This window comes from Malaclemys terrapin, chromosome 10, assembly GCF_027887155.1.
Source record: "Malaclemys terrapin pileata isolate rMalTer1 chromosome 10, rMalTer1.hap1, whole genome shotgun sequence".
NCBI lineage: Eukaryota > Metazoa > Chordata > Testudines > Emydidae > Malaclemys > Malaclemys terrapin.
This window is the reverse complement of record NC_071514.1, coordinates 19,398,902-19,542,194: the sequence shown is the minus strand read 5'-3', so window position 1 is coordinate 19,542,194 and position 143,293 is coordinate 19,398,902. Positions and strand designations below refer to the sequence as shown.

The window sequence follows — 143,293 nt, the reverse complement described above, 5'->3', positions numbered from 1 at the left end:
GGTGACGGCTGAGGAGCCAGAAGCCTGAGAGTGGGTGCCCTTCCTGGACCACAGAGGGGGAATACAAGTGCAGATGCCCTGCATTGTCACACCCACAATACCCATTGACTTCAGTGGGAGTTACAGATGTTCATCAGCTCTCAGCATTAGGCCCCAGGTTTGGGGGTTTGATTTTGGTGAGAAGCTGAATCTCTTTGGTCTAGGTCTCCGACTGGCAATTTCACAAGACTTTCTGGTGAGAAAATCTGTGCTTCCCTATTGGGCATATTGACTGCAATACAGGGAAAGCCCCAATGCTCACAGAATCTCAGTGCTTCCAGTCCAGGTAGCAGTCATCCAAAAAAGTAGAAAGTTAGCCAAACTTTTTAAAAGATTAAGCCCTGCCCACCACCACCCCTCAAAAAAGGCATGACAAAACAGAAAACTGTCTGGTGTGAGTGATGGGCAATGGTCTGGATCGTTTTGTATTTAACCTGATCTGATTTTCTCCTTCTCAGTTGTATGTGTATACAGAGATGGGGGGGGGGGGGGGGAAACAGCATACTAATTAAGATAAAATGGAACCTAGATCTGAAGGAGATTTGTTTTTTGCAAAATCAAAATTTGTCCTTATCAGTCCATTTCCAAAGTGGATTGGATTTGGCCTACAATCTGAGTATTGTTCATTCATGTAGATTATAAATAAAAGTTTGGTGCCTGGACCTGCTCCATCTGAGAGTTTTGCCTCTGACTTCCAAAAAAGGACAATTGGGTTCTTCAAAGGAGGAAGAGGATCAATTTGTAACTCATGATTCCAATTCTTGAAATAGCCAGATTAATCTGTCAGATGACTGCCAAGATTTCTTTATTACACAACATTTTTATTTCTGGGCTTCTAAACACTATGGTAAATACCTGTATGCAGAATTTTAGAAATATTGTACCTTTGAACACACTGCTAGCATTATCCATAATTCTGACAAGTTCTGGATTTCATATCTATATGGAGGAAAGATCTGAGGATTTCAGAGGTTAATCTGGAGGACACACCGAGAACTATTACTACATGTATCCATGGAAATAGTTCTATAAAATACCAGTAAAACAAAGTGTAACACAAAGGAATGAACTCTCTTTTAATAATTAACTCTGGAGTATATACTGTATAGCTAGAAGCAGAAGCAAAAAAGCATTTGGATTTTACAAGTATATCAATGAGCAGATCAATGTCCCATCTCTGCTGTATCTATATCTTAAGCAAATCCATGGCTTTTCATTCACAGAATACTTTAGAGACTGCAGGTTTCAGAGTCGTAGCCATGTTAGTCTGCATCCGCAAAAAGAACGAGGAGTACTTGTGGCACCTTAGAGACTAACAAATTTATTTGAGCATAAGCTTTTGTGGGCTAAAGCCCACTTCATCGGATGCATGCAGTGAAAAATACAGTAGGAAGATATATATATACACACAGAGGACATGAAAAAATGGGTGTTGCCATACTAACTATAACGAGAGTAATCAATTAAGGTGGGCTATTAGCAGGAGAAAAAAAACATTTGAAGTGATAATCAGGATGGCCCACTTCCAACAATTGACAAGAAGGTGTGAGTAACAGTAGGGGAAAAAAATTAGCATGGGGAAACGGGTCATTACACAAAGTAAAACCTATCCACTCCCAGTCTTTATTCAAGCCTAATTTAATGATGTCCAGTTTGCAATGTAAATGAAGCCCAGCAACCAAAGACCCAATCGTTTTATACGTTCTGTCATGTTGCTCTATTCTTTTGTATTTGATCATTTATAAAATAAACTCTTAATTTATTAACTATTTTTATTATAATAATAGAGGCCTCAACCAAGATCAGATCCCCATTGTGCTAAGCACTGTACAAACGTATAGTAAAAGACGGTCCCTACCGCAGAGAGCTTACAATGTAAATAGGTAAGATGCACAAAGAGTGAAAGGGAAAACAGAAGCACAGAGAGGTGAAATGATTTGTCTAAGGTCAAACAGACAGGAATAGAAGTGAGGTCTTCCAGTTCCCAGTCTGCTGCCCTATCCATCGGACCAGGCTGCCTCCTAAAGTAAAAATAAAATGAGCTATTTAAAAGAGATGCATAGAGACTAAATCAAGAGGAAACTAGGCCTCCACAGCAATTGGCCCACAGAAGTGCTGCAGTTCACCTAGGCTAGTAGCTCTGGTGTCTGGGCTCTGGAATTAAGATGTCAGTTGCGCTTTTGGTTTGCTTCTCAAAAATCGTATGCAGTATTGGTGTGAGCAAGTACAATTCCATTGACTTTAAGGGACCTCTGCCTGTTTACACTAGGGCTGAATTTGACCAAGTCTCAGATTCTCTCAGCCTGACTGGCAGAGCCGATTTAAGCAAATAGCACATGAGGACTCTAGGGTGTATTTGTGCCAGTTGCTGGTCTGTACTTTCCCTAGTATCGATGGAGATGGAGATGGTCATAAATGTCAGCTTTTCATAGCTGGCATAGTAAATTAGGCATCTTTGAATTAAATACCAGCTGAACAAATTAGCACACTGCAGTCTCAACTCTGGCTTTATCTGATTTCATAGAAAAAGATGCTTGTTCAGCAAGTAACTGTTTAAACTGAAGCTCAATCAATCAGGAACATTTAATGTATGGCCAGCCTCCTGTCCTGCATCTCCAGAAACAGTAGTGCTTGTTTAGGCAGACAAGAGATTATGTAAATATTTTTGTTAGGAAAGCAGATTTAGGTTTTTGTATGTGTACTTACTTACGTAATGAAGTTCCTGATTTAGTCAGAAAAAGACAAATGTGTGTGTGTATATATATATATGCTGGGTTTAAACTCTTATAAGCAAGAATCAGTACTGAAACAATAATACATGGACAACTTGAGCTCCTGCACAAGGCTGTATATCCATCATATAGTTCTTGTATAGCCCACTGCCCAAGATAGGATACTGAACTTGATAAATCTCATGGCAATTCCTATATTCCTTCAGTTCTCACTTTTAGGGAGAACATTTCTGAACCATCAATGTCCCGATTGAAAGTGTCAGTTATGTGCCTTTACGTGAAAGATGTAACAGGGACAACTGATATTTCAAACTTTGGACATCAGTAACTAAAGACTATTGTGCAGTTTTGGCTCTTATTGCTAATTTCAGATGAAAATACTCTTACAGGCAAATTACCAAAACACTAGCTTGCTCTTAGGAGAGCTTGATACCCCAAAAACCCTAATAATTCATAAATATTATTTAAAACCAATTAACAAATGTCTTAACTCACTTCCCAGAGTCAGTTCTTTTCATCTGTATCAATTTCTATAAATTTTCTTAATTCAAAGTTATCTAAACAGACAAGAAAAGCCTCAGTAAATACTTCTAATTACCTGTAAATGTGATCACTAATACAGAGTATGTGAGCTTGACATTTTGACTTCAAAGGAGTTGCACCAGCATAAAACTGGTGCAACACAGTTGAAAGTTAATGCTAAATACCTATAAATATTGATGTTAAATTGGGGGGGCCTAATTTCTCCTGCATATTCCAATATCACATACTATACATTGTTTTAAGAGATTCTCAATTTATGAAGAAATTTATAGCTAAAACACAGTAGGGCAAGGGTACTTTTTTCTTCATCTTTTTGTTTGGGTTAAAGATGTATAGGTTAGAGCTGTGTTCTTACCAGAGAATACACTTTGTTTGGATTTTAAAACCCTTATATTTAAATTTCTGATAAATATTTAGTCACTCAGTCAGCCAGTTTCTCAGCTGGTATAAATTGGTGTCGTTCTTTGAGAGGCAATGGAACAAAATGGAGGATCTGGTGTTTATTGCGTGTCATTTCTCTGATACTTTTACAATGGGTTTTGCCACCCTAATCCAAAGTATATAAGATTTATATACCCACTTATGCATGTCAGCACTTCCCTGGTGTTATCTTCGACTTCCTGCCAGAACAGCTGTGCTTTTCTACAGCAAGGTGCTACTAACCAGTATTCTATTATCATAGCTATTTCTTTTGTGCATGTGGTTTTTGAAGTAAATAACTTGCAAGGTGGGTGATGCAATCATTGAAACAAGCTGTTCATCCTACAGTTATCATTTGACTCATTTAATAAAACAGGCTTTTTGCCTAAGACTAATTGTAGAGTACAAACAGCAGTAATGGGAATGATTCATTGATTGATTCTGGCAGTACCTTGTTGTTGGATGTTTCCCAAGAAAGCTTTATAAATATGGCATTGCTATTCAGTGCATTTTTAATTCATATTCCAATGTGAGATTTCTAATTTACAGCATTCTGCTGCCATATGGGGAGTGTTTCAATACAACAATGTGGCCTACAAAAATCATTCAAATGGAAAGGAAAATAAATCTACGAAGAACTGGACACATCAAAGCACTGGAGTTGGGCTAGGTAACCATTTACCTCCCGGGTGCTGAGTCCACAACAGGCACAACAATGGTTGAAAGTTATCTTGCATCTCAAAACCACCACTATTGTAACTGGCACTATAACTGGTGCACACAGAAAAATTCCAAGGAGTGAATGGGCATGGAGTCTGAGGCACCATTTCCCCTCCAGATCAAAGATAAAACAATTTCAATGGGCCACATGGTGAAACCTGCACCACCGCAGCCCATGTTGCACTTGGTCTATAGATAAACAGAGGATTTTGATCTCCAGAGCTGCCAGGCCAAAACTTTTTACAAGCACTACATTCACTCAAAAACTGAAGAATTTGATATTATTAAATGTCCTCCTAATATGTGTGTGTTTGCTTGCTGCAGTTAATTGAGATGCAGTCTCTCTTTATAGCGTTAGGGCCAGCTCTTTGGCATCCCTCAAGTCCCCCTTGCACAACAAAAGGGACTGAGAGCTGCATTAAGACAACAGCTAAGGAGGATTCTTCAAGCAAAGCTCAACTAAGTAAGTTTACACCAACCCCACCTGGCCTTTCTTGACATATAGGACCTACCAAGACAGAGTGGGAGGAAAAGGGACAAGGACAGTGTTATGCACTCTTGTGATCCTGGGTGGTGAAAGAGTTCTTTAGGGACTATTATCTGTGGGTGCATACTAGAGATGCCCCGAGGCTGCTCCAACTTTTGGGATTGATTAAGCCCCCAGCAGTCCCTTGGATCAAAGGGCTAAGAAAGGTAATTGCTCTGTGTTTTAGTGAATCTCATAACTGCTTTCTGCAAGAAAATCTCAAGGAGATGATTGAAAAAGGCACAGATTCACTATATTTTTAAGCAGTGATTAACTTTCCAGCAACAAGAAAGATTGTTGGGAAAAGACAGAGTGATATGTTTGGTTTTTTAACCTGTAGCATGCTGTGTGTTTGTACCTTTGTACTTTCCACCTTTAATCTATTTAGCTTCAGATTGTAGAGATAAACCAGACAGTCCTCACTCAGACAAAAGTTCCATTGATTTAAATGGGACATTTGACTTACTGAGGACGAGTAAGAACTACAAGATTTGGTTTTAATTTATTTTAATTTTTTTAATTTATTCAATAAATAAAGATGGTTCTCCAACTGAATTACAAGACAGAGAGCCTGCTGGTGTCCTGATTATAGCATAGAGTGAAACTGAAATGGATTCCAGTTAGATCAGTTGCATCCCAAGAAAAAGTAAGGATGTGACCCCAGTTCCATTAGCAAGCAAGCTCAAAGAAGACCATGAAGTCGGCAGGTTTCCATATAAATATATTTTGGAAAACTATATCGTTTCTGTGTTGTTCCGTACTTCATCGTCCCAACATTATTGTTAAATGTTATTCTTTGGGTAAATAGCAGAAATCCTGAAGGTTCTCTGCAGCTTTGCTTCTCTGTGTTTGCAGTGTTTCTCAACCTTTTTTATACCAGGGACTGGCTTGCTGCCTTCCTAAATAGTGTCAGGGAAATCTCAGGGACCCGGCACCTGTCCAATGCTAGCTATTTCCTGATTGTGTGGCTGAAGACAACCAGAAGCCATATCTTTACCAATGATGTTGTATGAAAGTCTGCTCCTTATCTGCTTCTACCATAGGATCCTGCAGTTTGACCAAGCCCTGTTTTCACTAGTGAAATTTGATTGACCTGTTTAGTTTCCTGACAGGAAAACTGCAAAGGAAATTGTACATTTTCCACATCCCCGACCCCAAAGGCCAGAGCTGATCCAGCAATTCAGTGCAGTAACGATGGAGTCCTCCAACACTGCCAGTCTTATAGGCTGCAAAGCACATCCTTATTGCTTTGCAGACCCTGACGTCCTGCCAAAGAAGAGCTGGAAAACATCATTTTTTCCTTGTGTTCTTCCTTTTCTTTTTACACTAATTCTGCAAATGATATTTCCTTAGGTTCCAACTCTTTTCTCAACACAAACTCTGATTAATGTCACTCTCGAATTTGCTAAAGCAAGAGCCGTAGATTAAGGTTCTTAAATTGGAGCCATATTGTGGCAATGGTTTTAAAGCAGAACTCCCTGTTTATGTGAATGAGGAGTGCTGCACAAAATTGATGGTAAAATATACTTTTTATATAGGATATACTATATATACACATACACACTTATTTAAGCAATTATATAACTTAACATACACTTATTCAGATTCTTATTTTTACATTTTTTCTATTATGTTTGAAAATATTGAATGATGCATTTCTTATTTACTAGATGATTTAATTTTTTTAGTAGGATTTATGTCAAGATCTATTTGGATGAAAATTTGAATTAAATTATAATGCACAAAAACAGCATTTTAAATTTCTTTTTATTAGATTTTATTAGATTAAATAAAACTACCTTAAATGTGCTGGATACATAAGAGAAAAAAGTTTATCAAAACATGTTTATCAAAACAGTTAAACAGTTAAAACTAACTGATTTATTAAACAAAGGCAGCATTATCTGTAGGTAGTGAATTGAACTGATTGTTTCTGGTTACCATGTCCTTCAGGATTTGAGAACTGATAGATCTTGTCCTCTTATACCTAGTTTTCATTTACAGATTGGAAGAGGGAAACAAGCGTTTCTGCTTTTTCAGCTGACAATACGTTTCTTTTGAATGAACTTGTTATTGAACTGAACTAATTGAATAAACTGAAATTAAGGAAATATTCTTTCTGCACCTGCAGAAGAGGCTTCTGCTGTCAAAACTAAGCTGGTTGAGCATTTCAACAGACTTTGGTTCCAGATGCCTAATCACTGACTTCCACCAGTTCAGTGGTTTGACTTCTTTAAAATGTTAACAGCAAACATATACTACTTAATATTTTTTTATTCAACTTCAATGATTTTAATATATTGTAATAAGTTTAGGCCTTAAAATAGGTTGTTATTTCAGATGTAATTTTAAATAGGTTTATTTTTATTTATTTATTTAATCGTGTTTTTATCCATGCTGCATGTGACTAGCAGGAGCTGTTATGCAAACCCTTGCTTATTTCAGTGTTTTGGGGTAAGCAGACTTTTAATTGAGAAATGCCTATAGAATCAAAGTGCTGTATTGTTATCAGATTTGGTTTATCTCAACAAACAACATTGAGTTGTGCAAGATGGAGAAATCAGGCAGGAGTTTCTGGGTGCGACTTGATTAGCTGGGGACTTGGAAAACCACAGCATCTCAAATACTTACTACTTAAAAATAAATGTGTCTAAACTTCTTTTTCAATTAGGGAGGCATGGTTTTTGAGAATCTAATATTTGTCACTTCTTAATTCCAATAAACATATTTGGGATTGGGGAGAAACATTTAAATGAACTCTCCCTGTGCACCATCCTGACTGCTGAGATTGGTTGAGGTGCTTCTGGTGATTTCCATTCTTGGTAGAGGAGTCTCAGGGGTAGAATTAATTCTTCAGATGGTTCACTGGAGCCTCCTCAGTCCATGGTGCAATGTTTACCTGTTAGTGCAGGCATGTATCTCATTTCATTTAAAAGGTAGCAAATGTTTAAAATGGAGGAGAGGATTGTTGCTGCTTATCTCCTATAGGCAATAAGAGCTGAAATGTTTTCTGTAATTGTGTAACCTGTCCTAAGACAGTAATCAATGGGTGGATTAATATTTCTGGGCCAGATCCTCAGCTCTTTTAGATAAATATAGCTCCATTGATGTCAGTGGGCTAGATTCTCCATTACCCATGTATAATCACTTACATGAGTGCAAAGTGAGTGTAAAATACTACTATTAAATCAGAAGAGTAATAATTTACACCGATTTTGTGTAATGTATTTCAGCAGGATTGCAAAGAGAGCCTTTTTTCTTCTCTTTCCATCTCCTGGATCTGCAAGAGCTGGTAACTACCAAACACTATTCTCACAGTTGATAATGCTAGTGTACAAACAAGGAAGTAACACAAAAAAGCATTTTAAGCTCTGTCAGTAACAAAAAACTCTTATCAGCTTGCCAAAGCAAAACATGGTTATGCTGTAGTGAGGCACTGATTTACTACAAGTACCTGACTTGGGGAGGGCTCTTCTCAACAGTTTATATGTCAGAATATTCCCTATAATGATGCAATACTCCCTTCTGTTTTGTTGGAAGCTTGTGTTATTGTCAGAAAAATCCCCAGAGAGCATTTGGCTTGGTAAAAGACTGCAGCCTCTGCCTTGATAACAGCAGCAACAGAAATACGAAGGAAAATCGTAGTCAGTTATTACCAAATGCTTACAGATACTTATTATAAATGAAATATAATACTACACTTAAAAGGATAAGGTGAGTCTTTGGCAGTTTTCCCATTTATTTCAGTGAGCACACTGAGTTAGTATCACAAATCTCATACTGATACTTTAAATTTTTTTTAGAAAAATACAGTGGAAATCTAAGATTTTGATGTCTTCCTATTCAAGCATTTACATGTGCGTTAACTTGAAGTGAAACCTATTGCAATATGCAAAACAAGGAGTCACTTTTAAGTTCCTGTTGATCTAGCTGTTAAGAAATAGAAATAATGTAAAAACCTGTCTAGGAGAGAGACAGAGACACTCCCTCCTGTATGGTTCTATGGGCCAAATCCTGCAGTCCTAAAACAAACAAAACTCCTACTGAAGTCAATGGGAGTTTTGCTCAACAAAGGACAGCAGAATTTGACCTTCCTGTCCACTTTTAAAGCTCTATTCAGTGTGTATCTTTTACTATACCACAGACATGATGAGCATAGTTCGGCAGAGACTAACGGGTGAGGGATTAACATGATTAGAGATGAACATGTGATGAAGTAATTTGGAGGTGTTTCAAAGTTGGGGGAAATAAAGTCTCTCAATGAGGTGAGTTTTAATAAAAGCTCATATGCAGAATGTAGAACCAGTGAAAGGTAATTTAGGGATCTGATCTTCCATTCCCTTACTTTTATCCCAGTGTGGCTCTGCTGAAATTAGAAGGGTTATATTGGTGAGAATGGATATATAACAAAGTGGAGAATTAGGACTCAACTAAAATCAAAAGCTAAAGGGCCTCGTGACTTGTTTTTTCTATCCTCCCAAGCAACGATCCAGTCAATCAAATGGAGGCCCAAGGCCGGGGGCATAAGGGGCACAGACAGTGACAGTCCTCTAGTTCCTTGGTTACCATAAAGGAGCATGGTCTGGCATAAGTGGATAGGGCATAAGTTTAGTTTGTGTTTTGACCAAGTCAAGTGAAAGATGGCAATATAACCAACATCACAGCACTGATCAGAGCTGCTGTCCATTGACTTGATCTGGACTCCACAAATGATTAGTAATACCAGGCCAGATGTTGCAGTCATTAAACAAAACTCTCATTGCCTTCGATTAAAGATGGTAAAATTTGGCCCAGAAATATTAAGATGTTCATGCCAGGCTGCAATGCATACTAACATGCTGGAGTCTAATGTTGTTCAGTTGGTATCTTGCCCTCCCAGTGAACCAATTTTATCTGCACTGTCCCCAGCTCTTTCTCTCAGTCTTTCTCACATACACATCTTGTACCAGCAGAAGAATGTAAATGTTTATGCGGGTAAAAGGAACAGAGAGAAGTAGGAGGTTAAATTCAGCTGTCAGTGCAAGAAAGAAGCAGCAGAGAAGCATAAATGCTAAGGGCAAGGTCAGGCCTGCCAACAGCAATTCCAGGCCCCAGGACAGAACAGTCAAGATTCCACTTCTTATAATGCACCTGGAAACTGCTGTAGCCGAGTATATTAGTTCTATTACTGTGAGACAACCTTGAGAAGTTTGATTGCAATAAATATGGAGGGTAGACTGCTGTGTATGGTGTTTCGTTTCATTTCTGCATTGCAAACACAGTTCGTGCAGATGACATTCTGTGGTATTTTGCAGTATTGTCCTCATGTACAGCTGTCTAGAAAATGAAACTTACTTTGCAGCAACTCTTGATGAAATGAATTTCAAGAAATCTTGCGAGTTTATTTAAGTCTCTGTTGTATGTTTGTTATAATGTAAAATAGAAGATGATGGACTATATGGAGTCACAGACATTTAGCAAGTCAAAGCAACTGTTTGTTTGTTCTGCCCAGTTCATAAATGAAAGACATCACTATAGCATTACATGACCAATCCTTCTGTCTGATATCGCAATTTAATCTTTCTAAATGAGGGGTGTGTTTCTAGAAAAGCTTGGATTTCCCCACTATTGTAAAATACAGGATTGCTTAATCTCTTGAAACTGAAGCAAAGAAATGAAAGAAGATTTTACAGGAAGTAAGCTGTGGTTTTGAGTCTTTCAAACCTCCCAGTCTGACCTTTTATTTTGCTTTTGTAGGTACAGTCTGTGACTACAGACTAGCAGAAGACAGATTCATAATATCAATGTAAATCCACAGGGACTCCAGGCCAGTCAGTGGAGTTGTTTGTTTAACTCAGAGCAGAATTATCACTCAAAATGCTTCTCTAGATGTGTCTTTTCAGATCCGTATGTTGTCAGTTTCTTCTAAATGAAGAAAAATTGGGATGTTTCAAATGAAAGGCTATACTGTGCTAGGAATACATAATATGAATTTAACATCACATAGCAACAACAATTACTTCCACACAGATGACTCAGACCAAAGCAAGTTGTCATTTACACGAATACATTTATCATTGTATTTCAATTACCCGTAGCCACAATTTATTCCTACCCACACCATTTTCATTAGTGTACTTGGGACTGGAGGAAGACTCTTTACAGTTGTGTTTATGAATATGTAAACCTAATCCTTCCTACTTTCTGGTTAGCAATTCAGTGTCATGTTTGCCACAATACTAATTTAATCCAAGTTAAAGTACAGTCAGTATGACTGAAATGTCATAACAAAATATCCCTGTTGGATTAAGACTTACAACTTAATCCACCCTTAAAATTTGAAATGAGAACATTTTCTTTAATGAATGGGGAAGTGATTCATCATGGTTACACCCAGTACACACCTTTTTTTTAAAACTCTGGATTAGTGCACCATCTACTGGTAAACACAGAAGAGACGTGATCTGGCTCTTCGGTGATTTTTCTTCTAAGTTCACAACTGATATTTAAGTCCACTTGGGCTTTACTTCAGAACTATGATTTCAATGGCATGGAGGGAGGGAGGAAAAGGAATAATATCCACAAAATAGAGAGGAATTTCCTGTAGGGTCTATTTTATCATGGAGATTTCTTACTGATGATATTTTACACAGAAGCACCATCAGATTTTAAAAGATGAATTACTATAATTAAGGCTAAGATTTAGTCATGGGCATTTTTCGTAAAAGTCATGGACAGGTCATGGATAATAAAAAAAAATTCATGGCCCCATGACCTGTCCATGACTTCTACTATACACCCCTGACTAAATCTTTGGTGTTCTGGGGGTGCAGCTGCTGCTCTGGGGGGGGGCCTCTGGGGCACTCGCTGGTGCTGGGGGTGCGGCCTGGGAACGCCGCTGCTGGGGGCAGGGGGATGGCCCAGGACCACCGCTGCCGTTGTTAGGGCTGTCAACCCTCCAGGATTGTCCTGGAGTCTCCAGGAATTAAAGATTAATGTTTAGTTAAAGATTTATGTCATGTGATAAAACCTCCCGGAATACGTCCAACCAAAATTGGTAACTCTAGCAGCTACTGTTGGCGGGGGGTGGCCCCGCTGACCTGGGACTGCTGTACTGCTGATGGTGGGGGTGGCCCAGGACTGCTGCTGCTGGTGGGGGGGCAGCCCCACTGGTCCGGGGCCACCATGCTTCTGCTGGTGGGGGGAGGGGCGTCCCCACTGGCCCAGGACTGCTGTGCTGCTGCTGGTGGGTGGTGGCCCAGGACTCCCACTAGTGCTGGCAGGGCGTGGCCCAGGACTGCCACTGTTGCGGGGAAGGGATGGAGTGGCTGGCCCTGGGGCCACCTGAGCTGCTTGGGCAGCCCTGGGGTCAGTTGCACCTAGCAGCTGCAGAAGTCATGGAGGTCCTGGAAAGTGACGGAATCGGTGACTTCCATGACCTCCATGACAGTTTTGCAGCCTTAACTATAGTGTAATTAGCCAGGTCCTTTAAATTGCTTACATCACATCAATTTCTTTGGAGGTTTATTAATTATATCTTGAAAGTGTCCAAACACAGCAGTGCTACAAGAGGCTTGCGTGTGGGTGAGTTTCTTGCAGGGTAACAGTTGTAGAAGAGCTTTTTAATCCATTTGTTATTTGGCTGCTTCTGTTCATATTGATCTGCTTCTACACACCCTACCTAGTCAACATGCTCCATTGATGCAGCATGCATGAAATACTAGACTGTGGAGTTATGTGAAATGGCTGCCAAAACAGGCTCCAACATGCGTTAATGTGTCATCGTATTCCATGCATTCATTGCCCTCAATATTAAGAGAACTATGAAGTAGTTATAAAGAGGGATAGCTCAGTGGTTTGAGCATTGGCCTGCTAAACCTTGGGTTGAGAGTTCAATCCTTGAGGGAGCCACCTAGGGATCTGGGGCAAAATCAGTAATTGGTCCTGCTAGTGAAGGCAGGGGCTGGACTCGATGACCTTTCAAGGTCCCTTCTAGTTCTAGGAGATAGGATATCTCCATCATATAAAAAAAAAAAAAAAAAAGTGTGCTCCAATTGCTATAGTTTTGAACTGATTATATTGCTTGCATAGGGCCAGCACTTGCTCTGTCCCTGGGTGGTTGTCCACTGATTTTTCAATGGGAACAGGATCTGGCCCTTAAGCCATTTTATAATCACAAGTAGCCTATTTTCCTAAGCTTACTTAGAAGCCACATAGTAGCTGTTTCAGTAAGCACTTAAGTAACTTCGTCTTATACAGCTATCACCCGCTGTTTTCAAAAGAGCAAACTGCCTGCGTTCTCTTGCCCTCTCATTGGAGTGCTGAACAGAACAGGATGGAGAAAAAGCAAAAATATAGTAACTGGCCAGAGAACGGGAAAGAAGTGCTCTCTAGGGTGAGATGTAAATCTGAGATCCAGACTGGCAGTGATTGTTGAACTGGGGCCCTCTTTATAGAGCAGAGGTTCTCAAACTGGTCTGCGGACCACCAGTGGTCTGTGAGCTCCCTTCAGGTGGTCTGCGGATTGTTCCCTCTAAGGAGCGTGCCTGGGCAGCCCCACACAAGAGAATGAAGGGCCACCCACCTAATTAGTGGAGTCCCGCAGACATAGCTCCACTAATTAGGTGCCTGGACCCTGGAGAAAACGCACATGTAAGGTGAGGTGGTGGCCTTGGGGGGAAGAGGGGGTAGGTGGGAGGGGGCAGTGGAGTGAAAAAAGGGGGTGGGGGGAATTTGGGATGTGCAGGGCTGCGGCGGACAGAGAAAGAGGCGACTTTCCCCAGCTCCAGGGCTGCGGCTGCCGGGGAGAGACAGCCCTCCTTCCCAGCCTCAGCTCTGTGGCTGCTGTGGTGGGGGAGAGAGGGAGAGACCCCCCCACTCCTTCCCAGCCTCAGCTCTGTGTGAGAGGGCACATCCATCACATTAGAAAGGTAAGACTACTGATATTAAAATATGAGTTGTGTGCTTTTATTTGTAGAACAAAACAACTTTAATTATTATGAAGGGGTTTTTTATATAGCGCTTTTATCCAAAGCTCTTTACAATAGCTAACGGTACAAACAACATTTGGAAAGACCATTAAGTGGTCCGCTGAGACTAGGGTGACCAGATGTCCTGATTTTACAGGGACAGTCCTGATATTTGGGTCTTTTCTTATATAAGTGCCTATTACCCCCACCCGCTGTCCCCATTTTTCACACTTGCTGTCTAGTCACCCTAGCTGAGACCCTCAGCAATTTTCAAGTGGTCCGTGGGGAAAAAAAAGTTTGAGAACCACTGTTCTAGAGGCTATATTGCTCATTGCTATATACATAACAAAGCAGAAAGGGTCATTGTTTGTTTGTTTATTATTTTTAGCAGCTCCCAGAAGTGTGATAGACCCCTCCCAATATAAATAAGTGTCTATGAGTCCCATACTGAGGAGTGTACTAGCTAGATTCAGACATGGTGCAATGAGAGTAAAAAGACAGTAGGGGGAGCACGCAATTTTAGTAAGATTACTGAGTGGCTCAGTAAAGGCTTTTGCGTGCTCTGGGAAAACTGCTTTCTGGGGATTTGCTTTAGAGCAGTAAACAGGAAGGAGACTTTCAAAGGTCTATAGTGCTGCAATATGCTCTTGACTTTCTAGGGGAGTTGGGTATCTCAGTCCTCTTTGTGCCTTTGACCATCTTCCCCTAGATGATTAGTTTCTTGTAGATCTCATAGAGGAACCGAGTTGGGGGTCAGGAGGTTGAATGGGGAGGGTGAAGCGGTCTCCAGACCAGCTCAGAAAGGGAGTTTTCTACGCAGCACAAGAGAAAGTGCAGGAGCAGCAGCAGAAGGAGCAGACAAACAGGTCTCCAGGCTGGCATCTCTGGTGAAGAGGAGATTGGGGTGTGATACAAGAGAGGTCAGATAAGCAGAGAGGGGACAAGTTATGCAGGGCCTTCAGCCTTGAAGGTGAAACAAGAAGCCTGAACTTGATGCGGTGAAGAATGAGGAGCCAGTAGGACCATAGGGTGCAGGATGATCTTGGTAGCTCCACTTTGTCTAGGTGGAGGGGGGATGGGTGGAGGAGGGTGCAGTCATCAAGATGGCGCTGACAAGGACCCGGACAAGCATTTTAGCCCTCCAGATTATAAAGGTGGGATTCTAGAAAAGCTTTGCAGGAGGAAGAATCGGTATTTAGATCCGGGGGCCCAATTCTCATTTACACCATTCTGGCAGTGTGCAGGGGCCTTAAAGTGGGTGTCTTCATTTACAATGCCCGAGTGGTGTGAAGGAGCCTTAATGCCCATGAGAATCAGGCCCAGGATGATATACTCTTAAAGGGAAGAACAGAACAGACGAGCATAAAGAAAGATCACCTGTTTCTGAGAAGCTTTTATAGCAAGCTGAACAAACATAAAGACATAACAAAGTAGGTGTTAACCACTGCCAAGGAGGAGGTGAGACACACCCAGAAGAGGTTTCAGGTAATCTGTTGTGAAAATAAACAATGATTAACTGACTCAGACATAAAACATCTGCAGGAAATAACTTCCCAGAATTGATTGCAAACCAAGGTAAATTAATCTCTTTTAAAACAAGATCTATGGCATGTCTCACAGGTCATCAATCCATCTTCATTTATGTAATAGGTTCTTTAAGTATTTGGGTATGAATGTCATAAGAACATCAAGTATCAGAGGGGTAGCCATGTTAATATGTATCCACAAAAACAATGAGGAGTCCGGTGGCACCTTAAAGAGTAACAGAGTTATTAGGGCATAAGATTTCATGGGTAAAAAACACACTTCAAATCCATGGAGTGAAAATACAGATATGGGCATAAATATATATAGGCACATGAAGAGAAGGGAGTTATCTTACAAGTGGAGAACCAATGTTGAAGGCCAATTTAGTCAGGGTGGGTGTAGTCCACTTCCAATAATTGATGAGGAGGTGCCTATTCAAGCCCAAATTGATGGTGTTAAGTTTGCAAATGAATTGTAGCTCAGCAGTTTCTCTTTGAAGTCTGTTTTTGAAGTTTTTTGATGAAGTGTTTTAAATCTATTGAGTGTCCAGGAAGACTGAAGTGTTCTCCTACTGGCTTTTGTATGTTACCATCCCTGATGTCTGATTTGTGTCCATTTATCCTTTTACGTAGAGACTGTCCAGTTTGGCCAATGTACATGGCAGAGGGGCATTGCTGGCACAAGAACATCAGAACATAAGAACACCAGAACAGCCATACTGGGTTAGACCAATGGTCCATCTAGCCCAGTATCCTGTCTTCCAGTATTGGCCAATGCTTCAGAGGGAATAAACAGATCAGGCAATCATCAAGTGATCCATCCCCTGTCATCCACACCCAGCTTCTGGCAAACAGGCTAGGGACACTTGGAACATGGTGTTGCATCCCTGCCTATCCTGACTAATAGCCATTGGTGGACCTATCCTCCATGAACTCATCTGGTTCTTTTTTAAACCCTGTTATGGTTTTGGGCTTCACAACATCCTTTAGCAAAGAGTTCTACAGGTTGGCTGTATGTTGTCTGAAGAAATACTTCCTTTTTGTTTGTTTAAAACTTGCTGCTTATTAATTTAATTGGGCAATCCCTCGTTCTCATGTTATGTGAAGGAATACATTTCTTTCTCCACACCAGTCAAGATTTTATAGACCTCTATCATATACCCCCTTAGTCATCTCTTTTCCTAGCTGAAAAGTCCCAGTCCCTCTCCTCATAGGGAAGCTGTTCCATACTCCTAATCCTTTTGTTGCCCTTCGCTGTCCCTTTTCCAATTCCAATATATCTTTTCTGAGATGGGGCAATGAGATCTGCATGCATGGATTTAGAGGCATTATGATATTTTCTGTCTTGTTATCTATCCCTTTCCTAATGGCTCTTAACATTCTGTTAGCTTTTTTGACTGCTGCTGCACATTGAGCAGATGTTTTCAGAGAATTATCCACAATCCAAACTATCCAAGATCTGTTTCTTGAGTGGTAACAGCTAATTTAGACCCCATCATTTTGTTTTTATAATTGGGATTATGTTTTCCAATGTGCATTACTGTGCATTTATCAACATTGAATTTCATCTACCATTTTTTTGCTCAGTCACCCTGTTTTGTGAGATCCCTTTGTAACTCTTTGCAGTCTGCTTTGGACTTAACTATCTTGAGTAATTTTGAATCATATGCAAATTTTGCCATCTCACTGTTTACCCTTTTTTCCAGATTATTTATGAATATGTTGAACAGAACTGGTCCCAGTACAGATCCTTGTGGGTTCCTGCTATTTACCTCTTTCCATTGTGAAAATTGACTATTTATTCCTACCCTTTGTTTCCTAGCTTTTAATCAGTTACTGATCCATGAGAGGACCTTCTCTCTTATCCCTTAACTGCTTACTTTGCTTAATAACCTTTGGTGAGGGACCTTGTCAAAGGCTTTCTGAAAGTCTAAGTACACTATATCCACTGGATTACCCTTGTCCACGTTTGTTGACCCCTTCAAAGAATTCTGATAGAACATCATACTCATGAAAGTTACCAGGACACAACCATGCCTGGCGAAGCCCTTTATTTCCAGGAGAGGTACAGCATAGACAGCAGCAATGCAGCCTGCACTCAAGCTTCTGCCAATATGCCTCATTGTGTTCTGAGGATGAGAGGTTATTTCTGTCTCTGTGCCCAGTCAGTTCTTGTCCTTGATGCTGAGACATTCAGCATAAGTGCCAATTAGAAGCATGTGTGAGGTGAATGATGCAGACTCTGGTTCACTGCTATCATTACATAACTGCACTCAAAACAAAACAGTGTAAAACTTTAGTGCCTACAAGTCCACTCAGTCCTATTTCTTATTCTGCCAATCACTAAGACAAACAAGTTTGTTTACATTGATGGGAGATTCTGCTGCCTGCTTCTTAGGGCTAGTCTACATTGGCAATGCTAGAGCACTGCTGCAACAGCACTTTAACATGCCTTGTGTGGTTGCTCTCCCAGCACTCTAAAAAAACTACCTCAACAAGGGGCCTGGCTCACAGTGCAGGGGCACTGTTTACACTGGCGCTTTACAGCGCTGCAACTTGCTGCGCTCGGGGAGGTGTTTTTTCACACACCCCCGAGCGAGAAAGTTGCAGCGCTGTTAATTGCCAGTGTAGACAAGCCCTTATTTACAATGTCACCAGAAAGTGAGAACAGGTGTTCACATGGCACTTTTGTAGCCGGCGTTGCAAGGTATTGCATGCCAGATATGCTAAACATTTGTATTCCCCTTCCATGCTTCGGCCACCATTCCAGAGGACTCATTAAAAAAATAATGCGTCAATTAAATTTGTGATTGTACTCCTTGGGGGAGAATGGTATGTCTCCTGCTCTGTTTTACCCACATTCTGCATATATTTCATGTTACAGCAGTCTCGGATGATGACCCAGCACATGTTCGTTTTAAGAATACTTTCACAGCAGATTTGACAAAACTCAAAGAAGATACCAATGTGAGATTTCTAAAAATAGCTACAGCACTCAACCCAAGGTTTAAGAATCTGAAGTGCCATCCAAAATCTGAGAGGGACGAGGTGTGGAACATGCTTTTAGAAGTCTTAAAAGAGCAACACTCTGATGCGGAAACTACAGAATCCAAACCACCAAAAAAGAAAATCAACCTTCTGCTGGTTGCATGTGACTCAGATGATGAGAATGAACATGCGTCAGTCCGCACTGCTTTGAATCGTTATCAAGCAGAACCCATTATCAGCATGGAAGCATGTCCTCTGGAACAGTGATTGAAGCATGAAGGGACATATGAATCTTTAGCGCATCTGGCACGTAAATATCTTGCAATGCTGGCTATAACAGTGCCATGCGAACACCTGGTCTCACTTTCAGATGACATTGTAAACAAGAAGCAGGCAGCATTATCTCTTGCAAATTGTAACCAACCTTGTTTGTCTGAGTGATTGGCTGACCAAGAAGTAGGACTGAGTGGACTTGTAGGCTCTAAAGTTTTACATTATTTTATTTTCAATGCAGGTTTTTTTGTACATAATTCTACATTTCTAAGTTCAACTTTCATGATAAAGAGATTGCACTACAGTACTTGTGTGAGGTGAATTGAAAAATACATTTTTTGTTTTTTACTGTGCAAATATTTGAAATAAAAAATAAATATAAAGTGAGCACTGTACACTTTGTATTCTGTGTTGTAATTGAAATTAATATATTTGAAAATGTAGTTTTGAAACCTCAAAAAATATTTAAAATAAATGGTACTCTATTGTTGATTAATTTTTTTAATCACTTGACAGCCCTAATAGCAACCTTTGGTTACTACCGACTGGCTTTGAACTGGTGACCCAGGCATGAAAGGTTCTGTATTCTATGACCAACCCTCTGATCCATCCAGTACCACTTGCAGAACTGTTTAAAAGATAATTTAACCACCAAGAAGCTCTTTCAATGAAAGAGTTGTTACAAACAAGAGAAGACAGCCTGATGGCTGAGCAAAAGGCCCAGTCTACATTAGATTGTCTTTCATGTTAGGATACCAGCCTGGTTACTTTCTCAGTCATGCTACTGTAAATCAGGAGTGACTTTGCCTGAGTGGAACTATACTGAAGTAAAACTGCGAGAGGAGATTCGGGCCCATAGTTTTTAATACTGATTTTGCTAACCGAATAACATGAGGGTGTGGATGGGGCGTATAACTTTGTTAAATACTTTTCTTTAGACAGAGAGACAAGGTGGGTGAGGTAATATCTTTTATTGGGACAACTTGTGTTGGTGAGAGACAATCTTTCGAGCTTACACAGAGCTCTGGTCCAATAAAAGATACTACCTTACCCACCTTGTTTCTCTAATATCCTGGGACCAACAGGGCTACAACACTGTATGCTTTCTTTAGACTTGGCAGTGAAACCACCATCACTTTGGTGAAAATGATAGATTTCTCTCCATTTCTTTCTTAGGATAGGAAAGACCCTGGAATAAATCATGAGTTTCATAGGAGAGAGACATCAGTGTTCTCATTCTTCTCCACAGGAACATGGGAGTTCCTGGATCACACAGTGGGCCCCAACTAGAGCAGTATTTATGCTCAGAGGAAGGCATGAACAGTTTGGAATAACCAGCCCATAGGCGAAGTTTTTTCCCCAATGCTAGGCAGTTAGAGGTTGGTTTATGCCCTGTTGAATGAAGGTTTACATCTATTCCTTCTGCATTTGAAGTAAAATGTATTTGTTAAAGAGGAAGTTGTGCTTTAAGGACACGCCTTTCTCCAATCTGCAGGGGAGAGCATTTTTTGCATTTGCACTAGCTTCACATGTGGAACTTCTGCATAAGGAGTAAGTGCAGGATATGTAACAGAGATAAATATTGTGTGAATAAGGCACCCACAGTGCAGATCTGAGCGAATTTTGCCCTAAAGCTGGCACTAAAAGATAGGTGAAGCAGACTTTCAGTGATAGGAATGGCCACTCTTACCTAACGTCACAAAAATATGACAAGATCTTGCTAATGTCATGTCCCACTTTATTCATTAGCTGGCAGGATGTTGGACAAGCGTATAGGTTGGTTGGTGGTGTCAGACAAGGGTTACTCCAGCCCAACAGATGGAATAACCTCCCCATGGTTTTGTATCGTACTCCCAAGAAGGAAAGCAGCAAGATTCATGCAGTAATAAATCTTCTGGCATGTCCACTATACAGGGATATAGATATATGTAATACTGTTACCCGGGGTTCTTTCAACCCAGAACTCTTGGTAACTTTACTCTGTGTGAGGCGGTGTCAGGAAATAAATCAGGGGAGACATGGCTGTCCGACCGATAGATGGCTGGCACAAACAGGACAACACACGAGTGCTTTCACTTAAAGCTAAACTTTACTAGTCTCAAGCACTTACACACGTCTGCAACAAGTTAGTAAAACACCCCCAACCCTTGATAATTACCAAAGCTGAGTGTGGCTTTTGAGTGGCACAGTGGCAGCCCATCTGCCGCTGGGGAACACGAGATGCATCCAGAGGGAGAGACCAGGCCCCAAACGAGTCCCACCTATCTCAAGCTTTTCCCCCCTTATTTATACATTAGTAATACAATGACATGTCCCTTAAAGAAAACTTGTCAAGTAAGTAGTTTCAAGCAAGAGGTTCCTTCTGATTATTGATTAACCAGGTGTGGGTTTTTCCAGAGTCTGCAGCTCTGAGACCCCAATAGACATTCCTGCTCTTTTAAAATGCATGTATCAGCAACTTCAACACAATTCTTATCAGGAAGGACGTGGGGTCAAGCTGCCCCTTCTGTGGCACCCCAAAACCCCCTCCCCTCCTGCCTTGGTCAAGCTGAGTTTGCTGACTGGCCAATTTACAGCTTGCTGACTAGGTTGCTTTTTAACAATAAGCCATAGTGGTTTTAGGCACTTTACTGGTTTGCCAAAGTCTCCCCGTACAATACCATAATAGAATTTTAGCTATGTACTAGGCTAGTAACCTCTCAGCATCACCCCAGAAAATAGGGATGCAGACTCCGGAGGCTCTAAACTTGTCTAACTGACATGGGGTTTGGCAAGCGACTGGCTTCATGCTGAACAGATGTGTTTCCACTCACTGTGGTGGTGGAAGGATTTTGCATGCAACGTTGTGGAGGCTAATGCTGTACAAATCTTCCTGTGATAGCACTAGAAGTAATCATTGGGATATCCAGTCGTTCTTTGTAGGTATACTGGTCTTTTGGATTGAGAGATTCTGGGGCTGATTCTCATTTACAATAAGGTTCCTTTACATTACCATGGCAGTGTAACGAGATCTTACAGTGGGTATAAATATAATTCAGATCCAACGTATGGCACCCGTCACAGTGCCAGAGTTGTGTAAATGATAGTCAGGCCCTGTGTGTCTGTTCATGCTTGTGACAGTTTTGGTTTGCAAATTAAACAAGTTTTTTTAACATTATTTTCTATGGCTTTTCTTATATACAAAATGTTATTGTGACCCAAGAACTTCTTGATGCCAGCTGGCAGAGGGCACAGGGGTGCATAGGGATTTCAGGGATACCCTGAGTCTGGTATTTGCATCCTAGTTCACTAGAGTGTCATGTAAGGTGTCTACTGAAAGTAGGGTGCCCAGACAGCAAATGTGAAAAATCGGGATCGGATGGGGGGGGGGGTAATAGGAACCTGTAACATTGCACTCTATATGATTTTATGAAAATATGCTAATGAGTTTAAATATAATGTAACTGAAATATGCTTCATGCAAAAGGTCTCTTGTAAGGAATCATTACAAAGCTTATAATCTACTGGGTGTGGTCATCCCATTTGTATAAATGTATCACTCTTGTATCTGAAACTAGAAATATGAAAAATAAATCTGAGGGCCTATTGTAATTATGCAACGTGTAGGCCATTAATGGTGGTTTGGAATCTTGATGACTCCCATTAACCAGGACAATTGTCTGCAGATGGCTCTGTTTTATTTGTAAGTCTCCCTGTATGTGTGTGGGCTGGCAAGTGGGTAATGAAGTCTTACAGTGACATGTGATCATGTCACCTGAACTGGAATCCATCTTTAACCTGGTGCTTTTCCATTGAGAATGAGGGGGGAACCCAGAGAGGGACAAAGGATTCCCACTTTATGCAAAAGATATATAAGTGGGTGGAACAGAACAAAGGAGGAGCCATCATGAGGAATCCCCTAGCGACCACCTGAGCTGGAACAAGGGCTGTACCAGGGGAAAGGACTGTGCTCAGATTAGGAAAGTGTCCAGTCTGTGAAAGAGACTTATTGAAACATCTCTGAAGGTGAGATTTTATCTGTACTCAGTTGCATTACTGTATTAGGCTTAGATTTGCGTTTTATTTTATTTCACTTCGTAATTCACTTTGTTCTGTCTGTTACTACTTGGAACCACTTGGCTCAGGAGTAGGCAACCTATGGCACATGTGCCAAAGGCGGCACGCGAGCTGATTTTCAGTGGCTCACACTGCCCAGGTCCTGGTCACCGGTCCGGGGGGCTCTGCATTTTAATTTCATTTTAAATGAAGCTTCTTAAACATTTTAAAAACCTTATTTACTTTACATACAACAATAGCTTAGTTATATATTATAGACTTATAGAAAGAGACCTTCTAAAAACGTTAAAATGTATTACTGGCACACGAAACCTTAAATTAGAGTGAATAAATGAAGACTCGGCACAGCACTTCTGAAAGGTTGCCAACCCCTGACTTAGATCCTACTTTCTGTATTTAATAAAATCACTTTTTACTTATTAATTAACCCAGAGTATGTATTAATACCTGGGGGGGCGGGGACGACAGCTGTGCATATCTCTCTATCAGTGTTATAGAGGGCAAACAATTTATTAATTTACCCTGTATAAGCTTTATACAGGGTAAAACAGATTTATTTGGGTTTAGACCCCATTGGGAATTGGGCATCTGAGTGTTAAAGACAGGAACACTTCTGTAAGTTGCTTTCAGTTAAGTCTGCAGCTTTGGGGCATGTGGTTCAGATCCTGGGTCTGGGTTGGAGCAGACTGGTGTGTCTGGCTCAACAAGACAGGGTGCTGGAGTCCTAATCTGCCAGGGCAGGAAAGCAGGGGCAGAAGTAGTCTTGGCACATCAGTTGGCAGTTCCCAAGGGGGTTTCTGTGACCCAACCCATCACAGAGCCTATATAAGAAAAAGACCCCAAAATCGGGACTGTCCCTATAAAATCGGGACATCTGGTCATCCTAACTGAAAGCCTGTGTCACACTGGTCATCACAATCTTTGTGAAATGTGTGTGCAGATACATTCTTTGTGCAAATGTATGTGTAGGGAGCTAGGTGGATATATACTGGAAATTATGTTCTTAAGGCCTTGAATTTAAAGGCCGGTCACCTAGAGGTAGCATGCCTTAAGACAGGTTGTGGAATACAATGACCAGACGTCACGATTTTATAGGGACAATCCTGCTTTTTGGGTCTTTTTCTTATATAGGCTCCTATTACCCCCCACCCCCATCCCGATTTTTCACAATTGCTGTCTGATCACCGTAGTTGTGGAAGACATTATCTCCCTAGCTGACCATTGTGTCCTGCAACTGAAGTCAATTTGCTTATTGTGTTAAATGCTAATGAAGAGATTATAGGGATTTCAAGAGAGAAATTAACAGAAAAGAGGGAACCCTGTATACAGGTAAAGAACAAAAGACTGATCTAATTTATCTAGGATGCAGAAAAATGCCCAGGCCTCCTTCATCTGGAGAGAAAACAGACAAGCTACCAGTGGGTTTGAAAGGAGGGCCTTACTCATCCAGATTGAAAAACGCTGTGCAAAGACGTCGGGATAATCAGTACCTTATTAGACAAGAAGGCCTCTTGTTCATTATGTTTAAGCTCTAGAATGCTTAAAGCGACTGTATCTTTTATGAACCCTTTGTTTCCAGTAGATCTGTTTTGCTAACATTTGGATCTCTGCTCTTTGTTAGATAAACTTATCCTTGTTTTCTCTCTAAATAAATCCAAGTGCTGTGTGTGAAGCAGAGCTGTGTCCTGAGGTGAAATGGATAAGCTCGTGTGTGCTCTTCCCTTGGGAGTAGCAGATCTGTGAATTCTGTGTGTCCAGTGGAACAGGGGCTGGGCACCCCAAAGGGATGCTCGGAGGGGGCGGGGGGGCTGGAGTGTACCGATTGTTAATCTGTAAAGAGAGAGCGGAGCCTGCATGGGCTGAGAAAGGAGCACTTGAACTGCCTGCAGCCAAGGTTGTCAGGGAACTGACCCCTGGCAGAAACAGACAGATCTTCCTCATGCTAAGGGCACGTGGTAGCAAGGTACCCTCCAGTCCTGGGTATCTCCAGGGAACATCCCAGATACCTTCTGTAATATACATTCCTACTCTGATGTTTTTTATACCTTTATTGTGCTTAATTTATTCCATTGTTCTGAGCATTAAAAATAGGAATACAATGATAGATTTGTTGCTATTACCTAGGGATAACTACATTATTGAAGGCTAATAATGGGCTGCCCTCAATACACTGCTCTCTCGAGTGAAATACAAAGGGATAAAAGAGAAAGCCCTTCACCCTGAGTATTTTGTAAGGACAAAGTAGAGATCTGGAGATAGGACAATCAAATCTAAATTTTCATCTAGTGATCCCTACTCAGTTATTATAGTTGAGTTTAGTTAGAAGGAGCTACAGGAACTTATATTTGAGAGTTTCCCTGAGATGGGACAATGGAATCAACATTCTAGCCTTTTGTTGCTCTTTTAAGAACATAAAAACATAAGAATGGCCCTACTGGGTCGGACCAAAGGTCCATCTAGCCCAGTATCCTGTCTTCCGACAATGGCCAGTGCCAGGTACCCCAGAGGGAATGAACAGAACAGGTAATCATCAAGTGATCCATCCCCTGTCGCTCATTCCCCTATCACTCCTTCCATTTTTTTCTATATTGCTCCGCTAACAAGAGGCCCAGAACTAAATACAGTGTTCCAAGAATCGTCTTGCTAGGTACTTAAAAGAAAGTGTGGATAACAGAACAACCTTTAATGTGTGTGTTTTTAAAAGCATAAGCACTACATGGTGGAAGACAAAAGACTGGTGATGACCCTTGTCAAGGCTGTATCCCCACTTTGAACTTTAGGGTACAAATATGGGGGCCTGCATGAAAACTCCTAAGCTTAACTACCAGCTTAGGTCTGGTCCGCTGCCACCATCCCAAAACTAATTCCCTTCCCTGGGTAGCCTTGAGAGACCTTCACCAATTCCCTGGTGAATACAGATCCAAACCCCTTGGATCTAAAACAAGGAGAAATTAACCATCCCCCATTCTTTCTCGCACCAACTCCTGGTGAATACAGATCCAACCCCCTTGGATCTAAAACAAGGAGAAATTAACCATTCCCCCTCCTTCCTTTCACCAACTCCTGGTGAATACAGATCCAACCCCCTTGGATCTAAAACAAGGAGAAATTAACCATTCCCCCTCCTTCCTTTCACCAACTCCTGGTGAATACAGATCCAACCCCCTTGGATCTAAAAACAAGGAAAAATCAATCAGGTTCTTAAAAAGAAGGCTTTTAATTAAAGAAAAAAGGTAAAAACCATCTCTGTAAAATCAGTATGGAAAATAACTTTACAGGGTAATCAAACTTAAAGAGCTCAGAGGACTCCCCTCTAGTCTTAGGTTCAAAGTACAGCAAACAAAGATAAACACTCTAGTAAAAGGTACATTTACAAGTTGAGAAAACAAAGTAAAACTAAGACGCCTTGCCTGGCTATTTACTTACAAGTTTGAAATAGGAGAGACTTGTTTAGAAAGATGTGGAGAACCTGGATTGATGTCTGCTCCCTCTCAGTCCCAAGAGCGAACGAACTCCCAAACAAAGAGCACAAACAAAAGCCTCCCCCCCCCCCCAAGATTTGAAAGTATCTTGTCCCCTTATTGGTCCTTTGGGTCAGATGCCAGCCAGGTTACCTGAGCTTCTTAACCCTTTACAGGGAAAAGGATTTTGGAGTCTCTTGCCAGGAGGGATTTTATAGTACTGTACACAGAATAGCTGTTACCCTTCTCTTTATAGTTATGACAACCCTGTATAAGGAAGTGAGCCAGTGATCTAAATATAGTACCTCAAAACTGAGTTCACCTACGACTTCATGTAAGGAATACTACAAAACATAACTGCAAGGGGAATCAAAAGAAATAGGCTAGAGCCAGCAGTATGAATAAATATTTTATAAGACAGCAATGTGTAGTTTAATAACTGATTTAATAAATCCCACAGTAAAGCAACATATTTCTGCTTTTTTCAGTTAAACAAATGTATAGTATATCATTACAATAAAAAACTCCAAATACAATACAAGTTTATCATACTCCAACTTCTAACTACATTGACTGTAAACCGCAACTTCATAAAATCCTACTTGAATAGCCAGTATGTGCAAAATACCTGGTTTTCAGAAAGTTCTTATGGAAAGGATACACAATTTTTCATAAATTGTGATATGGCTTTACTGGTGATATACTGTATGTACTGAAGCATTAGCTTCCCAAAGACACTGGTACTCTACCTCTGAGCTGAAGGTGCTGGCATACTGTATTGTCACATTCCTCCTCTTTGTTGGAAGAAATACAAACATAATCCAGTGTTATGTGCACTTTGTCCAAACTAATACTGTGCTGTTAATTAGTATCTCTGAAATTTTATCATCTGATTCCCTACCTCAAGAGAAAGCAAACAAGCCATGTTTTAATCCTAATTGCAGCTACAAATCAGTTTGATGAAATTAAATATGAAACAGTAGCAGGTCTTAAAACAGTAGGTTGCCTTGGTATTTACAGCTGAACAGCAAAGCTGTCAATGTAGGGCAAAAGTTATCTTTTCTGATACATGCACAGAACTATTATTGATGTCAGTGGAAGTTCTGGATAGAGATCAAAGTGCAACAGAGATCTGAGGCCAAATTCTGGTTTTCTTTTCAGCTTTTGCAGTCTATATTCTTCCGGCCTTCAGTGAGGAGGATACATGGTGGCTGTAACCACAGGCAGATCAGAGAGACTGAGTTTAAATTTGCCCCTTATAAAGTCAAAGTGCAGAGGATTTATGGAGAGCCTGTGAGACTCAGTTCCATGGGAACCTGGACATCATACATCATGCACAGAATGTATTTCTCTAAAGGAAATGCAAAAATGAAATGAACAGATTATTAAAATTCTAAGTTTGGGGAATATATCTGAAATCTCTCCTCTCTACTTTCCTGTTAGAATATCTATGTGTGTTGCATGTCTGATTATTTGACAGTATCTTCATAGTTAACATAGTTTCTATAATTTTCTTTTCACAATTTCATGAAAAATGTTTCCTACAGCACATTTATTAATTCTAATTAGAATGAATGCTAATTAATTGGCCCTTGAATCAAGTTAAAAAGTTTTACACATTCAATTTCATTAATAATAAAATCATCTTAAGAGTCAAAACTTTATTAAATAAATAAGTGCTTCTAAGGTATACATGCCATACTAAAATACATGAAAGATAACTGATCACTTAAAATATTTTGGGTCCAGTTCTGACGTCTCTAATTAGACAATGGAAATTTTGCCTGGGTAAGGACCTCTTGATTTGGACCTTTGAATGCCTGCATTAAATCTAAATGTCTGGTATGGGTGCAGTAAATTCTATATTTGGCAATTTTCTGAAGACAGTTTATCAAATGGTTTAGCTAGCACTGTATGCACCACCTTCCAAGATAACATATTAAAAACTGCATTACAAAAATACTGTATAACTACTTTAGGGATCTTTAAGTGTTATGGACCCCTGACGTAATCAACTTTAAAAAAGTTTTTAAGTCAAATACTGAATTCTTTATGCTCCATTTGGAACACAGGTACATTAGTGGTACACAATTGACAAAGGACAATATTGAAGTGTAATTGATGAGGTATCTGCAGAGCCATATCACAACCTGTAAACAATATTGTGGAAACATCTTTGTCTGAAAATCATATCGAACTGACAATAAATTGGTCAGAGCGAGAGAGAGCAAATACATTTATCTGTAGGGTACCTCCTGCACTTTTTGCAGTATCAGTTCTCCCTCTGGCATCAAATACTGGTACAACTCCACACATAAGGGATTCCATTCAATCATGTTAGTTTTTCATTTATTGCTCTTTAGTCTTTGACTACAAGATAAAGAATAAGGCAGCAGTTCCCAAAATGTATGAAATTAGGCACTGGAACTCTGACAACTTGCACAGGTTTTGTTTACTTCATGCTTGTAACTCTGAAGCTGAACAGAGCATTTATAAATTCCAAATGTGTTCAGCAGCAAGTGTCTGGCCTTGGACTGAACTTCCTCCCATTTACGTGAACTTCCTGGAACTGGAAAAGGAAGAAAATTATCAATACATGTCATCCTTCAAAAATCTGACAATCTAGGCATTACAGCTGGCATGATTGCCCCATTATCGTGTGCCCTTCAGCCCTGATCCTGCACTCAGATCCTTAACGCTGATAAAAATAAGAATCTGATAGTCAGCCAAAAAAGATCAAGATTTTTTGTCTATGCTTTCTATGGACAATACAAAAAGGGATTAATATGATAACTACATTACTGCTGTATTATATAACATTTTACATAGCTGCTAAACATAAACCCTCATGTGTCGTATTGGACAGATATCTGCTGTTTCAATTTAGCTGAAATATATGGGCCCAACAAGTAATGGTGTTAACATAGCCCAGTCACTGTCCAACATTAAACAGATTTAAACAAGCTTCACGGTTTGGTATATAGAGACCTCAGCCTGCTTAGTATCATGGGAAACACACCCTTAAAAATCCTTTAAACTTTTTTATGAAAGACACCAAAAATAAGAAAAATTGTTAAAGCATTTGAAAGGTAAAATATTAAGTAAGGTGTTCATTTTAACAACATCCCTTGTCCCCTTCCCCTTTAGCTGGATAAAGTTTTTAGAAGGAAAAGGGCCCTTGTTTGACAGTCTTTAAGATAGTTTCAAAGAGGGTAAGAACTGTCCTTTTTGAGGAAAAGAAGTTAGTTAAGATGGGCTGGAGCTGTCATTGCTCTTGTTGTTAAAGTCTGAACCCGTTTCCTAAAGACAAAACAAGACAAACACACACAAAAGGGGAGAGAACAGAACAGCAAAGATACAAAATGCAGCTTCTGTCTCTGGCGTTGACTTTCACTTGAAACCTCACCATTGGAAAAACACAGGCACAGCATACAGTCTTACCAGCCACTCCGAGACCTAGCAAACCTGTACCAGCATCAGGCTGTTCTGGCCAGGCACTGAATTTCTGCTCATAGGCTTACAACAGTGTTGCACATAGGCCGCGGCGTTGAGTTTTTCTTTTCCCTGGGGGTGCTCCATCCCTGCTCTGCCCCAAGGCTCCACCCACTCCCCTGTGCCCCCCCTTGCTCTGCCTCTTCCTGCCTCTGTTCTGCCCCCTCCCCGAGGCGCCTGCCTACTTGCTGCTCTCCACCTCCCCCACACCCCTCCCCCAGCTACCAAACAGCTGTTTGGCAGCCCCTCCAATCAGCTAATCGGGGGTGCTGCCAAACAGATATGGCTGGTGGGTGCTGAGCACCCACTATTTTTTTCCCTGGGTGCAATATCAGGCTTGGGAGGGTAGCATGAAGCCCCTAGAGAGGTCTGTATTGATTTTTTTATACAAAGCATCTTATGTTGTTTTACCGCCTACTGTGGGAAAACTGTGTTTTTTTGTGCCAGCAAACAATCTGTGCAAAAGCATCAACTTTTTCCTTTTTAATGAATCTGATCAAACGGTATTTGCTCCTGATCTTTCCAGCAGTGAGTTTTCTTGCACAGTTCTCTATAATATACCCATGATAGGAGAAGTTTTATGTATTTTATAAGCAAGCCATTTTCTATGCAAAGGATAGTTAAAAGCCTTGTTTCCAAAATGCATACATCACAGCTCAATTTAATCAGAAACATAAAGACAGAGTCAAAGTTCTTTCTGCAGCTAAATCTTATCTATAGCTGTATCATTGTAGGTATTTAATAATGGAGATATCCTGTCTCCTAGAACTGGAAGGGACCTTGAAAGGTCATTGAGTCCAGCCCCCTGCCTTCACTAGCAGGACCAAGTAGTGATTTTGCCCCAGATCCCTAAGTGGCCCCCTCAAGGATTGAACTCACAACCCTGGGTTTAGGAGGCTATCCCTCCCCCCCTGTACACTATGTAGTTACTTACCTAATTGCAAGTGGACTATGGCAGTAGTTTTTCCTGCTGTGAGAGACCAAACATTCAAATCTTCTATTGAATAAACATCTTCAATTTTCATTAAGTCTTCTTTAATTCGGTCCACATTCAAATGCTTTGGAACCCCTACAGTATAAGAATGAGGGGAAATTAATTGTTTCTAATTAATACACACTGACTTTCAAAGTAAAATATTATGACAGGTCACAAGAAGACAAACAAACAGTTCTTGTAACATTTAAAGTGTCTAGTGGTATCTAAATTATCAGCAAAGAACATAGGAATTGCCACATTGAATCAGGACAGTAATCCTTCCAGTCCAGTAACATCGGAACTGTCCTATTGGCTCAGACCTGGGTCCATCCAGTCCAGAATCCTGTCTCCAAGAATTGCCTTGACCAGTTGCTTCAGAGGAAAATGTAAGAAACCCCAAGGCAGGCATCTATGGAATAGTCAGTCACCCCTGACAGTCTCATTCTACCTCCTGCTAGCTAGAGACTGGCTTAGATCTTAAAGCACATCCCTTCCAAAACTCATTTTTTGTGTTTACTGTCATTAGTCTGGATATTCTTGTTCTCCAGGTAACTGTCCCAACCCTCTCTGAATCCTTCATGTGACAGTGCTGTGCACCAGATGCTTCAAAGGAAGGTGTAAAACCCCCTCATGGTGGACAATTATGCAATAACATACCTCTGGGGAAAGTTTCTTCCCAACCCAAGAAGTCGGTGGATGTTTACATCTGGAAGCATGAGGATTGATATCACTTATAAATATTTATTCTAGCTAATGTAACTGCAGAAATTATTCATGTAACTTTCTAATCCTTTTTTAAAAATCCTAATATGTTCTTTGCCACAAGATCTTATTGAGACCGTGAGTTTCACAGGTTAATTATATGTTGTATAAAAAGTATTTCCTTTTATCGGTTTTTGAAATTTGCTGCCTTTTAATTTCATCATGTCATGGGGGAAAAGAATAGAAGCACCAAATGACCTTCCTACACCAGTCACTAAATAATTTACAGATCCAACATGCCACATATTAATAGCCTTTCTAAATACTCTTTGCCTTTTTAACCTACTATGGAAGCTTTTTGGTCACACTTTATATTAAGATTCCATTCGTAAATAATTTATAAAGGTTAATAAATGATTACTAACATTCTATGAACACGTTACTAGTGAGAAACTGGAATTTTTGTCTCATGGAAAGTCTTGACATTTCAAAATTTTGTTTCTGTTCTGAATCAGAATGGAAAATCAAAATATTTAAAAAAAATACATGGAATGAACAATTCCAAAAATTTCAAACTGGAAATGTCAACATGAAAATGTTGGCATTTTTGATCAAAATGATTCAACGTGTTGAAACATTTTTTCCTCTTGAAATGACAACTTTTATTTTCAAATAACCCTTTAAAATGAAAAAATGTTTCAAATTCACCTTTTGAAAGAAAAAGCATTGCTTCATTTCAAAACTTCAACTTGAAACAAATTCTTCAATATGATTCTCACAACTAGAAAATTGTAAAAATTGCCAGAATGAACAATTTCTCATGAAAGCTTTCAATTTTGACAAAAATTATATTTTCCACTGGGAAATTTAACCAGCTCTACATGTTATAGACATGAGGAGTATAGACGGTGTTAGAGATGATTATAAGACATGATTACAAAAAACTTTTGATCTGTTGGACTTTATAACAACCAATTTAACCATTTCGTAAAACATCTATTAATCGAGTATTAATACTTCATAAACTATAAATGGAAGCTTAATATAAAGTGTGACCAGTTTTTTCATGGATCTCATTCATTTTTGTTCCTCTTCTCTGAACCTTTTCTATTTCTGCTTTCTTTTTACAAATAGGATGACAAGGATTGAGCAATATTTTCTTTGATCTATTTCCATTGACTCCTCTGTCTTTCAATTCAAGGGTTGTAATTAATTGAGAACCCATCAATATGTAGAAGTAATCCACTATTTTGTTGATGCTCTCAAAAAAACTATGTTAGAGAAACATGATTTTCTTTTATACAAGACGTAGTTTTGTCCCTACCATGTTTATCTACTGTAGATGGTTATAACTCTATATTTTTCTAATGCTATTTTTATATTTTTCCAACCAATAATCTTCTTACTATTAAAATAATGCCCATAACCATCCCTAGCACCTTTTTAAAATATACGTATAATATAGCTACCCTCCAGTCTTATGGTACAGTAGCTGATTTTAATTATATACATTTAGCAATGCAGCCACTTCATTCTTAAGTTCCTTCAGGATTCCTATATGAATTATCTCTGGAACTGGTGTCTTGTCGCAACTTAAATAACTAGTTTGTTCCAGTACAGGGATTGGCAACCTTTCGCATGCGGCCCGTCAGGGTAAGCCCCTGGCGGGCCAGGCCAGTTTGTTTGCCCGCAGCGTCTACAAGTTCAGCCGATTGCGGCTCCCATTGGCCGTGATTCGCCGACCCAGGCCAATGGGGCCTGCAGGAAGGGGCTGCAGGCTGAGGGATGTGCTGGCCACGGCTTCCCGCAGCCCCCATTGGCCTGGAACAGTGAACCGCGGCCAGTGGGAGTTGCGATTGGCCAAACCTGTGGACATGGCAGGTAAGCAAACTGGCCTGGCCCGCCAGGAGTTTACCTTGACTGGCTGCGTGCCAAAGGTTGCCGATCCTGTTCCAGTATCTCTTCTTTTGAGAGCTCAGTATTTAAGGGCTTGTCTCCACTTACCCGGGGATCAATGTGCAGCGATCTGTCCATCAGGGGTCGATTTAGCGGGTCTAGTGAAGGCCCGTTAAATTGTCCGCCGATCGCTCTCCTGTCGACTCTAGTACTCCACCGGAATGAGAAGCATAAGGTAAGTTGACAAGAGAGTTTTTCCCATTGACACAGCACGGTGTAGACACCGCAAAAGGTCGACCTAAGGTACGTCGACTCCAGCTACGTTATTCACATGGCTGTGGTTGCGTAACTTAGGTCAACTTAGCCCTGTAGTGTAGACGTGCCCTGAGACCGTCTCACATTTATTAAATGCAAAGAGCAGCTCTAGAGTGAGTAACTCTCCATTGTCCTTCCTGGTGAAGGCTGTTGCAAAGTTGCTTACTTGTTAAATAAGTAAGTGCCTGATGGCTGTTTCTGCTGCATTTCTTGCCCCAAGGAGCCTGGGCCTAAACTCTAATCCCGCACATTGTGCTACCACTAGACCGCTCCGCCAACTTTTAAATCTATATTAAAAAATAGAATCTAGCTGCTAATATTAGGTAATCACATATGTTTTAAATTTAATATTCCCACTTTAACAGTGTGGCTTAGGTTAAATGTATTTTGAAAACCTACCCAGCCCCACACACTCTGATGTTTAGCAATGGTCTCTGATAGAACAAACCAATACAAATTCATATCTACCTTTTTGGAGTTGCTAAAAGGGAGTGCAAAAAGTTCCCAAGTACACGAGATCTAAAAAGTACCTTTCATCACTTGTAATAATATAGTTAATTCAGACATATATTCATCACAGTCAGGCGGCCTACACGAACAACTAGAATTCAAAAGTAAAATCTGATATACATGTTAGTTGTCTTATCTATTTTCTTTGGCTAAATCTCAACACCACTAACCTGGAACTAATTGAGACGTCTTAATTGTAGGCAGAGTTCACCATTTTTGCCCTCTCGATGAACCTTTTATTATTTAATTTAATTTATTTATTTATTTATTTAAGGAAGAAAAAACATTTGACAATCAAGATTGGTGAGGCCCTGTTCAGAGGTTTTGACTTGAACCATAATTCAACAAAGCAGAGTGTCAGATACCCAGCAACTTTACAGCCATGTTTGCATTAGCCCTTTCTCCCTAATACTTCCCTCACTGATACCATAGTTGCATTTCCACTAGGGGTAGTAACAGTCGGACTGCTAGTTAAAACAATGCACTGGAGGCTGCTGGCATTTTAACCACCATGTTGTCTAGATCTGCTCTGCACAGACTAAGAAGACATAATAGTTAAAAAGCAATGACCAATCTACACCTGTGCTTCCACTGTTGCTACCACCAGTAGAACTGCACCAATGGTGCAATAACCATGGTGGGAAATTTGAGGGGGGAAAGGGTTAGTACACTGTGTGTACAGCTTTTTGATCCAGGTTTGTCTCTTTGTGTTTTGTAAGCATTTAATTTTCAAGTTAAAGTACAATGTGAAGTCAGATGCTTGGCTATGGCAGAGAAGCATATAGTACAGGATTGGGGCTGGAGGAGGGAGCATGAATGGGTGCTGCAAATTTCAATTTTGCCTTCCAAATTCTGGGCAAGCTGTGTGCCAGGCAGACACCTAGCAATTTGGCATAAGTTAAAGTAGCCTGAAGACTGCTCTAAGTTATACCAGCTCCCAGTGACCCCAACGGCTTAAACAAAAGTGGGGCAAAGGGAAGCCACAGCCATGCCCCCTATATAGCAGCAGGGAAGGCATAGGGCCATTAAGACACCTCTGTGCCACTAATAATCCCCTACACTGGGGCAATCCTCTGATGGCTGGATAAGTTGGCTCTGTGGCCAGGTTCTGCTTGTGGTGCCATGTAAATGGTTGTAACCCATCCAAGAATCTGGACCATGATGTCTGTGATCACTTATTCAATATGATTTAAATATACTGAGTGAACATTTTGTACAACAGAGAAATAACAAAGAATAGCCATTACCACAAAATGTAACTTTGACTGCTAGCTGACATGTAAAATTAAATAAGAGTATCACAGAATTCATACAGATCTTACCTTCCAGTATAATAACGCCTGTGTCCCGTATGATTCGGACTGTTGTAAAAACCACAAGTATTGAGAATATGTAAGTACATATAGGGTCAGCAATCTTGTATTCTGGCTGCAAGGTACAGATTAAGAGTATGTAAGGAAATAGGCTTCTTGTAAAGATTCAAGAAAGACTTGGTCCAGTAAGATTCAGCCACTTTTACCTCTCACTTTATTTTATATTCTGTTGAAGAATATTTAGAAAATATGTGCATGGTAGCAGTCTAATCTTTACTCATTTTGGATGAATTTATATTACTAAAAAACAACAACTAACACTGAATATTTCTTTATCTTATAAAAAAGGTCCTTTAATCTAGTATAGGAGTTAACATGAGAAATGTCCACAGTCACAAAAGACTAGCAACGTCCTACCTTGAAACGTATGATGTATGCAGCTACAAGCACACCAATACTCTGTACCAAGTCCCCCAGGGCATGTACAAATGCTGCTCTTACTGCAAGGCTGCTGTGTCCCTGGGTATGCCCGTGGGCTGTGTTAGGAGTGTTTGATGCAGGTACTTGGGAGTGTGAATGGGAATGAAGGTGACCTGACTGATTCAGTAGAAATCCCATTCTGAAAATGAAAGGAAAAGGAATAAGAGTGAGGCGATTTATAAATATTATGACCAAAGGATGGAGAAAAATATTACATTCATTACTACTGCATGTCTCATTTTGGGAGCATGAAGAGACCCAACAAACCACGCTAGCATACAAATAAAATTCCCAAGTGATTGAGACTGATTCAATAAAAATAAATATTACAGACTGTGAATGAATTCATCTATATATTATATTTTGTAAATGTATACAAGGAATATCAATGTAGGGAAACAAAGCTTACATCAAGTTTACTGCAACGCCAACAGCTGCTGTAATGAGCATTATATCTCCATTAATTTCATAGTCCATATGGATAGTTCTTTGAACAGCTTCATATAAGAACACCACCATTAGGATATATACCAGCAATACACTAACAAGGGCTGACAACACCTCTGCAAACAAAAAGGGAACAACATTACAAGAGTGACTTATAGATCTACTATAGCCTATTTAAAATTTCATTTGTCGTTTTTTACCAGGCAATAATTGATTTTCAGTAGATTCTCATGCCTTAAAATATGTTGTGAATCAAGTCAAATTCAGAAGATACAGTCAGCAAACAGAACAATTTGTGCTAATCAGGTAATACACTCTCTCATGTCAGCTTTGTTCCTGGAAATATATTTCCTCTGTTTAGGTCAAAATGTCTAGGTAGGTTCAGGAGATTCCCAAGCTAATTGGAAGCTGTGCCTAATGCAGTTGCAGATAAAGGCCTGATCCAATGTGGCCAAAGGTAGGAGCTCTGAAACCGTAAGTCTGACCTGTTTGTAAACTAGACACAGTTACTTTTTAAATGTACACTCTATCAACCTGAATATTTTGCATGAACTATTAATTGGTGCTGTATAGTTTTAAAGATTTCTATATGCAGTTTTGTGCTTTAGATAGAGACAAAGACAAAAGAAGATGATAATCACTGCAGCACAGTACAAAATCAGAATACATACTGGGAGCAAAACACTTGAGAGCTGAGTATATATTATTTATTGTACAGTCTTGTTATAAAGTGTTAAACGAATCTGCTGTATTTCCTATGATATGCTGTTACCTAATGGCTAACGAATCTCTACTTTTCAGAGAGATAAGAGTATCGTTAACCTTGACTGTATTGCATTTTGGTATTGTAATTTTAAATAACTGGCAGGGCATACAGAGTTTGTATATGAGTGCTTTTCATTTACTCTAAATCAAAAGAAAATTAAAAAAATGAACAAACACATGAATCAAAGGGCCTGATTCTGCAGTGCCTGGCAGCTTTTGTAATGATTATGCCTGTACAAAGCGGGTGTAAAACACTGCTGTTCTGATCTGGTGACATTATACAGCCGCTTTACGAAAGTGTTAATGACACACAGGATGCAAGAAAATGGAGCATCAGGTCCCAATCCCAAACAACAAATATCATGCAAGATTTTGAAGTAGCATTTCCAACTTTTAAAATAAATTTGCTCTAATATATATAAGTTACTGAAAGGCCCATTCCTTAGGGTTTGGGGACCCTTTAGAGATTTCTGTTTTATGCAAATTCACATCCCAAATACTGAGTGTGAGCAGCAGGGCTTCGCGCATAGGGCCTTGATGGGGACTAGGGAGGAAGGAATCAAAAGCTGTTGAAGGCTGTAGCATCATTTTTAGGGACACAGTTCTTTCCTGTCTAAATTGTAAGCCCAAACTGTTTAACCATATTGGAAGTCTACCATGCTGTAGCTGCAATAGCCAGCCCAAGTAGCCAGGCACTGGACGGATGTAGAGAGAAAAATCTCCTTGCACACTGAAGCTATGAAGTGTGTCTGCAGCCACTCCACAGAGACTGCTTCAGTGGGTCCTGATGCATCTTTCTTTCCCAGGAAGGGAAGAGGATGGAAGGATCTATCCAATGGAGGAGTCCGCTCAGCATTCTGCCACGTAGGGTGTCTGCATGCTCCTACACAGAGCCTTGCACAGAGGAACCTCACTGGTGTAACTGCCTGGGGGACTTCCTCGGAGGAGGAGCAATTAGTGTGTAGGTACTGTAATTCAACTAGCCTATAAAACACAGAGCTGATTATCTTAGAATGTGCATTTTATAAGATCCACATAGGCAGTTTTTAGAATATCTGCATGTTACTGTAACTACAACATGAAGAACTCAATGAGAGAGGCTTGTTCTTTACATTCTTTTGTTGTTGTTTACATTCTTTTTGTTTTGGGGTTTTTTTTTGTTCTTCCTGATTCCCTGATAACAGAAACTGTAAACAACCTGTGTTACTTTGGCACCATCTGTACGACAAATTTTCCCATATTAGGAAACGGGATTTAAAAATTGTTATTAAAATATGTTTGCTGTTAACATAATTGCTTGGTCTCAACAACAGCTGAACATTCTAAGCCCCATCCACACAGGTTTGCATAACTATATTAGCAAAACAGTTTTTACAGCAAAGTTAAACTGTTTCTTAAAAACTGGTTGAAACTGTGGGGGAGATGGACAATTTAACTCTAGCCAGATTACATATTATTGGAAGCAATCCACTGCTTCACAATTCCTTGGAATTTTGTCCTCTTCCTTGTCCCTAGCCTCTGTTTGTCAGAGGATGGAGATGGATGGCAGGAGAGAGATCACTTGACCATTGCCTGTTAGGTCCACTCTCTCTGGGGCACCTGGCATTGGCCACTCTCGGTAGATAGGATACTGGGCTAGATGGACCTTTGGTCTGACCCGGTATGGCCATTCTTATGTTCATTTGTAATGTTATTACCTGCTCAAGGAGCTTGGACTGTCAGTAAAGATAGCTTAATGTTACACACAAAATAACTAGGTTAAAAGAACATTAAGGTTGCAAAGTCAAGCACTCAGAAGTTGGGGAATTAAGTTGCCTGTGCAATCTTAATTTGCCATCCTTATTTGTATGCATTATAATACAATCTTTAATGACATGATCATATGCAATTTTTTTTCCACAGGACCTCTGCCTAATTCAGTGCACAGGATGGATGGTGTTCACTTAATAATCAGCTATTCAGTATTTTGTTTTCTCCTCATTGTTCAGTGTATGGCCACAGGCTTTATTTACTGCAAAATATTCAGCCTGAGGCAGATCCCTTGCATGGAAAACTGGCAAAGTTTCATAAGTAACTGAAAACGGGGTCTTATAATGGGTAGTGTTGGGAAAATCTTAAGAGATGGTGCCACCAGACCAGCCTATAATGCATATAAATCTGCAGGACTGTATGCATGATTTGTATCATTATTATTTGTAATAATTAAAAATGTCATTCAGGACTGCTGATAAAATCTCATTGTCAGTCAATTACCAGAGCCTCTATCTTTCTGTATCAACACCTCAAAGATCAGAGTTGATATTCATTTGTTCTTCGAGATGTAGACGTGTAGCTGCTATTTCTTTGTGTTCCACACATGTTGCTATGGATTCTTTCACAGCTGGAGCAAAATTCTATCCTCAGATGCATAATATACTTCAACAGTGTTGTTCTGTGTTGGCATTTGACAGCTGCCTCAGTTCTTCCCATGTCTTAGATCTGTCAGCATGTACAATGTTTCTTTGATGGCTGCAGAATGTATTGTTTCTACCAAGGAATTGTCTTAATTTTACTCATTCAACACGATAGTAAAAAGTGTCCTCTGAAAGAGCTTTTGATGTCACCAGAATCACTTGGTCCATAGCTGAATTTTAAAATCAGGTTGGCAGGAAGAAACTCACACCAACGCACTCAGCTGTTCAGTTTATCACTGCCTGGATAAGAATCAGTATTATAAAGCTCTAACCAGGCTCTGAGAGGCAGCCATCATGATCTCAGATGATTTCAGAAAGATACTCATCTTAAAAAATCCTGGAGTTATCCATGCAATTTCTGGAGTTCTTTATGAAACAAATTATTCATGTTGATGTCCTTAAAACAACATAGTTTCATAGATTCGTCAGTCATGTGAAATGTTGGCATAGGAATCACATTCCATTACCATACACCAGCAGAGTACTTATTATTTTTGTTTTAATTCAAAGCAATTTTCTCAGTAGCTGCCTGAAACCAGTGCTTTTCCTGGCAACAGATTATAATGAGATCCCTTTCTTGCTGGCAATGTAAATTTAATCTGGCTGCAATCCTTCATTTTTCATTAAATTAACCAAGCACTGTCTAAATGGATCAATCAATTCTGTAACTATTGGCATAATCTCACCAGCAATGGAGAGTTATCAAATTCTCTATCTATGGTTAAATCAGTTAGCTGAAAAGGGACATTTCCACTTAAATCATGGATAAACTGAAGTACTTTTGGTTTTAAAGGTGTAACCCAGGAGTCGGCAACGTTTGGCATGTGGCTCACCAGGGTAAGCACCCTGGCGGGCCGGGCCAGTTTATTTACCTGCTGACGCGGCAGGTTCGGCCGATCGTGGCCCCCACTGGCCGTGGTTCGCCATCCTGGGCCAATGGGGGCGGCGAGAAGCGGCGCGGGCGAGGGATGTGCTGGCCGTGGCTTCCCACCGCCCCCATTGGCCTGGGACGGCAAACCGCGGCCAGTGCGGGCCGCGATCAGCCGAACCTGCAGCGTCAGCAGGTAAATAAACTGGCCCGGCCCGCCAGGGTGCTTACCCTGGCGAGCCGCGTGCCAAACGTTGCCGATCCCTGGTGTAACCCATTCCAAACTTGCATTTTCTGTCCATATTTCATCCCCATTTTTCTAACCATTCTAGGATTCTGAGTTTATCCACTTCCTTTTCATCGCTGCAAAGAGAATTAAGCCTAAAACACAACATACATTCTGCATTTAAATAGTGTTGGAATAGGTGATAGCAGTGCTAATTTCCTCTGAAATGCAAACAGATAATCAATAGTGCTAATGTGCTAGATGCTGCTGGAATCCTTTTACAAATGAAAATGCTCTCTCAAGTGTTGGAAATTCAGAGCTCCAAAAGCTGGAGTTATAGAAATACTGTTAATTGTATTTGTAATGTTGCCAATGTTAATATCTATAGAGGTAACCTAAAAAAATAACAAAGGGGTAGCCGTGTTAGTCTGGATCTGTAAAAGCAGCAAAGAGTCCTGTGGCACCTTATAGACTAACAGACGTATAGGAGCATGAGCTTTCGTGGGTGAATACCCACATCTTCGGATGTATGTACAGAGCTAAAAAAATAAGTGCAAAGTGCATCAGTTTAAGAAGCCATGAGATGGCTTGAATGCATATTTTCAGCTTTTTTGGAAAGGGTCCTTTCTATTCCAAATCCATGAAGCTCACTCTCTTTTGCTGGATTTTTATTATTCGCTGCTCTCTCTATATAATATCTTTCATGAAATTAAGACTAATGGTGGGGTTAAATTATTTGATAACAAGGTTCTTAATGTATGTAAGCAGAGTCAGGATGAGCTCTACCCTGACATCTGGTGGTGAATTATGGCGAGTGTGGAAAAGAACTCCAGGGGATGATCTTGTTTGCATAGGCACACCCACACGCCTGGCATGAGATAACAGCAACTGATAGTGGTTACTTTGGATAGGGTTGGGATCCCCAGTTTCTCTGTTATTGGGGCAAGAGGAATAAAGTGTTGTTACCCTGATTATGTGAATCAAGGACAATGAAACTGTTTTATGACACAGTGTCTCACCATCACCTAAGTAGCACTCGCTAGACAAGGGACATGGGTTCCACAACCCAGTGAATGGAGAGAGGATGGGGACAGGTATTTGTACTTGATGGTATGGGCCCCCTTTGAGGGCTTGAAACACCCATTCCACTATCTCCTTTCTCCACTGTTGAATGTCAGAGCTAACTTTGATTCCATTAGGAGTCTAGTTACAGGCTGCTAAGCTGAATTCACTTTAGGCCATGGTGCACCAGCACTGGTGCTCCCCTACTATGAGCTGAAATCACAAAAGAGCTAAAATTATTAAGAGCTGTGTTAAGTAGTTGGGGAGCCTGAAGCTATATTGCTAAGTGGCTGGCGGAGCAGTTTGCGGGGACAGCTGGAGGAGCAGCGAGCAGCGCAGAGCCTTGCGGGGACGGTTGGAGCGGCCCAAGGAACAGCGAGCGGAGCCATTTGCGGGGATGGCTGGAGCGGCTCACAGGTCGGTGAGCGGTGCGGAGCAGCTTGTAGAGCAGAGCAGTTCGTGGGACAGCAGGAAGTGGACTGGCTCGTGGTGAAGGCTGTGGTGGAACCCCACAGAGAGACGGCCAGCCGGCCTTGGATCACGTAAGGTCCCCCTTAACACTCTGCGTCCCCCTTTTACTCTGGGGCTGCACTGACCAGGGACAGAGACTTTGGGGGTTGCTGGACTCAAGAGACTTTGGGGGTGTTGGACTTTGGGGACTCTGGGTGATTTTTGGGTTGCTGGATTCAAGAACCAAAGGGAAAGGACACAGCCCAATTTGCTGGGGTGGGTCTTTTGCTCATGGTTTGTGTTATGAATCCTGTTTGTGGTGTTTTTCCAATTTAATGCTGATGTCGTTTACCTCATGTTATTAAACATTTTCTGCTATGCTCAAACTCCGTGCTTGCGAGAGAGGAAGTATTGCCTCTTAGAGGCGCCCAGGGGGTGGTATGTAATTGTCCCAGGTCACTGGGTGGGGACTCAAGCTGGTTTTGCATTGCATTATTGAAACGGAACCCCTAGATACAGAACCAACTTAGATGGGCAGCCAACTTAGATGGGCAGAAGGGTTACATGTATAAGACTTTTAGGAGAATGTATCCTGAAGAGCTGGGGAATCTTTTGTTCCATTACCAGCTCTATAACTGATTTGTGTGGCATTGGGCACTTAGGACAGAATGATCAAATTTGGGTGCCTCAGATTAAGCAAGTAAATCCTTGTACTGTATATGTTAACCTCTTACGTACCCCCAGCAGTAAAATGAAAACTATACTTAGATCACTCATAGAGGTACTGTGAGGTTCCTTGAATTAATGTTTGTAAAGTGCTTCGAAATCCTTGAATGAGAAGCATTACATAAGCTGAAAGTAGAATAATTGAGTTAGAGCCAACTAAGCTCCCATGGAAAAGCTGTGGAAAAATCCCTGAGCCACAATTGTTCTTCCGCTACATAAACTCTCAAATATTTGTTGCTAGTGCAAAAAAATCCCAATGGGATGCAAGTCTTCTGCTGAGCCCAGAGCAATTTTAGTGAAAGTTGCCAGGACTGTCAAATATTTTCAAGAAAATGGTTAAAAAAAAAATAGCTTTCCATTTTTTTAAAATGAACTTCTCTGACCCTTGATTCTTGTCTTAGGTTGGTCTCAGATCACTTTCTATATACACATTAGTTTTTGAGCTCTAAATGCAGACACAAGCTCTGAACAAATTTTACTTTTTTTTTTAAAATGAGGCTTAATAACTCAAAACAGTACCCAAGAGACTGCTGTGTGTATTCATATTGCCCAAAAAGTGCTCTGGGACAAACCTGAAAGGTCATGTTTCAGTGTAAAGGTAACCCAGACAACAAAATTAAAACCTCTTGAAAGAAATGATTCTAATGGAAATGCTGGCAAACCCTTTCTTGTTAGAACCCCAGTGAGCCTTGCTACTGTATCGTATTACGCAGTATTGCTTGAGTGACTAATTAATGGCATAGGGCTGTAAGGTTAGGTGATGAAGCTAATGAAGCTGCTACCTACTGCTATAAAATCTGAAATATGAATTGTAAACTTCATTACATTATGTAAGTACTGAGCTAAAATAGACTTTGGAATTCATCGTAAAAGCATGTAGTTTAAACCACAGTAAAGCAGAAATAGTAAAGTCTGATATTTCATAAAGCATAAAAAGTTAAAGTTCTTGTTAAAATGTTTACAATTCAAGACCTGCAATCAGACATTATTAATTAATACAGTTACAACATAAAAAGCACTTTTCATCTTCATGGTTATGTACAACCATGAACTAATTAATCCTCCCAACACCTGAGGCTGGTAAATAATTCTTATACTTTACAGATGCCTAAAATAGGGAGAGGTTAAGTAATTTGCTCAAGACCACAGAAAGAATCATATCAGAGTCAGAATTAGAATTCAAGAATATGTAGCACATACTAGGGCAAATGTTGTCTCCTTTCCTCTTTGTGGTCCTGGAAGGTCCTCAACACAACAGAATTGCTGCTGCACAGGGAAATAAAGGTTGTATAGGAAAACCCATGCACACAGGAGAGTTCTCTGTGATTCTTCTCTGTGATTCTCCCAGTAGCATGGAGTAGAGAGGAAAGATAGTATTGTGGTTAAGGCACTGGACTAGGTTGCCAACTTTCTAATCAGTCAAAACTGAACACTCTTGCCCCAACCCCTGCCCCACCACTTCCCAGAGGCCCCGCCCCTGCCCTTTCTCCGAGGCCCCTTCCCCACTTTCCCCCACCCTTTCTCACTTTCACCGGGCTGGGGCAGGAGGTGGGGGTGAGAGTTCCGGCTGGGGGTGCGGGCTCTGGGGTGGGGCTAGAAATGAAGGAGGGGGCTCAGAGCTGGGGCAGGCGGTTGGAGTGCAGGGAGGGTGCGGGCTTCGGCTGGGGTTGTGGCTCCGGGATGGGGCCGGGGATGAGGGGTTTGGGGTGTGAGGGGGCTCCAGGTTGGGGCAGGGGGTGTGGGGTGCAGGCTCCGGGAGGGAGTTTGGGTGCAGGAGGGGGCTCAGGGCTGGGGCAGGGGGTTGGGGTGTGGGATGGGTTTTGGGCTCTGGGAGAGAGTTTGGGTGTGGGAAGGGGCTCAGAGCTGGGGCAGGGGGGTTGGGGTGTGGGCTCTGGCCAGGCAGCACTTACCTCAGGCAGCTCCCAGAAGTGGCTGGCATGTCCATCTCCTAGGCAGAGGGGCCAGTGGGCTCTGTGCACTACCCACCCCCACAGGCGTCATCCCCGCAACTCCCATTGGCCGCAATTCTCTGCCAATGGAAGCTGTGGAGCCAGCACTCAGGGCGAGGGCAGCATGTGGAGTCCCCATGGCCGCCCTTGAGCCTAGGAGCTGGATGTGCCGGCTGCTTCTGAGAGCTGCACAGAGACAGGACAGGCAGGGAGCCTGCCTTAACCCTGCTGTGCCACCAACTGGACTTTTAGTGGCCTGGTCAGCTGATCAGAGCAGCCAGGGTCCCTTTTCAACCGGGCATTGCGGTGAAAAACCAGATACCTGGCAAGACTACACTGGACTGAGACACAGCTCTTCCACAGACTTTCTGTATGATCTTGAGCAAATTATTTAATCTCTCTGTGTTCACGTCCTCCTCTGTAAAACAGGTCAACACTTCCTTTCTCACACTCTTTTTGTGTGCCTTGTGTATTTAGGGCTAGATTTTGGCGACTATCACTCACAGTGAGTGGTGCCTTATTTTCCAAAGGAACCCCTCTGAAGTCAATAGGACTACTCATGAAGTAAGGTACCTGTAGTGGGGTGGTCACCCCGCTCTGGCCCTGAAAGGGTTAAAGCAGCCCTGGAGAGGGCTGTGGTGGCGAAATGATTGGGGGAAGCAGCCACAGTTGGGCCACGTCCCAGGCCACAGCTGGCCCTATAAGAGGGCTGAGGGCAGAGACTGAAACTCTCTCTCTCTCTCAGGAGTGCCGCCAGCTTTTCTGCTGTCCTAGGCAACAGAAGGTCCTGCCCTGAAATGCCGCCCCCCACAGAGGCAGCAGAAGGTCCCGCCGCCAAAATACCGCCACGGTCGCCGCCCCCCAAATTGTAGCGCCCTAGGTGACCACCTAAGTCGCCTAATGGGGTGCGCCAGCCCTGCTCTCTCTAGCCTCTTGAGAGAGAAGGCCCTGGCTGCCTGGGAAGCTGAGGAGGGTGGCACAGTACTGGGGAAGGGCAGAGGGAGCTGGGGAGCTCCAGCCTACCTAAGCTGCAGGCTGAGTTAAGGGCCCACAAGGGTACTCGGGCTGCAGAGGGGTGGCCCAGGAATAGGCAGAAGCAGCTGGTCCAACCCCCCTTGCCAATGATGAGTGGTTTACAGATTGCAGTCCACCCAGTGAGCAGGGGCTAGATGGTGCCTGGTAGTAGCCACTGAGGCAAGGTGGGAGTTAGGGGTTCCCCTGGGTGGGGAGACCCAGATTGTGGGTTGCTGCGGTGGGCAGAACCCCTGGGCAAAGGGCACTGGGGTCTGGGAGGGACACGGGGGCCAGCGGCAGGTGAGACATCAGCTGGCAGAGGGTGCTCCGGAGCTGGAAAAGAGCTAATTCCCTGGACAACCAGCAGGAGGTGCTGTGCCGGTGAGTCTCGCCCCATCACAGTACTACTCAGCGTAAGTAAGTCTGGCCCACTGATTGTAAGCACTTTAGGACAGTGATTGCCTGTTACCACACTGTGTGTATGTACCACACCAAGCACATGGGGCTTCTCCAGGTGCTTCTGCAATACATCTAACGTTGATATAATGATTGGGGTTGTGATGGGCCAGCGGAGTAGTCTATTTGGCTCAATAGACTTCATCATCTTAAACTTTATCTTTCAAAACTGAGGGGTGCACAGGGGTCCTAATTGCTTGGACAGCCACTATTGCTATGGACAATGGAGTGGCTGCACATCCACTCTGAGCCTTGTCACTGGCTTGTAGGAGAAATTTCCTGTCCTACCCTTGTTAGATTCCTTAGGCAAGGCCCATGTCTTGGGAGCAACAAGCAGCATTTAGAATACAATCTGTAAAATCACCCACTCATCAGAACCAGCTTGACAGAAAGCCAAATAAACTTTCATTCCTAAGAGCTAAGTCAAGCACTAAAAACTTAACTCTGAATTTGCCAGATTCCATTTCCACACAAGGTTCTGTTCCCACTGAAGTAAACAGGTTTCAGAGTAGCAGCCGTGTTAGTCTGTATCCGCAAAAAGAACAGGAGTACTTGTGGCACCTTAGAGACTAACAAATTTATTAGAGCATAAGCTTTCGTGGACTACAGCCCACTTCTTCGGATGGTATGCATCTGAAGAAGTGGGCTGTAGTCCACGAAAGCTTATGCTCTAATAAATTTGTTAGTCTCTAAGGTGCCACAAGTACTCCTGTTCTTTTTTTGAAGTAAACAGGGTTTTGCCATCAAGTTCCATGGAAACCAGGTTGGGATTAAAAGAGAAGTGATGTTAAATCCTTCTGGATTTTCCTTTAATCCTTTCAGGCCTTAGGGCTTGTCTACATTACCCGCTGGATCAACGGGCAGCGATCAATCCAGCGGGGGTCGATTTATTGCATCTAGTCTAGACGCGATAAATTGATCACTGAGCACTCTCCCATCAACTCCAGGACTCCACCAGGGCAAGAGGCACAGGCGGAGTCGACGGGAGAGCGTCAGCTATCAATTTACCTCAGTGAAGACACTACGGTAAGTTAGGGTGACCAGATGTCCCAATTTTATAGGGACTGTCCTGATATTTGGGTTTTTTTCTTATATAGGCTCCTATTACCCTCCACCCCCGTCCCGATTTTTCACACTTGCTGTCTGGTCACCCTACGGGTAAGTCGATCTAAGTATGCTGACTTCAGCTACATTATTCACATAGCTGAAGTTGCATAACTTAGATCGATCCTCCCCCCCAGTGTAGACCAGGCCTTAGTCTACCTGAGTTTCAATCTGGAGTTAATAGCATCCCTGCAAGTGCAGTGTGTCTCCACCAAGGTTACGTGATCACTGGGGGGGAGAAAAGTATTCTTAAGCTGGGTTAGCTAGCCCAGATTCGAATAGTAGCCAAGACATAACAACTCAGCTTTTAACTTGTGTTAGCATCTCAAATTCAACTCTAGGCTCCCCTACAGGCTTTAACTTGAGCTGCTCACCCAAGTTAAAAATTGCCTTGTCTTTGCTGCAATTTTACCCTGAGTCAGCTAACTGGGGTTAGTTACCCCAGGTTAAGAATACATTCTTTGAAGTGAAGACCTAACTGAAGGCTTTATACATCAATGCTGCTATTTCTGTAGCCATATATGTTCAACATACTCTCTGTAGACAAGTCTTTAGACTGGAAGATTCTTATTCAGGTGATGATGAATCACTATGCTGAGTTATTTGCAAGGAAAAGGCTGTACTTTTCCTACATAATTTAACATGAAATAATCACTGTGGCATGAGTTTCCTAAATAGGCCTCTAATGCACAGTTATTAAAAAAATACTACCAACAGAAATAGAGCCTTCTCCACATCACTCATCTGAATTCACAGCAAAGTAATAAAGAAAGGGAAAAAAAGACATGCCTGCCACTTTGGGTATTTTATTAAACTTTTCAGTGATGTTAGTTCTCATGAAAGATTACAGTCTGACAGCCAAGGACAACGTAGTCTCCTATTTGAACCTACAAATAACTACAGCACAGGTAGGAGCAGTGGAACCTCTCCCAGGAAGGGCTACCAATGTAACACAACCTTGGGCTGGGGGGACCAGGTCAAATCATGGGCCCCCCGTCGGTCACTTTTGTGCCACTCTGCCTAGGGAAACTCCCAGGTGTCATAAAACCAGCATGGCCATCTCTCTGCCGCCTGCTATGGACAGAGCATTGTAAAGGGCCCTTCGTGTAAATAAGAATCAGGCCCCTAAAATTTCTAGATTTACATAACCTCATTTCTGATAGTTATTTAATGCTCTACACTACAGCTCTGCAGTCAAACTTTCCTCATAGTTATCATTTACAACACTGCTATAACAGTAAACTCTGGCAGTTACGTACCTAAGCGGTGAAATCCAAAGGTGAACTTTTTTGTGGGAGATTTTGCAGACAGCCACAAAGCAAGCAGAGTCAAAAGAATACCACTGAGGTCAGTTAGCATATGAAGTGCATCCATCATGATTGCTAGACTATTAGCAACATATCCACCTGAAATGGAATTGGAAAAGTTAGGGCATGTGATATGAACCACTCTGCAAAACATCCTTTGGGTGTAGTTTACAACAAAGTGTATTCAGAATGATGCATTGAGCAAGTAATGAAGTGTGGTAATGGAGCTGGTGGTTTTTCCCATTGCAATCAATGTGCCATGCTATTTTTTAAAGCTACCATGGTGATAAATACAGTATAAATACTTAAACCGATTAGGTAAGTGGAAAAAGCTCAGTCCTCCAAGCTTTACTCAAGTCAGTGAGACCACTTGCTTGAATAAGGTTCTGCAGGATCAGGCCTAAAGTAGCGTAGTGTCTTTTCTTTGTTATTTTGTGTGTGTTTAATCAGCTGATTAATTTATTAAGCCAAGACTGCAAAGTTTTTTGACATTTTGAAACATGGGCAGAGCTCCAATGACTATATGGCAAAGAAATTCAGCCTGTCCTCCTTTTTTTAACATTAAATCTTAAGCCTCATTGTTCCCTGTCTCAGCAGCCATTGCCAACCCCTTCATTCTGAAATATTTCTTTCCATTTCTATGTAATTTAACCCCCTTCTCATAACTGTGGGCTGTGCTGAGATAAATTTCCTCAGATGAGAAGGTCAAAATGATCAATTTGCCCTGAAGCAGATGTCAATATCTGTAATAGATGCATGGAAGGGGTTAACCTAATAAAGATGTAGTCTTCCTTTCATACACAATGCTAATGGGAGTTCTGCACAGGCACTCAAAAGAGACTACATCTTCAGTGTCAGTTCAGCAATGGGTCAGGTTTCCCCACTGCTCTGGGAGCAGCCTGAAATTGTCCTTGAACCTGCAGCTTCCACCAAATATAAAATGCCCCCTTGCAGGCCTGAATCTCCAGTTTTAGAAATGAAATATCTCAGATACGAGCTTGTTTGTTTCCATCATTTCTCACTGCCTGGTCTTCGTGTAATATTAAAAATTTGCATTACAGGAAAACCTGAGGATCCTATTGGACAGACCATTAGGGGCCAGGTATAGCAAAGGAAAGCTTACAAATTGGTTGATTGCCTGAGCAACAAAAACAACAAAAATCTATACTTACCTACAAATACATGGACTCACAGATAGCGTACATTATAGTTGTTGGTGGTATTGATCATTTTATACTTAAGTTGGAGATCCAACTTCCAATCTAGCTTCCCTCCCACACTGGTTGCTCATCATTTTATCAGACAAATTCCTCTGAGGCTGTAATGTAACTGCTCTACGCCGATGGGAGAGAGCTCTCCTGTCAGCTTAACTACTTCAGCCCCCGCGAGCAGCAGAAGCTATGTTGGCGGGAGAAGCTCTCCCGCTGACATATCACCGTCCACACCAGCGCTTATGTTGGTGTAACTTATGTCGCTCAGGAGGGTGATTTATTCAAAACCCCACCCTGAGCCACATAAATTATGCCAACAATAGCTGTAGTGTAGACATAGCCTGACATAGCTTGCTGGTTTGTTGAGCCTCCTGGCAGAAGGAACAACCAGACCTTGGGAGACTGGCTGGAATACTGATTGTTTGAAGATGAGCTCTAAACATATGGGTGAGATCCTGCTGAAGGTTCACTGGATGAGCCTGGTTTTGAGTTGTGGTTTTTCCTGACTTTGTTTGGACCTTAACATCCCAAAAGGACTGATGTGTGCCTTGGCCAGATGGCTAAAGCACTGCTACATCAACCCCTGCAGAAGAGAGTGAACCGACCTACAGAGACATGCAGCTGGGTGAGTCGTGCCCTGATGGGCCACAAAGGGGTGCTGCAAAGGCAAATCTGATCACAATCCCAGTGTGTCAAAGGTCACAGAAAACAGACAGTTATAATACCCTATAGGATCAAATACAAAGCTCCCCAGATGACTGAGCACTAAATTTCCTCAGAATATTCTGAAACTTGAGGCCCAGAGGATGGGCCACAGAAACAGATCAGGAGTGGAAGTTTGGTTAAGGTAATTAGGCCGATTGTTCAGGGGGCTAGCCTGTAACTTGGGAGACCCAGGTTCAATTTCCTGCTCTGCCACAGACTCTTGGGGTCTTTGGGAAAGTCACGTAGTGTCTCTATGCCTCAGTGCACCATCTATAAAATGGGAATAATACTTCCCACAAGGGAGGTGAGGATAAATAAATCAAAAGATTGTGAGGTACTCAGCTACTATGAAGATGGGGGCCATCTAAGAACCTTAGTTGGAAAGATCCCCCATCTTGACAGAGCTTAGAAAAGTGCTGATCTCAAGCAAAAAGCGATGATGATCTGATCATGATTAAGGTGTAGTTTTATTTTAAATCCACCCTATTTCCAGTTCTGTCTCTAAATCAGATGTGTGGTGTACACATGAGCATAAGCTGAGTCAGGCACCACTTAGAAGCCAGGACGTCTCAAACAAATCCACAAGAGGCACGGTGAATGATACTGAAGTCACCCCCATGAAGAAATTTCAGACTCAGATCCTCAAAGATTAAATCAATGGGAGCTGGGCATCTAAATGCCTTTGAGGATCTGGGTGTCAGTCAGTGACTCCGGTAGCAGGTTCAACAAGCTCAGCCAGGAATTCCATTGAGTAGTGAGATTGGTACAGAGCCAAAATTCCCAAATTCATTTTATCCCGGGAGTCTCATACTACATCAATCTGTCCTTGTGAGGAGGCCTTTTCTACACCTGAGATCAGACTCTGCCAAATTCACCTTTCAATCATGGCGAACCACAAACAGTCAGAAAAAGCAGAACCAACTGACAGGGCAGGTTGTCATTCAACCAGGTCTTTCTAATACACCTTTACCTCGATATAATGCTGTCCTCGGGAGCCAAAAAATCTTACCGCGTTATAGGTGAAACCGCGTTATATCGAACTTGCTTTGATCCGCCGGAGTGCGCAGCCCTGCCCCCCCCACTCACCCCCCAGCACTGCTTTACCGCGTTATATCAGAATTTGTGTTAAATCGGGTCGCGTTATATCGGGATAGAGGTGTATGTTCAAAGTTAAGAGCTTCATCCATAATTAGTTCATGGATTGTGGCAGTCTTATCAATGACTAACCAACCATTGAAGCAGAAGCTAAAGGGCAAGGTCACTGCTTGCCATTACCATGTGCTCCTGAGATAAGGCCTCTAATTAAACTAAGTGAAGTAGATAACAAATGTCAAGTATCTACTGTATGTCTGACAAATGGACTTTCTCCTAATTTTTCCCTGAGAAGCTTGGTAAAGTATATATATATTTTTAGTTTGAACAATGGCGTTGTCAAATACACCACAGATGTAGTGCAGATAAAGTCATTATTCAAAGGTATAAGGTCAACAAAAGGTAGTTGTTATGGCACAAGCGGAGCTGCAGCTGGGCTGTGGTGGGGGCCAGCAGCTGGGCCCATGGCCAGCTGCAACTCCACTCTCATCCCTGTCCTTCCCCTTAGTCTTGTCCCTGGGCTGGGAACAGAGCCACAGAAAGGTGCCAAGACTGGGGCAGGGGCCAGGCGTGGACCTACACTGAGCCTGGGGACAGGGTCAGGTGCAGGGCCGGAAGCTTGGGACGTGGCTAGGGGCAGGACTGGAGCAGAGCAGGGGGCGGGGAGGAGCTGGGTTATGCTCCCTTCCTGCTCCCCATGGGTACTAGCCTGGCCCTGCCGCGCCCTCCCAGTGTTCCTCTGCATGTCTCTACGGGGGGGCACCCTACACTTTCGGGACCTCTGTTTTAGCTAAAACTTCAGGATACAGATAAAATGTTCCTGAAAGCCATGGCTATGCTGATCACGGAAAAAATGGCACAGCAATTTCCAACCTTTTTTTTTTTTTTAAATAATGAATTTAATACTCTTGACAGGTACCAGATTGTCAGAAATTAAGCCCTTTATTTATCCATAGTTCAGGCACTGCCATTGCCCATCTTGTACTAACTTCTGGCTCCCCAATGTAACACTAACCTCCTCTGGGAGACCACCTCACGGGATGAGAGGGAAGCGAGTTTAATGATGTGAACAACTCTCCTGAGACCACTAATTCATTTCACAGAAGCCATTGAACAGCCAGCAGACTTTGTCAGTACTGAAATTAATTTGAATGGTGAACAAATGGCAGCAAGTTCTCTATACTGGGGTTCTCAAACTGGGGGTCAGGATCCCTCAGGGGGTCACAAGATTATTATATGGGGGGTTGCGAGCTGTCAGCCTCCACCCCAAACCCCACTTTGCCTCCAGGATTTATAATGGTGTTAAATATGTGTTTTTAATTTATAAGGGGGGGTGCACTCAGAGGCTTGCTATGTGAAAGGGATCACCAGTACGAAAGTTTGAGAACCACTGCGCTATACTATTTATTACCTGTCCCTTGAGCCATCAGTTTCTGTACTTTCAAAAGTTTTTAACTTTCCCTTTTACTAGTGAATTTAAATTATATCTAATTCATGCTTCCAGATTTACAGTTGTGTATTGAAATTACAATATTTACGAAGTAGTATTTACAAGAAGTTGTGCAGTCACAAGTTAAAACCCAGTTCAGCGCATCTGAAAGTCTAATGACTGATAGATACATTGATGCACTGACATCATAACATTCCCCACTTTTGAAAACAAAGTGGCACTAGAACAAGTCAGGGGGACGTGGATGGCAGAAATACTTTGTGTTCTTCAAGAGTTTAAATGGCACCAAGTAGGCACTTAAATGGCATGAACAACTCCAAAAGACATGGTAGTACATTGTGCTATTTAAATGAAAAGTGAATAGTGATTAGAAGGTAAATACTATGCTTCTTAATAATGATTAAATATTGGTGATGTCGTTTTTAATAGCTTTGTGTCTACAGCCATGTGACTCTCAACTTTAGAGTTTCTTTCATGGTTATATCACAATAAGCTCTCCAAGAATAAATAGCAAAAAAAACCTTCATTAATGCAGAGTTAAAGATGCCTAATGATAGCTTGTGCCCTTCCAAAATCTCAAGTTCAGCAAAACTCAGACTTCTGAAAACCAGGAAATACAGAATTAAGGTAGATGCCCACACAACCTTAACTCTGCCTGGAGCTGGCAATAGCCACTGGGAATTATCTGCATGCATTCTAGTTTCTTTCAGAGTTGTAGGTGTAGCTGTAATGAATGGCGGACGCAGCAGGTGGTGCAGGTTGGTAGAGGTGTGTTTGTGATACGAGGAGATCTGGCGATTAGTTTGAGGAGTGTCATGGAGCTGTGACTGTGATATTCAGAGATCTGGGTCTGAATCACCCCATGTATGTTATCAATGGAAGGAGGTGCATGCGTACCTTGAGGTTCCAGTCTGCATCATTTCAATATAGAATTGTGTGGTATTCTGTTGGGGGAACAGGCTCAGTGTTTGAGCACAGGGCAGGTGCAGGCAGCACCTGTCTCTTACTTGCACTGTGTCTTTGCACTGTAAGTGAATCCAAGTAACTGTCCAGATATTAGAGCACTTAGAATAGTCAAGCTTTAAACAGAAAGTTGGCCTTAACCTTAACTATACTGGAGCTGCTGTGCCACTGTAATATACAGCCATGTGTTTCTAGATTTACAGATTGCTGTATCACGCTGTTTTAGTTTCTCTTGAACCTGAACTGCAGGCGATAACATGTTTTGATATCAAAAAAGCTTGTCAGAGATAAATAAAAATTGAACTTGGAAAATGAGTTTGTTACTGTTTTGAATGAATCCATAACAGGAGTAATTTGGTAGTGAAAAATCAATCTGGTTTCTCCCAACTATTAACAGTATACTGGAATTTTCAGTAAATCATATGATCAGAGTAGCTCAAAATCATTTGTTGCTTTTAAGCAATATACTATAGAGACTTTCATGTTGCTTATTATGACAGTGTTTCTCAAATGTGGTCACAGTGGCTGCATTCAGCCACCAGGGCCTTTTCTTGCGGCCACAGCCTCCTGGGCTGGAGAGGAAAGGGGGGGCATGCAAAGCAGTGGTCCCTCTCCCAAAGCCCCCTCCAGAGACACAAACGCTGGAGGTGCAGGCAGCTGGTGAATTCCCCACATTCCCTGGGGTTGAGGGGGCAGGCTTTGGCCACAGGGCTCCGTCCATGTGGTGGCAGGCTCTGGTTTCAGGCTCCGGCCCCAGGCTCACCAGCCCCGCCATCATCCCTGATCCCTGCTGCCTCCCTGCCCACCTCCCCATCCAGGGCTTAATTTGTCCCAGAGCTTGCCGGGGCTGAGTAAGTCTGAAAAGTGATATTAACAAACATACAAATATCACCTTACACAGCAGAAGATTTACTAGCTAGAAAGTCTTAGAAGAAAAAAAAGTGCAACAACAAGCAAAAGAAACAACAAGACAAGAACATGCAAATCATCTTATTTGTGTTTCTATTCTGTTTAGGCCCAGTAAAGAATAGAGACAACTGTAAATTATTTTTATTACTGACTCTGGAAAAAAACTACATAAATAAATTACAATGATTTAGATGTGTGTATGTGCATATTTATTTGTTTTTCCTAAAGTTAATTAAGTATTTTAGGAAAAATAGTCAGTGCGGCCACCAGCAAGAGTTGGTGGTCGCATACTGAGGCCACCAAAATTTTTGCTGAGAACCCCTGGTTTAAGATACAGAAATAGCTAGACTAGTGTAGATACTGTTAGTCCAGTAGGGAGAAGCAAAACAGGAAGCTGTAAGTGATTGATCTTTATCTATAACTCAGTTTCATGAGGAGTTTTTCCCCTTTCAATGGTAGAACTAAATTATATTCCTGTATTTGGGGACTAAGAACATAAATAACAAGGTTTGAAGGCCCTAAAATCTTATACAGACACTGGTATTCTGCTATTAAAGAGAACCATTAACTTGAAAAAATTACATTTGTCTGAAAATGTTGCACCTACTATAATTACAAGTAAAAAGATGGCAATAATTGAAACAAGTTGAGGGGAGGGGGGAATCTGTATTTTTCCTCATTTAACAGCATATGGACAATTTAATTGTTAATTTCAAATAGTCAGTTTCTTCCTTGTTGTTAAGATCCTTATAAACATCAGCCAGGGAAGAGTTAATGTTGGCAGTGTCCCTTTAAACTCTTTCTTTCCTTAGATGCTAATTGCATGCTGACTTTCTGTCCTGTGGGCACTCTCTGGACTTGCTGAAATCTGTGCGTCTCAGTAACTGATATACTGTCTCCTTTAGCAAATAATTAAAGGACAACTGTGTAATAAAAAAAAAAAGTCCTAAAAAGCACCGAGGCATTTTTCCATTAACCCTTGACGGAGTAAGAAAACAAGCCCAACTCACCTATGAGCTCTCCAATCATAAAGAAGAGATAGAGAACGGCAGCCAGGGTCAGCTGTTTTTTCACCTTCCTCTGTTTTGATAGTTCCCTCTGTTTACTGCAATTGCTACAAGGATCCGTCCTGGGGGAGCTAGTCTGTGTGCTCCGCAGAGCAATATCCCGGTCCAGCAAGGAGTCGTCATCGGGCTGCAGACCTAGGTGAGCCCCATTGACAGGTCTGTCCGGAGCTGCATCCGCAGTGTCATCAGAAACCACAACTCGCAACTTGTTAAACCGGGGGAAGTCCTCCTCCCCCACTTCATCTGAGAAATCAAAGGCACTGGAGTCGTTCAAGAACAAGGGGTCATCGTTCTTTCTCAGCATGGATTTGATGCTATTCCAGACCCTGGATTGGGCCATAGTAGCTGGAGCCAGGAGCCCAGCGGGGTGTTGCTTTTTAGCTACAGCAAATTCTTCTCATGCTACTTCCCCTTGCAGGCAGAAATGCTTCATTTCATCGTCCATTCAGAACATTTCCTCCAAGCCTGAGGAAATCAGAGTAACACGTTCAGTTCATCAATGGATAGAAATTCAGGTGAAAAGGCACCGGGGGGAGGTTATTCCAGGTAATCCTACTAAAGCAGGCCAGCCCTCTTCCAAGACAGCTCTACTAACCCTTAGGCTGGACAGCCCCCCTCCAGGATGCCAAACAGCTAATAGATTATTTTTGTGCTCCTATCTTAAACAGCCACTTTCATGGCCACTGGCCTACTCGCTATGCAGCTGAACACAGAGCCGGGACTACAGTAGCAAAGACGTGTTTGATACTGACCGACTCTAAACCCAGAATAGACTGTAACACGTTGTTACACTGTCATTTTTTAAGATTATGCAAAACGCGGAATAACTGTTGCTCAAGACTCTCGGGTTTATATGGCTGAAATATACAGGGGGGAAGCTACTATACAGAAACCGAACGGTACCTTTGTATGGCTGCTGCCCCCATGCAATTCCGATCCTTCGGAGGTTGGCTCAGGTCATTCTCTGGAGTCCCTTGTAAGTGATAACAGCTCGCCAGAAATACCTGCACTCTGCCCCCGGCTCCGGGGCCGGGCAAAGCCAGCTTAGAACCACAACCCCCACCAGGAGCTGGGCTTTCCCGCCGGAGCATGCAACCCCCGCGTAGGGAGGAACCGCACCTCCCCCGGGAAAGCCGGCGTCGGGCGGTCACCCCTTTGCTCCGGGGAGCTGCATCTCTCCCTCCCTCTCTCCTGCTTTCGAGACAACCAGGCTTGCTGCTGACTCGCCGGTCACGCAGTGCGCGTGCGCGGGCACCCGTGGCCGAGGGGCGGCGCAGCGGCACTGAACCGGGGCTGGCCGGGCGCGTTGTTCGCATTCCTGGCTCCGGACGCGGGGTCTGCGGGGGCTGCAGCCGCCGCCTCTGCTCTGCCCCGCTTGGTACCAATCCCCCCGCCCCCCGCGCGCTAGAGACACACGGGGATTCTCCCGCTGGGCCTCTGCCTTGCGCCCTTGGTCAACATGCTGCTGGCTCGTGACTAGGGTAGGCAACTACACACCACACCACAGAAACACCAACCCAGGAACCAATCCCTGTAGCAAATCTGTTGCCTACTCTGTCCCGTATCTACTCTGGCGACACCATCAGAGGACCCAACCACATCAGCCACACCATCAAGGGCTCATTCACCTGCACATCCACTAATGTGATATATGCCATCATATGCCAGCAATGCCCCTCTGCCATGTACATTGGCCAAACCGGACAGTCCCTCCGCAAAAGAATAAATGGACACAAATCGGACATCAGGAATGGTAACATACATAAGCCAGTAAGTGAACACTTCAATCTCCCTGGTCATTCTATTACAGATTTAAAAGTCACTATCATTGAACAAAAAAACTTCAGAAACAGATTTCAAAGAGAAACAGCAGAACTAAAATTCATTTGCAAATTTAACACCATTAATCTGGGCTTGAATAGGGACTGGGAGTGGCTGGCTCATTACAGAAGCAGCTTTTCCTCTCCTGGAATTGACACCTCCTCATCTATTATTGGGAGTGGACTACATCCACCCTGATTGAATTGGCCCTGTCAACACTGGTTCTCCACTTGTGAAGTAATTCCCTTCTCTCCATGTGTCAGTATATAATGCCTGCATCTGTAACTTTCACTCTATGCATCTGAAGAAGTGAGGTTTTTACTCACGAAAGCTTATGCCCAAATAAATCTGTTAGTCTTTAAGGTGCCACCAGACTCCTTGTTGTTTTTGTAGAAGGGCAATGTTATTTTATTGCTATAGTTTTAAATACAGTTGTGCTTCTCTAGTTGTGCTTCTTTATATGTTGGGCCTGGATCCTTCAAAGACATGCTTAATTTTAGGCACTGGACATGCACTAAAGTCTTTGCACAATCAGAGTCTTCTACTGCAAGCCCACATAGATTAAAACCCCACAATACTGTTGTTAAATTAATATGCACCTGTTGCCAGCACTTCCAAAAGATAACTGTACAATCTCATTTATAGTGAAAGTGCTGGAACTTGCTAGTCAGCAGTGTGGTTCTAGTTTCTCCCAATCTGGCAAACATCTATGCAATTTATTCCTTGTTATCTGATCAGCTGTAAGGTTAGCGACTACGTGGATAGGAAAATGGCAATTCTGGGTAAGCATACTCATTAATATTTCACATATTTGTAATGTGGTTTGAAAGATTTTTATTATAAACGGCACAACATAAAACTAAAGTATTTTCTGTTGCTATATAACCAGTTACTTATATGCAAGCCCACTTTACGACACGATCTGCACACAAGTAGGTTTTACATAAGGGATAATTATATATAAAGCCTATATTTTATTTTAAGTGTGGAATTTTAAAAAGCCCAGAAGGCTTGAGAGATTTGCACATATCAGAGTTCTATTCGAGATGACTAGAGTGTACAGTACTGAAGTCTGACATCATGTCAAAAATTTCTTGACTGTTGCATCTATCTGGTTTCTTTTTTTCTAGTATTTGTGGCAATAAAGGCAGTGTTGTTTACATTCTATTTCACATTCCTGTTCATATGATCAGGCACAGTGATATCCTCATGTTTTGGTACGTTTGGGGAAGGCTATGTGCACCCCTTTCCTGACTCTCCTTAAAGGAATAAGGGGTCTGAGCTTCTTCCCTTTGAAGCTGATTAGAGCTTTACCAATGGTTTATGTGGGAAATTGTGGTGGGGTGCACCTGGCCTTTGCAGCTCCCTACAGGATGTCCCGCAGTTCCACTTCCCCCGCCCCAGGAAGCAGGGAAGTGATAGGAAAGGAGCAGCAAAAGAGGGTGCTCCAGCCCTGCCTAGAGAGGCCTCACAGAAGCAGCCAATCAGAGCCCAGCAGGCTCAGATAAAAGGAGCTGTGGGGGAGGTTAGCAGTTCTGTTTCTTCTGGGACCAGAGGAGAGAAGAAAGGGGCTCCTCTGTGGCCTGGAGATAGAGAAGAACCTGATGATCCTTGCACTGACATAGGTCTGGAGGTAAAAGTGGTCTGGTAGGGAGAGGCCCAGGAAAGGAGCAACAATGAATTGGAAAAAAGAAGAACAGGAGTACTTGTGGCACCTTAGAGACTAACAAATTTATTAGAGCATAAGCTTTCGTGGACTACAGCCCACTTCTTCGGATGCAAGAAGTGGGCTGTAGTCCACGAAAGCTTATGCTCTAATAAATTTGTTAGTCTCTAAGGTGCCACAAGTACTCCTGTTCTTCTTTTTGCGGATACAGACTAACACGGCTGCTACTCTGAAACCAATGAATTGGAGTAAGAAGTACGTGGCTGCTGTGCATAGGGCCCTTAGTTTGGTATCTGGAGTAGTGGGAGGGTCTGGGTTCCAGTGCCACCCCTAGGTGAAGTGTCATAAACCCCAGGGAGGGGACAGGGCTTAGCTGGGAACCCAACCAAAGGGCTGAATTTAAAGGGCCCAGAGCTGGGGCTGAAGACCCTAGCGAGGGCAAATATTCTGTCCATTTATTGGACTCTTTAATGCCCCAGAAGGGGTGCCTGGGAACTTTGTGATTTGACTGGAGGGCCAAACCACTGAAGAACTCACCAAGGTCGGTTAGCAATCTGTCGGGGACCCCAGGAGTGGGAAAAGGACTGCAGTACAGCACCCAACCACAAGGAGGTGCTCAAGAAGTAAGTGCCACCCATCACAGAAGAATTCGCTTCTAGTACAAGGTTTGATAAATAAAGCTATTAATTTGTAATCAGAAATGTGAACATCAATATGTTATGTACTGATACGTCAGTTGTATAGTATAAATAACAATAACAGTGTTGTTGAAACTGTCATTTATTATGTTGTGCACAATACTCAGAGGCTGATATCTTAATACTGGTCACTTGCCCTCCAGCCTCTTCACCACCAAGCTCTGACATGCTGCTTGCACAAGGAGCCAAGAATAGGTGTGGCCTAGAGCCATTCTAATCCCTTTACTTCTCACAGGCATCTCCATCTTGCCAACTAGGAGCTTTAACGTTGGCTTCAATAGGATCAGGAACTAGCTCAGTGTCTGCTAGTAAAAGCAGTGAGTTCAAATCCTGTTGTAGACATAATTTTATTCATAGCCCTTCATGTCTTTTTCTTCTGTGTCGAATGTTTTGCTGCATTTTCAACCATTCATTTTGCTATCCAAAAATATTTTGCATTTAAACAGAATTTTAAAAAATAAACTCATTGCTGAAGAAGCAAAATAAATATATAGTGTCAGGCTTTTACCCAGCAATTGACTCTACACAATGGTCCACCCTTTGTGATTAATACAGGAATCTCCCTATGCTGAGAAAATTCCTAGGTTACCAGTTCAGCTGGCTTTATGGCCCCTTTAGACCAATAGAGCCATTGTAAGAGGGCCAGCAGGAATCCACCTCCTAACTTGATCTCTCTTCTAACAGCCCTTGAACAACTGTGGTCCTGCCTGATCTTTGTATTTCATGTCTATAGACAGGTGTTACCCTCCCTCTGTTTTCCACACAAATTACAATTCCCTTTTATGACCCATTTCCCATCCTCAACATCTCCTCCTGGCCTCTCCTGCACCTCCAGGTACTACAAGATTCCCCTCTGTACCTCCAGATCCCTGTCCCCAAGTACCTACATATCTGTCTAGACCTAACCAAATAATTCTTGGTATCTCTTTACTGTTATCACTTTTGACTTGAGTAGTTAGTCAAAGTTCGGGGCTCTGCAGGTGCTCCAGTGAGAAATTGATGATGGAGCCTGGCTTTTTTTTTTTTAAATTTTATGTATTTATTTTTTTGTTGCAATCTTGTTTATGTACAAAGAATGTACAGATTCCTGTTTCTCTGAACATAGTAGGAATCCCCAAATAGCAGGAGATGGCTCTTTTGTTCGTTGTTCCAAGCCTACCTTTACAAACAGCACTCTACCGCCCCCACCCCCAGAAATCTTTCTGTCCGCTTTATTTCAGGGCCACATTACTGTTCTTGCAGGCTGTGTCTGCTTCTGACTCTCTTCCTTCTCTCTCCTGGTACTGTCAGTCCCACCCACCTAAACATACACCTCCAGTGGAAACTTACTCAGGGAAAACCTCTATGCCTGAATCATTAGAGTTCCTGAGAGGCCATAGGTGTTCCTTTGTCTTGGAGCCTGCTATTTTTTCTTACTTTTAACTTGAATGAATGGTGTTTGTTAAACTCATCCATTTTTAAGGGGTTTGAACCCAATCTATAACATTGCCAAATGTTTGACTATTTTTCTAGAGATAAGCATTTGTATTCAGTGCAGCTTTTTACCAATGAGTTTTCTAGCAGTCCATTTTTGAGCATGGGAGGCAAGGCCATCATCACCCTTTGGACAGTATTTTCTTTGTTTAAAACGAACTCAAAGTAACGTTCTGCTTACTTATGTAATCACTGCTCTGCCTGTGAACTAGGAAAGTAATCAGGGAGAGAGAGAGATTTTTGCCATTGACCATCTGTCCATTAATAGTAGCTTTTTTTTTTCTTTCCCGACTAAGCATTTTTGAAATTCAACAGTACTTACTTCAAAGTAATTAAGCTGATGGTGTAGGCAAGAAGGAAGCCAAGTGATGTCACAGGTCTATGGAGACACAGGCCTCAACTTTCTTATGTGCTGATCACTCCTGATTGTGAAGATTTTCTAGGAGACTGTTCATTCCTTTAGATTTGGTCATATTTCCTTTGGGATGTAGGGAGATTATCTCTCTTACATTGTAGACAGCTGCCAAACCATTCTGGGATTGCACAGGGACGACCAAACATGCAGCTGCAATGGCAACACTTGCTGTCTACATTAGCACTACATCAGTGAGGGTTGATACATGGAGGACAACATGGTGGTTAACCTTGCTGAGAGCAGGATTAATGCAAATAGTGAAGCAAATGCCTGTGCACTACAAACAGTCATGTTGTGTGTAGACTTGAGGTGTGCTACAGGCATCTATGCCCAGAATTACGATAGTGTAATTTTTTTAACACTTGTTGCATAGCTACATGAAAGGTTATAAACAATTGGATGTGTAGACAGTGTTCAGGTCTTGCAAAAGGGGGGCTACTCCTTTCACTCTAGTGTATATATTGGTTTTTGGTTTGGTTTTTTAAATTGGTAACAGACCGATTAGCCCAAGGAGCTAGGGAACACACATTAACTCCAAAATATTTCTCAGATGATTCAATGATATTCTTTTTCTAGGGAAGACAAAGCTAGTAACTTTGATTAGCTAATGAATGCCAATTGGCCATAAAACCAGGCCTTTTGTAAATAAACACACGACTGGAAAAGGAGGTGGTCTTTGAGCTATATGCCAGCTCATTTAAGGACAACAAGAAAACCTTTGTCAGAAACCGGCCTTTCTTCAGAAAGAAAAACTACCAGCTACAGTAGCATTGCAGGGGAGCAAAGAGAAGTTGTAGAAAGTAATTCAAATTCACTGCTGTCATGGGTGGGCGCAACTCCATTGAAGTCAAGGGAGTTGTTCTTTCCTATGCCAGTCACGAATTTGACCCACGAACTCATCCTTTTATAAGCTTTATCATGTTCTCCAGTTTTCTCAGGCCTAAAAAACATGATTAATGGGAAACCTGTGCACAACTAATTGACACTTCAGAAAGCAGAAATAGAGATTTGAAGAACAAAACTTACTTTCAATTTGAATGAAAGAATACAAATTTATTAGTGTGTGTGGCGGATTGGGAAAGTATGGGCCAGTAGCTGCAAGTGTGGCAAAACACAACAAAAAAAGTGGCTCTATAAAAAGTGAGGCAGGAGGAGATCAACTTTGTTTTGGGACAATGAAGTGATAAGGCTGACCCATCCTAGTTCCATTTGACTTTCAGACAGAATACTTGTTTCCAGCTAAGAGTGATAACTACTTGGCAGGATATAAATCGATCTTGCTCACTCTTGCTGTAAATGTGGATGAACCAATAATGCTTTTGGAAAAGATAGCAGCTAGTTTAAAGTGAATCCTTTGGAAATGCAGTAAATTGACTCAAATATTTCAGCCTTTAACTGCATGTATGTTGGTTTCAGTGGGGGCATCCAAGGTCAGGTTTACAAAAATAACTGAATGGAAAGAGTGAGTGTATAAATGTTTCAATCTATGGGTCAGATTAATGTCACTTTATGTTTTGTTTAAGATCTGATTCTGTCTGACTTTAACTTGTTTTCACTCTGAATCTGGTAATATTTTCTAAAATGGAGAGGGAGAGGACTGGGGTAAACTATTAAACTGTTGTATCTCCAGAAATAATTTTATCTGTACTTTGTAAAACCACTTAAAGTAATATCTATCTTTTTGTTGAACATATTTGAGTTTCATCTTTAGTTAGGTTACTTTGTATTCAGAACATGCTATTAATATAATTTGTTCAGGAAAAGTGGAGGAGAAAAATAAAAATGTGTTTAAAAAAACCAACAAAGTCACTCATAGGATTATGAGTTTCAAAATAAAACCCAGGTTCTTTCCAAATGTTTTTTTTTATTATTTCTGACCATATAAGCTTTTACTGAGATGACTTTTTTTCCCCCTCCCTCCTAATATGGCAAAAATCTGAGTGTCTAGATATTTATGGATGAGTTTTTTTTAAATATATAAACCACCTGTTATTTCTTCTTTTACTTCAGAAAGGTGGTAGGAGTTAATTTATCTATTATTATATTGGTAGAAAACAGTTAAATCAACAAAAATAATGGGAAATTGTTAGGGTGACCACTTGTCCCTTATTGTAAGGGACATCCCTTGGTTCCCTTATTTCACTGATTTATTGCATCAGTAAGGGAAGGCTGAATCAAACCTTTGCAGAGCAGCACTAAGCAATGTAACTGTTGATTTAAACCTTGTTTTCAGTGTAGAATTCAGCCTGAAGAAACCTAGTCTTTTAACAAAACCTAACCACAAAGCTAAAAAAAGTTCTCCTTTTGTGTCCTGCTAAGACTGCAGTGAATTGCATATCTGAAATAAAAATCATGGATCTGGTCTCTTGTTTGAGACTCTGCCTGTTACTTCTGAATATAGAATATCACATTTTATCTCCACCCCACGCCTCTGTTTTTCCACTTCTAACAGAGATAAGGGAAAGCTAGGAAGAATTTAGAAAACTTCTGGAAAGGGAAAAAGTTCATTGATGAACCAAGTAAAGAGCTAATGCTTGCCACATATGGGCACTAATATGTTTTATGGTCATTGAGTACTGTACACAGGGGAAGGGGTGGGGCTTTGAAATATGGTAACTTCTGGCAGGGCCAGGCAGTTTTAAGCTGGAGGCTTTAAAGTTACCAGAGCTCTCTGGAAATTTCCGCTCAGGCTTGCAGCCTATAAATCAGGGGTCGGTAACCTTTGGCACGTGGCTCGCCAGGGTAAGCACCCTGGCAGGCCGGGCCGGTTTGTTTACCTGCCGCGTCCGCAGGTTTGGCCGATCGCAGCTCCCACTGGCCGTGGTTCACCGTCCCAGGCCAATGGGGGCAGCGGGAAGCGGCGGCCGGCACATCTCTCGGCCCGTGCCACTTTCCGCCGCTTCCCCCGCCCCCATTGGCCGCAATCACTTTTCCTCCTTTGCCAAGAGTTTCCAGACTACAGGAGATATTTCATTTTGTTACCTCAACATTTCCATTATTCAACACTATGTCCACACAAGATGTTTAATTACATACCTGTAGTTGAAAGGATCTTAAAAAGTTTTCCAGCTATTAGAAGTTACTTGTATAGATTTGGTGAGGATTGCCCAGTTACAATTTTGAAGGATGATGAAGAGATATTTAGTGACTAAATACTACTTATATTTTTTCATCATGTTCTTAAAACTTATTTTTTATGATACAGTCTTAAAATTAGAACAATCTGGTCATGTATGTGCTGGAATCTGACATAACTTACTCTTCAATTAATGCATTATAACAAAGGATCGATGATAAGATTTACATTTATGACTAAAGAATTTATCTAAAAACAAATCATGGTAAAGCAGAAAAAATGGAAATGGATTTCATTCAGCGGTATATATTACCGGGATACTTCATATTTTGATTTCAGTGAACAAAACCACCTTAATCTGATTCAGCTACTTTCTCAGAAAAAAATGCTGACTTTTTCCAGGAAATTGTAAGTGTTATTGAAGAGTTGAAACTTGATAAAAGGCTTGATATGGATTGTTTGTACAAGGAATATTGTGCATGGAGAGATTAGTGGAGTGTGTGTGCATGCTTCAGGAGTCTGATTGTATTCGAGCATTAGACCATTTCCTATATTCAAATTCTAGTTCTCCCAGTTTCTTAACTTGCAGAACTTACGTCCATTTCTACTTCAAATGCAGTAGTAAAAAAAATATTTTCTCTGTGTGAACAGACTTGGGCTGATTGAAGAAACCTGCTAAATATTGAGTCTGTTAAGTCTGAGCTTTAAATTAAAGTTAATTTCAATTGTGTATATATATAAATGTTTTATTAATTGATTTCAGAAAACAAAGATGTTAAACTGATAAGTACCATTTTAAACATTAAATCGAAGCTTATGATAATTGCATTGTATAGATGAGGGCAGTAGAAATGTACATGTGAGAGAAAAATATATGATATGCTAAGGGAAATGGTGTCCCTGAAATTTCCCTTAAAATAAAGCATGGTCTTACATTTCATGTGGTTTCCCCTTATCTCTATCCAACAGACATGGATTGTACAGATACAATCATCCACCAGACTTATCTGATTTAGTTCCAAGAACACAATTTGTCAAAGGAAAGAAAATATCGTGTTTGCTGTAGAGCTCAAGATAACTGCTCCAGTCTTTCAGTCGGAGTGTATGACTGCTCCAGTCTTTCAGTCAGTCCTTTTTGGGAAAGCTACTGTAATTCATTTGTGCATAGTTATGTATAAAGTAAAACCCAGAATCTATAAGTAATGTAGATGCATGTAAACATCTGAACAGAAATTTCTTTGCAGGTGAAAAGCTGCCTTAATGTTCTGTTGTTGCACTGACAAATATGTAAGCATTTGTGTGGCTAGCAGTCTGAAACATGCCAGTGTTCTAACAGCTGAGGCCCTGCACACCTGCTGGAGAAGTAGGAGATATAAAGAATTGTGTGTGTAGATCAAGAGAGATACTTACATAGTATCACATCCCTTGGGCAGGGATCTGGTGGTACAGAGGGGAATCTGGGATTGTAATAAGATCTGGCGGTGCAGGAATGGCCAGGAGGCATAGAGGATGGGAAATGGGACATGGAAGATCATAATTTTGTGTGGAGAACAAAGGGAGGGAATGTAAGACCTCTGGACATGAAATACAGGAGTCAGGCTGGAACACAGTTGTTCATGGGCTTTTGGAAGAGGGATCAGGTTAGGATTCAGGACTCCTTGCAAACCCATGTTAGCTGTGCTGGTGTAAAAGGGCCACAAATCCAACTGAACTGGAAACCTAGGAATTCTCTCAGCATAGGGAAATTCCTGTATGAATCACAAAGGGGGGATAATTGTGTGGAGTCACTTGCAGGATAAAAGCCTAATACTATGTGTTATATTTTTGCTTCTTTAGCAATGAGTTTTTAAAATGTTTTGTTTTAAATGCAGAATATTTTTGCATAGCAAAATTAATTGTTGAAAATGCAGCAAAACAATTGACAGAAGAAAGACATGAAGAGCTATGAATGAAATTGCATCTACAACAGGATCTGAATTCATTATGTTTAGTGGCAGACACAGAGCCAACTCCTCTTTCCTATTGAAGCCAATGTTAAAACTCCCAATTGGCCAAATCCTGAAGACTTTGCTCACTATATACTCACCAGTCCTCACTCAGGCAAAATTTCCAGTCAAATCAAAGTAAAATGTAGGGACTTTGAGAGTTGGACTCACTGATTTCAGTAGGAGAAGAATTGAGCTGTTTAACTTAGTGGTTAACATCCATGAAAATTGGTCACTTTTGCCATCAGAAGGAGCCTATATTCACTACATTAAATTAAAACATATTAAACATTAGAAAAACTATTTTATCTCGAAAATAAGTACTACAGAGTTTGAACAAAATGTGTTCCCAAGCTATACAAGTATGCACACTTTTAATAAGGATTATACTTAATTTAATCTGTCATATGCCTCTTCAGTAAGTGAGATGAAAAGAACAAGATTTTTCCTACATTTTAGCTAAAAGGGTCTCCCTACACAAGGCACCTTTTGAGGTTAACTGTATGTTTACAACATTTGAATGAGGTGGACTGTATTAAAAAACACACACACACAAAGATCCTTCACTGTTGTATGTAACCTGAGACAATGCCTTCATAATATGAAACAGAAAAGAACTTTGTGTGTCATGGGGAAGGGGGTTGGTATTTTTGCATACATTTACTGATCCTCAAATTCAGTCTTGAATAGATAGTAATGGTAGTGCTCTTACTAAATTTGTCTCAATTCACTCCTTAACTCTGTCCTTCTGAATTTCTTGTAGCAACTTTTCGAATTGGACAATCAAGCCAGCAAGTAATTGTCCTTGTTAACTTTATCTAAGAAAGAGTTTAAATTCCAAGCTGTAGGGTTCACTTAACTTCACTTTCATGCTTTTGTTTTAGTTGGAAGAAAGCCTTGCCTATTCTTCCCATGGAACAATGATTTGGTAAATCTTTGACAGCAGTAAAACTAACTTGTTTGTTTAATCTTTTAAATCATATAGTTCACTTGGCTTCGGATGAGATTTCTGGTGTTGTCTTTCAGGTTTCCGGGACTCCTTTTGAAGCACAAAGGGGAAAGTTTTTAATTTGAGGACATAACAATTCTTAATAGTGATCTGTACGTGAAGACAAATATGTAGACTATTTTACCATTATTAATCACCAGTGCTGTTAATAAAAGTAATATTAAGCAACATTACATTAGAATACAGAACAATACATTAAAATAGGGGTGGGCAAACTTTTTGGCCAAACGGCCATATCTGGGTGGAGCAATTGTATGCAGTGCTATGAATGTAGAGCTGGGCAGGGGGTTGGGGTGCGGGAGGGAGTGCGGGATGTGGGAGGGGGTGTGGTGTGCAGGAAGGATCTCAGGGCAAGGCGGTGTGCAGGAGGGGTGCAGGGTGTAGGAGGGGGCTCAGGGTGCAGGCTCTGGCCCAGCACTGCTTACCTCAAGTGGCTCCAGGGTGGCAGCGGCACACAGTGGGGCTAAGGCAGGCTTCCTGCCTGCCGTGATCCCGCGCCGCTCCTAAAAGTGGCCAGCATGTCCAGCAGTGGCTCCTTGGAGTGTGGTGGGGCAGGCGGCTCCTCTACACGCTGCCCTCACCTGCGGGTACCACCCCCAAACCTCCCATTGGCTGCGGTTCCCCGTGTCTGGCCAATGGGAACTGCAGGGGGGGAGTGCCTGCAGGCGAGGGCAGCGCATGGAGCCCTCTTCCGCCCCCCCGCCCAAGGTTGGCAGGGAAGTGGTGCCAGCCGCTTCCGGGAACGGTGCGGGGCCAGGGCAGGAAGGGAGCCTGCCTTAGCCCCACTTCACCACGGGGCTGGCAATCTCACAGGCTGGATTGAAAGCCTGACGGGCCGGATCTGGCCTGTGGGCCATAGTTTGCCCTCCCCTGCATTAGAAGCAAGAGCAAGACCAAGGACAGGGTAGGTCCATTATTCAACAAGGGGGGGGAAATAGTAACAGAAAATGTGGAAATAGCAGAGGTGCTTAATGACTTCTTTGTTTTGGTACTTTGCCTAGGAAGGAGTACTGGGTGTCATAGTGGACCACAAGCTAAATATGAATCAACAGTGTAACGCTTTTGCAAAAAAAAAGTGAACATCATTCTGGGATGTACTAGCAGGAGTGTTGTAAGCAAGACAGGAGAAGTAATTATTACACTCCACTCGGCGCTGATTAGGGCTCAACTGGAGTATTTTGTCCAGTTCTGGGCGCCACATTTCAGGAAGGATGTGGACAAATTGGAGAGAGTCCAGAGAAGAGCAACAAAAATTATTAAAGGTCTAGAAAACATGACCTTTGAGGGAAGATTGAAAAAATTGGGTGTGTTTAGTCTGGAAAAGAAGACTGAGGAGGGACATGATAACTGTTTTCAAGTACATAAAAAGTTGTTACAAGGAGGAGGGAGAAAAATTGTTTTTCTTAACCTCTGAGGATAGGGCAAGAAGTAATGGGCTTAAATTGCAGCAAGAGAGGTTTAGGTTGGACATTAGGAAAAACTTCCTGACTGTCAGAGTGGTTAAGCACTCACTGGAATAAATTGTCTACGGAGGTTGTGGAATCTCCATCATTGGAGATTTTAAAGAGCAGGTGTCAGGACTGAGATCCCCACTTTGAACTTTAGGGTACAAATGTAGGGGCCTGCATGAAAAACTTCTAAGCTTAACTACCAGCTTAGCTCTGGTTCGGCTGCCACCATTTCAATGGATTCCCTCCCTGGGAAGCCTTGAAAAACCTTCACCAAATCCCTGGTGAAAACAAATCCAAAACCCCTTGGATCTTAAAACAAGGAGAAATTAACCATCCCCCCTCCTTCCTCCCACCAACTCCTGGTGAATCAAGATCCAAAACCCCTTTGGATCTAAAACAAGGAAAAATCAATCAGGTTCTTAAAAAGAAGGTTTTTAATTAAAGAAAAAGGCAAAAATCATCTCTGTAAAATCAGTATGGAAATAACCTTACAGGGTAATCAAACTTAAAGAGCTCAGAGGACTCCCCTCTAGTCTCAGGTTCAAAGTACAGCAAACAAAGATAAACACTCTGGTAAAAGGTACACTTACAAGTTGAGAAAAACAAAGGAAAACTAACACGCCTTGCCTGGCTATTTACTTACAAGTTTGAAATAGGAGAGACTTGCTTAGAAAGATGTGGAGAACCTGGATTGATGTCTGGTCCCTCTCAGTCCCGAGAAAGAACACACTCCCAAACAAAGAACACAAACAAAAGCCTTCCCCCCCCAAGATTTGAAAGTATCTTGTCCCCTTATTGGTCCTTTAGGTCAGATGCCAGCCAGGTTACCTGAGCTTCTTAACCCTTTACAGGGAAAAGGATTTTGGAGTCTCTGGCCAGGAGGGATTTATAGTACTGTACACAGGACAGCTATTACCCTTCCCTTTATAGTTATGACACGCCCCCCAAATCACAGATAGTGTTGGATGTTTGGTTCCACACTGGCTGTGATTTCTTCCTGGAGTTCTAGGAGAAAACAGAGTTAATAAGACACATGTACCTTTAGACATACTACTGATTATATAAAAACTAACAATATGTTTCATTCCAAGAACAATTGTTAATCAGTTAACTCTGGGAAACTTTCCCGGGAGAGTGCATCAGCCACTTTGTTAGAAGCTCCCGAAATGTGTTGTATTTCAAAATCAAAATCTTGGAGAGCTAAACTCCACCGAAGAAGTTTTTTGTTATTTCCCTTGGCGGTATGAAGCCACTGTAGCGCAGCATGGTCTGTTTGTAGTTGGAAACGCCGTCCCCAAACATATGGGCGTAGCTTTTCCAGCGCGTACACAATGGCGTAGCATTCCTTTTTGCTGATTGACCAATGGCTTTCCCTCTCAGACAGTTTTTTACTGAGAAAGACGACAGGATGGAATTCTTGATCCGGTCCTTCCTGCATTAAAACTGCTCCCACGCCTCGCTCGGACGCATCTGTGGTTACTAGGAACGGTTTGTCAAAGTCTGGGGCCCTTAGCACAGGGTCAGACATGAGTGTTGCCTTAAGCTGGTTAAAGGCCTTTTGACATTCATTAGTCCACTGAACTGCATTTGGCTGTTTCTTTCTGGTTAGGTCTGTCAGCGGGGCGGCGATTTGGCTGTAGTGGGGTACAAATCGCCTATAATATCCAGCCAAGCCTAAGAAGGATTGGACCTGTTTCTTAGACTTTGGAACCGGCCACTTTTGGATAGCATCCACTTTGGCCTGTATGGGATTTATAGTTCCTTGACCCACCTGGTGCCCCAGGTAAGTCACTCTGTTTTGGCCTATTTGACACTTTTTAGCCTTAACAGTTAGTCCTGCCTGCTGGATGTGCTCGAAAACTTTTTCCAGGTGCTCCATGTGCTCTGCCCATGAATCAGAAAAAATGGCCACATCATCGAGGTAGGCAACTGCAGATTCTCCCAATCCCGCTAGGAGACCATCTACAAGTCTTTGGAAGGTGGCGGGTGCATTTCGCAACCCGAAAGGGAGTACATTGAATTCATACGCCCCTGCCTGGGTGACGAAGGCTGACCTTTCCTTAGCGGGTTCATCTAGTGGTACTTGCCAGTACCCCTTGGTTAAGTCTAAAGTAGAGATGAATTGGGCATGTCCCAATTTCTCCAATAGCTCATCTGTGCGTGGCATTGGATAGTTGTCAGGACGAGTTACAGCATTTAGCTTACGGTAGTCCACGCAAAAGCGTATTTCCCCATCTGGTTTGGGAACTAGAACCACTGGAGATGCCCATGCACTCTTAGCGGGGCGGATTATACCCATCTGTAGCATGTCCTGGATCTCCCTTTGTATAGCAGTTTTGGCATGAGGTGACTCCCGGTAGGGTGGGGTTCTAATAGGGTGAGCATTACCTGTGTCAATGGAGTGGTATGCCCGTTCGGTCCATCCTGGAGTGGCTGAGAAAATTGGTGCAAAGCTTGTGCACAGCTCCTTGATCTGCTGTCGCTGCAGACGTCCAAGGGTCATGGAGAGGTTCACCTCTTCCACGCCACCATCCTTTTTTCCTTCATAGTAGACACCTTCAGGCCACTCCGCGTCATCTGTTTCCTGGGCTGTAAACTGGCAAACGTTTAATTCTCTGGAATAAAAGGGCTTAAAAGAATTAACATGGTATACTTTAGGCTTTATGTTGGAGGTGGGGGAGGCTATGAGATAGTTAACAGCTCCTAGGCGCTCCTGGACCGTGAATGGTCCTTCCCACGACGCTTCCATTTTATGGGCCTGGATTGCCTTTAAGACCATGACTTGGTCTCCTACTTTGAAGGACCGTTCTCTGGAATGTTTATCATACCAGGCCTTTTGCTCTTCCTGAGCATCCTTTAGGTTTTCTTTAGCAAGGGCCAAAGAATGTCGGAGGGTGTTTTGTAGGTTGCTTACAAAGTCTAGAATGTTTGTTCCTGGAGAAGGCGTAAACCCCTCCCATTGCTGCTTCACCAACTGTAATGGCCCCTTAACCTCACGGCCATACACAAGTTCAAATGGTGAAAACCCTAAACTGGGATGTGGTACAGCCCTGTAGGCAAAAAGCAACTGCTGCAACACTAGGTCCCAATCATTGGAGTGTTCATTTACAAATTTACGTATCATGGCCCCCAAAGTTCCATTAAACCTCTCCACCAGGCCATTGGTTTCATGGTGGTAAGGGGTGGCAACCAAGTGATTCACCCCATGAGCTTCCCACAGGTTTTCCATGGTTCCTGCCAGGAAGTTAGTTCCCGAATCTGTAAGGATGTCGGAGGGCCAACCTACCCTGGCAAAAATGTCTGTTAATGCCTGGCACACACCTTTAGCCCTGGTGTTGCTTAAGGGTACTGCTTCCGGCCATCGGGTAGCAAAATCCATGAAAGTCAGTACGTACTGCTTTCCTCTGGGTGTCTTCTTTGGGAAAGGACCCAGAATATCCACAGCTACGCGCTGAAATGGGACCTCAATTATGGGTAGTGGCTGGAGAGGGGCTTTAACCTGGTCTTGGGGTTTTCCCACTCGTTGGCACACCTCACAAGACCGGACATAATTAGCAACGTCCTTGCCCATTCCCTCCCAGTGTAAGGACTTCCCCAACCGGCCTTTGGTTCTGTTCACCCCAGAATGGCCACTGGGATGATCATGGGCTAAGCTCAAGAGCTTTACCCGATACTTAGTGGGAACTACCAACTGCCTTTGAGGATGCCAGTCTTCCTGGTGCCCACCAGAAAGAGTCTCCTTGTATAAAAGTCCTTGTTTTACAACAAACCGGGATCGGTTAGAAGAGCTGAGAGGCGGTGGGGTGCTCCGCGCCGCCGCCCAAGCTTTCTGAAGGCTGTCATCTGCTTCCTGCTCGGCCTGGAACTGTTCCCTTGATGCTGGAGACATCAGTTCCTCCTTGGACTGTGGACTGGGGCTTGGTCCCTCTGGAAGTGATGCAGGTGCTGGGGCTGTTTCCATTGACTGTGAACCGCTGTCCGCTGGTGCACTATGTGGTAACTCAGGCTCTGGCTGAGCCTCTTGGGTAGGGTTATCTGCTGCTTCTGCCAGTTCAGGCTCGCTGGTGCCCTCTGGCATTGGAGTTGTAGACGGGTTTGCAAGCGCTGGACTCAGGGCTGGCAATGGTTCTGGTGCTGGTTGCGTTGCCAGTTCCGGTTCTGGGACTGGCTTTGGCTGGGTCTCTGGGATTGGATCCACTACGGCTGTTGCAGTCGTTGGCAGAGGATCCAGTTCCACCACCTTTGTCTGGGTCTCCGGTAACACAGACGGGGCCCTGGTGGACGGCTCAGGAACAGGGATGGGGGTGAAAGCTTGCTTAGCCTGGCTGCGGGTGACTATTCCCACCCTCTTGGCTACCTTCACATGGTTGGCCAAATCTTCCCCCAGCAGCATGGGAATGGGATAATTGTCATAGACTGCAAAAGTCCACATTCCTGACCAGCCCTTGTACTGGACATGCAACGTGGCTGTAGGCAAGGTTACAGATTGTGACACGAAGGGTTGAATTGTCACTGTAGCCTCTGGGTTGATGAGTTTGGGGTCCACTAGGGATTGGTGGATAGTTGACACTTGAGCCCCAGTGTCCCTCCAAGCGGTAACCTTCCTTCCGCCCACTCTCAAGGTTTCCCTTCGCTCCGAGGGTATGAGAGAGGCATCTGGGTTTGGGGATCTTTGGTGTGATTGGGGTGTAATGAACTGTAATCGGTTGGGGTTCTTGGGGCAGTGAGCCTTTATATGTCCCAGTCCATTACATTTAAAACATCGCCCTGCTAAGGTATCACCGGGACGAGGTTGGTTGGTGGAGACTGGTGTGGTGGGGTGAGAAGGCATCTGGGGTTTCCCTTGGGATGTGGGTGGGGCCTTGGGTTGTCCCCGGTGGTAAGGTTTTGTTTCGGCTTGCCCCTTCTGATATTCGCACCAACTGCTACTAGTTTTTTTCTTTTCTGCCACCTCCACCCATTGGGCTCCAATCTCCCCCGCCTCAGTTACAGTTTTGGGCTTCCTATCTAGGATGTACCTTTCTATTTCCTCAGGAACACCCTCTAAAAACTGCTCCATTTTTACTAGGGAAAGTAGATCTTCCAGAGATTGAACATTTGCTCCTGATACCCAGGCATCACAATTTTTGTCAATGTGGTAGGCATGACGGGTAAATGACACATCGGGTTTCCACTTTAGGGCTCTGAACCGCCGACGGGCATGCTCGGGTGTTAGCCCCATTCTGAGTCTGGCCTTGTTTTTAAAAAGTTCATAACTGTTCATGTGTTCCTTAGGCATTTCAGCCGCCACCTCTGCTAAGGGTCCACTGAGCTGCGGCCTCAGCTCTACCATGTACTGGTCTGTAGCGATGCTGTATCCAAGGCAGGCCCTTTCAAAATTTTCTAAGAAGGCCTCAATATCATCGCCTGCCTTGTAGGTGGGGAATTTTCTGGGATGGGAAGTGGTACCTGGAGGGGGGTTGTTAGCATTGGCTGGTGCATCCTGCTTAGCCTTTGCTACTTCCAGTTCATGCTTCCTTTCTTTTTCTCTCTCCTCCATCTCTTTTTCTTTCAGCTCCATCTCTCTCTTGTGGGCCTCCTCTTTGGCTTTTTCTTCTCTTTCTCTCTGCTCTGTCTCGAGTTTTGTTAATTGAAGCAGTCTCTGATGTTTTCTTTCATTTTCTTCTGCTTCTAGTTTGGCCAGTTCTATTTTGTTAGCTACTTCTTTGGTAGTCATTTTCCTGTTTTCTTGTGCTGGGTAACCCCCTTTGCAGTTGACAAACTGGGAAGCTCTCAGCTCTGGCTGCTGCAGAGTTAACAGTAACTTTCTAACTAGCTACTCCCGAGGATGTAAAAAGAAAAAAAAAAAAACAATTCAGCTTGTAAATACCTTTTACCAGTCATTTGCTAATTGAACCCTTCTCTTAACAAAGGACCTGTAAAAAAAACTTAACACCTCTGCCTTCAGGCAAGGAGAGATAAGATATGCATCTATCTACTTCCAGCTCGGCTTTCCAAGCAGCTAGAAGGAAAAAAAAATCTCACTGGCTTTTGGGTTTAAAATGATCCCACCGCTATTCACCATGTCAGGACTGAGATCCCCACTTTGAACTTTAGGGTACAAATGTAGGGGCCTGCATGAAAAACTTCTAAGCTTAACTACCAGCTTAGCTCTGGTTCGGCTGCCACCATTTCAATGGATTCCCTCCCTGGGAAGCCTTGAAAAACCTTCACCAAATCCCTGGTGAAAACAAATCCAAAACCCCTTGGATCTTAAAACAAGGAGAAATTAACCATCCCCCCTCCTTCCTCCCACCAACTCCTGGTGAATCAAGATCCAAAACCCCTTTGGATCTAAAACAAGGAAAAATCAATCAGGTTCTTAAAAAGAAGGTTTTTAATTAAAGAAAAAGGCAAAAATCATCTCTGTAAAATCAGTATGGAAATAACCTTACAGGGTAATCAAACTTAAAGAGCTCAGAGGACTCCCCTCTAGTCTCAGGTTCAAAGTACAGCAAACAAAGATAAACACTCTGGTAAAAGGTACACTTACAAGTTGAGAAAAACAAAGGAAAACTAACACGCCTTGCCTGGCTATTTACTTACAAGTTTGAAATAGGAGAGACTTGCTTAGAAAGATGTGGAGAACCTGGATTGATGTCTGGTCCCTCTCAGTCCCGAGAAAGAACACACTCCCAAACAAAGAACACAAACAAAAGCCTTCCCCCCCCAAGATTTGAAAGTATCTTGTCCCCTTATTGGTCTTTTAGGTCAGATGCCAGCCAGGTTACCTGAGCTTCTTAACCCTTTACAGGGAAAAGGATTTTGGAGTCTCTGGCCAGGAGGGATTTATAGTACTGTACACAGGACAGCTATTACCCTTCCCTTTATAGTTATGACAGCAAGTTAGACAAACACCCGTCAGGGATGGTCTAGATAATACTTAGTCCTGCTATGAGTGCAGGGGATTGGACTGGATGACCTCTCGAGGTCCCTTCCAATCCTATGATTCAAATACCCAACTTTTTCTCTCGGCAAGTTCCTGAATGGCATCGGTGGGATAGGTACAGAGTGGCAGATCGGCTTCCCCTGGCAGAAATTTAAAGTGGCTGGAGCCCCGGGCCCTTTAAATTGCCACCAGAGCCCTGCTGCCGGAGCCCTGGGGAAGCAGCGGCGGGGCTCTGGTGGCTATTTAAAGGATCCAGGGCTGCGGCAGCCACTACTGCTGCCTCCTCAGGCCTCCGGCAACAGGGCTCCAGGAACAATTTAAAGGGTCCGAGGCGCCGGTAGCCGCTACCGCCCTGGGCCCTTTAAATCGTCCCCGGAGCCTGCCGGAGACCTGGGGTAGCAGCGGCGGGGTTCCAGGGCTTCCCAGAGGATTCAGGGGGCCTGGGGCAAAGCAATTTCGGGGGCCCCTTCCATTAAAAAAAAGTTGCAATACTATAGAATACTGTATTCTTGTGGGGGCCCCTGTGGGGCCCGGGGCCTGGGGCTCAGGCAGCGATTTAAGGGCCAGGGGCTTGGCCGCCGCTACCGCCCCGGGCCCTTTAACTTGCTGCTGGAGCCCCGCCGCCGCTACCCCAGGGCTCCAGCAGCAGGGCTCCGGGGACGATTTAAAGGGCCCGGGGTAGTAGTGGCAGCCAGAGCCCTGGACGCTTTAAATCACTGCCCAAGCCCCTGGCTGCTGCTGCTACCCCAGGGCTCCAGGAAGTGACCCTGGATGGAATTCATCCTTGTGTTGGTGCAGAGCATGGGGGTGGGGGAGGAGGCAGTGGATAAAGGAGGCTTGCACCCTGCTGATGCTGGAGCTGCTGAGAGACATTTTGTCCCCTGTTGGTTGGGACAGCAATAGGGACAGCTGGCAAGGCCGTTTTAATTTGTGCATGACTGCTATGTTTCCTATGGGTCTTGTGACAGCTGGAGAATAGGCAGTTGGGGCACAGGAACACCCAGGTCACACTCATCCCATTCCTGGAAGGCTCTCTGCCTGCTTCTGACACACTCTGACATGTCCCCTGTGCAGAGAGTATACAGAGCTAGGTCTGTGCCGCTTTAGGCCCCTAAGTCCAAAATCCAGATCTAACACCTGCTTAGTGTCACCTAAACTTGTAAGTGCCTAAATTCTCTGGGTGCCTAAGTTTCCACTAATAAAGTCTCTTAGGACACCTCAAAGTCTGCGGCTGGGCGTGTGCACAGCCATCTCAGTCCAGATGCCTAGCTCACACCTAAACCCCAATGGGATTCTCAAATTAGGCATTGCCCCACCTGTCTCCTGCACGGCCTGATCCAGTAAGGCATTCTCAGAGGCTGCCTAACAGATCAGGTCACATGTAAAATGCCATTGGTGGTGGTGCCAGTGTACATGCCCCAGGAGTTAGACCAGTCCCACAGGATGGGGGAGAACTGGGTTCAAGTCTCCCTTTGCCTAATGTGCTGTCGTCAGTTATCCCTTGATACAAGGATGATGTCTGCCAGGGAAAAGTTCATTGACGAGACTTAAGATGGCTGAGGAGTCTAATCTGTGCTCTACAGGGTTTTCCACATATACGACCTTTAACTTTATGCCCCCCCCCCCAAAAAAAGTTATATTTGAAATGTTCTTACTGTTGCACTTTGATTTGTGTTTGATTTTGAAGGGTTGTGTATAGCTGGTTACTTAAGAATACTGGTTTGTTAAACGTTCTTCCAAATACAAAGATTTTTTTTCCTTTGGTTTAATTAACTTTTTTTTTTAATTCTTTCATAATAATGGATGTATGGCAAATGGTTTTATGAGTCATCATTGCATTAAACACAGAAAATCCTTTAAATAATACTGAAATCATTCATAGGGTTTTGCAGAAGTACATAGGGAATGTTAAATTTCAACCACCCACACACAACACTGCAGTGCTCGCAAAGTCTGTATCCCAACACCGCCAACCACCTGCCCATGAGCGAACATCAAAATATGAACAGTAGGTATCCCTGACAGCATTCCCATGTGTTTGTGTTCTTTATGGGAGCTTTGCTGGCTGCTCAAACCTCTGAGCAAGTCTCCACACCTCAGCCTCCCATAGGGTGACCAGCTGTCCCGATTTTTATAGGGACAGTCCCGATTTTGGGGTATTTTTCTTATATAGGCTCCTATTACCTCCCACCCCCTGTCCCGATTTTTCATACTTGCTGTCTGGTCACCCTAGCCTCCCACCCATTGATAAGGTTTTCCCTTTTGCGCTCATAAATATTGTGCAAACACAACATGCAGTTATAATGGTTGGAACATTTTTTTTTTCTGTTGCTTCCCACCTATTCCATAAACAGAGCCATTTGCCTTTCAAATGGCCAAATGACTTAACTACCTTTCTGAAGCTATTCAGGTGATAGTTACAATGTTCCTTCTTTTTGTCCAAGACACTGGTGTATGGCTTCATTAGCCAGGGCATCAGGGGATAAGACAAGTCTCCCAGTATAACTGGACCAACCTCCATACCATTAATGTCTATAGTGCTCCTGCGAGCAAACAGTCCTTTCTGCATTAGTTTAAATAGTATTGAGTCCTGAAAGTTCCTAGCATTGTGGACCTTCACAGACCACCCTGCATTTGTTTGTAAACCTGTCATGGTAGTCAACCCATCTTTGGAGCACCATGGAGAAATAACCCTTTCTGTTTATAAATTAAGTGCCCTGACTGTATATGTGGGGAAAATGATAGGCGGGGGGGGTCCATCAGTTGCCACAATACAGTTTGGGAATCCCATGCGTGCAAAGCCATCAACAATCTTCTGAGCCCTGTGACCCAGTTAGACAGCATCTTATCAATGGCATAGCAGATCTGCATGACAATGGCCCCAATAGTTGACCTCCCCAGGCCAAACTGGTTGGATACAGACTGATAACGTTCTTGGGGTGAGGGAGAAGCTTCCAGATGGCAATGGCGACCCATTTTTCCGTGCGTATAGTGCATCACAGGTTGCTATGCTGTCACAGAAACCCCGGGGTCAGTTCTCCACAGATCTCAAGGAAAGGTAGCTCTCCCCATCTTGAAATTCTCTTGCCACTAGTGGTCATCCTAGCGCTCCAGAATAATCCTTTCCCATCAATCCACACTGGTTTCTTGGGTCCAGCAACTGTGCTGAATGGTGTATATGTGATCCAGGAACCAGACCTCTTGTTCCAACAGCTCAGTGTTTCCTGCCTCATCCTGCTGCCAGGACTGCAGCATATCCTCCTGCTGCCCAGGAGGAGCTGCTGCTGTAGAATATTTTCCTGTTCCCACATCATCTGCTCAGTGGTACAACAGGCCAACTCCAATGCAGAATTCATCCAGCGCTGAGCGTTGTAGTACCAACCAAGCAGCATATTTGCACTTGTCACCATAGCAACATGGAGCATTGTTGGATCCATACTGGCTGACAGCAATTTGAAAATAGCATGAGCCAGCCCAAAAAGGAAGTATGGGGCAGAGTATGGGGTAGTATGGTAGAGATATGGGATTTTTCTTTTCAATTTGAACCTGCCTAGCTTTGCACAGTTCAAAGCAAAAACAGTCCCAGGAGGATGCACACTGCTCAGCACTGAAGCAAAGGACAATGGGATGCCCCTGGAGAATACAATGCCCTCAGTTTGCAGCAAACACCTTGTGTTTAAGTGATGCAAATTGCAAATGGAACAAGCATTCTGTGGGAACACAATTAGTGCAACTTGCGTATCGCAAGTTACCTGATGTGCATCAAAAAGCTTTCGATTAGCAGCCACCCCTCCCATGTAGCCATGACCTAAGTCCCCTTTGTGGAGCGAGCCCTGGGGCCAACCACGAATTTAGCCACCTGTTCCTCATTTCCTTTATTCAAATTCCATAATGGTTGTACCTGACATAGCAATTTGCTGATACTACTTTTTTGAACAAGCAAATTTGCTTTCTACAAATAATAATCTCAAAATTTAGTTTGCATTTGTTTTGGTAATTACAAATAGAAGTTTGTGAAGAGAATAGTGCGTTGGGAGAAAAATCTTAGGCCAGGACTACACTATAGACCTATATCGGTATAACTTCTAGTTATACTGACCTAACCCCTCTGCATAGACAGTGTTATATGGATGGGAGAGCTTCTCTTGTTGACATGGCTACTGCCCCAAGGAGGTGGATTAACATTTAACAACACCATGTAGTAGCATCTTCATTAAAGTGCTCCAGCAGTGTAGCCGTAGCACTGTACCTGAAGACAAGCTTTAGCATAGTGATACACAGATTGTGTCTTGAGCCCCAAGTGGTTCTTTAATATATCTCCTGCTGCTCTTTGCAACACGGGATATTAAAACATGGTGTGATTTTAATTATTAACCACTCAGGATGCTTTTACTGTTGTTAACCAATTACACCAAGTTACTAATGTAAGTTGATAACTTATTTGCTGTGAGAATATATAAAAACCTAAATATTTCCCCTGTCATTCATACTAATGTGGCTCTTTTGGGCAATGTTGATTGCTAATTTGGCTCCTGAACCACTGTCTGAGTATTCACTGCTTTAGAGGAAGCCATAGAAACCTATCCCCGTCTACTAAGAAAATAAAGAAAGGATTCAGAAGACTCTCCCTATTCCCCATTGCACTTTGTTTGTTTCTGTTTCTAGGTGGAGGTCTGTGATGGTTCCACTACTTCGTCTTCCAGGGGGCAGAGCATCCTGAGCTTCCACTGCAATAAAATGGAGTCTGAGGGGCTGCCTCCAAGGCTCATGTACAGGGCTGTACAGCAAAGGACTGTGCTGCTGACATTTGAAAACTGGACCTTCCCCAAGACCTGCGATACCGTCAACTTGAAACTTAATGTGTCTGAAAACTGCATCTGCTGTAGTGACAGGCGACACCCACTCTTAGTGCTAGGCCTTGGACCACCATCTCCCGCTGTTGCTAAGGGTCCCGTCCTAGCAACCAGCAGCGTCAGGTGACTGACTACCTCTCTGGGAGCGGGGTCACTTCCGGGCTCGGCTCCCATCTACATCCGGGGGAGTGGACGGTTCCCCTCTCCGAACCCAACTGCTGTGTCGGGTTCTGTGGTCAGGAGGGGCCGAGGCGCGGTTGCCTCAGCGGGTCGGAGCGCCGCGGTGCCGGACTGCCCCCACCCCACAATACGCGAAGGCGCGTTAGGTGGGCCCAGCCCCCGCTGCGCTCCCGGGTCTGCTGAGAGCCTCCCCCGTCCGCTTCGCCCGCCCCGCGCCAGGCCCTCCAGGGTCTAGCCGAGGAGCCGCTTCCCACCAGACACCGGGGCCTGCCCCCCGCCGCACGCGACTCCTAGGGGCGGGCCGAGCCCCGTGGAGCCCCGCCCCTCAGCCAAATTCCGGCCGGACCAACCTCTCTCCGCGGGGCGCGAGCGATGGGCTCTGCCCCGGGGTAGGGGCCGCGCGCAGCCGGGCGGGGAGCCTCGGTGCCCCCCCTTGGGAGGAGGCAGCGGCTGCCGGGGATCGCGCTCATGCTGCTGTCGCTCTGTGCCCTCAGCTGGCAGCGGCGAGGAGCGCCATGGAGCAGCCCGAGGGGAAGGAGGGGTTCCTGCTGGAGGCCGCCGCCCCGGGGCAGACGGGACCCGCGCTGGGTATGTGAGCAGCGGCCACACGGAGCTCGGCTACTGATCGCTAGCATCGCGGCGGCCCCTGTATTGTATCGTGCAAACCTTGTTGTTCTTGTCAGGGAGATTGGGGGTGGAGGGGTCTTTTTTGCCTGGCTCTTCGCTAACGTTTGAGCGTCCAAATTGGGAATTTGAACTCGGGAAGCTGCATCAAGTGGACATGCTTCCTTTTCTTGTGTATGTTTGACTTCTGTGAGGGAAGAGCATGTGGCACGTCTGAATTGGTTTACTTGATTTAGACCGGCTTGTATGCACAGTGTACGTTTTTGTTGAAATCTCACCTGTCTGCTGTATTCTGTCATGGCATGATTTTGCAGCTGAAACCTCATCATGTAGGGAGGTGAAAGGAGCATTGCTCACTTGATGAAGTGCAAGGAACTGCAATTTACAACTCCATTGCTGAGACTCCCAACTTTTATTTCAAAATAGAAAATCCGTTAGTACTAACAGATGAAGGGATTGCAATAGTTCTTAGCAGTTTAAGATTGCTACTTCTTGTTACAGATTCCTGTGAGGCATCTCCAGATGAGGGACTAATAGAAGATTTGGCTATTATAGATAAGAAAGCTGTGGAGCAACTAACTGAAGGATTGATTTCTCATTATTTACCTGATCTTCAGCGATCAAAACTAGCCCTCCAAGAGCTCACGTAAGCAAACTGAAAAAAGCAACTCTTTCTAATACATGCATTTCCTCTCTAGAATTTCTTCAGTCAAATTCCCTTCTTCTGTGTAAGTGGAATATATTTTCCTGTAGTATAGTTGACATATAAAATAGACTTTTCTGTGCTTTGAGTGCAGCACTTTGAACAGTGAGTGTATATTCTGGAGATTATAAGTATAATTTTAAAAGAATTGCCAGCCATTAAGATGGACAATTTTAAAATTAAAGCACTGAAATCCATGCACCTAGTCACAGCAAAAGATACATCAACTTTCTAAGTGCTCATTCTTTTTCTGGAGAGATATAACCTTGTGCTGTACAACTTTATTTGGAGAAAAACATCCAGTATTTGAGATGTTCTGTTAAAACGGTGATTGCAAGAAAGATATTTTTAATTTTTTTCTTGCAGGTCTGAAACTCCCAGACTCTACTTTTAATTAGCATACACTGTTTTGTTTCATTGCTTAACATTTATAAGGGTCCCCTCTGTGTACATTGCTCTAAGACACTGTTGGGATTTCCAGCAAATGTCTTTGCTGTGCTTAGAATTTTCCAAATAGTGCACAAGAACATTTTAGTAACAGGAAGAGAGATAGCAGAGTCCTTTATAACTGTTTAATTAGAATTCATTTAAATGTCAGTTTTAAAAAAAAAAAATCTGCAAAGACTCAGTTCCTTTATCTATTTCTGTAGGTTTCCTGATTATTCCTCATCTACTAATATGGGGGAAAAAACTATTTAGTACAAACGAAATAGTTAATCTGAAAAATTCTCTTGGAAAGTTGATTTTTATACAACTTATTTCTGGCATTATATCCTCATTAACAATCAGTATGTTAAGATTTCAGTGAAGAGAACAGTAGTAAAACTCAAAATTGTGAGTACTTTTTAATAAATCCAACATAGTCTATTTAATCCATTGGTTCTCAAACTGGGGCCGCCGCTTGTGTAGGGAAAGCCCCTGGTGGGTCGGGCCGGTTTGTTTACCTGCCCCATCCGCAGGTCTGGCCGATCGCAGCTCCCACTCACCGAGGGACGTACTGGCCACTGCTTGCAGCAGCTCCCATTGGCCTGTAGTGGCAAACCGCGGCCAGTGGGAGCCGCAATCGGCCGGACCTGCGGACGGAGCAGGTAAACAAACCGGCCCAGTCTGCCAGGGGCTTTCCCTACACAAGTGGCGGCCCCAGTTTGAGAACCACTGATTTAATCTGACTTCTTATGTGTGTCTTAAAGTCTTTGTATTTTTGTTTCAGACAGAATCAAGTAGTGTTACTAGACACATTAGAGCAAGAAATTTCAAAATTCAGAGAATGCAATTCCATTCTTGATATCAATGCTTTGGTAAGTGTATTCTATTATAAGTTTGCCTATGTTTTAACAAAAACATTTATATGTACATGTATTGTTTTTCATCCCCAGAGAAAATGTTATAAATAGACTACTAATAATCATTACATCAATAAGTCTGTTCTTTGTAAATTGGAAAATACAACAGAACCAACATGATTCTGTTAAATGGAAAGATGAGAACATGGAGGACTGCTCAAGTCTGTACAGGTATGTATACACTGCAATAAAAGACCTGCAACATGGCAACTTCTGGCCTGGGTCAGCTGATGTGGGCTTGCAATGCGTGGGGTGTGAAGCTATAAAATCGAAGTGTAGACTTTCGGGCTTGGCCTGGAACCTGGGCTCTGAGACCCTGCCCACTAACTGGGTCTCCGAGCCCAGGCTCCAGGCCGAGACCAAGTGTCTACACTGCAATTTTATAGCCACCAGGCCAAGCCCTGTGAGCCCAAGTCATTTGACCCAAGCCAGCTGCGACCCTACCATGGGTCTTTTATTGCAGCGTAGACATACCCTTACTGGCCTGCAGATGAGGGATTAGCAGGCATAGACAGTCGGACCAGCTATATAAATCTAGAAGCCAAAATCAGTGCATAAAGATTGCATATGCTACTGAGGCTCCAGGAGCAGCCATTGGGTACCCATGGTACTCTGTGTCCTACTCCTCAGGTTGGTGGAAGGATTCTGGTTCACTCTCGTACATTTACTCAGGCTGTGCACAGGGACCAGCATTTGGTCCTTTAACTTAGTTGCATATTTTTTGAGTTTGAGTTTGTTAGTGGTAACTTGAGGGAATATTCTAACAACAACAACAAAAATTCACAGCTGTACTTCATGATTGCCATAGTTTAAGGCAAATGACAGTGTCTTACAGAAATTGCATATGCAGTTGTGACATATGAAGCTAACTTTGTGTTTGTAAGAACTTTAGGAAATTATAAGGTAGGCTTGAGAATTAATTAAGTGTGGAACCATATAAGAGCTTGAATTTTACGACTTGCACTTGCTAAGCTTCAGGCACTTTGGGATATAAAACTGAAAACTAATGAGCATGCATGCAAGTGATAAAATGCGTTCTTCTACCTTAATGAATATTTACATAATTATAGTCATCTGTACCCTTTGATACATAGTAGTTATATTAAAATTGTTTTAAATGTTTAGAATTAAGACCCTAAAATATTCAAGCCAGTCTCAAACTGACTGGTCTTCAGCCTGTTTTTGAAGTTGCTGTTTTAGGGCATAGCTTTATACTCCAGACTAAGAAACATTTTGATCCACTGAATCTTACTATTCCACTGTCTTGTGTTTTTAAAGTTTTCAGAAGCTAAACATTATCACAGCAAGCTAGTGAATATTAGAAAAGAGATGATGATGCTCCATGAAAAGACATCAAAGTTAAAAGTGAGTGGAGTGAGTTTGCTTCCTTGTTTCCGCTGCCTATCAATGTAGAATTTTAACAGCATACTATCACATACTCTTAATCAGTATTCTTAATACATTAGGAATTTGTAAGAAAAACCTGGTTCTTTATATCCCCTCTCTTTGTGTAAACTTGTTTACCCTATATTTCCAATGGCATTGAAACTAACCATGGCTGTTTTTAACCTTCACTTAAATTTCCTTATGTTAAAATATATTTGTATGCTAGCATCACTGGTGATATTGAACTATTAAGAAAAGCTAGATTCTGTCTAAAAGCTGAGGCTGAGAATTTCTTCTGCCTCTCCATCCTTTAGTATAACACCAACAATGGCATAACTTCTACCAACCTGGTGGGCTGCTGTATATAGCATGTTTGACTTCATTCAGCTGTTAAATTTGGTCCCTTACTCCTTAGCCAGCAAAAAATTAAGTCCTCTGTGGAGGCAACAACTTGCATAGTATATACTCCTCTGGTGTTCTTAAAGAGCAGTGATAGTGGGATTTGGAGGAATCCAGTTTGTCCCTCCCCTAAATACATCATCACGATGCAGAGCCTGGGGTAAAAGGCAGGGAAAGAAGATAGTAAGAAAGAGGGCGGGGTCCACTGGATTAAGAGGGCCTGAGAGGGTTTTGGCAAGATCTCAGTCATGTGTGCATATGTCTTGCATTTAAGTTAGGTTCCAAAAACCACAGAGCTTCTGATTAACTTTGTTTTTTTTTCTGGCTCAGAAAAGAGCACTCAAACTGCAGCAAAAGAAACAGAAAGAAGAACTAGAACGAGAACAGCAACGTGAGAAGGAACTTGAAAGAGAGAAACAGTTAACAGCAAAACCAGCTAGAAGGACATGAAAGCTGAGCATACATCAACTTGTCCAAATTAATTATTTTTAAATTCTATGGACTTGTTAAGGCAGACTCTGTTATACTGGTGAGCTAAAGTTGTTACTGGGGAAAGAGTCTCTTGTACAGTATTATAAACTCCAGAATGCTAAGAACCAGTTGGTAAATTGCCGCTTTTCCATTTCAGCCATTCAGGATGCCTTCTTTTCTAATGCTATGCTGTTTGATATTAATCATAATGTAAATTTAGTTTTGATATATGCAGAGGAATTTAAATGTCATAATTTTAATTACATATCTGTTAATTTTCCATTTGTTTTTTCTGATATTTGAAATATTGGATAAGAAATAGTAGGCTGTGTATTCTTTCAGACAAAATGTTGAATGTGGTTGGTGCAGTTTGGGAGTTCAGTTATGATCCATGGACATCTGCAGCTCTGTACCCTTCTGAGGTTGCTTCAATTCAGATGTCTTTGTCTTCTTGTTGAGTCCACAGGTCACAAATATCTGTGCCAGTTAGGTATAGTGGATCTCCCTCCCCCAATTGCTATATAACTGAGTGTTAAAGCCATATGATATTACTGATCATGCGTGAGAAGTACAAATGACCTCCTTATGTTGGGACTCTTTCCTCCGTTCTTCCCTCCTCCCCCCACTCCCTCCACACACTTAGGCTGATGGCCCCAGTTTATTTGGGTGAAGCTCCCTTTATTTCAGCAATCTTCCTTGGATCTTATAACTACATGGTTTGAGATGATCACCTCTGACTATTCCCCAAGCCCAACAGGATGAATGTGAAAAACATGTTAAATTAAGATTGGCATAACTAATGCATGCATGGTACAATCTATAATGGAATTGCCAGCCCTTGTGCTTGGATAAATGCTTTCTTGGATGGCCGTGATTCAGACCAAAGTAATTGAAACTAAGGTACGGGTTAGAGAGGGAGATTATGAAGCCAAGTCAGTTGTATTGTTAAACAGATCTCAAAGGATTCAAGCTGTAGATTTCATTGCTTTCTATGTAATAGACACTATTTTAAATTCATTTACATCTTTAGGAAAAATTCTTGCAGTGTAATATTATTTCATGCAATTGACCCAGTTTTAACTCTTAGACTTAAATGAGAGAAACTGCTTCACATGGTTAAATTTTTTTACCAGTGCTGATGACAACTAGCACTGAAAAATTGTATCGGGGATGCTCTTAAGTGAATGTGGGGTGGGGATTAACTACAACTTCTCTGAATGTGTAACTGTTTTCTTATAGAATTTGGTACAGCCTTCTGTTCAAATGAATATATACACTGTTTAACAGTCTAGATAAACAAAGTAGTTATTTTACATCTGTACCTTTTGAATCAATATTAGTAAAATATATGTTGTCATCTGAGCTGACTTGCTTATCAGGAAGTAAGTAAGATTAAGTGTAAACTTTGTGTAAGCTATTTATAAAAATGGATGGCAAGACATTTAAAGGGATGCCAACTTGAAATCGAATTGGTTTTTAAAAAATAATTAAAAGTAGTTTCAAATGCTACATACGCCTGCCCTGATTCCTCAATATTTATGATGTTACAACTAAATGTTCCTATTTTTTAAATGGTTTTCCTTTTTCTTATGTGAATGACCTTCTCAAACAGGGAAATAGCAAAACTAACTATATGTAAAGTGCCATCCAATTCATAGTGTAAACAAGGAGGTGAGGGGACAAAACTCTCTTAATTTTTCAGTTGCAGTAATTAAGTAGATACTTGTAGCAATAATAGATTAAAAAAATTCAGGCAGGTGTTTTTGTTTCTTTTTTTAATTGACTTTGCAGGAGAATTGTTGACCTATATTGTGTGGGTTTTTTTTAATGCATTTCTAAAACAATATGTACAAAAATGCTAAAATCCGTTTTTGAAACAGTGTAAATAAATTAAGTAATTTTAAATATTAACCTCTTTTTTTATTTTGTAATTAAATGTATTGCACAATTAGATTTTGAAAATATACTTTAATAAGAACTATTTTTATAGCAGGAAACTAGATGCGTCAGTCACACATCCAAATCAAAATTAACTTCCTCTGCTAAACATTTTTTTTTTGCTCCCTAGTAGAGGGGAAAAATACATTGTTTCAGGCTATGGTAGCTTTCTAATAGTGAAGAATTGTTTAAAAAAATTGTGATTGTTCTCTATTATGCAGAATAGAGAAATCCAAACATTGAAATTAATGAGTAAGCAATTTACATGGTTCATCATTTTGGATTAACTTGTCATCTGTTGAAGAAAGTTAACTTGACAGTGCTTTATTGAAGAACCTCAATGGCACTTGGAGAGAGGAAAAGTAAAAACGTACTGGACATCCATCCACTGCCAAAAAGGAAAAAAGCAGCAAATAAGTAGCTGAGACTTTTTTTTAAACAAAGAACCGTGATATAGTGGGGTAATTAGGATAAATGGAAACGTTGAAAAGTGTGGAATTTGATATAACTTTGGTTACATAGAAATTAAAAAAAAAAAAAAGCTACTAGTCAGAGCTGTAACTCAGATCCTGTAGAGCAGAGAATTATGCCTCACAAAATTGCATCTTCACAGGGAATGTAATAATTTTTGCCCAGACTTCTGTAAAATCTCTTTATTAATGGACAGGGTTTTCTTTTTCAAATTGTCCTGTTGCAGTTAAACCAATATGACAAAGAGAGGAAACATCCAACCTAACCATTTTTTCTAGAGCTCAACCTTGTAAAATTCTACTTGGCTGGAGCAAGAAACTTTCCTTTTATAAGCAAGTAAAATTCTAATTAGTTTTTTCCATCATCCTTATGGTAAGAGTGTGTGTGCTGGGGTGTCTTTTGCTCAATTGCATCAATGGGGATCATACTACTTGACTACCTCACAAACCTGTTGAGATTAACATATGTGAAGCACTCTGAAGATGTATAATTGCATGTGTTGTGGACATTGTCTACACACAAAGTTGGACTGATTTGTAACTTTTGATTTCTAAATCAATACAACCCCATATTGTGTATGCAGTTATAATGATTACTTGTTTATATCAAGTGTGTTTTGGTAAAATCTGTACTGATAAACATCTTTTTATTGGTATAAATGTGAACCTGCTATGCTAGGGGGATGCAACCAATTTAACTATCTTTTTAGAAACCCATACTGTTAAATTGTTGCAACTTGTGTGTTATACAAGGCTTTTATTTTATTACTTGCCCCAAGTATCCAATTTGCTTTTTAAACTACTAATGCACATCAGGTGCATGTCTTCATTCAGCTATTCAATTGCTCTTTAGCCTTTATCTTCTGAGGAGTCCATACATTTAGAGAGTATCATCACAGAAGCAAATGGTAGACTTAAAAAATTCCCTTAACATTGCTCCTATTTATCAATCCCTAGAGTACCCCACTGTTCTCCTTTTTTTTGCTCAATTTTTAATTCATAACTAGACTTTGCACTTTGTCTCCTTTCTTTCCTTAAAGATAATTAAGGGAAACTGATGCTTTTTTAAAATTCAGGTAAATTATTCTCACTTCTTTCCTCTTAATTACAACTTTGATATCAATGTAACATTTGTTTGCCAGGTTTCAAATAATTTTTTTAAACTGCTCAGACTTTCAGTATCTGAGAAGGTACTTAATTCATAATGCTTCTGTAAACAGACTTTACTGCCACGTAGTGAGCATATGTAGTACTTCATGTCCTACCATTGCTGTGTCTTCTGTAAGTTCGTTCTAAAATTCAACAGCTAGGGCCCTAGTCCTGCAAAAATCTATTCAGATGCTTAATTTTTCTAATGTGAGTAGTTTCATTGACTTCAGTGAGTAAAATTAAGCACATCAATAAATCTCTGCAGAATTTGAGTGTGTGCATGCAAGACCATAGGAGAGAGAGTAATCAGATAAACTAATGGGACTATCCATGCCAGTAAGAACGGTTTAGTAGTAAGTGTTAATATAGAGCCTGATCCTGCAAATAATGTCACCAAACCAAGGAAGAGAATAGAAAAGATGTGAGTTGGCAAAAGAAGAGGAAGGAAGAAACGCTCTTATGTGAGTGTTTATTTTGGTATAGCTCCTTTGACTAAATGCCTGTATTGTATTTTTACATAAATCAAAATAGAGTAATTGTCTTTGGCTCTAGGAAGCTGTAATTTATATATATTTTAAAATACACAGTATTTTAAATTCCCCAAAATCTCCCCTTAGCCAAAAATAGCCAAGCAACAAAAAGAAACCATAAATACTTTCAGAAACCTGCCAATTTCCCAGTGTTACCTATCTCAAATATTCAGAAACCATGCATGAGGCATGTGCAAAAATCATGAGATTTAAAAAATAATAAATGGGGTGTGTGTGAGGGGGTGTTCTGGGTTTTGATCTAAGATTTATATTTTTAAGTTTTCCTCTACAACTATCAGAGCTAAACATCTTTTTTTTAAATGCTGAAAATTTTACAATCCCATGACTCTAGGAGCTGGGGTTTCATGGAAAACACCAAATATCATAAGATTGTGATACAATTACTGAATTTGTAAATTTTGACTTCCATCATAGTTATTTGGCAAGTTGGGGTGAGTGGTAGCTGACAATTGAGGGTGGTGGAAACTAGCTGAAAGAAAATGAATTTTGATGAAGGATTTGAAGGAAACTGATGAAGCTATTTACTTTCTAGGCATATAAGGTGGCATGGGGGGGGAAAAATTACAAAGGTGTGAGTGAGTAAAAGAGACTAAGACCATCCCCAACAACAGGTTCCCTGTGAGAGCAGGGGCCCTCCCACACACAACCAATTTCTGAATAAGAACTAAAGAGAGCTGTAATGGGAAGGCTGGGGGGAATACTACGGGGTGAGGACTGAAATGTAGGCAGGGACAGAGTTTTGAAAGTCTAAAGAAGGAGTCCGAATTTGGAACAAAAAAGAAAGGATACCCATAAATAGGTTGGGATAGCTAGATAAGTTGTGCTGCAGCATTTTGGATGGAAGGATGCATAGTGGGAAACTTGGAAGCCGGAGAGGAGGAGATTGTAACAGTTGAGGTGAAAAATGACTGAGGTATGGACAAGAAGGGATTGTAAAGGAAGAACTGATGGGAGCTACAAACAGTATTGTTTCAGATGAGTTAGAGATAACAGAGAGAGAGAGAAACATTTGACTCCCCCCATAATTCACAGCAACATTTTCCCCCAAAATAGTGTACTTGAAGGCAACATGGAGGCAGTGGTATGCCTGCTCATAATGCAGTGTGCTTTTGCTGATGCAACATGAGCTGTGTGGCCACAAGGGGCAAAGTATGAGCGCATTCTACCAAAATAGGTTGGTTGTTCTCTGGAACGGTGCCACTGTTCTGTTGACATAACTTTCTAGTGTAGACAAGACCTCATTATCAATCCAAAAAACTTGTGACTCTAATAGTCACTGTCTAATCTCAGATCCCCTGCCTACAGTACATGTAATTGGAAAAAGCTTTTTACACATCAGCCATAATAAAGCTCCCTTCCTTGGGTTTTTCCTCATTCTAAAGTGGTATCTAAGTTATTCATAAATGTACTAATTCACTCAGTTCAATACTGAGGTCATTCCTCAGTAATATGTTTTTGCTATAAATGACTGGTATTCATTATTACTATGAGACCTCCATCATGACGGTTTGCCTTTGTCCTGACTGGCTCCCTCTTGCAGTGTTTTTCAAAGGGTTTCATATATTGATTCTAGAACAAACTTCTGCTAATCATTGGAGTGCCTCAAACATCATTAACAGGTTTTCTTTTCCAACTTTAGGTGACTTATGTGGCACCATTTGGTCTGAATTTCTGGGCCCAGATCCACAGAGACACTCAGGCACCTAAGGCCCTGTCTACACTTTTGGTGGCATGTAGGGTACACGTAGCTACATTCCGCAGTGAAAAGCAGCCTGCAGCTACATGCTGCAGTGAAAGGCTCTGGCAGGCAGGAGGTAGAAGGAATCTGCCAGCGCCTTTCCCTGCTTCCTCCCCACACCCAGAGCCTTTCCTGGCAGCTAGAGTCTCACTGCAGTGAGAGATGTTACACTGCTAACAACAGCAGTGTGGATGGGGGAGGTATTGCTTGGGCATGTAGAGACACAAAGGGTATATACCTAGGGTTGTGGTGTGCCTGTACTCTACTTGCCTAACCAGTGCATCATCAACTACAGTGCTATTTATGCCCATGCTAGCTGAGCAGCCAGTGGCTGTACTCTACATGAACAACAAGGAGTCTTGTGGCACCTTAAAGACTAAGATTTATTTGGGCCTACGCTTTCGTGAGTAAACCTCACTTCTTCGGATGCATCCGAAGAAGTGAGGTTTTTACTCATGAAAGCTTAGGCCCAAATAAATCTTAGTCTTTAAGGTGCCACCAGACTCCTTGTTGTTTTTGTAGATACAGACTAACACGGCTACCCCCTGATACTTGTACTCTACATGCTACTGTAAGTGTAGATCTACCCTAAATCCCAGTTTCGGCCCCACAGCAATCCACAAAACTCCTGTCAAACTTCATAGGCATCTAAACTCAGCCAGTGCCCAGGTTTTCAAAGTAAAAGTTCCCTAGGTGTGTATGTTTCCAAGCACCTACACTGCTGCCTCCCTCAACACCTATCTCCTGCCTAAGCCCAGGCCCTAAAGTGATTCATGAACTAGGGGAAGAAAGGCATTCAGCTGCCTAAATTGTGGGCAGGGCCCAGGCTGGTAGACATGCTCAGAGGTGGTCTACCAGATTGGGTCCATTCAAAATCTAGCTGGTGGAAGAGGAAGAGAAGGCACTGGCCACCTTATAACTTTTAGCTCAGTGATCATAGCACTTGCCTGGGATCAGGGAGACCCAGGTTCAATTTCCACTTTCCCGTGAGAAGGGGAGAAAGGATTTGAAGTGGGGTTTCCCTCTTATCAAGAGAGTGAGTCAGACCAAATCAGTCTTGCTTTCTGGCCCAATGACTGTGTGGGTAAATACTTAAATAGTCATTGAGTCAGAGAGCAAGACTGATTCGGTAGTCCAATGGTTAGGGCATCCCCTGGCTGGTGGGAGACCCTGGGTCCAGGACCCCTCCAAAATGCTAAATACTGTACTTAGGATGGAAAAATCAAATGCACAAATATAAAATGTGGGATAATTGACAAGGCAGAAGTACTGCTGAAAAGGATCTGGGTGGATATAGTGGATCACAAATTGGCTAGGAGGCAATGATGCAGTTGCAAGAAAGGCTAATATTTGGGGGGGGGAGAGTGTTATTAATAGGAATGTTGTATGTAAGACATGGGAGGTAATTGTCCCTCTCTAGTCAGTACTGGTGAGGCCTCAGCTGGAGTACCGTGTCCAGTTCTGGGCACCACACTGTGGACAAATTGGAGAGAGTCCCTTTTGAAGTCAGTGGAAGTTGACATGATTTGGCAAAGTCTAAAGGACTTGGCCTGGGGAAAAGTCTCCAGGATTTGGCCTGGAGTCCTGTGTCCAGTTCTGGGCGTCACAATTTAGGAAAGATGTGGACACATCAGAGAGAGTCCAGAGGAGAGCCACAAAAATGATACAAGTTTTAGAAAACCTGACCTTTGAGGAAAGGTTAAAAACCAAACAAACCTGGGCATGTTTAGTCTTGAGAAAAGATGACTGAGGGGAGACATGATAAGTCTTCAAGTATGTTAAGGGCTGTTAATAAAGAGGTTGGTGATCACTTGTTCTCCATGTCCACAGAAGGCAAGACAAGAAGTAATGGATTTAATCTGCAGCAAGCAGATTTAGGTTATATATCAGAAAAATCTTTCTAACTATAAGGATAGTTAAGTACTGAAATAGGTTACAGTGCAGGGTCCTAGATATACTTGGTCCTGCCTCATCACAGGGGGCTAGAATAGATGACCTCCCAAGGTCTCTTCTAGCCATACATTTCTATATAAAAGGCACTGTTTGTTACGTGAGCACTAGGATGCCAGCAACTTGAAGCTAATACCCCAATGCATAAATGTGAAATCTAAAATATGTTGTTTGGAGATTACCCTGCTCTCTCATTTACTCTTCCTAATTATGATTGATTTTACTGAGATTTTAGTAGCTCTTTTTCTCAGATGACCCATAAGCATCAGCTGATGTAATAATAACCACAGTCTCCATTTAAGAAAGTGACGGCTACAATTGTTTTTCAGCAAATACAGTCATCATACAGGCCAGTCTGTGGGCAGATAGGGTGTAACTATAGATTTTAGGGGTTCAATAACCAGGGCCAGAACTTTAAACTGAAGCCCTTCCCTAAGGTTAAATATGTAATAGAGTTAGAGATCCTCAGGCTGCTTAATCTCATCTATTCCCACAGCAGGGATTTTATATTTTGCTGAGTCCACAATTGTGAGTTCCATAGCTTCAAGATATATTAATTAGCTGCTCCGCATATAAATACTTCTGTCTCATGGCATGTGTCTCGTTTTCAACAGATTCAGACCCTGCAGTAAGCCCACTTGTATTACCAACTGCCTCGTACTACTAGTCACGTAAGTCATTTGTATTTATGTGATGTTGACATCACATGTTCAAACAAGTTAGTTGAATATCAACAAAATTATTACATGTTGGACTTGACCCTAATCTCATTTTAGTCAATCAGAGTTTTGATATGGATTTAAGTGGTAACACGAGCAGGCCTATACTGCGCTATTAATGAAATATGAGACATGAAATTTTAAAACCCACTAAAGTTGTACTTAATCTTAAACCAAGTTCTGTTTTCTTTGTGTGTGTTACAATAGTCTCTAGTTAATGAGCATCAGATATTCTGAAAAGCCCAGTAATTGTTTATTTTAAAATTATGCAAAACTTGTTTTATCAATGAAATTGTAATAGATTAGTTGATCTGAGGTTTGTTGTCAGTTTGTTACTTTTGTGTGATATAGCATTTCTCACACTGTATAATGTGGACCACATGGTTAGAGGTAAAAGGAAATGATTTCTGATCAGGTTACTCTTCAGTTACTAAATATGCGTGTATAAGTATTTTGCAGAGAGACAGATTCTGGGCCTTTTTTTTCCTTGTGGAATTTTTTTGTTTGTTTGTTTAACTTGTTCTGATTTCTGCTTTATAATTGCAGGTTAAAATAATTTATAGATGTTGTAGAAAAGAGATGTCTTAGTTCATCTTTTCTTATAGTAACTGTAGGACATGAATGATTTTGCAATATTTTTAAAGTGCAGTTTAGAGTGCAAGTTCTGTTTTATTGGTGGGAAGAGGGTGGCTCACACGGAAGAAATTCCAGTCAAAGTCTAAGTGCTTAAGAGATTTAAATTAAATAAATGACTCACAATTGTGGCGGATATGATGGTTTTACTACTGGCAATCTCTCTAATGGCTCCTGAGTCTAGTTACAAATTTAGGAAAAATAACTACAAATAAAATATACCTCACATGATCTTTCATACCTGCATGGAGAAATTTAACTGCTCACCCATGTTTGTTGTCCTCCTAAGCTTCAAAAGTGGATGGAGGATGGCATTGGTAGCCTGCTTGGGAACATATTTGTTACTATATTTTGTGTATTTTCCTGATTTGTCTCTTTTGTTAGTTCTACTTTTGATGGGGAGTTGCTGCAATTTAGAGGCCTCCAGGAAGAAGTGTATTTTAAATTTCTCCATAAAGAAACATGACTTGAAGGTTGCTTTTCTTCTCCATTGCCTATCTCCACCTGTTGTTGTAATCTGTTTATGGTAGTGCTTGCTTTCTGCTAGGCACTTCCCAGAGCTCACAATTTAAGCTTAGACTTATTTAGGAATGGGAAATAACACATACTTTCCTCTCCCACTTCTGTATTATGGACTGGCACAATTTATAACTATTCATGTTAGAAAATTATACCACAGGGATAGGCACATGTTGCTGAGAGATATTTGGCTGTGCAGATCCTGAGCTGTCCCTGAGAAGGTAGCGCTAAAGTGGGATGAATGAGCCTCCTATCCTCAAAGATTGCATACTCCTATGGGGCAGCATCTCAGATCCAACAACATTTGCAACAGGTGGTTGCAAATGTAACCTACCATCTGTTCATAACTAAATTGAAACCCGTTTTTCCTAAACCTCACCCAGTTTTTCTATGGAACTGGGTAATACGAACATCAGGCCAGTCAGTCTCTTTGGGGTGTGTGGTCTGGACTCCCTAGGAAGGCAGAAAAGGGATGATGAACATGGCCTTAGCCCTCACTTGCAGCTTTAGTCAGGGGACCAGTCTCTGTGAGGGAGTTGTCCAAATGCAGCCAATCAGGTGCCCAGACAATGTAGTGGTGTGTTAAGGCCAGACATACATCAGTCTTTCCCTCTCCAGCCTGCACACTAATCCTGCTAGGACACTACAACTGCCAGCCACTTCTGGCAACACTCGCTGCTGGAAGAGTTTCCCTTTACTGCTAGAGGTAAGTGTTTTCTTCATGCTCAGCTTATATCTGCTGCTTCTAGAAACATTTTGATCAATCAGAATAATTCACATACCAATTTGAAATGACTTGTTTGTTAAGATAGTAAAATGCCCAGTGGGAAAATCTGTGGGAAAACCTCCACCCAGGTGTATGGGGGGGAGGCGCAGAATAAAAGACTTAATTCTCAAACTATCTTTGTATTGGGGAAATGAAGTCTTTTCCCAATAGATACAGTTGAAGATCAGTCCTTTCGGACCAGAAGGCAGAGAATGACTACCTTTTCAGTGACAAGGTGGGTGAGGTAATATCTTTATTTGAACAAGTTCTATTGGTGAAAGAGACAAGCTTTTATAATTGTGTCTAAGCAGACACAGGCATCTTACATTCCTAGTCTAAGGGAGAGGATGGGTGTGTGTGAACATTTCCTATCTCTTTTTCTCAAGTGTCTGTTAATGAAAAGAGTAAAATTAGTGAAGCCGTAATTGATAAATTCAGTAATAATCATTCATTTTACATGTACAGTGATTCCACTGCAAATGGTTAAGGGTACAAGGTGCTTAACCAATTTTAAAAAAAAAACTGTCAAAGGTTCTTTTTTGAATTTATCACAAGGAAAGGCTTAGAAACTTGTGCCGCTAAAAATGTTCATTTTAGACTAACTAAAAAGGGAACAAGGGGAATGCATGGGGATAGAAAATTAAAACCTGTAAAGTTTAAAACAGATAATGTATCAGCAAAGTAGAAGAGATTACACATTCTGATATTTTGGGGGCAGGCGATACTTTTGTAAGCATTGTATTGCTCTTATCAAGAAGAGCCATGCATTGGCTAGAACTAGGGATAGTTCAATCAGCTGAAAAAAGAAGCTTATTGTGCTTAAAAAACAAAAAGCCCTGCAAGAATTTGCTCTGGTTCTAGTAGGTACCTGAGGGAATGCACACTGACTATTGGGGGATAAGGGTTTCATATGGGAATTCATACACTGTAGTCCCACAGTTTAATAGAACCCCAGAATCTTGCAAAAGATCAGAGAAATACAAAATACAAAGAAGGATGGTCAATTGCAAGTACAAGTTGTATTCCATCAAACTTAATAGCAACTTGATATAAATAAAGATGTTTCTTGGGGTTTATTTCTTGTAGTTTTTGCTAAAAAAATCCCATTTACTAATTTTGTACCATATAGGTTTATAAAGCAGGCAAAATTGCAGCATATCAACCAAAATCTTTAGTGTTACAGCTAATCACAGACGTCCTCTGTACCTGGCAGAGAACATTCATGAGAAGAGGAGTATGCTGTTTCGCTTAACTTTGCGATAACTGGTTGCAGCCATTAGCTGTGACAAGCATCTGGAGCCTCCTTTCTACAAGCAGAAGCTCAAAGTTACCAAAAATAAGATACAAACTACAAGAAAGAGCTCAGAACACTATGGAGATATACCTATCTCATAGAACTGGAAGGGACCTTGAAAGGTCATCAAGTCCAGTCCCCTGCCTTCACAACAGGACCAAGTACCATCCTTGGCAGATTTTTGCCCGAGAGCCCTAAATGGCCCCCTCAAGAATTGAACTCACAACCCTGGCTGCCCACGTGGAAGTGACACAAACTGCAGTACTCCTATGTACCAGATGTAGTTCTGAGATGAAAAGGTTATTCATGTCCTATAGCAAAAGCTGCGTCTAAATATGCATAAACCACAGATAATCGGGACATGTGTCTGGCTCCTTTTTAAAATGCCCTGAATTTACATGTACAGTGATTTCACGGCAAATGGTTAAGGATAGAGGGTGCTTAACCAATTAAAAAAAACACCTTTTTTTCATACTCCTCTCCTCCAGCTCTTAATCTACTCCTCTTCCAGAAGCATGAGTAAACTGGAACAGCCTTATGATCTCTGACCAGTTGAGGCCTGCCTCAGTGTTACATTCGCTGTATCTCTCCCCAGCCACGATTTGTTCATCTCTAGGCTTCAATGCAGCAGTTGAACAGACTCTAGACAGAGGGCAAAAACCTAGCACCAAGAGGGGAAAGTCAGAACAATAGTGAGGAGACAGACTGACATCAGCTTAGGGCCTGTTGGTTGCTTAAGGGGTATTTTGCTCTCACATGCTGATGAATTATCACTTCCTTACATATTAGGCCTCCCCTAAACTTTTCTGGCTTCCTTTTGCCCCTACAGTTAAACACAACTGATTATTATAATTTGATAATGTCTTGACACTAAAGAGGCATACAGAAGCAAGTCAAAGGAGACAATGGGGCAGAGGGTAAGAGAAGAGCTTCCTACAATTTTAGAAGGTGTCTTTTTTCAAATGTAGACATGCCTGGCAATAATGGGCTTCAGTAAAATGCAATGTCAGCTTACAAGATGCATCCTCCCCTCAGCCCAAAGCTTCACAGTACAGTTTTTAACTTAACAGGGATTCTGGTTAATTACAATTTAGATCTTCCTTTCCCTTAGGATTGTAGTTTCTTGACACTTCTTATCAAGCTTAATTATTGTATTTTACCAAAAGGCATGATGCGGTGATTCATTTAAAGGTTAGAGCTAATGCAAGACTGAGGAGACAACAGCTCCAGCACAAAGGCGCTTCCAGGATAGTTATAGACCAGCTGGGAATAACCTCTCCAAAGCTGAAATGAGTTTCACCTTATGTGGCCGTTGAAGCATTTCAAAGCTGTGTGCTTGTAGGGGCAAAAGGAAGCCATGAAAGCAGGGGCGGAGGGGAGAATAACTCCGATCTGCTCCTGAGAGCAAAACCCCTCCTCCAGTGATGGTCAGTTGTATTTTATTTAACAGCACTTGCAGGGGAGCGGGGAGGTTTTTCCCAGGAGGCGGCGTGCAGCGGTACTGGAGAGCACGTTGTTCAAAGGCTCAGGGAGGCCTTGGCAGTTGCTCGCGCTGCAGCTCTGCACTATTACCCTGCATTATACTCCTTGCCTCCAGCTGTCGCACTCCGTGGGTCGCACCTGCCACCGCGGACCCCAAAGCACTTGACCACCGCTCCGCACGCAGGGTGTGCAGCCCCGCACTGCCGCACCGGGAGAGCTGCTGCGGCTGCCCGCCCCCACGGGCTCGCTCCTGGCCTTGGGGGCTCCTTACCCGCTCCCCGTCAAGGGCCCGTGGGCTGAGCCAGGTGGACGCGCTGGCTCGGGGCCTGAGCCTGTTGGATTCACGTCCTCGCAACCCCGAGAAGGGCCGGAGCGTTGGCAGGCAGCGCCGCGGCCCGGCTGTGAAATGCCTCCGCGCAGCTGGGAGATCCTGGCCCGGCCCCTCCCAGCTGATCGCGCCTGTTGCACAAGAATAAGAGGCGCTGCGCAGCTGGGGGCAGCGGAGAACCAGGTAGAAGGTTGTCGGCGCTGCGCAGCTGGGGCGGGCATCCAGGGCTCCTCCAGCGCCATAGGCAGGCGAGTGCGGGGGGCAGGGCGGGGTCAGTACCGCTAGGCCGGGGGCTGATGGGAGCCTGTGTCCGGCGCTGGCCGCGCTCCAGGACTTGGCCCCGAGCGACCCGGCCGGGGCTGGCGGGGTTATCGCCACGGGGGGCTCTGGCTGCAGGGGTCTGTGCTGGGCCGGCGGGAGCTGCCTGCGCCGCTCGTAGTTGGGGGAGCCCCGCTCTGCCGGCCGAGCCCGCTAACGCTGCCCTGGAGAAGGCTATAGCCGGGGAAGGGCTCCGCTCGCTGGCGGCTGGAAGTTGCCCAGGGTGAAAACTGGAGCTGCCTCCTCCAGGGCGCCGGGCTCCTTCTCGCTCAGGCCGGGTGGGGTCGGGCCCCTCGCCCAGCCCTGCAGCTGCTGAACTCGCTGCCTGACTTTGGAGGGAGAAAGCGGCTGCGCCACCCCGGCCTCCTCCGCCCGCCGTGCTTTGAGTGGCCGCAGGCTCCGGGGGCGCTGCGAGGCGTGTGGCGCACGGCCCTCACCTCCCCACGGGCCCCGGCCTGCGCTGCAAAGGAGCAACCGAACTGCCCGGGGAAGACCTGACTCCGCAGAGGTCATGGCGTGCAGAGCCCGTGTGCCACTCGGGCAGCGCCCTGCCCTGCCCAGCAGCGTTTGACTCCCAGCCTGGGGCATTAGACCTGTCTGAGTCAGAGGGAGCGTTGGCCAGGATTGTATCTCCTCCCCCCAGCCTCTGCAAAGTATCCCGGGAGGGGTAATTTATTGTGAAATAACTGCCAGCCCTGGGCGGGCGGGGACTAGGCTTGCCAGTTTGTGTAGGATCTATTCCTGGAGGTTTAATTACACGACCTAATATTTAGTTAAAGATTTATTTTTAATTCCTGGAGACCCCAGGACAGTCCTAGAGGCTTGGCAACCCTAGCAGAGACCTTGGTGTGTTGGCTCATTGGGAGGTTGTGGCTGTGAGATTATTACAAACTCTGAATGTGTAATATTCCTATTCAGGCCCATAGCTCCTGAATGCGGGAGGGGAGTCAGTTATCAGGACAGGAAGAGTAGCTCTGTTCATCTTTACCCTTCCCCGGTGCTGGCTCTTTCAGACTACCACCCATAAATGTTTATGATGACATGTATGTGACTAGGGTTAAGTACCCCAGCTATAGGGAAAACTCTCACACAGAGGCAGGTTTTAGTGTGCACAAGATTAATGAATGTTGATAATAGGAGTGTGCCATGTACAATTCAGTAATCTGAGCTGAGTGTACAGTGTAGAATCAGCATTCTGTCCTAACCGTGTTAATCGCTGGCCAGCTGTTAAGAGAGCACTCCTTTCTAGCATGCTCTTCACTGTGCAGCAGATCTCTTCATTTTGTTTCTGAATCAAGCTAGTGCTTCTATTTTTGTTTTAATTGACCTTTGGTTGCCCCACATAAAGTAGTAATTCTTCTGGTGCATAGTCATCCCTGAGTTTCCCTGGATTTCACAGCTTGCTTCAGAAGTATTTGTTCTGTGATGGTGTTTGTTAGCTGTTGTGACAGACAGTGCCCACGCAGTCTGTTGATATGAAATTTATCCACTCTATAAATATGATGATTTTACGCATTTTGTGTTCTGCATGTTCTGTTTGTTGCTGGAAGATATTCCTCGGTCCTGAGATAGGACTCCTCTAGCAGGGTTTCTCAACCACTGGTCCATGGACTGGGGCCAGTCCCCGAGATTTCCTTGACAGTTTACATTTCTCGGCCTTTTTGATACCAGGGACCAGTTTGCTGCCTTCTTAAAGGACCTATCTCTGTTTATATGATACTGAATTAATACCAAACATGTTGTTTAGAGTTGTTTGCTCTTTGGTGGATTAGCTAGTGCATATGGGGTGGTGGTGGAGTACTAGGCTATGTCTACACTACAAAATCACTCCGATTTTACATAAGTTGATTTTTTGGGAACAGATTGTATAAAGTCGAGTGCACGCATCCACACTAAGCACATTCATTCGGTGGTGTGTGTCCATAGAACCGTGGCAAGCGTCGACTTTCCGAACCGTGCACTGTGGTAGTTATCCCACAGTCCCTGATGCCCATTGGAATTCTGGGTTGAGCTCCCAATGCCTGATGGGGACCAAAATTTGTTGCGGGTGGTTATGGGTAAAGGTCGTCAGTCAACGCCCCCCTCCCCCCGTGAAAGCAACGGCAGACAATCATTTTGCGCCCTTTTCCCTGGATTGCCCGAGCAGACGCCATAGCACGTCAAGCATGGAGCCCGTTCAGCCTTTTTTCACTGTCACCGTATGTCTACTGGATGCTGCTGACAGACGCGGTATTACAGTGCTACACAGCTGCAGCTTCTTGCCGTTGCAAGTTAGCAAAGACAGTTACCAGTCAGACTGTACTGTCTGCTACTGTCATGGGTGCTCCTGGCCAGCCTCCGTGAGGTCGGTTGGGGGTGCCTAGACAAAAATGGGAATGACTCCCCAGGTTATTCTCTTAAGTTTTGTCTAATAGAGATTCAGTGCTGCCTAGAATATCAGGCAAGCCTACTAAAGAACCACAGATGCAACCGGCCGCTCCAGGTCAGAGCTCCAGACATCCCGCAGAAATGGTGAGCTGCATGCCATTCTAGGGGGGTGCCCGTACAATAACCCCACCCGTTGCTTCCCTCCTCCCCCACCCCTCCCAGGCTACCTTGGCAGTTATCCCCCCATTTGTGTGATGAAGTAATAAAGAATGCATGAATTTGAAACAACACTGACTTTATTGCCTCTGCAAGCAGAGATCAAAGGGGAGAGGGGAGGGTGGTTGACTTATAGGGAAGTAGAGTGAACCACCATTCTGCACTTGCTCAGCCTATAGTCTGTCCATCATGGCCTTGGAGATGCGCTATATATATATAATATATATATATATATAAAATTAATTTAATGTTTTGGCATTCTGTCTTTTGGAACGGAGTTCCGATAGCACAGATTCGTCTCCCCATACAGCGATCAGATCCAGTACCTCCCGTACAATCCATGCTGGTGCTCTTTTTTGATTCTGGGACTGCATGGTTACCTGTATTGATCAGCTCTCCACGCTGGGGAAACAGGAAATGAAATTCAAAAGTTCATGGGGCTTTTCCTGTCTACCTGGCCAGTGCATCCGAATTCAGATTGCTGTCCAGAGTGGTCACAATGGTGCACTGTGGGATAGCTCCCGGAGGCCAATACCGTCGAATTGCATCCACACTAACCCTAATTTGAACCGGCAATGTCGATTTCAGCGCTACTCTCCTGGTCAGGGAGGAGTACAGAAATCGATTTTAAGAGCCCTTTATGCTGACAAAAATGGCTTCGTTGTGTGGACGGGTGCAGGGTTAATTCGATTTAATGCGGCTAAATTCGACCTAAACTTGTAGTGTAGACCAGGCCTTAGATACAATATTCAGAATACTTATTAAATGGCTGCATATGTCTGCAAGGGGCAGACATAATGTTTAGCGTAAGCTGATAGTATTATGCGAGTGTGAATGTGTCCCTTGATTCACTGTTAAGATAGCATTTGTGCCCTCTGCCCTGCTTACCTTTCATAGGCCATGCTTTTGCCTTGCAAAACAATGGAAGGAAGAACTGTTAGGGCCCAATCCTGTAAACCTCTGCTCCTGTGAATGACCTCGGTGGGAGTAGTTCTGAGACTACCACACCGTAGGGGTGGTTAGAGCACTGGTTTTGTAAACCAGGGGTTCTTTAAATAAACAAAAAACAAAGAAAAAGCTACACACCAGTGGGGTCTTGATAATTTTAATTGGAACAGTGTTGCCTAGTGAATAGAGCACTAGACTGGGATTCAGAAGAGCTGGGTTCTGTTCCTGACTCTGCCACTGGCCTGCTGGGTGACCTTGGGAAAGTCACTGCATCTCTGTGCCTCGGTTTCCCCATCTGTAAAATGGGGTTAATGATACTGACCTCCTTTGTGAAGTACTTTGGGATTTTCTGATGAAGGCCTAGGTATTTTTATTACTCCCATGAGTAAGTTGTATCTACACCAATAAGTGTTTGCAGGATCAATTGTTTAGTCCGTTTCCTCTGAAAACCAGTTGCTGCAGCACTAAGAGGCTACCTCAGTTTCTGTTGTGTTGATAGCAAACCTTGTCAGGCAGCAGGAATAGGCCTAATATTAAGACATTTTGGGGTGGCCAGAAGTGGGATCATTTAATCGAAGCAATTTTAGGGGAGCTTGAGATGTAACCGTTTGGGAGAGATGTGGGTTGGCATGCAGTAGCCTTGGGAAGGCCTATACAGTAACAAACCCCTTTTCCTCCATGGTACTTGTGAAATCTGCAATCCTTAGAACACAGAGCGACTTTTCTAATGACAAATAGAGTCCAGTTCTCACAGTCATGATCTTATTTTCCCAGTAACTAAAATCCTGAATATAGACCAATTGCCCCTTTCTGCTCCTCTCAAGACCTGAAAACGCATTGCTGTTTAATTATTCATACTGTCTTAGCTCACCTGTGGGGCTTTCAAACATTAACTTTTTATGGAAGTTCGGCATATCCACTGAGCTCTACTGTCTTCTGGTGATCAGTGCATTCCAAAAGCCTGTAGCTATTTAAGCAGTGCAGAGACAAATGTCTTGTTTCCATCAGTCATATGAATTAGCTTCTCTTAGACTCATCCCTCTTGTTTAATTTTGTATCATAAAATTGGGAAACAAAATACAAAACTGTCAAGGGGAAATTTATTATGGTACATCAGCAGCATAATTAAGCTTTAAGGAATATTTATTGTTTTGAGATTTCTAAAAGTCTGTAGAAAAACATTCCCAGAAGCACATGTCAATGCTGTTTAAACATTTTTGTTAGTACAACTATAGTAGAGTTTACCAGAAATGAAGTTTTAGTATACAATTCAGATTGTGACCCAGATTTTGTAATGGTTCTAAATGTGCTGTATTTGAGTAAGTGACAAAAAACATGTCAGCAAAATGACAAACTACAGAAAAGGCAGGCAAGACATTCTAAAATCTTACTAAAAACACTGTTAAAATAGATCTTCATTTTTCTTAGAGTGACAGCTACTTTAAAACTGGAAGTATAAAGCAATGAGTGGTTTCTTTGACTAGGCAGTTTTGCACTATAAGGGGCAGAAATAGAATAGCTTTATCTAAAATTGAGTTTGAAATTAACTTTTAAATATTTTAGATACTGCGTTCTTGAAGGTGTAGATTAAATTCTGGTGGGGTACATAAATCGTAGCTTTCTTGATGTGTTGTGCAAAGTTGAATATTTTGTTTACGGTAGCTTATTTCAAATTGTTTTTAAAACATGCAGATTACACTTCAGCAAATAGTAATATGTCCTTTAAATTTCCAGCTCAGTAGGTTTTAAATAGTCTGACTACTGTTGCTTTAGTTTCACCTGTCTCATGTGTTGTGCTGTTCCTCTGTTTCGTTGCTCGCCACTAGTTTCTGCCAGTGTTCTAATCCTAGGGTTGATATGTTATTAGCCAGGGTCTGTTTCTGCAGTTCCTTGTGGAATTTCTCCCACATTCATTTATTCATGAACTCAAATCTTTTTAGACTCTTGATCACAAATAGCATCAATGGATTTGCACTTGGTAATACACAATACATATCCATGGAATCCTCTTCTATTTATGGTCTCTATAACAATATGAAAATATGTTAATATTACATTTTAATCTAGTAGGACATGTCTGACTAAAAGTAAAACACTTTTCTGTTTTTAGAGCTAGAAAAGATTTTTTTTGGGGGGGACGGGGGGGGGGGGGGTAGAGATTTGCTTCTCCTCCTAAACTCCATTCAGCTAAATAGAGGGTAACACTATCATTACATAGCACCTTACATAAATTGGTCTTTTCCCTGATGGAAATATATATATTGGATATTACCACTTAACAAATATATCCAGCAAACCCACGGCTACTATTTGTGTACAAGGATCCTAAAAAAGTAGTGTCTAAATATGCTGAGTTCATGATGTTCCAGAAACAGGATTCCCAGTTAAATGCATTCTATCAGGAAGTTATACAACTTGTTTTCCCTGTAATCCTCCTTGGTGACTTGGAGAGAACAGGAACTGCCACTCCCAGGTAACTTTTCTTTTCTTTTAAGGCTTAAAACAATTTGTCTCCCTTACTTAGGTTGTTAGTCCACTTTTTAAAATTGCTATTTGTGCCATATGCACAGGAAATAGTCCTGTAAAATGAAAGTAGGGTTTATTATTCCAGTGACTCTCTCACTCTGAGGCCTGAAAATCTTCTGCAAATCAGACTCCTAAAATCTACCACCCAGTAGTAACTATGTAGTCCCTGAAATCTCCCAAACCGAGATCTACAATACTTAAAGTGAAAATCTGAGAAGATTTTGTTATCCATGGGGAAAATCTCAATTTCCTTCAAAAAAGTAGGATATTTTCAAGGGCAAATAGGTCAGTGAATCTCTGTTTCAAAACTATTAGCACGCGGTGTTATCTCTTGCAGACTGTGACTGGATCAGTATTGCCAATTCCAAGCATTTGAAAGTCATGAAATGTTAACCCAACATTTATTATATTTTTTTCTATTTGCTTTCTGGGTTTTGAGCCTTTGGGGTTTGTATTTTCAAGCTTTCCTCTGCAACGCTGAGTGGCCAGAAACATACTCCTCCTGCTCCCCAGCTCTCCCCCCCCCCCCCTTTTTTTTTTAAATGAATGAGATTTTCATCTTACGACATGACTTCAGGAGCTTTTGCTGAGGCCGTTGCACATTGACCAAGTACTTGTGCTGACCACATTTGTTGAAAATGGCTTCCAGAGAAACTTGAAAACAGGTGCTGTTTTCATCGATCTAACAGCGGCGTATGACCCGGTATGGCACACTGGCCTGCTCGTGAAGGTTTCACGGGTCCTGCTACCTTGGGTCACAGGCATCGTTGAACTCCAATATGTTAGGGCGGAAACACTCTGGCGCAAGGAATAAATATCTGTTATAATCCCCAACTGGTCCCTTGTCATCGACCCCACAATTTGCCTGCCTGGCTTTGACCTGCCCTGTCAGTGGTCCCTGTTGAACAGGTTCCGGACCGGGCAAGGTCTCTGCAGCCAATCAGCGGTGGCCTAGAAGAACTGCATCACGCCACTGAAGATGCCATCACTTGGCTAGATAACTGTGCACATGCTAAATAAATAAGGAGCTGGGGATATATTTATAAATAAATATTGAGATGTGATTAAAATTGTAAGAGTTGGCAACACTCCTATCACCAACTTTATGGCTTAGAATAGCAAAATGTTTCCTACTAATATGCAGAGCAAAAAAAAAAAAAAAAGTAAATTGTGGTTATAAATGATTGATTAAACTATTTAAAAGGGGTTCCCCCCCCCCCATCTGTTTACTAGATGCAAAATATCAAAGGGTGTTGCACTTATAGAAAAAAATTCTCATAGTTGGCTTTTTTTTTTCTTGGTTAAAGTCATGTATATTGATATTGGGTTAACTGCAATAAAAGATCAGATAAATCTTGGTAATGCTTTATAACTTGCCATATCTTTAGACTGGAACACTGTCTTTTATGATTCTGATTCACATTTGTTTTAGTCCTTTCAGGAGTGGATGGGCACAGGTTTGAACTTTGTATCTGGTAACATTCATCTCAATAACTTGTTGACCTAGATGCTAAAAGTGATTGTAGATAGGGAACTGAATCTTTTTAAAATACATAATAGGTTTAGAATCTTAAAACAGATAAGGGCCACGCTGTCATTCCACTGAATTCCCTCGGCTTTCTTCATCACCAAGACCCAAGGTGAGAGTGTTTCATTTCTCCTGCAAGAGTTGATAGCAACACACACATCCCAAAAGCAGCATAAAAGCGGAAATTCCCGGTGTAATTGTTTGTGAAGCCTGAGCAGAGTCTCAGCACGTAAGAAAAAATAAAATGCTTGTATGGTTTTTATTTGGTTATTAAAATATATATTCTGTGAGCACCTATCCCATGCTCTGGGTGGTGCTTATAATATTTAAAACAACACAGTCAATTATGGTGAACTCTAGAATCCACTACCAACCAACGATAATTCATTTCCTTGTTTCTTTTCATTCTCACCAGTGCCTTTCCTTATCTTGTAGATTCATACTTACTGAAGATGTCAAACATGGGAGTGATGTCCACCTGCTTCTGTGTCCGTTCTTTTGTACACCTGCTTAGGCCAGGAGTGCAGAAAATGGGCTATTTCCAAATGCACACTGCATCCAGGTGTGCTGCTAAGAATCACTACGAAGTGCTGGTGCTTGGCGGGGGCAGTGGTGGAATCACCATGAGTGCTCGGATGAAGCGGAAAGTGGGAGCTGAAAATGTGGCTGTTGTTGAACCAAATGAGGTAAAAAATCCTTTTAAAATTAGAGAATGAGGTACTAGCTTTCCTTAGTTGAAAAGCTGGTTTGTGTTTGTTCTTGCTCCTTCCCTCTGTTATGCAATTTAGAATTAAAATCCTTGCAGGTCTCCCAGCAAGAGAATACCGTGTAATGCACCATAAAAAACTGCTTTTAGCTATGAAGCATGAGGCGACATTTACAAAGTAAATATCTGTCTATACAGCTTCTTTCATTAGGAACAAAATGTGACCGACCTTCTAGCTGAAGGTTCAAATGATCAAAAAGCAACTTATTGTTGCTTCAGAGAGGAAGCCAGAAGCCTCGCACCTAGGGTGACCAGATAGCAAGTGTGAAAAATTGGATTGGGGGAGGAGGCCTTGGGGGGTAATAGGTATTCTATATAAGACAATGGTCCCAATAATATCAGGACATCTGGTCACCTTACTCTCACCCTTAGGGCTAGGTTGTGCAACCAATAGATTGGTGGGCAACTACTCAATCTTGCCCTTATGTTTATGAACTTCATGACCTGATTGAAGAGTTTATCTTCTATGAAGTGAAATATCTTCTTGGGTTCCATGGCTACATGCCTAATGCACTGCATCACAGCCAGCCCTTGTCTGCTCCAGACTCCCTCCAAAGGCAGTCAATACCCCTTTCGCTATAGGGGATCATCAGAGGCACTTTGTCCTACTTTCCCTTTTCCTGGGCCTCAGTGAGCTACCTCTGCAGTCCTGTCAGCTGTGAAATGGAGGTTGATTCATGGAGATGAGTTTTCTTTCAGAAACATTACTATCAACCCATGTGGACACTAGTTGGCGCTGGTGCAAAACAGCTGGCAACATCTGGACGTCCGACAGCCAGCGTGATTCCTTCAGGTGTAAAATGGATCAAATCCAGTGTTACAGAGTTGGATCCAGACAAGAACTGCATCCATTTAGCGGATGACAAAAAGGTAACCATGATAATGATGGATATCCGTGAGCCTTAAGATAGTGTCAGAAAAACTTACTTCTGATTTCCCACTCCAAAGGGCTCCCATAAATACAAAATGAATTTCCCATCCTGTATGGGTGCCATGAAAAGGATACTCTACACTATCCAACAAGTCCTGAAAATGTACTGAAAACACTTGTTACACTGATAGTATGATAACAATTGCTTCTGTGGGTTATTTATTTATTTAAAACAAAAACCAGGACAACAAAACCCTCCAGATCAATAGATGCTTTTCTCTCCCGGTAGCAAGTACCAGCATGTTTTCAGCACTTGTTTTAATGAATTGAATACTGCAAAATAAGGAGTAATTACCTTGCTGAACAATGGAGTAAATGTTTTGGATGTTCAGTGTATTCGTTTATTTCATGATGCATTTTTAATCATTCCACATTTTAGTATTTACCTCATATGGCTTATAATACATGGCTTGGTTTGTTTTCCATACCTTGCATTATTTCACAGTTAGTGTTCATTAGTAGTTGTCAGATTGCCTCAAAAGGTTAATTTAAACAAAGTTCATTATGTATAAATGACATCTGTTTTTTTTTTTTTTTCTTTATACTATAGATATCTTACAAATATTTGATAATTGCCCTTGGGCTTCAACTGCATTACGAAAAGGTATTCGCTTTAAACCAAATACATTTTTACTGGTGTTAATTGCATACAAATTGCACTATATACTTTTGTGATCCTCTAAATTTAGTGGCTTTTCAATACAGTATATAAAGTGTGTCTACTAGTTCTCGCAGTAACGAATGAATATTCATGTCTTTCTGTCTATAGAGGCTCTAAATTGCACTGGATAGTAGGGGCTCCAATTTGGGGCCATTCTCAAACCATTCAGCATAAATGACCTCTTGCTAATCACATAGCAAAGCTGTCATCTTATTTATCCATTGTGCCTTTCCACAGAGAGACGTTTTCTACACAAATCTGATCACACACAGAAATAACTCTTGATTGGCTGACTGAATAAACTGTAGAATCCTAAAAATGTAGGACTGCAAGGGATCTCAAGAGGTCCAATAATTTAATATAGAAAAGAGGCTTGAATCGCAGTCTAGCTTCCATCAGCAGCACCCAGCCTTCAGGCCCCTACTGGCAGAATTTCTGCCTGAAGAGGGGGTTTGCAAGTGGTGCAGTTGCCTGCAACTCTGTTTAGCCCGGGCCAGATGTGGAAGATTGGCAAGGCCTCCCAAGCAAGACATTGATTCATTGCATTTTGGGGGCAGTTTCTGCTGATGGAGGGGGGTGGCATCATAGAGCCTATTCTGGAACTTAAATCTGCCCTCCATAGTGGAGCATTGGGGAAAGTGGTAGTGTTAGGGTGCAGTAGTTTCCACTGGCGCTGATAACAAATCTGGCGGAAGGACTTTCTCCGGTGCCACTTTTTCTTCTTAAAGTTCATTACATTGTATCAGGCAAGCGCAGCCTAAAGCCTGGAGTCCCCTAGATACTGGGGTGGGAGGCATATGTGGGATCTGCATCAACTGTTGTCCTAAGCCTGGGTGAGCATGTGGCGTAGCTTCTGATAAATGGGAAAATGCTATTCTTTGGAGCTCTGGTAGTTCTAAAGGTACAGTGGAAACAATTACTTGAGCCATCACTTGTGAGTGAGAAGCAGCTTGTTGCTTATCTAAAGTCAACTACCTCCTACGGAGATTAGTTCTATTGAAACCAAACTGCACAGTATTTAATGATTGTCAATGTTTGCTGTTAGCTCTTCTATAGCACAACCTGATAAAGACAAGTACAATGAATACCCAGAGAAAGTGCAGTGTGGCAAAACCAGTCACCACTTATTTATAGCTAGATAGCAAACTATTTGGGTTTAAAAATAATAAAATCATGATTAAAATTAAAGCCCACAAGACAGGTATGGGGAGGCCCCTATCCTGCAAGGATTTGTGTGTGTGTGGGGGTGTAATTTAACACACTGCAAGTGGTCCCAGGGAGTTGATTGCAAATCAGAGTGAACATGCATGTCTTCTTGGCATAGGTGTCAGTGCTGCAAACACTGATGCACATGTGTAACTTTACTCGGGAGAGTTGTCCCATGGAAATGCCCCAGCCCCTTCTCTGTAAACAGGGAATAATTCCCTTCCTTGTAAAGGTGTCATGAGGATAAATAAATTGATTGAGATGCTGATACAGCAGTGATGAGACATTTCAGGATACAAATAGTTTACTTTAAAAAAAAAAAAAATGCCCAAGATTTCTTTAGTTCTGCTACAAATAACCATCAGATGACAAAAACTGAAATATTTTTAAAAAATCAGATTTACTTTTCACTCTTTAAGCTGTTTGTTTTCATTGTCCAAACTGAGTGAACTTAAAAAGTAAACAGCTCAATCCTTTTCACTTCCAGCCAGGCTCTGACTGTGCACGAGCCCAGTGATACAGTATTTTATATAACACACGCACTCTGCTGGCAATGTTTATGATTACAACTGTTATACTTTCTTTAAAAATATCATGGAACCATTAATACTGGGCTTTTTGCTTTGTACAGCTTATTTTCACAAAAACTAGTTTTGGGGATTCACCCCCTGACAGAGCCCCTTTTAAAAACTAAGCAGTCTGTGGGTGCAGTGGAAAATAGCTCTACCTTCAGCTAAAACTTTGGTTTCCCAAATGATCTGTTATAGATTACAAAATATCTGAAGACAAGGGAAGATTTTACATCAATTTGTTCCAGCTATGTTTTAATAAAAGCTTTTGTTTTATTGTAGATTAAAGGTTTGCCTGAGGGTTTTAATTATCCTAAAATAGGTTCCAATTATTCAGTCCACACAGTAGAGAAAACCTGGAAGGCTTTGCAAGATTTCAAGGAAGGAAACGCCATCTTCACTTTTCCAAACACTCCAGTGAAATGTGGAGGGGCTCCTCAGAAAATCATGTACTTGTCAGAGGCCTACTTGAGAAAGGTACGTATTTCATCACATCCCCTACTGATGATGCCTGTTACCACTGCTAGAGATCAGACTTATTTTATGGGGATCATGTTGTAATTATGACAAAAATAAGCCCTGAGGTGAAAAAGATGTTGTGACTTAAATCTTAATAAGGTAATTGGTTTACAGATCAACTTTTCTGAGCGTCTGTCAATATGAAACAGACCATTAGGGCTCAGAGCAGCTGAGGAACGAATGTTCTAAGCTACCGTTGCGGCTCCTTGTTTCTGTGGCTAGCAGAGACCCAATTCAGTCCCCAATGTAACTTACAGCAGTGTCAGGATTGCCCTAATCTGCACTGGCTAGTATGGGCTCCAGTTTGGTGCCTTCTAACTGCCTGGAATAGATGGAGTGCAGAAGCACTGTCACCATGCTCCCTTCCATTCAGCCAGGTTGGTGGCTGAGAGGGAGGGGTGGTGTAGTGTTGGCCTGGTGACTTTCCCATGCTGTGGGAATACTCAGCTGGCTAGTAAAGTAAGCTTTGTGGTACCAAAGGGGCTATTGCAGGACAAGGATCTTGTCTGTAATGTTTAGTACATAGAACAGGTATTTTAAAGATTTAATACTGTGTATTTATATAACACTTTCCATGTTAAGGGATTCCAAGAGCAGTGTGCATACTACACACACCCACCCTGACAGGAGCCACTTAAATGCACTAGCTATTAAAAATACACACCACACAGCTTAGGAAGTAAAGCAAACAATATGATTGTACCCAATTGAAAGTACAAGGGGAATCTTATGTAGACAGAATGCAATACCCAGATAGGTGTTTGGCCAAGACACTAAGGCTAACCGTGCCAGGGGACCTTTAATAGACAAGTATTTAAACCCTCAGTTTTGCATGTCGTCCAAAATGCTGTGCTCCCTTTTTCTGTGCTAGGGCACTTGCTTAGTTCTCAGTCAAATAATAGTGATACCCAATAAATGACTGCTACCCCACTTCACGTGGCACCAATGCCCTCCTGGGAGGTCTCACCCAAAGAAGATACTTACCTAGTTTCTGACCAGATAACTGAGAGGATCAAACCTTGAGATGGTGTGGCTCCAATACACATTTTAAGTGTTTGAATGTTAATATATGAAAATTCAAAACAGCTGCTAGTTACACAGTATATGCTCTCATTTACAATAGTGTAGTGTTGCTATCCAGTTCTACTGCTTTTGTACTCTGTTCACTGTTAGAAATTAATTTCTTTCTACCCAGACAGGAAAACGATCCAAAGCCAACATCATCTTCAATACTTCGCTTGGATCAATTTTTACTGTTCAGAAGTATGCTGATAGATTGCTGGAGATAATTAAGGCTAGGAATATTGTTGTTAACTACAAATGCAATCTCATTGAGGTTCGAGCAGACAAACAAGAAGCTGTATTTGAGAATTTGGACACACCTGGAGTGACTGAGGTTTATCAGGTCAGTAATGTAGAAGCTTTCAGGCCTTTAGTTTGGTCGTCTTCTGTTTTTGCCATCACTATTTACTGTCAACTGAAATACTAAATACTGAGATTTCCCCTCCACCTCCCAGAATGTAGAAAAGTGAGTAACTTCAAATATGGAAACAGAAACTGAGGCTATCCCAGCTAAAATGGTAATATTGTCATTTCCCTCAAAACTCTGAGCAGGATCTGCACTCTCAGCAGATGTAGCTGAGTGGTTAAAAGAAGCTCTGCTCTGACTAAAATTGTTTGTGAATAGCACAGCTGGAGTGGATCAGTAACTGGCTAGCAATCTTAAAGCACGTAGCAAGGACGCACTCAAAAATACTTAGAAGCTGAACCTTACATTTGACTGTAACAAGGCAAAAGAGCCTTTTCTCCCCCACTTTTTAATCTTCTCCCCCTCATCCCAATGCAGATCTGACCTGCTATAATAAGGGTATCAATTTTAATCCTGTTCATTGAATTCCATTTATCTAGCTGTTTTTGTTTCTTTCTCTGCCCAGTATGAAATGCTTCATGTCACACCACCTATGGGACCACCTGATGTACTCATGAACAGTCCTGTTTCAGATGCAGCTGGCTGGTTAGACCTAGATAAGGAAACTCTGCAACACAAGAAATACCCCAATGTGTTTGGTATTGGAGACTGCACCAACCTTCCAACATCAAAAACAGCTGCAGCTATAGGTATAGTTCAGTGTCTTGTTTTTTAATGGTTAAAGGTAACAATTTAAAACAAAACAAAAAAAAATTAACTTGCATGTTCCCGCTGGACCATTTTTCAGAAAACCAACTTAACCCTTGTGGTAAGAGAGAAACTTCTGACAAAGTACTGTTGGCTTGTAGTGATTAAAAAGTTTTGTTTATTTGCAAAGTAACAATGCTGTTTCCCAAAACTTACAATGTGGACTACAGATAACAGGTTTCAACTGTTCTTAACATGCAATTCCAGCACTCTCATACCCCACACCTCTGATCTGAGTTTATTTGTGTCTCTGGCACAGAGATGGAGTGTGAACATATGGAAAATGAACATAACACTAATTCACTTATTCCATCTTCAGTTATGCAACTTTTTCTTGTATCTCAGAGTACATGCATATGCTATCTGAGTGCTAAGACTCTCATAGTCAAATGATCCCATGTTCTGTTCTTGCAGTCCCTGAATTTGAACTGTACAAAATGGACATTAGGCATATGCCTATCCTGGTTAAAATTTGAATGTTAAATACTGTGGCTGTAGAATATGGAAATACAATAATTAAATGGATTAAGGCTACTAAAATTGTAGTTATTGGTATAAGAAAAATGTGCACCTAAAATGAGTGGTGTATTGAACTAACTCAGCACAGGCAATGTTGCCATAGCTTGTCACAGCTCCCTTTTTAACATTATACAATATTTTTATATAATCAGCCTGCTGGAACTTTAGTATGAAACTTCTCTAATTCCAAAACATTTTGGCACTCCCCCTCCCTTTTCCCCAAAACATGAAGTTCAGACTTCACTAACGTGCACCAATATCTTATCTGTTGTAGAAATAACTAGAAAAAAAACTTATTAAATAAATGTGAAGAAGTCCAACTAGATTATTATACTGGAGAATATACAACCTAAAAAAAAAAACCCCACCTGAATTATTCCCATTCTACTAAACAAACTGAATTGTACAATAGTTTCCATGTACTGTATTATTGTCATCATATTATAGTGTAAATACTATTTATAGCAGGAAAATGCTTCAACTGCAATGTAGCCAAAGTTGTGTAACTAACTTTTTATCTCTTATTTAGCTGCCCAGTCTGCAGTGCTTGATAAAACAATTTCTTCAGTAATGAAGAGCCAATTGCCAACTAAAAAGGTATTTTAATGTTTCTAAGAAATTGCCTCATTAGAATTATCCTCCAGCAGTTTATTTTTTTTAAATAATAAGTGGGTAGAGTATTGCTTATATTTTAGGTGTTTGTACTCTTAAAATACAGCACTTTAATTGTTCATGTGCAGCTTAGTTTAGTTATTTGTCCCCGTCTTCAGTAGCAGGTGCTGAAGAACAGACAGGTACCACTCTTCTCCATCCAGTCTCACAATTTTTCACTCCTGAATTTTTAAGTTGACTTTCTAAAGGAGAAAGGTACTGAAAGAAAAAACTTAGTGTAACTTCAAAACCTTGTCAGTTACCCTGAAACTACTATTATGTTAAGCCTTTCTGGGAAAAGAATACTTAAAATTATGGAGAATCCAAGAAAACTGAAAATAATTAAGGGGACTTCTTATTTGATACTAAAACTAACTAGTATTTATACAAGAATCTCGTAATTTGGGGGGGGGGGGTTATTTTTTTTAAAAAGGCTTACAAGCTGCATAGTGGACGGGGAAGAAAGACCCTTTAAAAAGAAATTGACAATAATGCATGTTAAGCTTAAATTTTCCCCCGTGCACAAAGCCTAGTCTAGCCCCAACGATACAATTGCTTTACTGACTCACTAAGTAGGAAGAATGAACAAAAAAGAGATGTCTGAACTGACCAATAATTCTATTCTACACAGTCAAATTGTTGGGCAAAAGTCAACATGGTTTCTGTAAAGGGAAATTGTGTCTTACTAATCTATTAGAGTTCTTTGAAGGGGTCAACAAACATGTGGACAAAATGTATTTGGATTTCCAGAAAACCTTAGACAAGGTCCCTCACCAAATACTCTTACGTAAATTAAGTTGTCATGGGATAAAAGGGAAGGTCCTTTCATGGATTGAGAACTGGATAAAACACTGGGAACAAAGGGTAGGAATTAATGGTAAATTCTCAGACTGGAGAGGGGTAACTAGTGGTGTTCCCCAAGGGTCAGTCGTAGGACCAATCCTATTCAACTTATTCATAAATGATCTGGAGAAAAGGGTAAAAAGTGAGGTGGCAAAGTTTTTGCAGACGATACTAAACTGGTCAAGATAGCTAAGACTAAAGCAGACTGAAGAACTTCAAAAAGAGCTCACAAAACTAAGTGATTGGGCAACAAAATGGCAAACGAAATTTAATGTAGATAAATGTAAAGTAATGTACATTGGAAAAAATAACCCCAACTATACATACAATATAATGGGGGCTAATTTTAGCTACAACAAATCAGGAAAAAGATCTTGGAGTCATTGTGGATAGTTCTCTGAAGACGTCCACACAGTGTGCAGCGGCGGTCAAAAAAGCAAACAAGATGTTAAGAATCATTAAAAAAGGGATAAAGAATAAGATGGAGAATATATTATTGCCCTTGTATAAATCCATGGTACACCCACATCTTGAATGCTGCGTACAGATGTGGTCTCCTCATCTCAAAGATAAAGTAGCACTAGAAAAGGTTCAGAGAAGGGCAACTAAAATGAGTAGGGGTTTGGAACGGGTCCCATATGAGGAGAGATTAGAGGCTAGGACTCTTCAGCTTGGAAAAGAGGAGACTAATATGATAGAGGTATATAAAATCATAAATGATATGGAGAAAGTAGATAAGGAAAAGTTATTTATTTATTCCCATAATACAAGAACATGGGGGTCACCAAATGAAATTAATGGGCAGCAGGTTTAAAACAAATAAAAGGAAGTTCTTCACACAGCGCAGTCAACTTGTAGAACTCCTTGCCTGAGGAGGTTGTGAAGACTAGGACTATAACAGCGTTTAAAGAGAACTGGCTAAATTCATGGAGGTTAAGTCCATTAATGGCTATTAGCCACGATGGGTAAGGAATGGTGTCCCTAGACTCTGTTTGTCAGAGGGTGGAGATGGATGGCAGGAGAGAGATCACTTGATCATTACCTGTTAGGTGCCCCAGAGGGAGTGAACCTGGCATTGGCCACAGTCGGTAGACAGGATACTGGGCTAGATGGACGTTTGGTCTGACCCAGTACAGTCGTTCTTATGTCACAAACTGCTCATCACTGTAGTATGATTGCCTACAAGCACTGCATTAAGCTACAGACTTACAGCTTATAGACTACACAACTATCATATGTTGTTTGCTCTATTATCCACTCCCTGTGGGAGAACTGTGAGCAATGGAATGTCTTGTTTTGGTAGGATTTACATTATTTTTGATAGAATATACAAGTTGCTATATGTTGATGTTAGAAGGCAAAGACATGCCTGTTGCATTTGGGAGGTTTGTCAGTTTTCATTAGTGGCCAGCTGCAGCAGCTTCAAAGGAAGGTGTAAGATTCCCACTGTAGGCAGCTGTTAAGCTGCTGCTTTCCCCCTTCTCTCCCCCTCCCCCCAATTAGGTCTCATCCTGTTCTCTAATAGTCATTATTTATTCCACTTATTACAGTAGTGCCTAAGGGAAAACCAAAGAAGGGGGTCCATGTGCTGGATACTGTACAAACACAGAAAAATAATCTCCGCCCCTGAAAAGTTTAGTCATGTTTCTCAAATGCAGCCATGAGGGGCTTTTCTTGCAGCCACAGCCTCCTGGGGTGTGTGTGTGTGTGTTTTTTTTTTTTTTTTTTTTTTTTTTGGGGGGGGGGGCCAACAAAGCAGCAGCCTCTTCCTCTCCCTGTTGCTTCTGGATGCACCACCTTGGTGTTGGTTGCTGGGGCTGCCAGCAGGGGTTGGGCTCTGCCGCCTCCCCCTCCCCCCCCCCCCGATACAGCTGGAGGAGCAGACAGCTGATGAGTTTCCCCACCTTCCCGGGATGGTGGGGCTCAGGCTTTGGGCTTCAGCCCCAGGCACCAGTTCTCCAGACATGCAGCTTGGGGCTCTGTCCCCCAGCCGTGTGGCTTCAGGCTCCATCCCTCCCCCCATCCAGGTCTTAATTTGTCCCCAGACTTGTCAGCGCTCAGTAAGTCTGCTGTGAAAAGTGATACTTGTCTATTTTAAAAAATGATAAAGACTTACTAGGTAGGAATAAATACGTTACAATTATTTGGACGTTTACATGTGCATAAATTGTTTTTCCTAAAGCTAATTAGGAATTTTAGGAAAAGAGTGTGAAAACAGCCACCAGCAAGAGTTGGTGGTCAGACTGAGGCCAGCAAATAATTTGTCTCAAGAACCCTAAATAGAGATCGGCTTGTGCCTTCATTTCAATCTAAGACCTGAGATTTAATACCCTTCCGAGATTTGTTGGCATTCACCATCTCTCTCTGGATACTCTTGTTATCCATATAAATGTCCCATCTCTCTTTGAATCATGCTAAAGTCTTGGTCTCAATGAGTTCAACAGTCTAATTACCTATTGGACTGGAAAAGTATATCCTTCGTGAGTTTTGAATTTGCCACAGTTACATTTTATGTCCTCTTGTTGTGTGAGGGAGAACAGAAGCTCCTGTCTAGCGACCACTGGCTCAAATTCATAGTGAGGGAGGAAAAGGTAGTTAAATATCCTCACAACCACAAACATGCTGTCATTAACTACATACCATTTTTTGGCAGCACCAAAAGGATTGAATGGTTCCTGCTCTAGATCCAGGGTTGAGTCCTGTTGGTACAGTGTTTTATAGAGAAACTTTAATTGCTGCATCTGTTATGATTTTGAAAACTACAGTTTCATAAGCTCAACATTCATTTTGAAGTGGTTTTTGGATAAACCCTCTTAGGTAGAGCTTGTTTGTAGCACTTTGTGCAAAATGTACATGATGATGATAAGATACCTTTCATTGTAGTACGATGGATACACTTCCTGTCCCATTGTAACAGGCTACGATAGAGTGATTCTAGCAGAATTTGACTACAATTCTCAGCCTCTGGAAACGTTTCCCATTGACCAGAGTAAGGAGAGACTACTCATGTACTACATGAAAGCTGATCTAATGCCTTTTCTTTACTGGAATGGATTACTAAAGTAAGTACTCCCAATGTATACAAACTAACTTTGGCTTCTGAGGTGATCCCATTCAAAACGTACACAATACCCATGCAGCAGGTTGTACTGTGGTTTAAAATGAGCAGATTATGTTCATCAGAATGCTTCCATTTCATGTCACCACCATCTAACACGGGTTGCCAACCTGTGGCTCAAGAGCCACATGCGGCTCTTCAGAAGTTAATGTGACTCCTTGTAAAGGCACCGACTCCGAGGCTGGAGCTACAGGCGCCAACTTTCCAATGTGCCAAGGGGGGCAGAGGGGATCGCTACTCAACCCCTGGCTCTGACACAGGCCCTGCCCCCACTCCACCCCTTCCTGCCCCCTTCCCTGAGCCTACAGTGCCCTCGCTGCCCCAGAGCTTCCTGCACACCAAAGCAGCTGATTGAGAGGGAGGGGGAGGTGCTGGTGTGTGTAAGGGGGGGGGGGGGGGGGCTGCTGACATATTACTGTGGCTCTTCAGCAATGTACATTGGTAAATTCTGGCTCCTTCTCAGGCTGGCCACCCCGATCTAACATATCTGAATTACTTTGGCTGACACATTCAGCAATACTAAATATTCTGACTTTTAATATCCTTAAGAGCAAGACTGTTTCTGATCATCGAAAGCATTTTATGCAGTCAAGAATTGTTTTCCCCAAATCAGTGCTGGTGATAAAACATTACCAATACTGAAACCCCATTATGCTCTTAGAACTCTCCTTAATTTCCTGCTCATCTATTTGCAACCTACTAGTAAACCCATGAAACTATATCCAAAAAGACCCCTGTTCCCTGAAAGAAAACTTGAAGCATTGTATTTGTAACGGGTGTGGTGTTAGCTAGAAGCAATAGTAAAGTTTACTCAGTTACAATGAAAGAGGTTGTCTAATTTATGTAGTATACAGTGGTTAAAACTTTGTTTTTCCATCCCTTAGAGGCTACTGGGGAGGTCCTGCTCCTATAAGAAATCTGATGCATCTTGGTTTCAAATGATGATCCAATCAACTTTGCTTACTGGCCAGAACTAAGGCTAAGAAAAGGAACAATTTTTAAAAACACACACCTGTTCTCTCAAAAATAATAGCACATACTTCTGTGGATATTGTACTTGATTTATCAAAGACCAGGTTTTGCTTCTGGTGAGAATTAAACCTTGAATTTAAAAGTAATGTAAGATGTCTTGTTACTAAAATGTCATTGGGGTTAATGGTGGAACAGTGGGGTGGAAATGATAGCAGTTTTCTACTGATGATAGGTACCATACGAGAGTATCGTAACACAAAGGAGTGAGTCTGAACCCAACTCTAAATAACTGATTGTGTCTCTTTAAGATCCCACTCTATGTAAGTTTACTTACTAAAGCCTATTGCATCTGATTGTTACTTTGTACACTTAGTCAGCATGGAAACTATAGGAGCTACATAATAACTGCTATATACCTTCCAATATTAAATGTATCATTTAAACTTCTGTTATTGTAAGACATCTGTTAGTCTGCATATGCAGACTAGTGATCTAAATAGTGTTTCAGTTCAAAACACTGGATATCTATCTAGCATAGAATAAATTACCTATTTTTAGTTAAGTGGCTTAATAGAGTTCGTCATTCACCCATCAGCATGATCTAGTTCCTATCAAGTTAGAGGAAGTTCTAGTTTCAGCACTAATCACAGAACAGGCCTCTCTACCTCTGTTCATCCTGACTGGAGTTCAGACAAGTCTAGAGCCAGATTTAAAAAATGACAGGAAAGGGGAAGTTCAGTTGTGTGCAATACTGATAGATGAGAGACTTCCTTTATTCATTAGTTTGCTCATGGCATTCATGGTTTGGGTAGTACTAAAATGGTTACCTTCCCTTAATTTAAGTACATGTAACTAGGGCATGCTGTTATGTCGATAAGTCAAACTTACTGCACAAAGCAGGAGCTTCTTGCATTCCTCCATTCCCCCCTGCCCCCTACATACATGACAGGGGCTCTGTTGTGGCTTTTTCTCCACCCAACACAGTAGGTTTTGAAGCAGGAAGGAAGGAATCCATCTCTCTCCCTCTCACTGATCTGCCCCATAGGTGTCTTTAGGGGAACCATGTAAGAACAATTACACCTCTGCCTCCATATAACACTGTCTTTGGGAGCCAAAAAATCCTACCACATATTAGTGAAACTGCGTTATATCAAACTTGCTTTGATCTGCCAGAGTGCACAGCCCTGCCCCCCCAGAGCACTACTTTACCATGTTATATCAGAATTGGTGTTCTAGCAGGTCACTGTATATCGGGGTAAGGAAAGACAGTAGTGATGGATATTATGCTGGAAGGTGATTGTGCTGATAGATCGAAGTGGTCAATGGCAATTTCAGAGCAAGTGCTAAAGCCATGGCTGGGAAGAAGGTCAGATGTGTCCCCATCAATAGTGGACTTAATTTGAGGTGGCAGTTGATAGAAGCTACCCTGGATAGACAACTGCTAAATTGAGGGTGAGGTGTCAAACTCAGGCCCTGCCCCTCAAAAAAAGTGTTTTAAATGTATACAATACTAACATTCCTTAAGAATGTTTAGTCTAATTTAAAACAAGGGAAGAATGGGGAATGGATTGGAGAACAGATGTCTGATTTAAACTGTATTAAGGAGGGATCTGAAGACAACTAGGCAGTAGTATGAATAAACATCCAGAGCAAACAAGAATAGGGCAAGAAGGAGACAATAAAAAGGATAAAAATCTTGTACTTCATGTAGCCCGTAAAGTGGAGAATGGGGGAGAGAAGATTTGTCAGCTGTATTTCAGATTTAACTTTCCCTCCTCTGTTATGAGGCAAAAATACTTCAGGTAGTCCAAATGAGATGACTGCTGCATAAAGTATTAAGCAATGGTGATAGCAAGACAGTTGTAGATCAATGATCTTAAAACAGCCCCAACTGGCAGGTCTTGGTAAAAGACTACATAGGAGGGAAGGAGAGCTAAGACCAGAATAACAGCAATTGCAACACTAGAAGACAATAAGGATAGAGTTCTATTGATAATGCTTACACCAGAATGAGCCTCTCACAACAGTCCTTTGAGGAAAGGAACAAAGATTAGGTGACTTGCCCAGCGTCAATCTGTCATGGAGAAGAGACTTGAATTTGGATCTCCTAGTGCCCACATTAGCATCCTCACCAGTAGAGCATTCTTCATTTTCAGTTGTCAGCTTGGGCTAAGTGGAAGAAGTTTGAGATGATAGACAGCCAAGAGCTGCAGCTTCTAGATTTAGGAAATGTGATCAGAGGTGATAAAGTCATGAAATGGATGAAGTCAGAGGAAGAGAACAAGGGATGCTAACCTTCTCCTCCACTTGTTCACAACACAAAATGCTGTAGTAATAGTCAGCAAGGTAGGAGAAGCAAGCCTTGAAAGCAAAGAAATCAAAAAGCAGCAAGTTACAGATTAAGAATAAAGAAAAATACCCCCTGTACTTGAGCAGGAAGAGGCCATTTGTGTTTCTTGGTCAGTGTGGATCCCCCTAACATGGGAGAGTCAAGGGGAAAGTCTAGACACTATGTATCAGAACTTGAACCCAAATTCAGATCTCATTTACACTAGGATTTGGCAAATCCATTTAAACCTGACTTGGACTGGTGCAAAAGATGAAATTGAAGCTCTAAATATCAGGGGAGAGCAAAGGCAAAATAAGGGACACTACTTGTGGAAAATCCACTGTACTTGTGCAGAATATAGAAAATGAACTTGCATCTCCAAAACAGTGCATTTCTGTCCTATTAACCTTTTGCTTTTACCCTCAAGGGAAAAAGTGAGGGACTATACAGTTTTATAGAAATGTAGAGATGGAAGGGACATCAAGAAGTCAAGTCCAAGCCTCTGCAGTGTCAGGACCAAATAAACCTATGCCATCCATGACAGTTGTCCAAACTGTTTTTAAAACAAAACAAAAAAACCCTTCCAATTAGGGAATTCCACAACCTCCTGTGGAAACACATTCCAGAGCTTAACTAAACTTATCAATAGATATTAGGAAAATACTTTAACCTAGATCTTCCTTGCGGCAGATTAAACTCATTACTACTTGTCATACCTAAAAGGACATGGAAAACAATTGATCACAGTTCTCTTAATAGCTTTTAAGATATTTACATACTTTAAGTCCTCCCTCAGTCGTCTTTTCTCAAGTAACATGCCCAGGTTTGTTTGTTTTGTTCTCCTCCCTTGGACTTTCTCCAATTTGTCCACATTTTTTACAGGGTGGCAGCCAGAACCGGACACAGTTTGCATCTATGGATGTAAGAGCCAAGTCTCTTGACACATAAGTTGGGACTTTTTTAAAAATAGGACGACTTATTGAGAGTCAGAGCACAGAAAAAAGTACCTTTCTGTAGGCTATATACTACTCTAAGGAAGCCAGGAAATCTGAGGGAGCATACCATAATACTAAACAAGTGTAATATAGTTTAAGTGTTAATTAGTATTTACTTTAAAAGTCTGCACTGGGAGACTAAGTTGTAGTAGGTTTAGATGGTCATCAATTTCAATCCCTTCTGTGTGTTTTACCTGTTATTTACTTTAGGTGTTCCTGTGCCACTGAAAATGGTTTTTGCTTAAACCTAACACCTTCCATGGCTACCTATTTGGTCACTTCTGCTCATGCTAGAATTTGATAAAGATGTCAAACTAGTTACATTTTAGGATCCTGCTAGCCTTTGCTCCTATAATACAATACATTCCCATGTAAGCAAATGGGAGGGGAGGGTTGTATTATAAGGATCAAATAAGATGTATTACAAAAACTCACCTTATTTTCTGCTTTTCACAACAGTCTCATTCTTTAATCCAAGATAGCAGATGCTTTTAATTTGGGGGGGGGGGGGGGAGAGAAGAAATCACTCCATTTACCCTAACCCCACAAGTGAGTTCCATTTCATCACAAACCATTTTTAATCAGGGAGAATTTCTTCAAGTTTATATGCCTGTAATCACATTTAATGCTGCCCAATAGAATCTCAAGCGTACTGTCATTTCAGATTATTTTTATGCTTTTTCCTTCAGCACTGAATGGGAAGTGTTAATAGTGGAAAGGATACAGCTGTAACTTAGAGTATGGACTTATTGACAATGGCAGTGCCATTGTACTTCCAACTGGCAAGTGTGCTACCATATTCAAGAAGTCAAAGTCTAAATAAATGCATATAAATTTAAAATACAGGCCCATTCCAAGGACAACTACTTTTCTCTATATCTGGGATATGGAAGCTTGTCTCAAACTTTAAGCATGAACTAAACTACAGAGACTTCATGGAGGGGAAATGCTTTAATCAAGGCCACATTTAACTCCATGAGTTTCAGGTGAAAGCTGAACGAAGTCCAATTTTAAAAAGTGAAAAAGGAAATCTTAACAAGCAGAAGCTTAACTGCCAAAGTCTGGTACGCATAAAAAAGTAAGTTAGTGTTAACAGGCTTCTTTTTAGATCGTAGGAATCCATTGGCTGCTTGTCTATCTCTGTAAAACGAAGAAAATTTCAGTGTTTGACATTATACATAAGAGGCTCACTTACAATAGTGTACACAACAGCTTTGTTTTCCTGTCTGAAAACACTAGTAGTCCCCCTTCTACTGAGTACAACTACCAATCACTGAGTTTCTGAAAGAAGTATTTAAAAAGTTACTCTTGTTCATTTTAGAAACATTAAGCCAGTTTGCCATTGCAGTGAGGTACGCTTCACGTTTGTTTTTTACCTGCATAAGCAGCAGTTTCTCAATCTTGTTCTGGATCTGTTCATAAACTTCATTAAACAGCTCCTCCTTTGATTTTGTTCCATCCAATTGAACTTAAAAATATTTTTAAAAGTTACAATTGAGACATTTCTGAATGAAGACAAAAACATCCTGATAACATCCTAGAATTACAATCCTATCAAATCTCTAGCTTTTTGTTTTAAAAAACATAGGCCAGGAACTAGACCAATCCCAAAGAAGTTTAACTGCCTTACATACATCACAAGTAGCACTGGTTCAAATCTACTCACTGAATTAAGTTATTTAAATTGTACCCCCTCTCCCAGAGCAGACAGTAGAAACAAACTTCCCTATACACTAGTCTTGAGCTTCCACCATCCAATATACTTACCCACATCCACTTCGAAATCCTCCATTATTTTCTTATGTTTAACATACATGGGCCAGACATGGCCATCAAACAATCCAGGAGGATCTGGTACAGTGTAGTTCCTTGAACTAGAGATTATAAAGACAGTGGTACATAAGTATTTCTTGTTACAAGGTAAGAAGTCTAGATACAGTGCACTCAATCTCTTTACCCACCACCAAATCAAAACTAGTTATCTTGATGTAAATTCTCTGAATTTTTGTCGAAGTTGATATGTATCGGCTGCAAAAAAGATTGAAGACAAAACAGAATAATGAAGTGTGATATGACAGGTATGGCAGGTTGCAGAAATGACAGATTAAGATTCTCAGAACTCTACATCAACTGACCTTACTTACACGATATTTGTTCATATCAAGAATTGCTGTAGCTTTTGGACATCATGCATTAAATTATGGCATGAAACAGAAGAGAAACTTTCATGTTTTGAACTTCAAAAGTGGCTAGTCCCTAGCAAAGGTAGGCCAAAAATAGCTGTTTTCACCAGTGGAGCATAACCTGCTTTCAGGAAGGGGTAAGCTCCACTAGTGCAAAGAGTGCTTTACCTTCTTACAGGAGTTTTGCACCAATACTGCTATACCAGTGGCTGAAATTTGGACAAATCCCACATGTAAACAAGGCCCAAAAGCTTAGTTTCTTGTAAAGGAGTGAAGGGAAAAGATAGCGGAGTACTAACTGGCAATTTTACCATTGAAGAAAACTCTTCTCATTTAGGCAATTCTTAAATCCTGAAGACTCAATCATGAAGACAATGTCAAGAGATTGTCTGGAAAGCCATATCCCAAACAATTCAGACCTCACAGGTTCTTTTGCATCTCTCATCCTTTGAGCTTTGGGGCCCATTTCAGTTATATATTGGCTTTTGATACCAGCTAGTATATTTCTAGAACTTTGCAGGAACTTCTCCGATACCATGGAGTACGCAATTAAATGACTAACCCAGTAAATCTAAGACTCTCTCAAGCATCCTCTACTGCTGCCTGAACCAAATAAAGCTTTATAAATAAAATGTAGTAATTACCAGATTACCTTACTGATTATTTCATTTAAGAAAAAACATCAAAGCCTACCTCCTCCTTTTCTTGCATTCTTCATATGGAATGGAAAGGAAGTACCGATGGTTGAATATCTCAATCAATGGTCTGAAAAAGAAATTCTCTAGTTTTTGTATATTTTACAGCTACTCTATTTGATCTGCATAAGAACTAAAGGTGCAACATTAGTAAGAGCATTAGTGGAGATTTTTACACCTTCCTATGATTTCTGATTGGCAATTGACAGCAGGATACCCAGTTGCATAGGCTGTCTGATGACGGTATGACAATTCCAATAATTTTAGGTGCCGCTTTAAAAAGTTAAGCATATAAATTGTACGTAGAGCTGAGTGAATTTTTTCTAGACGTGGTTTATTAATAAAAACTGCAGTTTCAGTCAACCTGAAGCTATTTGCAACTTTAACAATAATATGCCAAAGAGTTTTGGCCAAAATCCTCCCTCCCAGGACTTAGATGCAATTCACAAAATGGTCAGAGCAAGACCGGGTGGTTCAGTGGCAAGGGCACTAGCCTAGGACTTGAGAGACCCAAGTGGCAAGTCATTTAGCTTCTCTGTGCCTCAGTTCCATCTATAAAATAGAACTAATACTTCCCTAGCTCACAGGCATCGTGACGAGAATTAGAAGCTGATGAAGAACACTGTGTAAGAGGTAGGTATATTCTATACCTTTAGCTTAGTGGTTACGATTAATGTATTCATAATGACAATAAATTAGTCATTGAGGTAGGGAAAGTGAGAATTACCCTATAGTTTGGTGGCTGTGGCACTCACTAAGGATGTGGGACACCAACATTCAAGACCCTGCTCCAATGACCATTTACAGGAAGTGGAACAGTTTCAACAGGAGAGACTGAGAAACCTGCCACCAGCATATCCTATAGCCTGAGGGTCAGGAACTCTCCTGCAATGTGGGAGACCAATGTTCAAATCCCTTCTCCACATCAGGCAGAGGGGAGAATTGAACCTTGCCTCCCACATCCCAGGGGGTTCCCTAATCACTTGACCAAAGTTTACAAGGGGATCCACCTCCTCCTGACCCATTTCATGAATCTAGCCCTTTAAAAATGCCCGAAATAATATGTTCTGGGACAAATAGGATGTTCTGTTTGACCCAATATAGATTTTTTAAAATTTGCCAACTATTTTGCAATTTTTAGATTTGTTTCAAACCAATTTTGTATTTTTCAGAATTACCAGCAAACAGAAAAATCAGTTATTTGCCCAACTCTAGTTTTAAGAATCAGTTTGACTTCCTGCAACTTTACCTAATAGAAAACAAAATACATATCAAGCCAGAATTACTAGTTATCAGACATATTGTAAGTCTTTAGTTACCTGTAAGTGTAAAGAAGAAAGCCTTCTACAATAAGAATATGGATTGTTTCATCTCTCTCTCCTGAATGCTGTAATATTTTGGCATCCAAGGTGTTATTGATGCCATGTGAGCGTTCAAACTTAATTGGGTTTTTCATCCAAGCATTGATGGTACTCATCATAGCTTCCATATCCAAGGCACTAATAACTAAGACAAAAGCCCAGAAAAGTAATTAAGTGCTATGACTATCAGAAGAGTCACCAGAAGGAAAGCAACATGAACAGGAAAGAGAACAGATATCCTGTTAAGAGTTACAATTTCTACATGGATGGTTCAATAAGCAGGGCCTTACCATCATACTGTTTAAATCCATCTTCAACTTCTATGTCATCCTGGGGCTGAAACAGTGATAAAGAGAACAGCTTTAGTCTGACCGGCTACTGCAAAGCTTAACATTCATTTTAAAGCAAGATTAAAGACCTAAACTTCACTGGAAAACATCCCTTTGCATGAGAGTGTTAGGGGGCTTATTCCTTCACCCTCTCACTTCCCTGGTCCTTCTTGCATGAACAGAGAGCAACAATACCCAAAGTCCAAAGGTGCAAACAATTTGATGTTTACTGGGGTGAACTTCCAGCGAGCATGATTCGAGTTTCCTTCCTCAGTGTCCCCCTTCCCAGCTCTGACACCACAGAGCCTTGCCTACCCTGTTTCCCCGAAAATAAGACAGTGTCTTATATTAATTTTTGCTCCCAAAGATGCGCTAGGTCTTATTTTCAGGGGATGTCTTATTTTTCAGAAATGAAAAATGCCTTATTATCGGTGGATGCCTTATCGGGGAGGTCTTATTATCGGGGGGATGCCTTATATTACAACGAGAGGCAAAACTGTAAGTAGGCCTTATTTTCGGAGGATGTCTTATTTTCGGGGAAACAGGGTATGTCCCTGTTCCCATTCCCCCCCCTTTAGCAAAACATGATTCCAATTCCCCCATCCCCCCCTTACTTTCTGATTGACAGTAGACTATATAGTAAAACTTGAGTTCTGCTTAGCTATACCTTAACCAATCATTTTACTGAAATTTAACTAACCAATCCTAACATACTGTAACATGGTTCTTTAACCAATTATATCCCACCACCTTAATTGGTTTACACCCAACAAAATTAATTATACAGCAGACAGAAACAATCACAGAACCAGACAGAGATCATACAGACAAACAATAGGGAAGTGGAGACTACAGAGATAGAACAATACAGAAATGAGGATTTCACATCCCAGTTATTGATAAGTGAGTTCTTGCCAGACAGGATGCTATCAAACTAAGTTTCCTTTTACATCTTCTAGGCTTTTCCCTTTCCCTGGAGGTGATAGGAATACAATCCTGTCCTGTTATTCTTAACAGCCCAATAGCATCTTATTTCAATGTGACTAGTTTGGAATGTGAGCCTGTGACCATACACTTCCCAGATTATGGCTGCCTTTGCTGCTTAGCCTAAGAACAAGGCCTCAGACTGTCACAGTAAGGCCTGGTCCCCACTAAGTCCCCAAATCGGACTAAGGTACGCAAATTCAGCTATGTTAATAACGTAGCTGAATTCGAAGTACCTTAGTCCGAACTTACCGCGGTCCAGACGCGGCAGGAAGTCTCCCCCCGTCGATGCCGCGTACTCCTCTCGGCGAGCTGGAGTACCGGCGCCGACTGTGAGCACTTCCGGGATCGATTTATCGCGTCTTAACCAGACGCGATAAATCGATCCCAGAACATCGATGGCGTGCCGCCGGTCCAGCCGGTAAGTGAAGACTAGGCCTAAGAGAAGGCCCTTACACCAGCAGACAGTGATTTTGAGGCTTTTATACTTCTATAACTAGCTAACTGATCAGAATACACCTAAATTCTTAAAGTATAGGCCTTTACAGACAGGCCTGAATATCTATATCCTAACAGTGAGTGCCTTAACCCACCACAGGGTTTGTTTGTGGCAAGATAAGAAGCAGTAAGAAGACTGTGATAAAGCGGTTGGCTCCTTTATCTTCCCACTAACGCGGAGTGCTCCAGGAAAGTGGAAAGTCATCAGGACACTGCCCAGGAGCTTATCCACCAGCCACACAGCTGGCCCCAGCCCAGTCACCCCCTGCCAGCAGCACAGGGTGCGCCAGTGACAAGCAACTTTGGCCATGAGCGGGAAGTGGAGCGGGGCACCCAGGAGTCCTGGGTCACCTCACGTACAGGTTCCCGCACAGGCCACTCACCTTGAAGAAGTCATCCTGATGCACCACGCTGCAGTTGGGCAGGGCCTGCATGAGCTTGTGGGTCAGCGTGGTCTTGCCTCCATTGGTGACCCTAGGGCAGGACAGGGACCGTTAGACGGCGCTGGACTCCGCAGGCCACGGGCACCACCAATCCCGGCCACCCATCCAGCGATTTCCCCACACACACCCGAACTCCCCCATCCCCCGGCTCTCACCCGCCGATGCCGACGATGATGCTCATGGTGCGGCAGCAAGCCGCCCGCGCTTCCCTTACAGCCTGTTCCTATGGGGGCAGAGGGAGAGGACAGGGGGTCCGGGAGCTGCCGCTCGTCCGAGCCGGGACCCGGTGGAGGAGAGGGAGGAGGGAGGAAAAGAAGCAGAAGAAGGTGAGGGGGGGGGAAACAATCGTCAACTACAGAGCAGCGCCATGGTCCCGGGAGGAGGGAGCAGCTGGGCTCGTCGGTACCGCACCGAAGCGCTCCGCAAAAGGGGCAAACAACCGCCGCGCCAAGATTCCCTCACGCTGCCACACGCCCATTGGGCAGCGGGCCCACTACAACACACCGCGCCTACTCAGCCTGTACCCAATCAGAGCACAGCACCGTCCACGCTACACCACCCATTGGCTGGCGGGGCGCCAGCTTCCCCTAATGGTAACGCAGCACAGATCCCGCAAAGCCCACTGGCCTGGCCATCTCGCCCTTCGTCCAATCAGAGAGCGGAATCGCTTCGTTCACGCCTCCGTGAGTTAGAAGGGCACGCCTTGGCCCCCTCCCCTTCAGGCCACGCCCCCAAAAGGGCAGGGATCCCTATCGGGTGGTGAAGTAACTTGCTTAAACCGTGTCCCGAGCTGGGATGGAGGGTCGGGGGCTGGGGGCAGCTGTGCGTCTGTGGAGAGGAGGATAACTGATTTGGGGACCCCACAAGGCCAGCTTCATGGGGACTCTTCTGCCTTCCTTCTGGGTGTGTGTGCGGGGATCTTTGAGGGCTTGCAGAACAAGGACCCACTAATTCCAGTCGCAGGAGGAACCTGGCTCCCTAGGCAGTGCCTGGGGGAGCTGTGAATAGGGTGACCAGATTTCTCGATTTCATAGGGATAATCCCAGTTTTCAGGGTTTTCTCTTATATAGGCACCTATTGCCTCCCTCCTGATTTTTCACACTTCTATCTGGTCACCCTAGAGGGGAACCCCCAATCCCACCTGCATGGCAGAGCTAGGCAGAACTCACCCCACTATGTCTGCTGCTTGCCTCAAAGAATTACTATTAGTACTATTATTTTATTCCAGTAGCAACCAGTGTCCCTAGTCAGTGTTGGGTCTCGAGGGTGCTTAGTAGGGTACAAATAAATCAGAGAAGACCTTGCCTCTGATCTAAAGGGTTTACAATTTAAGGGACAGGTGGCAGGGTGAGGGAGAGATCCACCCAGCTTCCTAATACTAATGTTAGCTCTGACTATGGCCTGGGTCCATTCCTTTGTGTATCAGGTATAAAATGAGGATAATATCCACCACCTTGTTGGCACTGAGGTATTGTGAAGATTAATCAGTTAATGTTCCTGCAAAACAAAAATTAAATCTTACTACCATCATTATCACTTGTTGCTAGAAACACAGAGAGCATAATTCCAAAATACGTTGTAGGGCTGAGCAGAAGCATAACTGAATTCCATAAGTCACCATGCCGTAAACATACTCCTCTTCCAATATTAAGGTACTGAGTTAATCAGTCTGTACAGCAGTCTGAACTTTCTGCAAGAGTCTTAAAAATTTATACTCAGACATGACTTTAAGAGAGCCACAAATGTATACTTTTAATAGCAGTGCACACATCTATCAGAGAATTCCATTGCAAAGATGCCAAGAACCATTCCTACACTACTATCCCAGCAAAACTGAAGTGATTGTTACTACTAAACAAATCAAGTTACCAATTCAGTTCAACAGGAGGAGAAAATGGAACCCCTAATTCCCATCACAGATGCAAAACTGTATCATCAGATCAACAGTAACTCTTAAGTTACAATGCAAATAGAGCATACGTAAGCAAGAACAGAAGGAAGCCAGAAACTGCCCAAAACCCAAAGTTAGAAGGAAAAAAATGAACACTTGCACAAAATTAGAAAAATCCAATGGAAAGTATCAAAGCAAGAAATATTTATCTAGAAGTGTTGTAAGTGAGGCTGGAACAACGGAAATAAGGAGCACAGTAAAACTATTTTTATTATTGGGCTTGAGGAAAACATGGTGCAGTTGCAGTTCTCAGTCAGACCATAAATTTAACAGACAGAGTTTTTGTTTGTCTGTTTTGATGCCAGAATGACACCTACTGTTTTCAAAATGTGCAACATGCTGACAAAGGTAAAAACAGCATAACACTTTCTACACCCTGGGATAACATTTGTGCTGATTTATGCCCGGTGAAACCAGTGAGGTTGTTAAATGAGCACTGAAGTACACTAGAAATATGACCAGGAAGCAGACATGGTTTAGAGTGCTTAGCTCCTATAGAATCATAGAGTTAGAAGGGACTACAAGGGTAATCTAGTCTAACCCCTTGCCAAAATGGGGATTACAGTCCTGAATCTTAAATAAATAAATAAACCATTGAATAGGAGAGGATATAGAATGTGGACATTGGTGAGGTTCTGTGGCAGTTGGAGTTTGTCACTTGGATTCCAATAGTCAGTTCTTGGACTCTTGGGTTCTGGAAGCTGTGCAGGGAGGGGAGAGAGACTGTAGAAGGCAGGGGTTAACTTTAAGTTACACCCTCTTTTTAGTAGCTTTTTTGCTACTCCTGCAGCCCTCTCAATGTACTCATTTTGTACATTGTGGATGGGATTTTAAACAGCACTTGTGTGATTTAAGAGCACAAGTCGCATGGACTTTCAATTGGAAAGTCTTTGGGACTTTTACTTTTTGGATTTTCACTTTTGAAGTCTACACGGCTATGAAATAGCCCCACAGCCCAAGCCCCACAAGCCTGAGTTGGCTGGTATGGGCCAGCTGTGGGTTTTTCTTTGCTGTGTAGGCATACCCTTAATAGCCACACCACCATCTTTCCTTTCTTCACACTCCTATTTACATCTCTTGACTATGGTGGGGCACTGATACCATTCTGGTAGACCAAGTTACAGGTGCCTGAGCATAACTGAAGGCAGGATTTGATCCTCAGATTACTTGATTACATTATGCTTTTTATCATTAAGCTATAGCAAGGAAGGCTGGTTTTGTGGCCAACGCATAGGGCTAGATATCAGTCTATGTGAATTATTCTTGTGCTTCAGTTTGCCCATTTATACAGTGGGGTTAATGATACTTCCTTTTCTCACAGTGAGTTCTGAGGCTTCATTTACCAGTGATTGTTTAATTCTCAGATACTATGGTGATCAGTACCACATAAATGCCTACAAATAACATAATAAGTAAGGGTAGCTCCTTAACTTAACCTAAAAAGGGTTCTAGTCCCATTTTAAATTGTGTAGAACAGGGATTGGCAACCTCTGGCACTGGTGAGGCCACATCTGGAGTATTGCATCCAGTTTTGGGCCCCCCACTACAGAAAGGATGTGGACAAACTGGAGAGAGTCTAGTGGAGGGCAACAAAAATGACTAGGGGGCTGGGACACATGACTTATGAGGAGAGGCTGAGGGAACTGGACTTATTTAGTCTGCAGAAGAGAAGAGTGAGGGGGGATTTGATAGCAGCCTTCAACTATCTGAAGGGGGGTTCCAAAGAGGATGGAGCTAGGCTGTTCTCAGTGGTGGCAGATGACAGAACAAGGAGCAATGGTCTCAAGTTGCAGGGGGGAGGTCTAGGTTGGATATTAGGAAACACTATTTCACTAGGAGGGTCGGGAAGCACTGGAAAGGGGTTACCTAGGGAGGTGGTGGAATCTCCATCCTTAGAGGTTTTTAAGGCCCGGCTTGACAAAGCCATATAAATCCCTATAAATATCAGTTCTGAGGCCCCTTTTTGGCCTGCTCCTATTTTAGGCCCCAATTCTGCAGATGACTGCAATGGGACTCAGCAGAGATGCAGGGATCTGCAGTCACAGAGCTCAGTACAGCACTTGGGCCATAGACTTCTTCATTGCCTTATAAAAGGCCAGCATCCAGACACCTGCACGGTCCACAGTCCCTCCGCTCTGCATTGGGGTATAATGGTAAGGACCTTAGGGTGGATGCTCATGAGCTAGGCTGCTAACATCTAGTGAAATCAATGGCATTTAGGGGCCTAACTGTTTTTGAGCATTTGATCCTTTGTGAGTATATGAAATGAGATGGGAAATGATAATTAAGACAGATAAATAGTATTCAAAGCACCAAAGATAAAGTTAAGGCTTTGCATTCTATAATAACATACCATATAGAACACTGAAAACTAATAGGCAAATAAGATAGATACTGTGAAAAATGAATGACAGAACATTCAAAAAGAAAAAAAATCAGAAGTGTAAGAGGAAAGGGATAAAGTGGGAGGAGTAACACAGGCAAAGGTGAGGAAGACAAATGTGATAATTGGGTAATTGTGGCACTATATAAAGAATGCTTGTGACTGATTATTATTACTCTGTTTCCTGATGAAGGCTGTTGGGTTGGTTTGGAATGAATGAAGTTGCTTGTGAGCTTCTGTTTACTCTACTTTTTTTGTAAATTAAAAAGTAGCTGTGATATTTTTGTTATCAAGGTGACCAAGATACAGGTGCTACTGTGTGGATTATGTTATTCTATGGCTCTCTGTAAAGTTGTTTGGAAGAGGGATGGGTTTATAACCAAATAAGCAAGCATAATGTGGGAGTAAATAAAAGGCAGACTATGCTGTGGCTTTAAGGGCTATTTTTAGTTAACTTCTTGTCTATGACCCTAGTTTAGTATTGTTTTTCGTTCATGTTCTTATATACTCTAGTGAGTATATAAAACTAATGGTGACTTGCTGACTTTTTTTTTCCCCCTGTCATAAAAAGCTTTTCATTGCAGTTATAAAGGGTGTAATCTATTCTTCCCATCTAGGACTAGAATCAGAAGTTTCTCTGAGACTTGAAGTTTCTGTAACTATCTTATTGTGAAAGGTAAGAAAGGGATCTCTTTCTTGTATCATACCTATATTATCTTCTGAAGAGGTTTGGGTTTCCAAGTATCTAATCTGTTCTGTTCCTTTCTATGAAAACTATTCTAACACTCTTTTAGAGGCACTATGTTTAGAACTATTTCTTCTTACAATCTCTGTTTTTGTTCTAAGCCTACTGAAGCCTTTATTGCTCAGTAACTGCTATTTAACAGTATTCTGGCACTTCTTGCATATATCAGTAAAAATAAACATACTTGTTAAAAATTCTGTTAAACATGTAATCCCCAGATGTTCATCTGACTTGGCTGCCTTCTGGGTATCTACTAAAGTAATTCCTTTAAAACTCCATTTTAGGAACTGGTTTTTGTGTAGAAGTGGCCTCCTGGTTTCAGTGTTCCCTTTAATGTGGCAAGATCAACAAGCTACCAAGATTTCATAACCACCTTGTGTAGGGAAGCTACTGAAAGACACAATGACTGAGTTCTTGGTTTGCTTTAACTGGTGCAGTGGTGAGCAGCCCCAGCCAGTAAGTACATGCATGTATTGAATTTTTAAGATGCTTTTGAATTTACAATGAGAGCTTTAATCTCTGTGTGGCCTTTCTTGTGATCAGCTACACCAAGGAAAGCAAAATATAAAAACTGATAGGGGAACTTTTATCTGTAGTAAAAGGCATGAGCTCTATCAGAAGATCTGATTTAACACTAATTAGAGTTGCTATTTTCTAGCTGCATAGGAAATTGTCTAACTCATCTTAGTGTTGCACCTGTAAACTTTCCCTACATTGAGGAACACAGTTGCTGAATACTTATTCTGCAATTAGGATGTAGTTTCATGAGGACTTAGCATAGACTGCCCCAGATGGGAGGCTACAGATTCTGTTAATGAAACATGACATGGGTATATTTCAAAACAATCCTGAATGTGATGTCTTGTAAAGATGTGATGGAAGTCAAAATAATTAAACCCTGTGAACTGGGGAGAATTCTTGTAATAACTGTTCTTCAAGGACTGTCTGGTAAGAAGAGTTGAGGAGAACTCTAGAACCCTTAATGTAGCCTCCAGATGCCTATCTATGGGCTATTAATGGAGAATAAGAGGGGGAAAACAAGGATGCATAGCCACCCTTAAAATGTATACAGTCAGTGGAGTTTTCTGGGGGAGTGGATTATTTACTCAATATGATAGCTGCCATTTTTGCTGTAACTGAGGATTCAATAACACTTCAATTATTAATCTCTCTATCTGTAACTTGTTGTTTTTAAAAACTTGAAGCAGAATCTAGATACGGGACCTACCCATACAGTTGTGCACAACTCTTCTAATGTGTTTTATTTAAAGTTCAGTTCCAGACTGGGATTGGGGAAGAGAGCTACAGAAGTCTTCCATGTCTGATAACTAATCATTGAGACAAATGTGTTTAGCTTACACTCCTATTTTCTTTTAATTGTAATAACAAATGGTTAAAAATTGCCAACTCTGCAAATTCAGCCTGGGCTCACAACATGGAAACACTCTGCAGGCCAAATTTTGCCCACAGTGACACATGGGCAATTAACTGCCTTCAATGGCTTTGCATAAGTTTCAACAAGTCAAAATCTATTGATGCAGAAAAAGGACAAGAATTGGCTCACTCTTAACTCTGCTGACTCTTCAGGGCTAGAGAGAAAAAAGCAGTAAACTTGTCACCAAATCCCTGATGCTGAAACTGGATCTGTGGGTGGCCTCTTGTGCCTCTGCAGAGGCACCATGACTTCACTGGGGGTCCCCATGCAGATAGTTCCAGATCTGGGGGGTCCTTGGTTAGCAGACTGGACTAGGAATAAGATCTAGTTCTTGATAAGTTAAAAGATGCAATTTAGGGTCTCCCGAATAGAACAGCACTTCAAATATTGGAGTGTACCAATAATTCATAATGTATCTGCACTGCATTTTACTCTAAAACCAAACTGCCTTTGAGGTGTGGCTACAGCCTCTGGAATGTAATATTTGTTGTAATATTTGAAAAGGTCAACATCTTTCTTGGTTCTCACTGAAGAACATTTAAACAACTGTCTCTAGGGCTGAACTTTTCAGTAGTAGAAGTACGCAAGCGACCCTTAGCCTCTACCTGCAGACTTCAAAGAAGGGAGGCTGCGATATATTTAGTGCTTCTGAAAGTACCCTTTCTTTGACCATTACCCTCAGGACTCTGCAAATGCTCCTTAGTCTTGACTTGGTCCTAGACTACTATTGACTAGAGACAAGCAAACTGGCTTTGTGATGCATATAAACGGAAAGTAAATTGTGGTAGCAAATCACATATCCTGACGTGAAGGGTTAATATACTACTTTGTGGCTTAAACCAATATGGCTACATAGAAAACATCCCAATAACCACATCAACATGCATTGGTTATAAATCATTACAGACCAACCTGCATCTGTCACACCAACTCATACACTGGCTAATGTACTTGTGTGGCACAAGGAAACTCTCTGGTCTTATAACTAACTTGATACTGGAGAATTCCCATAGGACATCATTCTGGCAGGCCTTGGGTATCTTGTATACCAGGAAGGTAAGTCTTGCTACTGTAATATATACCTGGGAATATATAACACTACAGGAGATACTGTGGTAGAAGCAAAATGAATACTTGCCCTCCTTTATTTATTTTTGACTGTCCTGCTCTTCCCCTACATGCTGCCATGTGGACACTTGACTCTCTCTTCCTCAAAAGTGCTTTTTAAAACTAACATAAAGGCTTACTGGGTATCTCTGCTCCCAGTTCAGTTGCATTTGATTAGGTAGGGAGTGGTCTGTCCAAAGCAGCAGCAGTAATAGTTGGGAATGCCTATTTATGTACTCTGCTTCCCTGATAGAAATAACTTCTCTCATCTTGCTCTACACTCCGCATGCAGATCCCATAGCCTTCTGGCAAAGGAACTGAAGAGGATTCTCTTTTGGAACTCCTCAGTACCCCCCAGGAAGGATTTTCTAATCCCCGAGGTAGTGCATATTTTTCAAACAAAAACAAACTTCTAAAAAATACTTGTATAGGGTCCTCTGATCTCAGTAACCCCATTTTCTTGGGACAGAGAAAAATCTCTGGAAAGATGCTGCATGCAAATAGTGTGCTGCTGGTCACACTGCAACAGTCACTCAGTTGATTATTGTTCCACCAGCAATTAAGGTTTCCTACCCTAGGAGTCTCTAGGAATTAAAGATTAATCTTTAATTAAAGATCGTCACATGAGGCAATCTCTAGGAATTTGTCTAACAAAAGTTGGCAACCCTACCAGCAATATTAAGCTTTCTTAAGTCATCCCAATGCAAGACAGGAGAGAAACTGGGTTTAACTAAATCTGACTCCTGGAACCTTGACTTCATTGTTCAAGGACTGGCTGAGAAGCTAGCTTAAAAAAATGCATAAATGTCCCTTATTGCATTTAGCATTGTGGTGCATAGATTTCTAACCCAAGAGGCCTAGACTCGCAAAAATGCACCTGCAAATGGTCAGTTAGACATAGTCAAAGGTGCAAAACAACTCCTATTTAGACTCTCTTAAATTAAAGTAAACGTGCAATCTTCAGACCCCCATCCTGGAAACTAATCCAAAGATGGAACCTCTCTTGACTACAATGAGGCTCTTTGAGGGTGCAAAGTTCCATAGAAAGAGGCCCCAGTCTTGCAACTGGCTCATCTGACTATAGTAAGAGTTTAAAGTTATGTAACTTCTCTATAGCAGTCCTGCTGATGGAGTAAATGTCACATTGAGTCCTCTAGTGCTCTTAACTTGTGTTATCAGATGAAAAGCAAGTGGAAATGGCAGAGGCAGTGTCTAGTCTAAACCACATGTGTAAGTGCCTTTTTTTATAGGTACCTTAGTTATGTTGCATGAAAGACTAAGTCTGTTCCTTTAGTGCTAGAAAACAGCTTTTTAGTGCTTGCTTCAAATCTTCTGCTGACAAACCGATTCATATGTCAACAAAAAAACCTGAGTACATTCTGCTCTTTTTAAAAAGACAACACTGAAATGTGTTAATATGTTGGTTCTGTTTCCACTAGGAGTCACTAGAAGGTTCTTATCAACTGGGCGATAATTCCCAGACACAACCTTGACTGTCTTATGTAAAGGATTTTCTGCTTAAGCACTTATAATTTTTTTCCCTCTTCTCTTAAAGAAGAGACGTCGGAGACTAGACCGAAATATGATTGGAAAACCAATGAACTTTGTCCATACTGCCCATGTTGGAACAAGAGATATGAATAGTGGTTTTACATCTGTAAGTATGTAATCCTCAAGATGAGCAGAAATGTGTGAGACATGCCTAACTGCTAAAACTAAATGTTTAAAGTTGTGAGCATCACTTGCCAGTGTATAGAGAATGAATGCAGCAGAATAGTGTCAGGACAGACCATAGTCTTCTACATCCTACACACCCAGAATAGATTTATTTTAGGTCATTTAACTTGACACTAGCTCATAGCACTTTCTCATCTGACACACTGCAGTCCTGGCATATACAGTCAGTGGTGGTGGGGGGAATGGAGTATGTCAGTACTCATGAGGCCTCATTCTTCTGTCACTCCATTGAAGTACCAGGACTTGCACACTCATTTAGAAAGAGCAGCATGTTGCTAATCTCAGTTTTGTCACTGATACCCTGAGTATTGACATCCCTCCATATGTGGATAAGTATGTCTTGCCCATTAGGATTAATGTTTGAAGTACTTTCTCTTCCTTTCCAATTTAAGGCTTAATGCTTTGACAAATAAAGGGCATCTACTAACCTACTGTATTCTTCTCTAGGCTGGGTCAATTCAGGACCATATGAAGTCAAAAGGTGGCTACACAAATGGCCCTCCTGCAAGTGCACAGCTATAGAAAACTCGAAAGGAGACTGATGCACCAATTTTTGGTATGTTCTGCTCTCTGAGGGCTTCCTAAAGACCAATAAAAGTTATGAGCTAGCAACTGGTAGGGAAAACTCCAACCATATTATGAAGCTTAATTCAAGTTTCCGCATTCTTTGTAGAATGGCTTGTATACAAATGTATGGCGGCTATTATAATTGTCAACCTGGTATGGTGATGGTGCAGTACCAATTAGAACACCATCCTAGGTCCCCTTCCAAATGGGAAGACCCCAGCCCTATCCCAAAGAACTTAGTGTTAGATTGTATGGCCTTTTTTTGGTAGGCATTGTTACTAGTCTAAAACCACTTGCATAAAAACAGTCTTGACTTTCTTCTTTTCACAGAAATTCTGGAAACTGATGTTACTGGAAGACCTCACTTGTTTACACTAATAGTAAAAGATATTCTACTGGGGAATGGAGTATTTCATAGTAATGAACATTTCTCTGAATCCAGTGGTTGGATGCCCACATGCTAATTAATTCTTTGCTGGAACTGTACACTAGTATTGCTTTTAACTTTATAAATTAGATCTTACTTTTTTTGTCTTAAAGCCCAGTGAAGTCTCCACAACCCTAAGGCTTTTGTGATGGATACTCTCACAAAATAACTAGGTTCTCCACCCTAAAGTAGGTCCAGGTGACTGGAAAAACTATTTTTCCAGTCACAGGTCAGTTTTTTCCATCACTGAGCTGTAAGTGCCTTGCATGTTCTCTCCCACTACTATAATAACTGCAACAGATCTTCACTGTGCCAAAGTCTCTGAAAGAGGCTGGATGGGTCTCAACAGAATGCTCAGGACTTTCTTTAGACTTAATGTAAATTGCTGCTGCATAAACTTAAGTACCAATTAAATTTTAAACTCTCATCTAGAGATGACATTCTAGGTATCAAGCAGTCATGTAGCACTGGTGGAGGTTGGGTGGGGTTTTTTTGGTAGCTGATTTTTATTATTTATTATTATTTTGCCCCCCCCATGGTAGTGATGCCAGATCTATCTAACAAGTGACAGCCTGTCTTCCAGACACTTAAAAAAATAAAACCAGTCTCTGATTACTTTGTTTTTTAAATGCATTGGAAGTTCTTAAATTTTTTTTTAAACTGAAGTAGATGATGTAATGGCCTAAATTAAAGAGAAAATAGGTAGACTAGTCTTAATCACTTCTCGAAACCTACCACATTTGACACTTAAATGCTAAATTGTATTCTGGGTATATTTGATATATGTACAGTGCTGGCATTTTGAGATGTTGCTTTTGTTAAATAGTCATGAAGGCCAGAAGCAACAAGTTTAAGTATCCCTTGAAGTGACTAGGTCCATAATCACTGTCACAAGTGCATCCATACCCTTTTTTATCTTGGGTAATAGACAATTGTCCTCTCAAACTGTGCAGTTGGTATGGATGCAGCAATTTAAAGTGGTCATAAGTGAAATCAAGGAAGCAAGTTAAGTTCATGAACTTGAATTATTGCCAACTTTAGAGCATTGACAAGACACCTGGTAAGTCAGTGGAACTTTCATTTATTTCAACAGGAGTAGGATCAGGCCTTTAGGTTTGTCTTTAAAATATCTTTCAACACCGTGTGATCTGACCACTGTCATGCGACTCTCCTATAAATTAGAGGTCTTCTGTGACTGAAATGTGTCAGCGTATACATATTGCTATAAGAGCTGATGTGAAGGCCTAAGATGAGGGGCTGTTCTATGTCTCTGTACACTCAGAGTAGAGAAACAGTCTTCTTTCAAATGAATTGAACACTATTTTTACTGTAATTTTCTAAAGTGACTGTGCAGTAACTACACAAAGCAAAGATTAATTACTCTTTTTGGCATGTGTATATCTGATTAGAATACATGCCCTGTTTTTAAATAGCAAACTATAGACTAGCATGAGTATCTAATTTGTAATTCTAACACAAGATCAGTCATTCTAAGTTTTTCCAACTTGGTTTTTGGATCATAAATACTGTAATTGTTCAATAAATACCACCTTGCAAACTCAATTACTTCTGCTTGTATTTTATACACACTTGAAAAAGAACCATATGCTCCCTTAATAGCTTGGCGTGAGCAGGTTCTAATGTAACTTTTTATTAGCCTGAATTAACATTTTGTCCACCACACCTTAGACAAAGGAGGCATAACCAGTTTCAGAATTCTAATAGCTGTGATAAAGAACATATCTTATTGTTAGTGGTGTAAAAACCAGGAACTCAGGCTGACAGCACTTAATCTCTACTGATCTTATGGGCTGAGCAAGGGTCCTCTCCCCACCACTATGCTACTAAAAACTCCAAGGGATTTGAAAATATTTACTACAGCTCTGCTCCAGCTGAATTTAAGCCCTAGTCTTGAGGGAATCCACACTTTCTAGACAAGCTAGCAGGGTAATATTCATTCCCTCTAGTCAATGTAGTGTTAAGTGTCCTATGAGTAGCAGAGATACAGTGCCCTGTTGATAACAGTGGGAGATGGCTAGCTCTGCTGGCAGATTCATGGTGTCTAAATGGCCAACTTCAACTAGTCAAAGCTGTACAATTTTCTTACCACAGAAGCAAAGTTAACAGCCTTC

The 143,293-nt window shown here is 42.0% G+C and overlaps 5 protein-coding genes across 13 annotated transcripts; 3 read left to right on the top strand and 2 right to left on the bottom strand.

Moving 5' to 3' along the window:
- Positions 1-26,628: 26,628 nt before the first annotated feature.
- On the bottom strand, positions 26,629-58,270 carry SLC30A4 (solute carrier family 30 member 4). 3 transcript variants are annotated; one of them, XM_054042012.1, is made up of 8 exons: positions 57,044-58,109; positions 56,084-56,605; positions 48,696-48,842; positions 36,326-36,479; positions 35,854-36,055; positions 35,446-35,551; positions 30,659-30,793; positions 26,629-28,801 (listed from the first exon to the last, which is right to left on the bottom strand). In XM_054042012.1, the coding sequence occupies exons 2-8, from the start codon at positions 56,478-56,480 to the stop codon at positions 28,647-28,649; spliced, it is 1,296 nt and encodes a 431-aa protein (XP_053897987.1). In that variant the 5' UTR covers positions 56,481-56,605; positions 57,044-58,109; the 3' UTR covers positions 26,629-28,646. The 3 variants fall into 3 exon arrangements, with proteins under 3 accessions (XP_053897987.1, XP_053897988.1, XP_053897989.1); XM_054042013.1 differs by lacking the exons at positions 26,629-28,801; positions 35,446-35,551 and having other exon boundaries at positions 30,693-30,793; positions 57,044-58,266; XM_054042014.1 differs by lacking the exons at positions 26,629-28,801; positions 30,659-30,793; positions 35,446-35,551; positions 35,854-36,055 and adding an exon at positions 44,114-44,179 and having other exon boundaries at positions 36,389-36,479; positions 57,044-58,270.
- Positions 58,271-81,750: 23,480 nt separating this feature from the next.
- Positions 81,751-88,130, top strand: BLOC1S6 (biogenesis of lysosomal organelles complex 1 subunit 6). Of its 3 annotated transcripts, none has more exons than XM_054041660.1 (6): positions 81,751-81,841; positions 82,190-82,283; positions 82,821-82,965; positions 84,233-84,320; positions 85,644-85,730; positions 86,481-88,130. In XM_054041660.1, exons 2-6 carry the CDS (start codon positions 82,211-82,213, stop codon positions 86,598-86,600), a joined length of 513 nt encoding a protein of 170 aa, XP_053897635.1. In that variant the 5' UTR covers positions 81,751-81,841; positions 82,190-82,210; the 3' UTR covers positions 86,601-88,130. The 3 variants fall into 3 exon arrangements, with proteins under 3 accessions (XP_053897635.1, XP_053897636.1, XP_053897634.1); XM_054041661.1 differs by having other exon boundaries at positions 81,815-81,832; XM_054041659.1 differs by lacking the exon at positions 81,751-81,841 and having other exon boundaries at positions 82,124-82,283.
- An 8,840-nt stretch (positions 88,131-96,970) lies between these two features.
- SQOR (sulfide quinone oxidoreductase) lies at positions 96,971-121,138 on the top strand. Of its 4 annotated transcripts, none has more exons than XM_054043138.1 (10): positions 96,971-96,994; positions 108,497-108,747; positions 109,527-109,697; positions 110,309-110,362; positions 112,477-112,671; positions 113,909-114,118; positions 114,648-114,831; positions 115,938-116,005; positions 119,786-119,964; positions 120,905-121,138. In XM_054043138.1, the coding sequence occupies exons 2-10, from the start codon at positions 108,514-108,516 to the stop codon at positions 120,960-120,962; spliced, it is 1,353 nt and encodes a 450-aa protein (XP_053899113.1). In that variant the 5' UTR covers positions 96,971-96,994; positions 108,497-108,513; the 3' UTR covers positions 120,963-121,138. The 4 variants fall into 4 exon arrangements, with proteins under 4 accessions (XP_053899113.1, XP_053899114.1, XP_053899112.1 ...); XM_054043139.1 differs by lacking the exon at positions 96,971-96,994 and adding an exon at positions 99,965-100,429; XM_054043137.1 differs by lacking the exon at positions 96,971-96,994 and adding an exon at positions 99,995-100,341.
- Positions 121,139-125,252: 4,114 nt separating this feature from the next.
- LOC128844956 (nicotinamide riboside kinase 2-like) lies at positions 125,253-131,253 on the bottom strand. Of its 2 annotated transcripts, XM_054043140.1 has the most exons (8): positions 130,965-131,248; positions 130,750-130,840; positions 128,846-128,891; positions 128,514-128,700; positions 127,193-127,264; positions 126,084-126,190; positions 125,693-125,784; positions 125,253-125,456 (listed from the first exon to the last, which is right to left on the bottom strand). In XM_054043140.1, the coding sequence occupies exons 1-8, from the start codon at positions 130,988-130,990 to the stop codon at positions 125,451-125,453; spliced, it is 627 nt and encodes a 208-aa protein (XP_053899115.1). In that variant the 5' UTR covers positions 130,991-131,248; the 3' UTR covers positions 125,253-125,450. The 2 variants fall into 2 exon arrangements, with proteins under 2 accessions (XP_053899115.1, XP_053899116.1); XM_054043141.1 differs by lacking the exon at positions 125,253-125,456 and having other exon boundaries at positions 125,734-125,821; positions 130,965-131,253.
- Positions 129,215-142,724, top strand: LOC128844957 (CDC42 small effector protein 2-B-like). The gene is made up of 6 exons (XM_054043142.1): positions 129,215-129,382; positions 135,761-135,819; positions 136,173-136,344; positions 139,986-140,087; positions 140,615-140,723; positions 141,065-142,724. Exons 3-5 carry the CDS (start codon positions 136,291-136,293, stop codon positions 140,687-140,689), a joined length of 231 nt encoding a protein of 76 aa, XP_053899117.1. The 5' UTR covers positions 129,215-129,382; positions 135,761-135,819; positions 136,173-136,290; the 3' UTR covers positions 140,690-140,723; positions 141,065-142,724.
- Positions 142,725-143,293: the final 569 nt, after the last annotated feature.

Coding starts and splice junctions, on each gene's coding strand:
- LOC128844956 (XM_054043140.1), bottom strand. CDS start 130,990: ATGAGCATCATCGTCGGCATCGGCGG. Junction 127,265..128,513: donor TTTCTTCTTTACACTTACAG/GTAACTAAAGAC, acceptor TTTCTTTTTCAG/ACCATTGATTGAGATATTCA. Junction 125,785..126,083: donor GGATTTCGAAGTGGATGTGG/GTAAGTATATTG, acceptor AATATTTTTAAG/TTCAATTGGATGGAACAAAA.
- SLC30A4 (XM_054042012.1), bottom strand. CDS start 56,480: ATGGCCCAATCCAGGGTCTGGAATAGCATCAAATCCATGCTGAGAAAG. Junction 35,552..35,853: donor CATACATCATACGTTTCAAG/GTAGGACGTTGC, acceptor TGTACCTTGCAG/CCAGAATACAAGATTGCTGA. Junction 30,794..35,445: donor AGGCGTTATTATACTGGAAG/GTAAGATCTGTA, acceptor CTTATACTGTAG/GGGTTCCAAAGCATTTGAAT.
- BLOC1S6 (XM_054041660.1), top strand. CDS start 82,211: ATGGAGCAGCCCGAGGGGAAGGAGGGGTTCCTGCTGGAGGCCGCCGCC. Junction 82,284..82,820: donor GCAGACGGGACCCGCGCTGG/GTATGTGAGCAG, acceptor TTCTTGTTACAG/ATTCCTGTGAGGCATCTCCA. Junction 82,966..84,232: donor CTAGCCCTCCAAGAGCTCAC/GTAAGCAAACTG, acceptor TTTTTGTTTCAG/ACAGAATCAAGTAGTGTTAC.
- LOC128844957 (XM_054043142.1), top strand. CDS start 136,291: ATGACTGAGTTCTTGGTTTGCTTTAACTGGTGCAGTGGTGAGCAGCCC. Junction 136,345..139,985: donor GTGGTGAGCAGCCCCAGCCA/GTAAGTACATGC, acceptor CTTCTCTTAAAG/AAGAGACGTCGGAGACTAGA. Junction 140,088..140,614: donor TGAATAGTGGTTTTACATCT/GTAAGTATGTAA, acceptor ATTCTTCTCTAG/GCTGGGTCAATTCAGGACCA.
- SQOR (XM_054043139.1), top strand. CDS start 100,237: ATGCCTCCGCGCAGCTGGGAGATCCTGGCCCGGCCCCTCCCAGCTGAT. Junction 110,363..112,476: donor TTCAACTGCATTACGAAAAG/GTATTCGCTTTA, acceptor GTTTTATTGTAG/ATTAAAGGTTTGCCTGAGGG. Junction 114,119..114,647: donor GAGTGACTGAGGTTTATCAG/GTCAGTAATGTA, acceptor TTCTCTGCCCAG/TATGAAATGCTTCATGTCAC.